We start from the raw sequence: 144,179 nt of genomic DNA, 5'->3' as shown, positions 1-144,179 counted from the left end.
TCTACATTTTAACAAATTAAATTATACAAGTAGATGTAGAAATGACTGATACAATATAGCAAATGTATTGATTAGTGTTTCCTTTCCAGCAGGTTGATATGGTTGTGTGGCTGCAAGAATCATGGTGCCATCAGAAATATTTATGTATGGTATCAGATGTCACCTGCTCCATAATTATCCATGATAGGTTCTGAACTTAATACATCCACTTTTTTTTGGTTAGTTCATCCTCCTGTTTTCATTTCTACAAATTAAATCATGCAAGTTCTCATAGAAGTGACCTATCTGATATATCAAATGTAGTGAAATGTTTTTCCTTTCCAACAGGTTGATTTGACTGTGTGGCTGCAGTGATCGTGGAGCCATTGAAAATGTTCTAGCAGAATGTGAGATACCACCTGCACCATTGATAACCATTAGAGGAACTTAGCTTACTACATCTTCTTTCTTTTGGTAAGTCTCTCCTTTAGTTCTCTATTTTAACAAATTAAGTCATGCTCATACATATAAAACTGACCTATATGATATACCCAGTGTAGTAAACAGTTCCTTCTTCCCAGCAGGTCGATTGGACTGTGTATCTGCATCATTCATAGTGCCATTGAAAGTGTTCATGTAGGATGTGGGATATCACTTGCTGCATAGTTTGTTATAAGCAGAGCAGAACTTAACACAGCATCTTTCTTTTGGTATGGCCTTCCTTTTCTTCTACATTTTTACAAATTAGATCTTGCAAGTACACACAAAAATTACCTCTATGATATACTGAATGTATTAAATAGCTCATCATTTCCAATAGTTTGTTTTGACTGTGTGCCTGCAACATTCATGGTGCCATCAAAAGTGTTGGGGGAATATCCGAGACATCATCCTTCCCATAGTTAACTATTAGAGGTGCTGAAATTAATACATCTTCTTTCTTTTGGTAAATCCTTTCTTTTGTTCTAAATTTTTGGAAATTAAATCGAGCAAGTTCACATATAACTGTTATACGATATTCCAAATGTAGTAAATAGTTTGTGTGTCCCAATAGGTTGATTTGATTTTGGGTCTCAACAATTGTTAACATCTAAATTTTTCCTGCTGGATATGAGACATAACATGCACCATGTTGACTATGAAAGCTTAAAAACTTAGTATATCTTTCTCCTTTGGTATGACCTTCCATCTTTTCTACATTTTTACAAATTACATTATGCATGCTCATGTAAAAATGATCTGTTCGATAAAACAATTGTAAATATATCATCCATCACAAAATGTTGATTTGAAAGTGTGGCTGCAACTTTCATTGCCATTGGAAGTGCTCCTGCAAGAGGTGAGACATCACATGCGCCATAGCTAACTATGGGAGTTTCAGAACTTTGTACAACTTCTCCCTTTGGTAAGTCTTTTCTTCTGTTCTGCATTTTTAGAAATCAGACGAAGAACTCCACATAAAAATGTCATATTCAATGATCCACATGAAATAATTTGTTCATCCTTCCCAGGAGGAATACATAGAAAGAAAGATCCTTTATCATTTAGCTACAATATAGCAGGTCAGCAACTGGAAGCAGTTAATTCCATAAATTATCTGGGAGTAGGCATTATCAGTGATTTAAAATGGAGTGACAATATAAAATTAATTGTCGGTAAAGCAGATGCCAGACTGAGATACATTGGAAGAATCCTAAGGAAATGCAGTCTGAAAACAAAGGAAGTAGGTTACTGTACACTTGTTTGCTCACTGCTTGAATACTGCCCACCAGTGTGGGATGCGTACCAGATAGGGTTGATAGAAGAGATAGAGAAGATCCAACAGAGAGCAGCGCACTTCGTTACAGGATAATTTAGTAATTGCAAAAGCATTACAGAGATGGTAGATAAACTCCAGTGGAAGATTCTGCAAGAGAGACTCTTAAATACGAGACTGGAATAGAAGGGAAAACTGATAGAGGTACTCAAGGTACCCTCTGCCTCACACCATCACTTGGCTCGCAGAGTATGGATGTAGATGCAGATGTTGATTTGATTGTGTGGCTGCACCATTCATGGTGCCATCAAAAGTATTCATGCAAAACGTGACATCACCTGCATTATAGTTAACCATACAAATGATCTGTATGGTATCCCAAATTTAGTAAAAGACAATATCCCATTTGAGCCCATAGATATATCACAGCACTGCACTGAACAGGTGTTTGGATGTTGTGCAGTGCTAGTTGAATTTAATGAAACTAAACTACTTATTGTAGTTGTTCATAGATGCCCTAACTCTCACTCCAAAGTATTTCTGCTCAAGCTAGAGATGATCCTAGGTTAACTTTATCAGAAAAAAAAAGAAAAATAGAATGTTGCAAGATGTAATATTTTTATTACTAGATGGGATTCAGTTGGTAAAAGGGTGAATGGCCTTTCAGACCATGATGCACAAACTTTAACACTGAAAGGTTTTTGTACTCAAACACATGTTATATACAAGGGTAAACCCAAAAGTAAGGTCTCTTATTTTTTATAAGTACATAGACCTGTTTATTTCTACAATGGTTTACATCAGTTTACAGCTTGAACATTTAGCTATTTTTTGACATAATCACCATTTCTGTTGATGCATTTTTGTAGACACTGTGGCAGTTCTTGTATGCCCATGTCATACCAGTCCGCCGCTGTGCTGTTCAGAAAGTTATGAACCTCTTCTTTCACCTTGTCATTGAAGCTGAATCACTGGGACCACAATTAACGCTGACAGGTACTGTGACACTCTGAAAAAACTCAAACGGGCAATTCAGAATCGGAGTGGAGGAATGTTGAGCAAGGGCATACAATTCTCCATGATAACACTTGCCCACACATTGCTAGGCAAACCGTTGCTCTCTTGCAACAGTTTCAGTAGAACATAATCACCCACCTGCACTATAGTCCTGACTTGGCACCCAGTGACTATCACTTGTTACCTAGGTAAAAAGAACATTTGGCCACAAAGCGATTCAGCTTCGACGACGAGGTGAAAGAAGAGATTTATAACTTTCTGAACAGCATGGCGGCAAGCTGGTATGACATGGGCATACAAAAACTGCCACAGCATCTACAAAAATGCATCGATAGAAATGGTGATTATGTCAAAAAATAGCTAAATGTTCAAGCTGTAAACTGATGTAAGCCATTGTAGAAATAAACAGGTCTATGTACTTATAAAAAATAGGAGACCTTACTTTTGGGATTACCCCTGTATAATTACAAACCATGTAGAAAAGCTAATCCAACACCAGCAGAGTTTTTTATTCCTCATTAAAGAACAAGAGATGCAGGATGTTTATAATGCTGGTAACATAGATGGCAAATATAATGTTTTCCTTAGCACATTTCTCATGCTCTTTGAAAGTTGCTTTCCATAAGAGGATTCCAAACAGGGTACTAGCAACAAAAGGCAGACTGGATGGCTGACTAGTGGGATAAGGACATCCTGTAGAACAAAGTGGGAATTATATCAAAATGTTAGAAGTAGTCTTGATTGAGCTACAGTAGCTCATTACAAATTGTATTGTAAGGTGCTTAAAAATGTTGTTAGGAAAGCAAAGAGTAAGTTGTATGCAACTAGAATAGTTAATTCACATGAATAAATTAATACAATAGTTCAGTTGTGAAGGAAGTGTCTGATTAGCAGCACAAGTTCAACAATATAAAGTCAGTTTGTAGTAAAAATATTTGTTACTGATACATCAGACATATGTACAGTATTTATCAATGACTTTCTGAGCATTGCTGGTGAATTAAACATAAACTGAGTTTCTATAGAGAGTCATATAACTCGTTCGGAAAATGCCTTTCCAAGACTGATGTCTGAAACATTCATGTGATACTAACAAGGGGGGAGATTGAGTCAATAATTAAATCACTGAAGAGTAAGGACTCTCATGAATATGATGGAGTACCAAGCAGAATATTAAAGTACTGTGCTGCAAATGTTAGCCCAGTACTGAGCCATATTTGCAATATTTCCTTTAAGAATAGTCAAATTCCTAAATGATTAAAGTAGTCAGTAGTAAAGCCACTTCATAAACGTGGAGAAAGGGATATTGTAGATAATTTTAGACCTATTTCTATGGCTTCAGTGTTCGCTAAAGTTATTGAAAAGGCTGTGTATGTAAGGATAATTGATCATTGCTATCAAATGTACAGTTTGGTTTTAGAAGTAGTTTAACAAGTGAAAAGGCAATATTCCCATTTCTCTGTGAGGTACTGGATAGACTAAACAAAAGGGTTTGAACACTAGGCATCTTTTTTGATTTAACTAATGTGTTTGATGGTGTTGATCACAAAATATTGCTCCAGAAGTTGGACCATTATGGGATACGGGGAGTAATTCACAACTGGTTCACCTCTTACTTTAACAACATACAGCAAAATTTCATTATCCACAGTGTTGAGGATGCCTGTGATTTTGGATCTGAGTGTGGCATGGTCAACTGATGGGTGCTCCTGGAGTAAGTGCTGGGGCCACTCCTTATTTATATAAATTATATGTCCTTTAGTATTACAAGTGATTCTAAAATATTTCTGTTTGCTGATGATACTAGCTTGATAGTAAAGGATGTCGTGTGCAACATTGGCACTGTTTCAAATAATGCAGTTTGTGACATAAGTTTATGACTTGTAGAAAATAAACTCACATTAAATCACAGTGAGACTCAGATTTTACAGTTTATAACACACAGTTCAACAAAACCTGATGTTTTATTATAACAGAATGGACATATGATTAGTGAAAGTGAACAGTTCAAATTTCAAGGTGTTCAGACACATAGTAAACTGCTGATGAAGCAAGCTGGGATCTCTTTACTTCCTCTCTTGTTTTGCCATCTGCCTCCTTAAATTCATTTTATTTTCATTTTTGACTGATTACCATTAACATACATGAGTATAATCTGCATTTTCATAAAAGAGAAAGGTTGGCATATGTAACTAATTTCCTAATTCATTTTGACTATTCCTAATTAATATCTTTTGTTATAGTGTGAAATCAGTAATTATTTTGTGACTTAACTTCTATTGTTGACTTATAAATAAATATAAATTCTGTACTAATTATAAACACTTGGAAGAAGAACTACTAGGATTCTTAATGTATTTATTTGGCTCTATTGGAAAACATATTAGCATAGCCAAACTTATTTAATTCCACAGTAATTACTAGATTTGTCAAAAGTATTGTTTGCATAATTATATCTGTTAATTTCACCACTTAAACAAATAATTTGGCCTAACCTTTGTGGCAGAAGAAACTGTTGAAAAGAAATAATTTTTCACTAGATTCAGTTAATTGAATGAGTTATGTTTTAATTACAATTTACGTAACCAAAACATTGAACAAAGTATAGTTTCAGTACCTATTATTGTGTGGATACATAAAGGCCTGATTTTTGGTTCTGAGACAGTCAGTCCACAGCTGATTTTCAGATGGGAAGTCTGTATCCGTTAGAATAACAATAATACATTAACTTAACAATGGAATTAGTGTAACACAAATACGCCATGTGTTAAAACAATGACAGTGTCTGTTCAATTTATTTGAGAAAAAGCATCATGTGTACCTTATTATTTTGTGAGAACTGTGTGGTTAGGTATTTACAGCTCATAGATGTTCAACAGCAAACTATTGCAGCAGTATGCTGATGTTTGCCTGAAAGCTATTAATGAGGGTTATCATCTACCAATAGTGAACTGACCAAATCACTGTGTAATATTGGGGAGTTGTGAACTGCAACTGTGCAAGTTTTGCCTACATCATTTACAGTAGTCAATGTTGAACTTCCACCCACCATTTTTCAGCCAGTATAACTATGCAGTCTGTCGATGCCGAGGATTATCAGTGTAGAAGTAAAGCAGGCAGACATCACGTATGGTGTCATTTCCAGTGAGGACTATTGTAATTGGACACAATAAACAAGGATTCATGAACTCTGAACAATGAATTCAAGAACGGTTTACATACAGTGATTTTAACAAAGTGAGTGTTTGGTGATACATGTGGCATCGGAATTTTGTCAAGGATAGTGAACAGACAATATTACGGGAGTGTGGAATTCAATTATTTTGAAATATCAGAATTGACGTAGCTGCATTTAAAGAGGGAGGTGCAACAGCCAGACAGCACACGGGTTTCGTGGCCACATTATGACAGCAGCCAATCAGTGAGTGGGTTCTATGGAAGCAGCCATTGAGTAGAGAAGCAGCCAATCAACACCCAGGTGGCTGCAGCTCACTGGTATAAACAACATGCATCACTGATAAAATTAGAACTTACAGCAGCCATGCAGACGAAGAATTGAGATGACAACTGCAGCAGCAGCAGCAGACAAATGAATAAAAATAAGGTAATTCATAGGAAAAGTCTTTTTATATTAAGTGATATATAATGAGTGGTGTTAACAAACAAGACAGTGTGATGGGGGAGAATGGACAACAGAGAAGTGAAGTAATTGATAACAAAGCTGTAGAGGTTAAGTTTTTAAATGAACGGGAAGACTTAATGGGGACTTGTTCTGTAGATGATACTGGTTAAAAATCAGACATGTCTACATCTACATCTATATCTAAATACATTCTCTGCAATCCACCATACGGTGCGTGGTGGAGGGTACCTTGTACCACAACTAGCATCTTCTCTCCCTGTTCCACTCCCAAACAGAACTAGGGAAAAATGACTGCCTATATGCCTCTGTACGAGCCCTAATCTCTCTTATCTTATCTTTGTGGTCTTTCTGCAAAATGTAAGTTGGCGGCAGTAAAATTGTACAGCAGTCAGCCTCAAATGCTGGTTCTCTAAATTTCCTCAGTAGCAATTCACAAAAAGAATGCCTCCTTTCCTCTAGAGCCTCCCACCCGAGTTCCTGAAGCATTTCCGTAACACTCGCATGATGATCAAACCTACCAGTAACAAATCTAGCAGCCCGCCTCTGAATTTTTTCTATGTCCTCCCTCAATCTGACCAGATAGGGATCCCAAATGCATGAGCAGTACTCAAGAATAGGTCGTATTAGTGTTTTATAAGCGGTCTCCTTTACAGATGAACCACATCTTCCCAAAATTCTACCAATGAACCGAAGATGACTATCTGCCTTCCCCACAACTGCCATTACATGCTTGTCCCACTTTATATCGCTCTGCAATGTTATGCCCAAATATTTAATTGACATGACTGTGTCAAGCACTACACTACTAATGGAGTATTCAAACATTACAGGATTCTTTTTCCTATTCATCTGCATTAATTTACATTTATCTATATTTAAAGTTAGCTGCGATTCTTTACACAATCACAAATCCTGTCCAAGTCATCTTGTATCCTCTTACAGTCACTCAACGACGACACCTTCCTGTACACTACAGCATCATCAGCAGACAGCCACACGTTGCTATCCACCCTATCCAAAAGATGTAGATAGAAAACAACAGTGGAGCCACCACACCTCCCTGGGGCACTCCAGATCATACCCTCACCTCCGATGAACACTCACCATCAAGGACAACATACTGGGTTCTATTACTTAAGAAGTCTTCGAGCCACTCACATACTTGGGAACGAATCCCATATGCTCGTACCTTAGTTAGGAGTCTGCAGTGGGGCATCGAGTCAAACGCTTTCTGGAAGTCAAGGAATATGGCATCTGTCTGATACTCTTCATCCATGGTTTGCAAGATATCATGTGAAAAAAGGGCGAGTTGCGTTTCACAGGAGCAATGCTTTCTAAAGCCGTGCTGATGAATGGATAGCAACTTCTCTGTCTCAAGGAAATTCATTATATTCGAACTGAGAATATGTTCGAGAATCCTGCAACAAACCTATGTTAAGGATATTGGTCTGTAATTTTGAGGATCTGTCCTTCTACCCTTCTTATATACAGGCGTCACCTGTGCTTTTTTCCAGTCGCTCGGGACTTTACGTTGGGCAAGAGATTCGCGATAAATGCAAGCTAAGTAAGGAGCCCATGCAGTAGAGTACTCTCTGTAAAACTGAATTGGAATCCCAACAGGACCTGGTGATTTATTTATTTTCAACCCATTCAGCTGCTTCACAACCCCAGGGATGTCTATCACTACGTTCTCCACATGGGAATCTGTACGAGACTCAAATGATGGTATGTTTGTACGATCCTCCTGTGTGAAAGATTTCTCAAATGCTAAATTTAAAATTTCAGCTTTCGTTTTGCTGTCTTCCATTGCCAGGCCAGACTGATCAGTGAGTGACTGGATGGAAGCCTTTGACCCGCTTACCGATTTTATGTAAGACCAGAATTTCCATGGGTTTTCAGCAAGATCTTTTGCTAAGGTATGACGGTGGTAGTGGTTGTAGTGGTTGAATGCTTCACGCATCACTCTTTTTGCAGCAGCATGAATCTCTACTAACTTTTGCCTGTCCTCATTCTCCCGAACTTTCTTGTACTGCGAGTGCAACTGACTTTGCTTCCTGAGCATTCTCTGAATTGTGCTGTTAAACCACAGTGGGTCTTTTCCATCCGTAACCCACTTTTTCGGCACATACTTGTCCAATGCATGATTTACAATGTGCTTAAAATTTGCCCATAATGCTTCCACGTCCATCGTACCAGAAATAAATGAAGTCTATTCATTTACTAAGTGGGATGCTAACAACTGATTATCTGCTCTTTCTAGTAAGAATACTCTCCTACCCTTCTTGACCGACTTTTTAACTTTCATAACCATAGTCGTAATGACAACATCATGATCACTAATCCCTGTCTCAACACTGACACTGCCGATGAGGTCTGGTCTGTTTGTGGCTACCAGATCTAAAATATTTCCATTACATGTTGGCTGTCGATTTAGCTGCTCAAGACAGTTTTCGGATAATGTGTTCAAAAATAATTTACACAATGGCTTGTCTGTACCACCTGTAATGAATCCATAGACATCCCAGTCTATACTAGGCAGGTTGAAGTTGCCTCCAACTAATATAGCATGAGCCGGATACTTCTGCAATACAGAATGTAGACTCCCTTTGAATGATTCTAGAACTGTCATGGTGGAACATGGTGGCTGGTAATAACACCCCACAATTAACTTTAATTTCCCAACCCTGTTAAACGTGCCCAGATAACTTCACAATCACACTCTACTACGACTTCAGTAGACACAATATTTTTGTCAACTGCAATGAAGACACCACCTCCTATGGTGTCTAATTTGTCTTTCTGATACATGTTCCAACTCTCACTAAATATTTCAGAACTTTCTATCTCGGGGTTCAGCCAGGTCTCAGTCCAGAGAATAATTTGCGCACCACACGCTTCCTGGAGGGCAGTAAATTCAGGAACTTTATTCCGAACACTGAAAATTTACTGCTAACATCTTGATAGCTGAAGAGTCTTTACACTGAACCCATCCTGATTTCCCTGCCTGCACTTCGACTGGTGAGTGGTTCATCAGGACACCTCGCACTACTGCCTAGCCTAAAAAACCCCCATGTGCACATCACAAGTACTCTGCTACCCGAGTAGCTGCTTCCTTTGTGTAGGGCACCCCTGACCTATCTAGGGGCGTCCTACAATTCCCCACCCAATAGCGCAAGTCTAGAAATCTGCAGCCAAGACCGTCACAGAGTTGACGAAGCCTTTGGTTCAGACCCTCCACTCGGCTCCGAACCAAAGGACACTGATCCACTCTGGGAACGATGCTGCAAATAGAGAGCTCTGCTTGCACCCCACATGTGAGGCCAGCAGTCTTCACCAAATCCGCCAGCCGCCAGTATGAACTGAGGATCACCTCAGAACTCAAGCAACAGGCATCATTGGTGCCGACGTGAGCAACTACTTGCAGACGACTGCACCCCGTATGCTCAATAGCTGCAGGCAAGGCTGCCTCCACATCTTGGATGAGGCCCCCCGGCAGACAAACCAAATGCACGTTGGATTTCTTTCTAGACCTGTACACTATTTCCCTAAGGGGCTCCATCCCCCACCTAACATTGGAGCTCCCAATAACCAGCAAGCCTTTGCCCTCGTGTGCCTGCTCGGGCCCTGCTGAAGGAGCGGCCACCTGCCCACTGACAGGACGAATGGGCGAGGCCAGCCGGACAGCCTCCACATTGACCCTCTGCCTTGAGCGACGCGAACGCGTTGCAGTCCGCCACTCACCCTGAGGTGAGGGTGGCCCCAGCGCACCGGGTACACTAGAGGATGCCTCGGCAGTTGAGTCAGCGGACACAGCAAGCGACACCTGGGGTGTCTCAAGCAACGCGCCAGACCCTCCGCCGTCGCTGCACCTCGAGGCAGCAGCCTGAAGGCGGCTGACTGTGGTGAACAGCACACTCAGCTGCTCGTGAACTGTGGCCAGTTCCTCCTGCGCCCGCACACAGCAAGCACACACCCTATCCATCCTACTGCTAATATCTAATGACTCCGCGAATTTATACTCTACGGCTATCAATAAGCTATATTACTCCTCTCAAATACAAGAACATGCAAGGATTTTATGTAATTAAATATGCAAGCACACAAACACTTGCAAAGAGATTAAGAATCAAACTACAAAACAAATATGGAAGCTAAATATGCGACTCACTACTGCACTGATACTTCACCAGCGGCTGCTCAAGGCTCACTGAGCTGTGTCAAAAGCGGACAGGCTGTCCAAAACAAACAACTGACTAATAACTCCGCAAATTTATATCCCTTTCCAGGGAAAGGATTAATGAGGATTTGTTGTATGAAGAAGATCACATGGTAAGTAAAAAGGAAGTGTGGCACCCGGTAGTAGCAGCAAGTGTACAATATATACATGTTAAATGTTTACTGGACAGTGGTAGTGATTTGAAAGGCATTTCACAGGCATTTATTGAATCTATTAAGAACTCAGAGAGTATAGTGGTGATTCATGTTTCTGGAATAAAAATTATTCGTGCTACTGGTAAGCTATCACTGAGTGTGACACGAGAGGTACTATTAACTGTGGAACTGGCAGGATAGCTGTTGGAGTGCAATTTCTTGGTGATTCAAAATCTCAGCATTGGTGTTATATTTGAGACTAATTTCCTGTGGAAATAGCAAGTAGAGGGTTCATCATTCTGTGTTGGATTCATTATGTGGCGATAATGCTTACCCCAGCTGTCTGTCTCATTTTTCGTGTTTCCTGAGGCAGTCAAACTCTTCATCTATCCTATCTGTAGTTTATAAGGGAACCAAAAACATTCTATCTCCAATTTTTGTGCGATTTTGTATCATGTTGTGTTAGTGAGAAGTAATGGAATCATAAGACGATGGAAGAAAAGGCAAAACAGGAAAAAGAAAAAGGCAGTAGTATTTGGCAAAAATCTGAGATATTGTGTATATTTTGGTGTTATGATATATGCCAAAAGTAAATTGGTTTCATGGTTTTTTGGAATTTCTGTCAAACAAAGAGGTATGGTAAACAGAAAATGAAAGGTGTCAGCATATGTGGAGGAGAAGGTGCAGAACATCTGAAAACTATAATTAACATCTGAAGTAATCAGTTCATGGGTGCAGCAGCAGAGTCAATATGCAGTAAAAACCATCTTGAATATTACATCTTAATATTAATTGTGGTATAATAGAAATATTTGTGTTCAGTGCAATCGGTATATGGAGATAAGTATCTACCTATTGAAGTGTGTCATGATATAGCCTCTTCTAACATTAAGGAAATACAACTTTAAACATAATTACCTGGAGTAATGTGTGTGGAAAGAATAATCAAGATTTGTATGTATATTGCCCTTCAGGCTAGAATCTTAATCAATTTGATGGAATATAGTGAAATAATAGTTTTTCTAAATAGTAATTTTGTCTGATCAGTAATGAGAGTTAAGTTTGCCTTAGCATAAGGATATGTTACTGTGGAGTATTTTTCAGTAGAATCAATTTTGCATTGGATAAGCAGAGCTGGTGTTTATTTATTAGATAATGAAGCAATAATGAAATAATAAAATAATGGATAATGTTGGGGTGTAAATGGTTAGGGAGCCTGTCTCTGCAGTAGGGATATTTTTTGAAAATGCCCTCCTCTAGCTAACAATATAAAAAATGTAAGTAAATTAATGGGGCTGACTGACATGATTGAGTAATAAAAGAGATAACTGTATACAAACAAATGTGGTGTAACTACACTGATGATGTATTTGTTAACTAGGCAACATTGGGTACTGTGTATATTGTGCAATTCATGACACTGCAGTTGGGAATGAGAACTTAACAGAAAGAGAATATTTTAGTGAGGTACAAGACATATAATGCTGCATTATTACATCTATAGGTTATCTGAAAGCTTCTGTTTGTGTTCTGAGGAATTATAAGCTTAAAGTGGTAATACTGGAATGAAGAAAAATAATTTTGTTGATTAACTGACAACTGTGGTGCTAGAGTGATGTGAATATTCTGACAAGTCAACTATTTGGTAACATTTTGTGATTTTGTGAGGATTTAATTTTCTACTTGAATGAGAGTAGTACTAAGAATTGAGTGGAGAAGTAGGGCAATGTTTAGGCAATACTTCCATCCCCTTAATTTTGCTTTGAGTATCGGTAGTAACTAAGTTATGTGATGGTCACACTATTCTGTTTCCATAATGTACCTAATGATTAGTAAATCTATGCTACTACACATCTTGAGTTTTTTGCTACAGGTAAGGTACATATTTTGAACATTAAGATGATGAGTCCATAAACTGTGTAAATTTCAAACTAGGACTTGACATTTTAGTGATTTTTGCAAATGGGAAAAAACACATATCTTGCAAGTTTAACTAGTTTGAGACCGCATTATTCTGTAGTGTATTGTGTACTTGATTTTAAATTTTTACTAATCCTCACCTTTTGTATTATAGTCAATTTTAGTGCTAATTAGTGTGATGTTATGAGAATTGTGTAATGTATCTATTTACGAAGTTATGACTATTATTTGCCATTAGATGATGAGTCCATAAACTGTGTAAATTTCAAACTAGGACTTGACATTTTAGTGATTTTTGCAAATGGGAAAAAACACATATCTTGCAAGTTTAACTAGTTTGAGACCGCATTATTCTGTAGTGTATTGTGTACTTGATTTTAAATTTTTACTAATCCTCACCTTTCGTATTATAGTCAATTTTAGTGCTAATTAGTGTGATGTTATGAGAATTGTGTAATGTATCTATTTACGAAGTTATGACTATTATTTGCCATTAGTGTGAAACATTTTTTCCTTATACTTAGAAGTAAAAGTGAGCATACTAAGGTGGGATATTTTGTCTAATTTTTTCATGTACTGTGGTGGAGGAGAACCCCCTCCAAGTGAACTGATAGCAGTGCATTTACTTACTAACTGCCACTTGGACCTGTTGAAGGCATGGACGACTTGGTGAGAAAATGAGTTAAAGCTCATTAAAGGAGTGAAAGTGATTGTGCAAAATACTAAGCATTGAAAAAGTGAAAATTTTTCTGTCTGAAAATGAACTGCAATATGCAGAGTAATTTAACTTTTTGCAACCCATGATTATTTATTCTTTGAAGCAGGACAGGAATTGCATAAAATAATGTGTATCTTAGAATGCAATCTTCGGTATCCAAGAAGGATGTCACTTATGATGAAGATGTCAATTTTTATCAAGGGGAGTTTGCAGGGCCTATGTGGGCAATGTTAAATTAGTCTACTTCATGTACCTTTATCCCTGGAACCAATGAAGATAACACTGTACACTTTTCACAGCTGTCTTATCCATGTTATTTATGTCTACTGAACTAGAATTAAGAGATGAGGTACAAAAGGAGGAGAGATATATATGTATTTTCGATTATGCTATTTTTTATTAGAAATAATTGTACACATAATGCCCTAGATGGCCTTCTTTTCAAGTTATTGCTATGGCTGTGCTTCAGTCAGTACAATATATTGTAATGAAATAGGTGGCAAAGTTTCATATAGCTATCACAAGTAGGTTTTGAGATAAAGGAACATAAAGCATAAAAAATGTCATTTTGAGAAAATCACATTTAAAGTGTAAAATGCTAAAAATTGACTTGTAATTTTAAATTAAGTCTCAAAAACACCCATCAGCTTAGTCAGCATCACCATCTTTGCCAGCTTCCTTCTCCAAAAGCTTCTTTCTTCTGATTGATCTTACTTCTTTGGTGGTGAACTGAGCTGCACACTGTGCCTTGACGAGTCTCATCTTCTCCAATAATTTCAAGCCTTTTTCAGTATGGTAGCCTGGAGTGACGTTAAGATGTTTTAGAACTCTTATTCTTCCCATATTTCCATCAGTAAATGTTAATACAACATCACTAACTCCTCATTTTTATGTATTGAGTCCTACAAAAACATTTTTGGGCACTTGTGTCCAGATAATGTTATTGAATGATTCATTAGGATTCTGTGTTCACCCATGTAGACACTTTTGGAGGAGGTCTGGGTGAGTTGGGTCCCTATAAATTGGTTTTATTGCTTCCATGACAGCTTCAAGAATAGAGTTCTTGTGTTCAAAATACACTCCTGAAACTTCAGCCTTATGGAATTTACACCACAATTCAGGTCCAGGGGGGCAGAGTGCATATGTCAGTTTTCTGTCTGTTGAAAGTTTGTGGAAGTATGTGGCCCACACTGCTTTTCTCATACTTTCTAAATCATTTCCGTTATTTCTGATGGCCATTAAATAATACTTTTGGAGCTGATCTATTGTTTCATTAGTCAGCCGACCTCTAAGTGGCTTGCCATCAGACAGTGTGGTGGTGAAAGAGATTGTTTTAATTTTGAGACATGTGCCCATCCTCTTTTGCACATGACCAACACATTCCTATTTCTTTATCACAAAATTTTCATATGGATTTGCTTCAACAACACACTTATATGCCTTAGAATCTCCATCCCCAAGGAACTGGGTGTATTGTGCACCCATTTCCAGCAGTGATCTGCTAAACATTTTCATTGTGGCATCAGCTTCCATTCCTCCGCTAGTTCCTTCATAATTTTTCTGGCAGTTTGTCATGTTCATTTTTTCCATTTTTGTCACAGGAGCTATAGCAATGTTTCGTAAGTGCTTCAAAATCAATTACTTTGCCTGTGTCTACACTTGTGATTGTGGCAACTGAGTTTTTCAATGTGTGACCATGCTTTTGCCATGTCCCATCAAATGCAACTGGTATATGAATGTTGCCTAATTCACTTCAACAGCTTCATTTGTTGAAGCCTTCATTGAAAGGGAAGTGACAGATTCAACAGTTTCTCCTATACTTCAGTATACCTCTGAATTTTTGTAGGTGGTGGTGGTAGATTCATAACCAAACAGAAACTCTGAACTGCACTAAGACCTTTTCTGATAACTCTCATTTACCTCATAAAGATTATTCTTGCATTCATTTGATGTTGCAACTGACTTTTGTTGTCACAGCCAGTGCAAATAATCACTATTGTTGTAGTGAGTCCTATTCTTGCAGAAAAATCTTCCTCAATAATAACTTTTCCACCACAAATATTACAGCATAGTGTATCACACAACACCTGAATTAAAATGTTCATATTACAAAAAACAAAGCCAAGACCAGAAATACTAGTTTCTAAATTATCCTGCAGTAATCCTATTTCCTTGAATTGTTTATGTAATTTACTTGCATTGGGTGAGGTTGCATCTCCCTTGTTCTCTAGTGACACATAAAGGTTATTTGATTTTACACTGCACACTCATGAGCAACACACAGTTTTACACTTATAGGGTGCTGGTTTCCACTAAACTTACCTTTCTTGAATAGACTAGCACTTCTAGGCATGTTTATGTTACATCAAACTGCACCAGATTACGTCAAAAGTCACTGTTTCACTCAAAACAAACAAACAATTGCCAAGTGACTGCGAAATAGCAGTGGGACTAACATCGAGCACCACATGTTTTCTGTCAGAGAGGAAAATCAGAGCCTTCCATAAAATGTAGTTTTCGAGGTATTCATATATAAATAGATGCACATATGAAATTTGGTGATCTCGCAGATACACGTGTAAGACTTCAAAATTAAAAATAAAATACTTCTAAATGTCACACACAGATAATTAATGCACTGTTTTGTGCAGGAAAGAATACATAATATTCTAGGGCATGTTTTGTAAAATGTGAAATTTTCAAATTTTTGCCTGCAAACTCCCCTTAAAGATATAACTTATGGATATTTTGTGCCATTTTACAATACACTATATGTAAATATTTTGTATGGGGATTTTCACAAGGTCAGTTCATATAAGTAGGAATTTGAAAAACATTTGTACTGCAGGTTTTGATAAGATTGCTTACATAATATTTATTTATGTGTAGATTATTAAATCCACTTTCTGGGGTCACTTGTGGTCATTGAATTGCCTAGTTTGTTATTTGCAATGTCTGTCTGGTCAATCCAATGAGGGGGTAATGTGGTGAAGCAAGCTGGGATCTCTTTACTTCCTCTATTGTTTTGCCATCTGCCTCCTTAAATTCAATTTATATTCATTTTTGACTAATTACCATTAACATACATGAATATAATGTGCATTTTCAGAAAAGAGAAAGGTTGGCACTCAGCCTTAAGTAATATACCACCATATCTAATTTTGTGCTTAGTTTTGCATAGGTCATCAATTTCCCAATTCGTTTTGACCACACCTAGTTAATATCTTTTGTTACAGTGTGAAATCAGTAATTGTTTTGGGATTTAAATTATATTGTTTACTTATAAACAGATATAAATTCTGTACTAATTCTAAACACTTGGAAGAAGAACTACTAGGATTCTCAAAGTATTTATTTGGCTCTATTCAAAAACATATTAGCATAGCCAGCCCTTATTTAATTCCAAAATAATTACCAGATTTGTCAAAAGTATTGTTTGTGTAACTATATCTGTTATTTCCATCATTTAAACAAATAATTTGGCCTAACCTTTGTGGCAGAAGAAACTGTTAAAAAGAAGGAATTTTTACCTAGATCCAGTTAATTGAATGAGTTATGTTTTCACTGTAATTTCTGTAACTTAAACATCAAACAATGTATAGTTTTTGTACCTATTATTGTGAGGATACATAAAGGCCTGATTTTTGGTCCCAAGACAGTCAGTCCGGGACCGATTTTCAGACGGGAAGTCTGTATCAATTAGGATAACAATAATTCATTAACAGTATAATTAGTGTAACACAAATAGGCCTTGTGTTAAAACAATGACAGCCTCTGTTCAGTTTATCTGAGAAATAGTGTGACATGGACCTTATTATTCTGTCAGAACTGTGTGGTTAGGTATTTAATGCTCATAGATGTTCAATAGCAAACTATTGTAGCAGTATGCTGATGTTTGCCTACAAGCTATTAATGAGGCTGGTCATCTACCAATAGTGTAATATTGGGGAGTTGTGAACAATGAAAGTAAAGAACTGTGAAATGCAACTGTGCAAGTGTTGGCTACATCATTTACAGTAGTCATTGTTGAACTATCACCCCTCATTTTGCAGCGAGTATAACTATGCAGTACATCAACACCGAGGACTATCAACGAAGAAACAAAGCAGGCAGACATCACAAACTGCTGTGGAATGCCCATGTTCAAGATCTCTTTCAAAGACTTACTGCTGCCATTTTTAGCATTCTAATGGTCTCTGGAGTTAGTGGTAGTTCGACATGAAAAGTAGTCTAATTTGCTTATTTTCATCCCGTTATGATGTAAGGTATTATATTTTGGACTAACTCTTCCCATTCTCAAAGAATATTTTTGGCTGAGAAATGAGTGGTTTGGGCAATAAGTTGTGTAAGTTCACGAACCTCTTGTTGACCCCTGTTCATTTGTCTGGGTATTTTGACATTGGCCTCTCAATTCCACTCAGTTAATACTATGCAGAAATCAAGTCTGCATTTGGATCACATTTCCTTCACTCTTGTGCTGAAAGGTGCGCATGATACTGCTGCATCCATTTTCAACAAGCTACCACAAGAATTAAAAAACTTAGCCATAATCCAGGTGATTTCAAATTGAAACTCAAGAGGTTCTCATGGGTCACTCCTACCCTGTCAAGGAGCCCTTTTTAAAAATTAAGTTGATTCCTGTGCCATATTGTTGACTGGGTTCATATAAAGTTATGACTTGTCTTTTTTGGGGTCTTTTCTGACGTAAAGTCAAGTGCGAACACAGCGGTCACAAATTTTAGAGCATAGAGGGCTGTGAAGAAGACATCAGCCAATTGCACACAGACTGACCCCCCTCTTGGATAACAACCCGATGGCAGTTCTCTCGACATGGAGAGGACATAAGAGCCACACTGCTTGGCCGTGGCCCAGTTGAAGAGTAGCCACACTATAAGCTCTACAGCAGCTACTTAGGAACTGTATAATTTCATTTGTAGTAGGCATTATCTATACTGATGAGATTTCTTATTTTGTCTGTCGCCCATTGCTTGCAACATATCATTGTAAGTTCTCAAAGTTAGGTATTGTCATTTATCTTACTGTAATAAATATTAATTAATACGATTTGTTTGAATTGTTGTCTTGCGATCTGAGAAAGGAGGTTTCCTAGGCACCCTGCATCTGACAAGTAGGCAGGTCACAACATTGGCGATAAGGTCAACGGATTCCATAGCGACAGCCACCACAGATTCTCTGTTTGCCTTTTTCGTGGGCTTTTGTGTTTTTCTGGTGCTAAATCTACAGAGCAAGAACCATCTCGTTTTGCCAACTTATTTATTAAGAAATTACAATAAACCACCGACAGTAACACACACTTCAAAACCAACAAAACAATAAGCATCCCTTCTGCGGATCAAGCAAATAACAGCTAATTCCTACAATCAGAGTTCCCTATGACTCTATACCCGTACAACTGTTCCACGTCGAAATCATCTGTTAGCAGCTGGCAGATAGCGTAACCCATGAAAGCAAAGTATCCCAATCGTTTTGGAAGAGAGGATGGTCGAGCTGGCACACTATTCGACTGGCCGATCCTCTCCACACTCGCCCTGTATCGAGAACTGCTCGCTGAACGACCAAGCACTGGGCGGAAGGATATTTCCAGGACTATTTGCACACACGTCATTACCAAGAAATAATTAGTTGATCGTCTTGCCCCCTTTCTCTGCTGCTGGGTCATGCTCTCTGATGAACATTGGACACACCTACGTGTTTGTTGTCAACTGCGTTACTTGCTTGTAAATACTCTTGCGTCGGCCAGACTTCGCGGCGAAGTTGGCAACCCGCATCGCTGGTATGTTTGAGGTATTGTCACTGCAGTAGGCGTCTGTGGTGACTGCAGCAGCTGGCGCCTTAATTCTACTTTGTCTTTTTCATGCAGGAGTGTATTTACTTGCTTTAACAGTTTCTTATAGTGTTTTTTGCTAATATTCATGAAATAATAAGCTACAATAGTACAAATCTGCCGCCTCGTGATCAACTCCTGAACACACAAGGTTTTGAACGTGGCTCTTTATGGTAATCGGTTAGTAGTAATCATTAGATTCATCAAATGCTAATCCACAGAAAGAAGCCGGAAGTGTTTCTTGTCCAAACTCATTACTTTTAATTTGGTATCTACTCTCTACAAAGCTATATAGTACAGGTGGCGTTAGTCAGCCAGTCATTTCAAATTGATTCCGTATGTCCATACTTCCAGAAAGCTTTTGACACTGTATGAGACAAGTGGCTTGTAGTGAAATTGCGTGCTTATGGAATATCGTCTCAGTTGTGCTACTGGATTTGTGATTTCCTGCCATAGATGTCACAGTTCGTAGTAATCGATTTTTGGCGTTCCTCAAGGTAGTGTTATAGGCCCTTTGCTGTTCCTTATCAATATAAACGATTTAGGAGACAATCTAAGCAGCCGTCTTAGGTTGTTTGCAGATGATGCTGTCGTTTATCGACTAGTAAACTCATCAGAAGATTGAAACCAACTGCAAAACGATTTAGAACAGATATCTGTATGATGCAGAAATTGGCAGTTGACCATAAATAATGAAAGTGAGAGGTCATGAGTGCTAAAAGGAATCCGTTAAACGTCGGTTACACGATAAATCAGTCAGATATAAAGACCGTACATTCAACTAAATAACTAGAAAGTACAGTTACTAATAACTTCAACTGGAAGGAATACATACAAAACGTTATGAGGACGGCTAACCAAAGACGGCGTTTTATTGGCAGGTCACTTAGAAAATGTAACAGATCTACTATAGAGACTGCCTACACTATGCTTGTCCGTCCTTTTTTAGAATACTGCTGCGCAGTGCGGAGTCGTTACCAGATTGAGGGAGTACATCGAGAAAGTTCAAAGAATGGCAGCGCGTTTTGTATTATCGAGAAATAGGAGAGAGAGTATCACTGAAATGATACAGAATTTGGAGTGGACATCATTAAAACAAAGACGTTTTTCGTTGCGACTGAATATTCTCACGAAACTTCAATCACCAACTTCCTCCTCCGGATGCGAAAATATTTTGTTGGCGCCGACCTACATCGGGAGAAATGATCACCATAATGAAATAAGGGAAATCGGAGCTTGCGCGGAGAGATATAGGTAGGTGTTCGTTCTTTTCCCCGCGCTGTACGATATTGGAATAATAGAGTATTATTGTTAAGGTGCTTCGATGAATCCTCTGCCAGGCACTTAAATGTGATTTGCGAAATATTCATGTATATGTAGACAGAATGGAATGCGCCATGCTTATGGTCAGTGTTGAAAGCCGGCTGCTTCTTCAAATGAAAATGCAAGTCTTCAAAATGAAGCTTGAAGTGGTCGAAACATTACAAAATGACCTTAGTTTCCCTACATATCATCTTGCGACTGAGGCGCGATCTCACCGTAGTGCTGTAGGTGGACGCTGTAGCGGCTGCAGAGCCAGTCATTGACAGCACCAACGACCCTCGCCAACGGAAAAGGGCAAATCAGCACGAATTCTCTCTCATCTCTGGAGACGGCATTCTGGCGGTGTCTGCTGGAAGATTCACAGCTAAAGCTGTGGACGAAGTAGATGACGATGAAGTGATTTCTGATCGAATGTTTTTCACAAAAAAACCTTGCACTGCTGTGTTTCACATCTCTTACTGCATTCAGTATTGCCAGGCATCGGGTATTCTGAAAACTGAACGATCAAACTGCTCTTTAGAACATGCTAGTCTTCTTCTCTGAGCTACGTTCTCTTTGCTTAACTAGTAACGTGCTTTCTAACATTTTACACAGAAAAAAATCTTCTTTCTCTCCTTCCCTCTCTTTGGCCAATGAGGCAGTCGTCATCGGCCCAGTTAAACTTGTCTGTCTAACCTCTTGTTTATTTATGTCAACCAATCCTTGAAACTCTTATGTCAAGTAAACGCTTTTTTTTGTGCCTCTGGTGCTTTTACATAAAACAAAACTAGATTTTTACGAACTTCCAGCATGCTGGAGTAGCTTGGGTCAGCTACTTCTGTTAATCAACAGAAGGAAAAACTAGTCCAAGTTGCAAATTTTTATTTTTACTCATTCCATGACTAGTTTCGGGCCGAGAACCATCTTCAAATCAGCGTAACAAAGTCGAAAATAGCGTTTCCGAAGATGTCAAAAATGTGCAATGAACATTTACAGTGCAGTTATCTGAATGCACTTATCTGTATGCACCGTAAATGTTCATTGCACATTTTTGAAATCTTCGGAAATGCTATTTCGGACATTGTTATGGTGATTTGAAACTGGGGCGCAGCCCGAAACTAGTCATCTAATGAATAAAAGGTAAAAGTTTGCAATTTGGATTGGTTTTTCGTTCTATTGAATTTCATTTGTGTTCATCCACGATGCTTGGACGTCCCAGTGCAGCAAATACAAAGAGCTGTCCGGCCCCTGGGCTACTGATCTACGCCTCCCTCGGCTGCCCTTCTGCGAAATGGCTTGGAGTGAAGTGACCTACTTTTTCTGCCCCAGCAGCCTGTGTACTTCTGCACCATCCAGATTGCTTTCAACGTCTATTCACTTATATAAGGCATGCAGATCTGATTCAAGGTTACATTAGTCAGTAACCGACAGTCACCGGAACTGTGGTTATCATATTCCTTGATGTTGATTGAATATTCTGATGAAATAGGTCTTTAATTATTAATTTACATATTTTACATGACTACTTCCAAAAGACCAGTCGTGTAAAACAAGAAACACCAAAATTTATTCATCTGTAACAATGTCTTAAGATTACGTAAGATTTACCCTTATTTCAATACATTTATACGTATTATAATGCATGCTTTAAGAGCTTTTTTCGATTAATGAAACATTTACTCAGTTTTCAAATTATATTTTCTGTATTTAATAAATTCTGATGAAAAGGCAAAATCTGATAGGTCTCACGCCCAGGAAATTATGTAACCCATCTGGTCAAGTGCAAACCATTAACTTCTACAGCACAGTTGACTAATTTATCTTATTTTCTTTTAATCCATCTTTCTTTCTCTAGCCGAGTTAACGGCGCTGTCACTACTAGAGCCGTCGTTTCTCTTCTGCCATACCCCAGGGATTGGCTGGCACATGGTGGTTCAGAATAGATAATGTTTGGGAGGGTATTACCAGGTCCGGCTTTTGTCCAACAACCAAGTGGAACCTCACGAAAAAACTTTGTCGAAAGCGTGGGATTGTAGCTATTTTTGATTCTGCAAAAATTTTTCATGGCGAAAAATCGTATGATTTATAAGCAGCACTCCTTTCCGAACTACACACTAGTGTCCATACACGATGATGAACTCAGTTTTTGCCCCAAAATACACCCTCAGGCAGTGAGTACGACAAATTGATAGCACGATCTGACCTTTAACTAGCAGTTGAAGAAGGACACGTTACACAACGAGAAGGTGAGTTGTTACTTGGAAGCAAGACATATTGACAACGTACAATAAATTCAGAAGTTTTACAACACGGCCTCAAAGTATGATAAATCGTACTTTGTAGGTCCCATTTGTGGAAGAACAAACGTTTTTGTTTCTTGTTAAATACAGTGCCTAATATACTGCAGCGCCAAACAAACTCCTATAGCATGCGTATTCAAATACAGAGATATGCAAACAGGGAGAATACTACGCTGCGGTCGGCAACGCCTATGTAAGATAACAAATGTCTGACGCACTTATTACATCGGTTACTGCTGTTACAATGACAGGTTTGTAAGATTTAAGTGAGTTTGGACGTAATGTAATAGTCGGCGCAATAGCGATGGGACACAGCATCTCCAAGGTAGCGATAAAGTGGGGATCTTCCAGTACGACAAACTTTCGAGTATACCGTGAATATCAGGAATCCGATAAAACATCAAATCTACATCACTATGGCCGGATAAAGATCCTGCAAGAACGGGACCAACGACGACTGAAGACAATCATTCAACGTGACAGAAGTGCAACCCTTCCGCAAATTGCTGCAGTTTTCAATGCTGGGCCATCAATAAGTGTCAGTGTGCGAACCATTCAACGAAACATAATTGATATGGGCTTTCGGAGTCGAAGGCTGATTCGTGTAGCCTTGATGACTGCACGACACAAAGCTTTACGCCTCGCCTGGGCCATTCAACATCGACATTGGACTGTTGATGACTGGAAACATGTTGCCTGGTCGGACGAGTCTCGTTTCAAATTGTATCGACGTGTACGACTATGGAGACAACCTCATGAATCCATGGAACCTGCATGTCAGCAGGGTATAGTTCTAGCTGGTGGAGGTTCTGTAATGGTGTGGAGCGTATGCAGTTGGAGTGATACGGGACTCCTGATACGTCTATATATGACTCATAGGTGATACGCACGTAGGCATACTGTCTTGACCACCTGCATCCATTCATATCCATTGTGCATTCCGACGGACTTTCGCAGTTCAAGCAGGACAATGCGACACCTCACACGTCGAGAACTGCTACAGAGTAGCTACAGGAACACTCTTATGAGTTTAAACACTTCCGCTGGCCACCAAACTCGCCAGACATGAACATTATTGATCATACAGGGTGTTTCAAAAATGACCGGTATATTTGAAACGGCAATAAAAACTAAACGAGCAGCGATAGAAATACACCGTTTGTTGCAATATGCTTGGGACAACAGTACATTTTCAGGCGGACAAACTTTCGAAATTACAGTAGTTACAATTTTCAACAACAGATGGCGCTGCAAGTGATGTGAAAGATATAGAAGACAACGCAGTCTGTGGGTGCGCCATTCTGTACGTCGTCTTTCTGCTGTAAGCGTGTGCTGTTCACAACGTGCAAGTGTGCTGTAGACAACATGGTTTATTCCTTAGAACAGAGGATTTTTCTGGTGTTGGAATTCCACCGCCTAGAATACAGTGTTGTTGCAACAAGACGAAGTTTTCAACGGAGGTTTAATGTAACGAAAGGACCGAAAAGCGATAAAATAAAGGATCTGTTTGACAAATTTCAACGGACTGGGAACGTGACGGATGAACGTGCTGGAAAGGTAGGGCGACCGCGTATTGCAACCACAGAGGGCAACGCGCAGCTAGTGCAGCAGGTGATCCAACATCGGCCTCGGGTTTCCGTTCGCCGTGTTGCAGCTGCGGTCCAAATGACGCCAACGTCCACGTATCGTCTCATGCGTCAGAGTTTACACCTCTATCCATACAAAATTCAAACGCGGCAACCCCTCAGCGCCGCTACCATTGCTGCACGAGAAACATTCGCTAACGATATAGTGCACAGGATTGATGACGGCGATATGCATGTGGGCAGCATTTGGTTTACTGACGAAGCTTATTTTTACCTGGACGGCTTCGTCAATAAACAGAACTGGCGCATATGGGGAACCGAAAAGCCCCATGTTGCAGTCCCATCGTCCCTGCATCCTCAAAAAGTACTGGTCTGGGCCGCCATTTCTTCCAAAGGAATCATTGGCCCATTTTTCAGATCCGAAACGATTACTGCATCACGCTATCTGGACATTCTTCGTGAATTTGTGGCGGTACAAACTGCCTTAGACGACACTGCGAACACCTCGTGGTTTATGCAAGATGGTGCCCGGCCACATCGCACGGCCAACGTCTTTAATTTCCTGAATGAATATTTCGATGATAGTGTGATTGCTTTGGGCTATCCGAAACATACAGGAGGCGGCGTGGATTGGCCTCCCTATTCGCCAGACATGAACCCCTGTGACTTCTTTCTGTGGGGACACTTGAGAGACCAGGTGTACCGCCAGAATCCAGAAACAATTGAACAGCTGAAGCAGTACATCTCATCTGCATGTGAAGCCATTCCGCCAGACACGTTGTCAAAGGTTTCGGGTAATTTCATTCAGAGACTACGCCATATTATTGCTACGCATGGTGGATATGTGGAAAATATCGTACTATAGAGTTTCCCAGACCGCAGCGCTATCTGTTGTTGACAATTGTAACTACTGTAATTTCGAAAGTTTGTCTGCCTGAAAATGTACTGTTGTCCCAAGCATATTGCAACAAACGGTGTATTGCTATCGCTGCTCGTTTAGTTTGTATTGCCGTTTCAAATATACCGGTCATTTTTGAAACACCCTGTATCTGGAATGCATTTTAACGTGCTGTTCAGATGAGATCTCCACCCTCTCGTACTCTTACGGATTTATGGACAGCCCTGAGGGATTCATGGCTCAGTTCACTCCACCATTACTTCAGACATCAGTCGAGTCCATGCCACGTCGTGTTGCGGCACTTCTGCGTGCTCGCGGGGACCCTACACGTTGTTAGGCAGGTGCACCAGTTTTCTTGGTTCTTCAGTGTATCTTGAAAGCATTGAGCTTGTGTGGTGAATGCGGTGAATTGCAGTCACCTCGTCACAGCAGCAGACTGCTTCGAAGAACTGCATCAGCGTCAACTTACCTGGACTGCTGGATATCTCTTACAAAACATTACACGCTATTGGCCACGCATTTGCAATGTAATCCCAGATCCAGAGCAACGTAAGTGTTAAGAAACGGTTTCTTATGAAAATACGTTTAAAGGTTCAAACGTGGAGTAAATACACGAGGTGGAGCCCGTAATTCCGGTAAAAAAGTGTGTTGATGAATTCGTTAAGTCGAAATGTATCGGAGACCCAATATAGTTTACAAGGAGGTTATGTGCAGTATTTCACCAAGATGGCTACGAACACACGTCTTATACGAGTACCTGATTACCATTCTGAACAACATTACAGAATTACAAAAGATATAGCATTACAAATTACTTGCAAATATGGTCGCAAGTGGGAAAAGCTGATTTATGTCACTTGAATTTGCTGATGAATATCACTCAGAACTCCATTGTGCTACGCAGTAATTAAAAATGACCAGTATTCTGCACAACAAATCCGCATGTTGGAAGACAACAGAAAAAACACGATTTTACATAACTTGAATATCATATTAACTGATCACATGAAAACAACTGAAACACTACCACTCTTCATTACTCTAAAGGCCTCTGGTCAAATACGTCCACATAAAATAATACTGAAATGCTGCTCACTCACCATGTTATCCAGGGTGGAAGACAAGGCAAGACAGCCTTTTATTTCAAAGCACGGTTGAACAGAAACGGATTCTGCCCTTTACGAATCCAATTGACTGCCTCTGGTCAAAGCTTTTGATCTCGCAAGAGATAAACCCAAATTTCCTCACTGAGTGCCTCTTGTGATCAGAGGCAGCTCGTGATTGTTTCTGAGCAGAGTGCACCTAAAACTATTCATGAAAGGTGCTCATAACGAAATGGCAGCCTTTCACATTGTGTTAGGTAGTTTGCGTGGAGTAGTATGCTTACTGATGTCTTTTGAACAGCGCTGTACGAACTCCTTCCCAGTTTTGTTACGCAGATTCTTATTTATTTAACATTTATTTTTTGTTTTACATTCATTGCACCCAGAGTGGGCTGTGTGATATGTGGCTTATTCTAGAGTTCGCTTCTATTTAGCTAAATTGAAGGTGAGCCATTAAACTGAGAATATTTGAGAGGAAGACTGAAGTATGCCATTGTTAAACCACTGCATAAAAAAAGAGGATACATCTGATGTCAACAACTACTGCCCCGTCTCTCTTCTGAGCCTTATCCAAAATTCTTGAAAAAGTAATATATTGTAGAGTAGCTTCACACCTTTGTAAAAATAAAGTTTTAACAAAATGTCAGTTTGATTTCCAGAAGGGTTTTTCAACGGAAAATGCTATATTAACTTTCACTGATGAAATATTAAACGCTCTGAGTAACCAGAAGTCACCTGTTGGGATTTTTTGTGATATATCAAAGGCTTTTGATTGTGTAAATCATGGAATACTTCTAGGTAAGCTCAAGTACTGTGGTATGAATGGGACAGTGGTCAGATAGTTTAAATGATACCTAACTGGAAGAGTGCAGAAAGTTGAAATAAGCAGTTCACATAAAATCCAAGAAACTGGTGATTCCTCAAACTAGGGAACAATCAAGAATGGGGTTCCGCAAGGTTCGCTCTTGGGTCCACTGCTGATCTTAATATATATTAATGACTTCCCATTCTATATTCACGAAGATGCAAAGCTGGTACTTTTTGCCGATGATACAAGTATAGCTATCACACCCAACAGACAAGAATTAACTGGTGAAATTGTAAATGATGTTTTTCAGAAAATCATTAAGTGGTTCTCTGCAAATGGGCTCTCATTAAACTTTGACAAAACACAGTATATACAGTTCCATAGAGTAAATGGAATGACACAATTAATAAATATAGACTTCGATCAGAAATCGGTAGCTAAGGTAGAATATTCCAAATTTCTAGGTGTATGCACTGATGAGGGGCTGAACTGGAAAAAACACACTGAGGATCTGCTGATACGTTTGAGTTCAGCTACTTATGCTGTTAGGGTCATTGCAAATTTTGGCGATATACACCTCAGTAAATTAGCTTACCACGCCTATTTTCATTCTCTGCTTTCGTATGGTATCATATTCTGGGGTAACTCATCATTGAGTAAAAGGATGTTCATTGCACAAAAGCGTGTAATAAGAATAATTGCTGGAGCTCATCCAAGATCATCCTGCAGACACTTATTTAAAGAGCTAGGGATCTTCACTGTAGCCTCACAATATACAGGGTTATTACAAATGATAGAAGCGATTTCACAGCTCTACAATAACTTTATTATTTGAGATATTTTCACAATGCTTTGCACACACATACAAAAACTCAAAAAGTTTTTTTAGGCATTCACAAATGTTCGATATGTGCCCCTTTAGTGATTCGGCAGACATCAAGCCGATAATCAAGTTCCTCCCACACTCGGCGCAGCATGTCCCCATCGATGAGTTCGAAAGCATCGTCGATGCGAGCTCACAGTTCTGGCACATTTCTTGGTAGAGGAGGTTTAAACACTGAATCTTTTACATAACCCCACAGAAAGAAATCGCATGGGGTTAAGTCGGGAGAGCATGGAGGCCATGACATGAATTGCTGATCATGATCTCCACCACGACCGATCCATCGTTTTTCCAATCTCCTGTTTAAGAAATGCCGAACATCATGATGGAAGTGCGGTGGAGCACCATCCTGTTGAAAGATGAAGTCGGCGCTGTCCGTCTCCAGTTGTGGCATGAGACAATTTTCCAGCATGTCCAGATACACGTTTCCTGTAACGTTTTTTTCGCAGTAGAAAAAGGGGCCGTAAACTTTAAACCGTGAGATTGCACAAAACACGTTAACTTTTGGTGAATTACGAATTTGCTGCATGAATCCGTGAGGATTCTCTACCGCCTAGATTCACACATTGTGTCTGTTCATTTCACCATTAAGAAAAAATGTTGCTTCATCACTGAAAACAAGTTTCGCACTGAACGCGTCCTCTTCCACGAGCTGTTGCAACCGCGCCGAAAATTCAAAGCATTTGACTTTGTCATCGGGTGTCAGGGCTTGTAGCAATTGTAAATGGTAAGGCTTCTGCTTTAGCCTTTTCCGTAAGATTTTCGAAACCGTCGGCTGTGGTACGTTTAGCTCCCTGCTTGCTTTATTCGTCGACTTCCGCGGGCTATGCGTGAAACTTGCCCGCATGCGTTCAACCGTTTCTTCGCTCACTGCAGGCCAACCCGTTGATTTCCCCTTACAGAGGCATCCAGAAGCTTTAAACTGCGCATACCATCGCCGAATGGAGTTAGCAGTTGGTGGATCTTTGTTGAACTTCGTCCTGAAGTGTCGTTGCACTGTTATGACTGACTGATGTGAGTGCATTTCAAGCACGACATACGCTTTCTCGGCTCCTGTCGCCATTTTGTCTCACTGCGCTCTCGAGCGCTCTGGCGGCAGAAATCTGAAGTGCGGCTTCAGCCGAACAAAACTTTATGAGTTTTTCTACGTATCTGTAGTGTGTCGTGACCATATGTCAATGAATGGAGCTACAGTGAATTTATGAAATCGCTTCAATCATTTGTAATAGCCCTGTATATATATTCACTTATGAAATTTGTTATTAACAATCCGAACAAAGTCAAAAGTAATAGCAGTGTACATGGCTACAACACTAGGAGAAAGGATGATCTTCACTACTCAAGGTTAAAACTAACTTTGGCTCAGAAGGGGGTAAATTATGCTGCCAGAAAAGTCTTTGGTCACTTACGTAATAACATCAAAAGTCTGACTGATAGCCATATAGCATTTAAAAGTAAATTAAAGGAATTTCTTAATGGCTACTTCTTCTAGTCATTAGATGAATTTTAGTAAGTGGGTAATTTCCCCAACCCCCACAAAAAATAAAAAAATAAAAAATAAAAAAATAAAAATATTAAGTGTCATGTAATATTTTGTGTAATGTAATATCTTGTGTAGACACCTTTTATTAACCTGACACGTTCCACATCATTACGAAGTGTCGTATTCATGATCTATGGAACAAGTACTAATCTAATCTAATCGAATCCAGTGCCATTTTCCTTACAACTCCTTAACACCGTGATGTGAACCGAGGTATTAGAACAATTTTTATTTTGGGTCTGAGTCGATACATCCAAAATACGAAAATTAAGGCCAAGCACTTTCTGTTTGTGTGGGTGGGGGTAGGGGGGGGGGGAGGACACTCATGCGTGTAACAGAATAAATTTACAGACGCGAGTAGGAAGACTGCCCTTAAACATCTTTTTGTAGCCATAATGTAAACATAGTTGGCGACTTTTTCTGAGCCATTTTAGTATATTCAGGGTGGAGGTTACGTATTTCTTAAGTATTTGTGTTTTGACTAGGAATTTTGGAAGTGCAAATGCTGCAAACGTAATTGTTTGAGAAATGATGCGAGTCATTCGGATACTTTTGAGCACAGCCAAGATGGGCGCCTTGGCGCTACACTGTGACTGGCTTTTTTCATTTTAATGGCCGCTACATCACTATGCTATGATGGGTGGAGAGGGGAGGGGCTACGAATCACAGTTGCGCCATTTTGGATCTATTTTAATTTTCCACTTGTGCAGCTGAACTAGTTCACGCACATTGGATTTCGATTGGCTGTTTCATTTAAATGGCTCCTAAAGTACTAGGCTCTCATTTTCTGGAAAGGGGATGGGAGCAGTGGGGTGGGTTTGAAAACCGCAACTGGGCTAGATCCGCTATCTTGGATTATGTTTAATTAATTTTATTTATTTATCTCATTTAGTTATTTGTAACACTACATTCTGACTGGCTGCTTCATTTCAATACTATGCTGTGATTGAGGGGAGAGGAGGAGGGTGGGGGAGGGGCAGGGTAGAGTTGGAGGAAGGGAGGGGTAAATGGGGTGGAGCTTGTCACGTGATGATGTCACTGACAAAGAGGGCATGGTTCTGTCACAAAACGTAAGTAAAATGCGCTACAACGCCCAATGTAAACAAAGTACACCAGAGCTACCATAGGTTGTACTACTACAAATAAGTCGATGTCTTGCCCAAAACGTGAGAATACTATAGGCTATTCTTAGTGAGCTGATGTGAAAATGTAGCAGTCAATCAGTCCGTGTAAAAAATGTTTTTTCAGGTAAGACGTAAATGGGCTGTAAAGAAACTCTATACGCCTCATTTTAAAAATGCATTAAACAGCGGAAATTCCCAATACGATCATTTTTTCTTACTACAAAGAAACGAATGAAAATTTTTGAAATATTTTATTTGTTACTACCCAATAACTAACATGAACTTCAGGACTTCGCTTATTCGAAGCTATTTTCTTTCAAGGCCCCCTCTGACAGAAATCAATATGATAGCAAGAGGAGAGATGTTTAATGCAAATGACTTTTCTACTGATCTGATGAAAACATACTATGTTATGGACGATGCAGTGTGTTTGACAACCACAAAAAAACCTGATGCTAACATATGGTGTAGTATCAGAAATAAGTGTATAGCTTTGGCCGAAAGATATGTAAATGTCAAAAGTATTACACTCATGTTGCATTCTGGTTAAGATTTGCGACAAAGAGAGACCACAGATATTGTCCCTAGGAGATATATACGACAGACAAATGGTTCTGAGCACTGTGGGACTTTACTGCTGTGGTCATCAGTCCTCTAGAACTTAGAACTACTTAAACCTAACTACCCTAAGGACATCACACACATTCATGCCCGAGGCAGGATTCGAACCTACGACCGTTGCGATGTCGCGGTTCCAGACTGTAGCACCTAGAACCGCTCGGCCACACCGGCCGGCTACGACAGACAGGGAAGGATCCTGAGTCAACGTAATCAACAACGAATCACTGCTCCTCGCTCTCTTATAGACCATCATGAGTCTGAAAGGACAGAATGATTTACTTTCCTGACCTAATGGCGACACAGAAATTATGTAAAACACAACGCAGTGTTGTCCCTAAAAAATGAGAAGTATGAACAGTTTATTAATGTGTCTCTGATCACATACTAGTTGAGACCGATGGTCTTGTGGTAAATCGCGTAGCTGGGAACCAAAATGTCGCAGGGTTGAATAACGTTCAGACCACAGATTGTTTAGTCTGCTTTTTAACGTAGCATTCACCCCTCATTGATGTGGAAATTCATCAGCAACGCTGGCCGCTATGGTCGAGCGGTTCTAGGCGCTTCAGCCCGGAACCGCGCTTCTGCTACGGGCGCTGGTTCGAATCCTGGCTAAGGCATGGATGTGTGTGATGTCCTTAGGTTAGTTAGGTTTAAGTAGTTCTAAGTTCTAGGGGACTGATGACGTCCCATAGCGCTTGGAGCCATTTGAACGATTCATCAGCAACGACACATGGCTTGGATTCCACTTAACCTGGATGTCTCATTTCTCTGATTTGATAACTGGGGTAGGTATAGGGACTTGCAACTCATCGAAGTCGCGTGCAACTGAAAGAATTACACCAAGCCATTGAGCCACAGAAAATTATTATTATTCCATACTCGTAAAAGTGGGAGTGAGGCAAAGATATTACCAGTTGTTAATATTAGAGAGGGGATTTCTAGTTCAGGAAACCTTCCGGAAATGGTTAATCCGGAGAACAACACAAAACTTAAAACTCTGCATGCAGTGTGTGTGTGTGTGTGTGTGTGTGTGTGTGTGTATTGCACATATTATTGTACCCTCTCAGGTATATGATGCAACTGCGACATATTTAGCCAATGTCTGGTGAAATATTTCTGCTTTAGCCTTTCTTGCACTATAAAGCTGAAAGCTTTGGGAAGCTGTTCATTACACTTATATGTAAAAATTCTTCAGCTGGGTATAGTGTCAAGAGACTGTAAAAACATTAGGTACTTACATAATTGCTATATATTTAAGAACTTTATCCCCTAAATACAAAACAGGAAAGAATGTCACCCATGACTAACAATGATACAAATGAGACTACTTGGTGACAGATACATGTTACAAAGGTTTTATCACATTAAGAATACGCATTATGCTTTTCTTACTTTCATCTGTTTAACATTCATTTAAGATCTGCGTTTTATATGAATGTTACATAATTATAGTTAATCTATAAACATGGACTTCTATATTAGAGCTGACTGCTGTCGCTGTATGTAATTACTGTGTGTCACATCTAAACTACAAATATTCTATCATTTGTACTGATGGTCACTGCTTTGGTGCAGTGTTGATATACTACACTTTAGCGCCTCACAGGTTCACATGAAGCAGTATACAACAGCGTAGATAATAGCACACGCCACAGCTAAGACGACCAGTAACGCCGCCATCTTGACACATTGGTGCAGCCATAGCAACCTGAAAACAAAGACCGAACGGTGCTGCGTGAAAATACAGATACAAGGGAACTGAAATACATTCTGTAGGAGAATCAGGTTTCCACAGACCTAAAGAAGGGAACGTTTCAGCTAGGCCATTTATTCAGACCAGAAAGCTAAGCTTGCGCCCTAGACCCCAGTGTGCCGAGTCTGTAAATGTTCATTTATCTGTAAAGACATAAATCAGTGAAGCCCAGAAAGCCCAAAGGACAAATAAAATTTTGATTTACAATGAACCTCATGATCGTGAGGTCGCAAATTCAATCTTTACTAAGACTCGTTTGAAAGTGTTGTGTTAACAAGTATGACAGGAAAACATTAGCTGCTAATGACTCACCATGTGCATCAAGAGGGCAACAGAAAATGAGTGTCCGAGAGGTGCAGAGATTAGCTTTCTATGGGATGTATGTATTACACTTACTAAAATATGCATCGTTGGCATTCAAGAAGTGTTCAAAATAAAACAATTAACTTGCACCTCGAACACCGAACGAAAAATGGCGCACCGGCCGCAGTGGTCTCGCGGTTCTAGGCGCGCAGTCCGGAACCGTGGGACTGCTACGGTCGCAGGTTCGAATCCTGCCTCGGGCATGGATGTGTGTGATGTCCTTAGGTTACTTAGGTTTAAGTAGTTCTAAGTTCTAGGGGACTGATAACCACAGCAGTTGAGTCCCATAGTGCTCAGAGCCATTTGAACCATTTGAATAATGGCGCACCACAGTGACCACAAAGCTTCGCACCATCATTATCGAAGGCAACCTCCTTGGTAGTTACAGACCGTGCAAGACGTTCAGCTAGGTATCCTCTCTTTGAGAATGCATATAGAATCATAATGGTGTAATGGGGTGATGAGAACTGATGTCATGCAACCGAATGGGAAAGTGTGTCATGGAGCTTATGTGAAACTGGCTATCCCTTACGGCTTTACTGTAGATAGTGCGGAAATATGTTTTATAGGCACAGGAAAAACAAACATCAAGAGGCTTAATTTGCCCAGTGGTTCCAGGTGGTATGAATTGCAATGTCTCACACTTTTCAGGAGGGATAGTTTCCTCTAAAGGAGTGTGATTTCTATATGCAGGCCAGGAACGAGGCAATGGCAAGTTATTTTGACCAACTATTGGCCAGAAGCAGTGCTAATACCGTAATTGTAGTTGTTTTACGCCCATTTTCCCACCCTTGCTTGCCGTCACATAGATAATCCCCATTGTTCTTATAAGGTCACGAACATGGAAAAGAATCGTAGGGGGCACAGAGCACCTCCAACTTCTCATAGCACAATAAATAACTTTCCAGCCACTTTACCATCCAGGTTACCATTCAGCATAGATGTATACGAATGCGTTAAGACGTCGGTGTTCATTGATCTTGATGCTACACTCTTGCTACTTCTAATTTTCGGAATTCCTTTCATATGCATTTTCTCTTCAAATTCTGATTGGTCAGAGTTAAAACAATTTCTTACTGAAGATAATATAAGTTTGTTTATCTCATCTACAAATTTTCTGGCCGATTCCGCAGTTTTCTGTGCATCGTCAATTAGACGCTTTGTTTGAAATTTCGTTGTCTTACATCTTCCAATTCTGTAGCGCTATTTGAAGTTATTCAACCATCCACTACTTCCCTTGAAATCACTTTAATCTATGTCGCGCGCAACGTGATATTCGTAATGTTGTAGGTGACTGTCATGCACGTGCTGTCAACTGCACCGAGCATCCTTGAAACGCGCAAACTCTTGTTTCTGTAACAAGTGCGCCTTGCCCTCCCTTGAATATTCGTAGTTTTTCTTACGCTTTACGCTGTCATATTGCTGTGGACTTATGCGAAATTCGTTCTTAATTGTTATTTTTACCACGCCGCAGACGATCTTCCATGTGCGTAATTATTTCTAGCACCACCTCCTTGGGTAACGGCTGTCCTTTACTACGTTTAACTGGAGATGGGATTTGGTGCTCCCTGTCTGACATGGCTCGTGAACTATATGACTAGACTCCTCTTTCACTTTCACTGTCACTTGTTACGCACGTATCTTCACCATTGTACTCCTCGTGTACATTATCCGCACAATAGAGCGTATACGACACCACACATTCCACTGACACATCTTGCACAAACGCTAAGATTTCATCTACCACTTCTTTCTCACTCTATCAAGTTTCTTCCTGACGAAATGTCAGTAGCTTCCACAGTTGTGATAGTTATGCTTTGTTAAGCACTGCCGTTGCTCTGCTTTGTAACAACACCACTAGCAGTGTAGCACTGTTGTGAGTTAACTCGTTGACCAAGCATTTCAACTATGCTCCGTAGCCTTGTGCTGTGCTCACCAATGAATACCTCCATTCTCGCCCGCTGTTGCCATTAGCAGCCAATATTGTTGCATGGGAGACAATATGTGGAGCGTCGAATATTGTAAACTTCATTGATCTTTTGCAACCTCAAGGGGTTCCTTATTGGTAACGTTTTCCCAAAATTCAACTAAGCCACACATAAATGTTCAAACATTCATGCACCATGAAATGTGTAGTTCTGTTTAGAATATTGTTCTTAATTTAGGATGACTAGAGGAAGAAGATGAGTGTCTACTTCCGACAGAAAAAGGAGAACTTAAGCCAAATGCGAAGGCCACAACAGCAAAAAACATTGCTTCAAATATTTACGTAAAATGAGTTGGAAAATGCTTGAAGAACGACTTGGAAAATTTTGGAACATTATTTTTTACATCTCTTTAGAGAGAAAAATGATTACAGATTCTTTACTCTTTGATAAAATTATTTCAAAAGGATGAAATAGCAGAAACATCAGCTTCATTGTCTTCCAAACAATACACTATGAACAACAGTTGGGGACACTTTTATATCAGATGTGTCACACGGAGTCACTAGTGTCTCACACCGAGTTTTTCATGCAGATACTTCTCAGAAAAACCTTATAGCAAAACTATTTACTTAGAGCCCAGATCTTTTTGGAGGATGACTAGAAAAATTAATCATTTTATGATATACCAATTGAATTATGTTTTTTCTTGTCGGACAGGCCAACTAAAATCATGTGCGAAAATTCCTTTTAAGTTATTCTCTTCTTTTCTTCCAGTACTCTTCCATGTAGTCATTACGTTTTTCTTCCTGTCTTCTTATCACTTCAGACCAGTGTTTTCACTCTCCTACTGTGCAATCCCTCCAAGTTCAATAATTTTTTCCTATATATGTCTCTGTCAGTTGTTTCTACAGGCTTTATATTTTTTCCCCTAAATCCTTTTTCACTTCGTGAATCCAACTTGCTCTTGAGTTTTTATCCCACAAATATTTGAGGATTATTTTGATTAATCTACTGTATTGCATTCGATATGAATGTCCAAAAGAATACCAGTCTTCTTTTCCTCATTACTTCTAGTATGTTTTCTACGTTTCAACAAATTTGAACATTCATAATTTTTCGTGGGCTTAATATCTTCCGAATCTATAGCCTTTATATTATTTTTAATTTATCTAAATTATGATTTAATTTTAGACATTTGCTTGCATTAAGCTTGAATTCACTCGCGTTCTGGTTTCGCTACTGTAGTGCAATATCTTATTTTTACATTTTTATACAGGAATTTTTTGTTGTAAATACCTTTAGTTAAACCACATACCCCTCCCAATTCATGAATCCTTCTCCTGTAGGAGGCTTTTCTTAGCCATTTTCTTGAAATGTTTCCCCAAGATTTTAACATGTTTTCACCTTCTTTATGCAGCCGAAGTCTGTTTACAGAAATTTCGGAAAATGTGAGATGTCTTACACCAGTATTTTTGTTTCCCCTTCCCAGCCTTATTGGCGAAATTTTGTATTCATTCAGTTTTTCATTCCAAATTATTCTTTTTTTCTAGACGGTGAACCTGTGGTTATTTCGGAGGGCTGAGATATTTCTACCATAAATGTCATTTCAGATATTGTGACTGTATGTGTTTAACAAATTAGATTTGTTGATTTAGATTGTACACCAAGTTTTCGGATTCTTATAAGTATAGTTTCTCTGTCAACAGAATCAAAGACGATTTTGAGATCAACAAACATTAGTGCAATATCTTCAAAATCTTTTGAATTCTGTAATCTATGGCGAATGATCGTTTACGAATAAAATATTTGTTCGGAACATGATCTCCCCTTACTAAAATCACCTTCATATTCACCTAAATGACTGTCCAGTGTTGCTTCTAGTTTGTTTTTAGTAGAATCTACAATGTTTTATATTCAACAGGCAGCAAAGAAATTTCACTGGATTTTTTTACGTATTGTTTATTGCATTTCTTATCCAGCGGATGTATCAAGGCTACCTTCCACTTTCTGGAGATTATTTGTTCCCATATTTATTCAAAGATTAATTTTAGGTCATTGCTTGTTTTTGTAGAGGTTATTTCAAAAGTTCCGTTGTAAAAGGGACGTTTCCACTAGCTCACTTCTTCAATTTCTTTGATAGTTGAAGGTAAATGTTCGGCAATTTCATGATTTTTTGAGTACGACAACTTACGGATTGGTTCTGGACAGTTAAGAGGTTGATCGTAATATTTTGCAAGTATTTCACAATTTTCAGTGTTGCTTAACCCAGGTCTGCCATTTTCACTTACATATACAGACACTACGGTTTTGGTTTCTCTTCGCAGTTTGATAAAAGCCACAAGTGTTTTTTTAAAAAAGTTTTTTCCTCTATTTCCCCAAGTGTCTTCTTTACAAAAATCTCTGTTGGTTCTTATAATTATTTCTTCTGTTTCTGTTATTTGCTCTTTAAATTGATCATAATGTTCAATTTTCCTTGAGCATTTTTCCTTTTTTCCTTTTTTTGGCCCTCTGTGTTAAGGCTTATTCACATATTTTATTCCTCCATGATATTAAACCTTAAATATACGTTCAGCATTCCGTCTTGAGCAAAATAAAATTTCTTTTTTCTCTCTGTTTAGCATTACATCCCTGGCAACATGTTAGACCATCAACAGTGGCAATAAGGGAGATCGGGATTTAAGATTCCGTTAACGATTAGGTTTTAGAGACGCAGATTGAATTCGAGAACATATAAGGAAATCAGTCGTAGCCGTTTTTGGGAACCATGTCAGCATCCGCATCAAGTTATATGGGGAAACCATGGAAGACTTAAATCTGGAGGATGGGTGCAGAGGGGGTTTCTCCTGAATATGAGTCCATTGTCTTACCGCTCCAGCACGCTAGGCAACCACCAAAATCGTTCTCTGACAGTATGGTTTTAACAAGATCCTATCATTACTGTGCTAGGATGTACAAAGTCGCTGTAGAAACTCAAAAACACAAGAACAACATTTTGCACTGAATTATGGAACACTTTACTCAATAATAAGGTACGCGCGTCGTTAACTGGGCGCCACAAGCCAGTTACCTTCGACCAACCACAGCAGAATAATTCATAAAGCGCTCAGAAAGCGGCAAAGCTTTAAATCGGACGATTCCTTGCTGGATGAGGTTTGTTCACATCCATGACCTTATCATACTGCAGTATTCCACAGTCACTGAGACAACTCGTTTGCTTGGACTGATTAGTATTAATGATTCCAGAATGTACATTTCACTCTTTAGCAGAGTGTGCGCTGACGTGAAACTTCATGGATGATTAAATGATTAAAACTGTTTACCCGTCCGAGATTCGAACTCGGGCCCTTTGCCCTTCGCGGGCAGGTGCTCTGCTGACTTTTTTTTGTTTTGTTTTGTTTTCTTTTTTTTAATAATGGCGTACGAAAGTCTTAATTAACAAGGCGTGTGGGCAACAAAACTACTTGCTACGTGCATCTGTAAGCAAGAAAAACTGAAAGTAATAGGTATAACGCCGTTGACAAAGAGGGAAGACGTGCAGGCATCCTCCTGCTGTGCCGTGACTGAGATAGACGAGGGCGACTCAGGACCCATCCGCATGGGTAAGCCATGTCCTCAACAATATTCTTCCTTCCGGGACTGCTAATCCTGCAGAAGAACTTCTGTGAAGTTTTTCAGATAGGAGATGGACTGGTGGAATTAAGGGTGTGAGAATAGGACGTAAGTCGCGCTTGCATAGCTTAGTCGGTAGAGCACTTGCGAGCGAAAAATCAAGGTACCGACTTCGAGTCTAGGTCCGGCACACGACGTTAATCCACCAGAGAGTTTCAGTATTAATGATTATTCTACTACAGCGAGGATACTATTCAGTCAATTATGGCAACAATAAAATTTTATAAAAATGTTGTAGTTATACTATGTATTAGATACGACAGATTTTTTTTCAGTATTAATGATTGTTCTACTACAGCGAGGATACTATTCAGTCAATTATGGCAACAATAAAATTTTATAAAGATGTTGTAGTTATTCCAGTATTAGATACGACAGATTTTTTTTCAGTATTAATGATTGTTCTACTACAGCGAGGATACTATTCAGTCAATTATGGCAACAATAAAATTTTATAAAAATGTTGTAGTTATTCCAGTATTAGATACGACAGATTTTTTTTCAGTATTAATGATTGTTCTACTACAGCGAGGATACTATTCAGTCAATTATGGCAACAATAAAATTTTATAAAAATGTTGTAGTTATTCCAGTATTAGATACGACAGATTTTTTTTCAGTATTAATGATTGTTCTACTACAGCGAGGATACTATTCAGTCAATTATGGCAACAATAAAATTTTATAAAGATGTTGTAGTTATTCCAGTATTAGATGCGACAGATTTTTTTTCAGTATTAATGATTGTTCTACTACAGCGAGGATACTATTCAGTCAATTATGGCAACAATAAAATTTTATAAAAATGTTGTAGTTATTCCAGTATTAGATACGACAGATTTTTTTCAGTATTAATGATTGTTCTACTACAGCGAGGATACTATTCAGTCAATTATGGCAACAATAAAATTTTATAAAGATGTTGTAGTTATTCCAGTATTAGATACGACAGATTTTTTTTCAGTATTAATGATTGTTCTACTACAGCGAGGATACTATTCAGTCAATTATGGCAACAATAAAATTTTATAAAAATGTTGTAGTTATTCCAGTATTAGATACGACAGATTTTTTTTCAGTATTAATGATTGTTCTACTACAGCGAGGATACTATTCAGTCAATTATGGCAACAATAAAATTTTATAAAGATGTTGTAGTTATTCCAGTATTAGATACGACAGATTTTTTTTCAGTATTAATGATTGTTCTACTACAGCGAGGATACTATTCAGTCAATTATGGCAACAATAAAATTTTATAAAAATGTTGTAGTTATTCCAGTATTAGATACGACAGATTTTTTTTTCAGTATTAATGATTGTTCTACTACAGCGAGGATACTATTCAGTCAATTATGGCAACAATAAAATTTTATAAAAATGTTGTAGTTATTCCAGTATTAGATACGACAGATTTTTTTTTCAGTATTAATGATTGTTCTACTACAGCGAGGATCCTATTCAGTCAATTATGGCAACAATAAAATTTTATAAAGATGTTGTAGTTATTCCAGTATTAGATACGACAGATTTTTTTTCAGTATTAATGATTGTTCTACTACAGCGAGGATACTATTCAGTCAATTATGGCAACAATAAAATTTTATAAAAATGTTGTAGTTATTCCAGTATTAGATACGACAGATTTTTTTCAGTATTAATGATTGTTCTACTACAGCGAGGATACTATTCAGTCAATTATGGCAACAATAAAATTTTATAAAGATGTTGTAGTTATTCCAGTATTAGATACGACAGATTTTTTTTCAGTATTAATGATTGTTCTACTACAGCGAGGATACTATTCAGTCAATTATGGCAACAATAAAATTTTATAAAAATGTTGTAGTTATTCCAGTATTAGATACGACAGATTTTTTTTCAGTATTAATGATTGTTCTACTACAGCGAGGATACTATTCAGTCAATTATGGCAACAATAAAATTTTATAAAGATGTTGTAGTTATTCCAGTATTAGATACGACAGATTTTTTTTCAGTATTAATGATTGTTCTACTACAGCGAGGATACTATTCAGTAAATTATGGCAACAATCAAGTTTTATAAAAATGTTGTAGTTATTCCAGTATTAGATACGACAGATTTTTTTTCAGTATTAATGATTGTTCTACTACAGCGAGGATACTATTCAGTAAATTATGGCAACAATCAAGTTTTATAAAAATGTTGTAGTTATTCCAGTATTAGATACGACAGATTTTTTTTCAGTATTAATGATTATTCTACAACAGCGAGGATACTATTCAGTAAATTATGGCAACAATCAAATTTTATAAAAATGTTGTAGTTATTCCACTATTAAATACGACAGATTTTTTTTTATTCGTTTCATTTGTGAGCAATCAGGTTTCCTCACCTCGTGTTTAATATTATTCCCCAGATTTAACAGATCATTTAGTTTGTCGGAGTTTTGCATGAACACCGTCATTACTGGTAGGAAGATTAACTAACGGGTGGATTCCGTGTCGCTATAGGAGGTCTGTACAAAAAATTCCGGAACTCTGTCTATAAAATTTTTCTAACGCTTGCCTTTTACTTATTGTGCATGGTCCCCTTGGAAATACTTCCTCACAATTGATACACCCCTTCCAACACCGTTTCCACTTCCGGAAACAGTCTTGATAAGCATCCTGCTGGATCGCGCGAAGCGCCGTCTGCGAATTTTCTTTTATTTCCTCTATCTACATCTACATCTACATGGATACTCTGCAAATCACATTTAAGCGCCTGGTAGAGGGTTCATCGAACCACATTCACAATTCTATATTATTCCAATCTCGTATAGCGCGCGGAAAGAATGAACACCTATATCTTTCCGTACGAGCTCTGATTTCCCATATTTTATCGTGGTGATGGTTCCTCTGTAGGTCGGTGTCAACAAAATATTTTCGCATTCGGAGGAGAAAGTTGGTGATTGGAATTTCGTGAGAAGATTCCGTCGGAACGAAAAACGCCTTTCTTTTAATGATGTCCAGGCCAAATCCTGTATCATTTCTGTGACACTCTCTCTCATATTTCGCGATAATACAAAGCGTGCTGCCCTTCTTTGAACTTTTTAAATGTACTCCGTCAGTCCTATCTGGTAAGGATCCAATACCGCGCAGCAGTACTCTAAAAGAGGACGGACAAGCGTAGTGTAAGCAGTCTCCTTAGTAGATCTAAGTGTCCTACCAATAAAACGCAGTCTTTGATTAGCCTTCCCCACAACGTTTTGTATGTGATCCTTCCAATTGAAGTTGTTCGTAATTGTAATACCTAGGTATTTAGTTGAATTTACGGCTTTTAGATTATCGTTGCGAATCTTCGTTCTTGTAACAGGGTTTTCAACTTTGGAAAACTCTGCAGGAGCCAAGTCAGTGGAGTACGGACGATGAGGGAACACAGTGATTTCGTTTTTGTGCAATAATCACGAACCAAAAGGGATGAATCTGCGGGCGCGCGATCGTCATGCAAGAGCCATGAATTGTCTCGCCACGTTTCAGGCCGTTTCCTCCTCACATTTTCTCACAGACGTTGTAACACGTCCCGATAGTACCATCGAGTGACAATTTGCTCTGTGGCACGAATTCACGATGAACTAATCCCTCAAAGTCAACGAAAATTATCAGCATGGCTCTGACATTTGACGTGACCTGATGAGCTTTTTTGGTGCTGGAAAACTTTTCTCGACCCACTGTGAAGATTAAACCTTGGTCTCAACATCGTATCCGTAGACCCACGCCTCATCACCGCATATGATTCTCTTAAAAATATATCTTTCTCATTTGCGCTATCAAGAACCTCTTCACAGATTGCGAGTCGAAGGTCTTACTGGCCAGGACTCATGAGCCGCGGGACGAATTTGGCGGCAACACGGATTCCAGGATGCTGTGTCAGGTTTCATAACATGATCCAACTGAAATGTGACACTCTTCTGCAATCTCTAGAACAGTCAGCCTTTGATTGGCAGGCACTGTTTCGTTGATGTTTCTGACATGAGCGTCGCCGGCAGACGTCGAAGGGCGTCCTGAACCAAATGAGGCGTAGCGCCGTATAACGATCCTGCGGGTGTCCGGACAGTTGCCACGGGGTCGCTTGTCTCCCCCTCCTCCTCCTCCTTCTCCTCCTCACCCGCCCCCCCCCCCCCCCCTCCAGTTTGCTTTCGAAGTTCCTAACGTGACCATCAGTATGGAAGTTATTGCAACGAACAAGGGCAGGCCTCCTGCTCATTACAAAAGGTTACGCGTATCTTAAACAGAGGGAATCTAAAGACGGTGTAGTTACATGGATATGCTTACGCCGAAAAGCGGATCATTGCAAGGGAAAGCTGCTTTCGAGGAACGGAGAAGTGTTGAACGTATTACAACATCTCTGTGGACCACCTGATGATGCGGCTCTGAAAGTGAAAAATCAAGTGGAAAGGGCGAAGAGAAGGTCTCGAAAAGAAACTACACAGTTATCGGAGATATACGCGGATCAAATAGGAAATCTACATAATAAAATGTATGACTTTGTTACACTGATGCCTAATTCAGAATCTATGAAGAGAACCATGCGTCGTCGATGCAGTCAAGAGCGGGGGAACCAACAAGAGCCTAAGAACTCTTATGAAATTGATCTTCATAAAGATCTATTAAAATGGGAGATGGCAGTAGTTTTCTTCTGGAAGACGATAGATTAGAGGTGAGAATAATGATTTTTAGTGGAAGCAAAGGAAAATAAAGTTTAAAAACATGTTCCCATTTTTTTATGGATGGAACATTTAAGAGCTGCAGCAAACAGTTTGCACACATCTACACCATACAAGTAGACTTACGAGGCCCGATTAAAGAAACAAACATTCTTCCTACTGCACTGCTCCCTAATAAGAAGAATGACGCTTATGTTCGTCTGTTTCATCTGATAAAACAGGCAGTCTCTGAGTGGTGTCCTAAACAAGTAAAGGTTGACTTTGAGGCAGCTGCGATATCGGCAATTCGTCAAGTTTTTACCACAATTGAAATAAATGGATTCTATTTCCATATGAAGAAGAGTTTATGGGGAAGAATTCGTTTTCTCGGTCTAACTGAGGAATACCGCTAGAATGAGGATTTAAGACTTCACGTCAGCATGTGTGCAACGCTGGCAGTTGTAAAACTGGAGGACGTAAGCAATGGATTGATTGAGATTCATGCAGAAGCTCCTGACAACGGGAGGTTCTCTCAATTTTTTGACTACTTATTGGATAAATATCTAGAGAATGAATATCGCAATAGAAATGTGGGACTGTTACGGAAAAAGGCACCGAACGAGGAATGCTGTTGAAGCGTGGCACAACAAAATGAATAGTATTATTGGAAACCCTCACCCTAGAATCAACTATTTGGTGGAGTGCTTGACAAAGGAAGCAGATCTCACAAACTGCATGTACATGAAATCGGAAATGAATCTTGAAGGTAAGAAGAGGAAGAAGAAGTACTTGAAGCTGGACGACAGGGTAGAGAGAATCATAAAGAATTACAAAGAGCCTGGCAACGTTAGGCCTTGCTTGAAAGCCATTACCAATATACAGAAACTGGACTAAAATACGTTAAAAATAATGTATTAAAAAACTATGAAGACCACTGAGTCCTCGCAGATTAGTGAGATAAAATTATTAAAACACTGAAGCAGCATTATCGGAACTAATATTAAGTTGTAATTGTAAATAGAGTGTACATTAGTTCAACGTGTTTAGGCTGATTTTACACATGCCAGAATGGTAAATGTTCATTTGTCATTTTGACGGTCCAAAGCCAGTGCGAAGTGTGATGCTAATCAGCCTTTAATGTAAAAATTAAAAAGTGTTTCAAGCCTCACAAAAGTATCCCTATTGTTGTCACGTTAAGATGACTTTTTTCTACCTTCCAATATTATAGCCATACTATTAAATAATTGTGAGTTCTAAAATTATTTTCTGAAGCTTCAGAATCGCAACTATCACCTAAAATATCATGTTTTGTTAAACTGATAGTATACGCTTTTGTAAAAGAAATTGGGAACTGAACCTCTGAATTGCACCTTAAGTTGACATTCCAAAACTGATCTTATCCTATGGTTGAGAATTTTGGCACCTCAAATATTTTTTATTTAAGTTTAGCTGCAAACATTTATAGTAGATATAAATCTACTTAAGTACATTTAGATATAGTCCTTTAAAAATTAAAATTTCTTACTAAATTGTTGATTATCTTTAAACAGGTAAGTTAAAGGAAGGAGGTTACTACTGAAAATTAATTGTTACTAAAGAACATCAGAAACAAATGTATTAGACCTACTTTTCTTATACATTAGAGACTTTTTGAAAAGATATTTGATCATTTCCCCTGTCACTGACGGTGTAATTTCAGTTGCTTTGCAATGCCAGGGATATCAACTTCTAAATTATGTTTGCAGCTGTTCTCATTTCGAATTCTTGAATATTTACTTCGTCTTCTTTGGTGAAGGAATTTCGGAAAATGCATTTACTAACTCCACTTTAGTGGCACTGTCATCAGTAACATTACCGTCGCTGTCGCGCAGTAAAGGTACTTACTGAGCCTTGCCGCTGGTTTACTCAACATGGGACCAGTATCTCGTTGGATTTTCCGCCACATTTCTAGAGCGAGTTTCGTTGTGGAAACTATTAAATGCATCTCACATTGAAATTCCCACCAAATTTCGAGCCTCAGTAAAACTCCACCAATCTTGGAGATTTTGCGCTCCTGCAACAGGCTTCTGTCGTGTTTTGTCTACCATGGGGGATCTGTTCCGTCTCTTATTAATTTATTTGGTATGAATATCTCGAGTGCTGTTGATACTATTTCTTTGAAGTTGAGCCACATATGGTCTTCACTTACATAGTTTGGAAGGATTGGAGATTGTCACTTAGAAAGACGTCTACCGAATTTTTAGCTGCTTTTCTAAATAGATATTTCTTTGTTACGACATTGATCCTCGCTACGACTGCGCGTTCACTAATCCCCGTATCCTTCGTGATGCTCAGGATTATTTGTGGCTAAGAGGTCAAGTGTGTTTTCGTAACCATTTATAATTTGAATGGCCTCGTCAACTAATTGTCAAAAATAATTTAAAGAAAAAAGCATTTGGAACAATTACGGAAGTTGTTTTCTACTTACAATAGGGTATGAAAATGTATTTTTGTCAACATGCGGAAGGTAGATTGAAGTCACTGCCAACTATAATTGTATGAGTAGGGTACCTATTTGTGATGAGACTCAAGTTTTCTTTGAACTGTTCAGTAACTGTTTCATCTGAGACCAGGGGTCGGCAAAAGGAGCCAGTTATTAACTTATTCCGGTTGTCGAATATAACCTCCGCCCATACTAAGTCACAGGAACTATCTGCTTCAAAGTCGATTGTGAGCTTACATTATTTTTCCTTAAGTTGTCCTTTTTGTTTCTATTGTAGTGCAGATAGTTACAATTACAGCTTTTTCCTCCAGAACCTAGGATGGTTTCTCTGTGACCCTGTAAATACCGGAGCTAAACAATGTAGAACAACAACGTACGTTACAACCATAGCATTCTGTATTACTTCATTTCCTTATTTCTAATATTTAAAAATTGTAAGTCGACTTTAGATGACATGTCAATCATAGATGTTCTTATCTCTATTTAGTGAGCGTGTTTTCAGTTATGTTTTGAACATTGTCCGGCTACACTTTATTAACTAATGTTTTTAGAGAGTAAATTAATATGGAGTATGTCGGTCTTCTTTTCAAACATTCACATACCCATTTATTCTTTCCTTATTGTCTTTGGGTATGCAGTTATAGTAATTAAAGTAGGCACAAATGCAGTGATCAAACAGAAATGATTACCGTACATTCGCATTCTCGTTACATCGTTCCTTTCTTGTTGCTCCCATGCCGATGGACTGTTTCTATCGCAATCAGTAAGCGTGAAAGGAAGCTACCGTACAGACAGAGGAATCTATATTTATACTTGGCAGAACTAATTACATACTGATATAATCGTCGGTATTACTTTCGTTTCCAAAAAGTTATAAATATTTAGATTTCGGAAAAGAAGCTCTGTATTTGGTCAACATGTTGAAGAAGAAGGTCCCTTACGAACTGGTTATATCGAGTAAGATGTGGAGACGGCAGTTTGGAAGCGGACAGAGGTAGTACGAGGAAGAGCGTCCCTTGCCTGAGAGATCGCTACTCAAGCTACCTGGCGAAGGGGCAAGTGTGGCAAATGTCCGGCATTCATCCTGCCTTTGAGGCGGTTAAGTGGGAGATGTGTCTGAGAGCTGGATAGTGACAGATGGTGACGCGAGACTGGACGCGCACGTAGTTTATGTATCAGCCGATAGAGGACAATATTGGATAGGGGGACTGTGATTTTAATTTCTATTGTGCCCACTAGAGGGCACTAAAGTAATAGAATGTTCTTCATAAACTGTTCTAGTATTTTCATGAAGTGTTATTATGTCTTTTTGTGTATGTAAAATGTTATAAATGTGTTTTAGCAGTATGGATGATGCGTGAGGGTGGTTTAAGGTTAATATGAAGATAATTGTTTAACGAATTATGTAGTGGGATTTAGTGTGGGAACATTTCGAAGAAGTATGGATATGGACAAAGAGGATTTTTGTAGAATAGATCTGTAAAGTAAGTTTATGGTAAAGGGAAAGTTAATTCAGGTATAAATAACAATAGTAAATAACTTTGTGCATAAACAAAACTTCAGCATATTAGATAATTACGTCGGTAAAAAGTGCAGTCGTTAGGTTTACTATTTTGCGATTGGTTATTGATGAAAAGCGTGGACTGACGCGGGAAAACGTTGTTTTGCTAATGTCTGTTGAGTAAACTGACCAATGGTAAAGCAATATTCTTCGCGCGCCTTTCTCTACTGGTAGAGAAGACTTAGAATATTCTAGAGAAGGGTGGGAGCCCAGTCATGAAACAGTTCGGACGTGTGTAGTAGTAGTTCCGATGGAAACGATAAGTTGCCGGATCTAGCAGTGTTTCATACAGAAAAAGTGTGGTAAAGTGATGGCATAATTATCCCGATGGGTGTGTAGAAAGTTCGGAATTTTCAAGAGAATTTTGTGACGAGAAAAGACATATATTCCGCGTGGCGTATTGAGCAGGTCGGTGGCTAAAAACTGTGACTGCATTTGGTACCAACAGACTTAATATTTGGCGAGCATTATCAATCAAAGACAATCAGTATTTTTGTAGCTATTACGTTTTCGGGAAATGCAACACCATAAACTTGATAACGAGAGTGAAAGGGATTGTGAGTGACTGTGTTATGACTAGCACGGGCTTGGCAGTGATACTTGTTCACCTAAGTTTCAGAATATACTAATTGAGGACAAAATTTTCAACCTTTCATTTGTGTGAAAAGTTTCTCCCGAAACGTAGATTAGTGACTTCAATTGCAGCCTGGTTCACGTCGGAGTACAGTAAGTTTCACTCGGCTTTCCTACTGACGATCTACTGAGACAATGTTCACAGGTAGGTGGAGGTTCGTCGTAAAGGGACGGAAAGAACCGCGCCGCCGCAGAGGGTCACCTTTAACTTCAGTCCGGCCATTTTTAAACCATGTGAGCCATTCGTAACTCCGAGTACTCTTAAGCACTCATCACCGCAGGCTTCCTGCATCATTTGCTGTGTCTCTGTAACAGTTATCTTGAAATTCGCAGTGCTTGCGACACAACGTGCTACTCAAAACAGCCATGGACAATAACTAATTAACAGACATACAACGCCGGCCGCTGGTGGCCGAGCGGTTCTGGCGCTACAGTCTGGAACCGCGCGACCGCTACGGTCGCAGGTTCGAATCCTGCCTCGGGCATGGATGTGTGTGTTGTTCTTAGGTTAGTTAGTTACAGAATTTTTTGAACATACCTCGTACAATGAACGACAGATAAAATTATCCCTCCGTCCTACATGCTCGCCTGCACACCTGTCTGGGAGAAGGAAAGGAAAACTCCTTGCCTGCGAATTAAGAGTCACGTATCCGTGGGATAGCCTCATTTCGAGAACGAGTATTTGGCCGAGCTTCGTTGTGAGGGAGACGCCTCTTGTTACTGACCTCCTGTAGCGCAGCCTGGCAGCGGGCACGGAGTCCAGGTCGTCTTTGAGGAGGAAGCGCCGCACGCCGCACACGAAGTGGCCAAAGTAGCGCTCCCAGTCTATCAGCCGGGGGTCGAACGGCAGCAGTGCGCCGCCTTCGGCGGCGAGGCGCGACCGCAGCGCCTCGGTCTGCGCCGTCTCGAAGTCCCACTCGCGCATCACGAAGAACTCCAACGCCTTGTTGATTTTGTGTGCCTTTCTGTAATATTCCCTCAGCCTGTTTTGCAAAGAAAGTATTATCATTTACTTTTTTTTATTACTTCTATTCAGCTATTTGTTCTAGTCCAATTTCTTGATAACAATTTACCGTTAATTAACTAATTACACTTGTGTTGAAAGGGCACAGTACCGCTCGACATTGAAAATAGGTACAACATTCTTCGTTATTCTTGTCAGAACAACATATTTTTTGTAATAATAACGTAATTTCACTTAATACAACGAAGCCGGATACCAGTGTAGGAAAGAAGGACAATTTATTTATTTAATTAATCACATGTGCACTTCCACAAAATAAATCCCTACATCCAGTTTGGTGAGATCTGTGAAATGAATGATGTATGGTCGTCTGCTAACCGCAGATAGTGAATGTGCAATATATGATCATCTTTGAGACAGTTCTTCGGTCACCTTTGGTGGAACCAAAGAGATCTGCCTAAGCTTTGAGCGCCTGAAATGTAACTGACCAATACGGTAGCACGGTGCTCCCCCACCTCGGCGGAGGTGCGAGATGACCTGAAGAACAGTCATGTTTCAGCACTCTGGCGCTGGATCTTGTGTTGGTAAGACCTGTCTTAGGTGTGCTCCATAAAGACAAAAGAGTGGAGAGAATGGTATGCATGTGAAATACTTAGAAGTAGTTTGGAATAATTATTTCTCTATTTCAGGAACTTTTGGGGGTAGAATTAAATGACAGGCAGGTAATATTAAGGGGATCGTAGTAATCTTCGGAAGTGACCAACGGTCACAATGAAACAACGTGTAGCAATAAGTTGAAATACTTGCGAGTGCTAAAGTTAAGCTGAATTACTGGTGTGTGTACTATAAGTTGGAAATATTTAAGAAATGGCGTGTGCAGGACTTGAAATTACAGACGAGCACTTCCACGTGGTGAGTACCGTGTGAGTCTCAGTCTGTGTATGAGACAAAGGACAAAGAGAAGTACTCGTCCAAGGTATCAGTTGAGGACTCGCGTGTGTGACGAATATGATCTTAATATTACTTTGCGTGTTATGTTTCCGTGTGACGCTTGATTCAAACTCTGATACTCTGTGAGAGAAGCAAGGTGAGTCAGCCGTCCATCCAGCAACGCCAGTTGGCTTGCATTGCACAGGAAGACGTGCATATATCCTCCAGAGTTCGTAGTAGGAAAGAAAAGTTACGAAGTGGGGCAGTGTCGTGTAAAACTGGGATGAATACTAATTGAGGTGGGGAAGCTGAAAGTGAAGTGATTCTAACGTTGTGACTATACTTTGTGATTGTATTCTATGTTGCCAGTGTGATGTATTTCACGTAATTTAATTATGTGTGGTTTGCATGGAAGAGTAGCAAGATAGGTTCAGAGGCAGTGGATTATGCATGTTCCTTTTTGTAGCGCTCGGCCTGGAGGAAATTTTCGTGATGATGGGTGTGAGAGTCGAAGTGTGAGATATAGCGAAAGATCCACCATCCTATCCAGAAAGTGCACTGTAGCGTTAGATCATTACGAGACCATAAGATAGAGAATCACCAACGTAAAGCCATGCCCACTGGGCGGAGTTTCTCATGTGTAATTGTTGTATAAAATGTAATGGTGTGTTTAGGTTATCTTTGAATCATAATAGAATTTATCGGAATAAAAAAGATAGTGAAAAGAAAAAGATTGGTGGCCTTGTTCTTAGAATAGTGTGTAGTCATGATATCCAGAATTTATAATGTGTGCGCCATTCATATTCAGTGCGATGGCCACGTGTTGAACAAAGCCGTTGGGTAAGAAAGAAAATGTGGTATTGCCAGAGCGTAGTGAGCAATCAGAGTTGTGTAAATTCCTAATAGTCAGATGTGCGTTATCCGTTTCCGTTGCGTAATATACAAACAGGAGAGTAATTTTCAGCTTAATTGTGGGTACTAGAGCTCATAATCAGTCATTGATGTTTTGCGAGAAATAAGAATAAATGCCCTCCCTTGGCAGACCACTCATCTTGCAGGCCTGACTGCTTGATACCACAGTATGAGCAAGGCATGTGGGTGTCTCTCAGTGTAAATCATAGTGCCAATAATTTCTGGTCACATGTTCAAGCGGAGTGAAATCAACGCTCTCTAGATGACACACAACGGATTTCTCTCAAAATATTCGTAACCAAACAAACAGCGAAGTAGCAAATTGGACACCGTGACGTCTCGTTTTGCACAGAAAGATTTAATTAAGGAAAACTTAGTGGTTTTGGGTAATATCAAACAATGGATTTTTGTCCAAATTTTACATCCATACGAAGAGCCGGAAATGGACGAATACGGTATCAAATTGCCCAGTGTGAGGTCTAGGTTTGCAAAAAAGGACTTAATAGTTTGAAAGTAATCAAGATAGTTACCAAAAGCGTGTCCCTGGGGAAATAGACAGTGTTAAGGATATGTGAAGAATGATCATAGGCAAAAAAAAAAAAGCAATAAACATGAGCTCTAAAATGAGGTATGAGCACTTCTTCACCTTCGACACTGTGAAAAAAACCTCTTCTATACCACAATCTCTTCGCCTTCCATACTTCGAGAGGTGCTAGTACGGACCGAAACAAGAACATTATATGTAGTAAACATGGGATCTAAAGTGCACTGCAAGAGCTACGAGAAAAGAGCACTTGTTCACTAGAAGAGATGTGTTAGCTACGAGCACATTAAGAGATGTTTTCCAGAGTAGCGAATACCAACAGGTGTTCATAGCTCTTAACGTACGCATTTTAGAGCTCATATTTACTGGACGTTTTTTCTTCTTTTGATCCTTACTACGACCTTCCAAATTACAGAAAGCAAAGAGGTTGCAGTAGATTTCTTTCACAATATCGAAGATGAAGGTGTACTCGTAGGTCTTACGGGGATTAACATTTTTGAGGCGTTCCAATGGTTGTAATGTAAACATTACGAGTGGGCCGCACATCTTTTAATCATTATAAACTCTTAAAAATTTATTTAAAAACACTGTCATCGGCACTATGCCCAAAACATGAATAGATGACCACAGTGAACTGATTGCAAAACGTGAACAGCCACAGAGATGCTACGTAACCTACGAATAACATAAAGTGTGTGATGTAACAAAATGAAAGTGTTGTTGTTATTAAATGGAAAAGTTGGAATTTGAGATTTCACTTACTGTTTTATCAATCACAATTGGCGTAAGAATCATGGATTGACCGTTGTCATAAAATATTGTATTATGAAATGTGAATAGCCCTTACTTGAAGTTTCGCGTGGCTTGAAGCAGTCACAGCTAGCGTGCTATTGATTAAGAAATTGCATTATCGTCTTTCTGATTACTTCATGATCGTAGATACGATCATACCCGGTCGTGAAGTTATTGTTATGACAAGACAATTTCCTAACGGACCAGAAAGTTCTTAAGGGCGCAAAAACAACTGTAACATCACACAAAAGGGAAATTCAATATTAAACCTGATGCAAAAAGACTATAAAACAGTTTTCTTTTTATCAATGTAACACGCACATTGGAATGCTGATCTTGGTGTCTGTAATCTTAGCAAAATGCATAATTAAAATTAAAATAATACTGAGGAGATGATAGGAATGAGCACTGCTAAATGATTCAGTATTCCCAGAACAAATATTTATTATAACTAACACATATATCGTACCTTAAGCTTAGTACCACAATGACGGTAGATTTTTATGTCCGTTTCATGTCCACTGAGCGCTCTTTTATATAGACATTGTCCTCTTGAGTCGCTCGTGCGTCGCCACGATAAGTTATAACAGTTCTTCTTTTCACACTTCACTCAAACTTAGACATAACACGTTTTTATATATTTAGTAAAAAAATTAGATCAGACTGCCACAAATCTGCGTCCGTCTTATTTAAGAAAAACAGTACAAGCGTTTAGCGCCCAAGGCTTCATTTGTTCTCCAGCAAACAAAATAGTGAAGGATCGCATATCGATCCGTATTCTTCTGTTTATGTTGCCGCCCAAAGACGACGAATTATATTATTTACGAACTTCCACCGTCGCTATGCGACGCATTATTATACATTAATCATTCTTCATAAACAAGCATTTGCCTTCTGGCTGAAAGTATTAACTATTTGCTATTTTAATGAAGCCAAAAACAGCGAATATCACAAGTGCCGTATCAACAGAGTTTATTGTGCACGGAAACTATATCCCATGACCTAGAAAACTCCCTCAAAAGGGAGCGGAGAAAGTCAGACCAGCTAACATTAAGGAGAAACAGCTGTCACCAGAAAGTGGAACAAGGCACGCAGAACGCTGCCAGTATTGTGTAGAACACATTGGAATACCTCCTAATATCGCGTCGGACATCCTCTTGCTGAAGGTGAAAGACGAAAGTAAAAAGGCCGGTCTTAGACTGAATGTGAAGAAAACGAAAATTATGGCAACTACACCTACCGATTCGTGGGATATAGCAGGAGAAATCATGGAGGTAGTGACCACATTCAGTTATCTCGGTTCCCAGATATCTACTGATGGCGGCTGCAGCCATGAAATCCGGAGACGCCTGTTGCTCGGTAGACAGGCGATGTCAAACCTTGACAAGGTTATAAGGTCCAGAGATATAACACTAGCAACAAAGATCCGTATTGTGAGGGCTACGGTCTTTCCAGTTGTGATGTATGGATGTGAGACCTGGACCATTAGAAAGGCTGAACGGCGAAGAATTGACTCCTTCGAATTGTAGTGTTGGAGGAAACTTCTTAGAGTTCCATGGACTGCAAAGAGAACCAACAGATCAATATTGGAGCAAATAAATCCAGATTTCTCCCTGGAAGGTCTAATGTTAAAACCAAAGCTGACCTACTTTGGACACACAATGCGAAGGCATGCCTCGCTGGAAAAAACATTAATGCTGGGGAAGATTGAAGGAACTAGAAGGAGAGGACGTCAGAGGATGAGATGGATCGATGGCATCACAGAAGCAATGTGTTCCAACCTGGAAGGTGTACGGGAGAAAGTCCAAGACAGGAAAAAGTGGCGTGATTTGGTTCATGGAGTCACGAAGAGTCGGAACCGACTAAACGAACAGAGAGAGAGAGAGAGAGAGAGAGCAGCTAGACGTGGCGTGGACTCAGCAAGTCCATTGCAAAAATGTTGAGCCACGCTGCCCCTATAGCCGTCCATAACTGCGAAAGTGTTGCCGATAGAAGATTTTATCCACGAACTGACCTCTCTATATTATGTCCTATAAATGTTCGATAGAATAAATGTCGGGCGATCTGAGAGACCAAACACTTCGCCTGAATTGTCTAGAACGTTCTTCAAACCAATTGCGAACAATTGTGACACCGTTACGTGTCATCATTGTTCCGGAAAGTGAAGTCCGTGAATGGTTGAAAATAGTCTCCAAGCAGCCGAACGTAACAACTGCAGTCAACAATCGGCTCAGTCGGACCAGAGGGTCCAGTCCATTCCATGTAAACACAGCTTGCACCAATCCACCAGCCTGCACACTGGCTTGTTGACGACTTGGGCCCACTACTTCGTGGGGCATGAGCTACACTCGAACCTCACCATCAACTCTTACCTCCTGAAATCGGGACTCAACAGGCCACGGGTTTCGAGTCGTCAAGGGTTCAAATGGTTGAAATGGCTCTGAGCACTTCTGGACTTAACATCTGTGGTCATCAGTCCCCTAGAACTTAGAACTACTTAAACCTAACTAACCTAAGGACATCACACACATCCAAGCCCGAGGCAGGATTCGAACCTGCGACCGTAGCAGTCGCGCGGCTCCGGACTGAAGCGCCTAGAAGCACTCGGCCACAGCGGCCGGCAGTCGTCAAGGGTCCAAACGATATGGTCACGAGCCTAGGCTAGGCATAGCAGGCGATGTCGCGCGTAAGCAAAAGCACTCAAGTCGGTCGTCTGCTGCCGTAGCCCATGAGCGTCAAATTCCGCCGGACAGTCCTAAAGGGTACGTTCGTCGTACGCTCCACATTGATTTCTGCGGTTACTTCACGCAGTGTTGTTTGCTGTCAACACTGACAACTCTACGCAAACATCGGTGCCCTCAGTCGTTAAGTGAAGGCCGTCTGTCACTGCGTTGTCCACGGTGAGAGGTGATGCCTGAAATTGGGTATTCTCGGAACACTCTCGACACTGTGTATCTCGGACTGTTGAACTCCCATTCTGAAATGGAATGTGCCATAAGTCTATCTCCAGCTACCATTCCGTGTTCAGAGTCCGCTAATTCCCGTCACGCGACCATAATCACTTCAGAAAGCTGTTCGCTTGACTCATATGACTAAAAATGACAGCTTCGCCAATGCGCTGCCCTTTTATATCTTGCGTACGCGATTTTCCGTGTGTATATGAGCATGACTTCTGCCACTTCAGTGTACGCCATCCTTAAGCAAAACTGCCAATCACACTACAAATTCTGGAAAAATGGCAAAAATCATCTACTCGTAATGAAACTTCCTGGCAGATTAAAACTGTGTGCCGGGCCGAGACTCGAACTCGGGACATTTGCCTTTCGCGGGCAACTGCTTTACCAACTGAGCTACCCAAGCACGACTCACGCCCCGTCCTCATAGCTTTACTTCTGTCAGTACCTCGTCTCCTACCTTCCAAACTTTACAGAAGCTCTTCTGCGAACCTTGCAAAACAAGTTCTCCTGAAAGAAAGGATATTGCGGAGACATGGCTTAGCCACAGTTTGGGGAATGTTTCCAGAAGAGATTTTCACTCTGCAGTGGAGTGTGCGCCGATATGAAACCTCCTGGCAGATTGAAACTGTGTGCCGGACCGAGATTCGAACTCGGGACCTTTGCCTCTCGCGGGCAAGCTTCCGTAAAGTTTGGAAAGTAGGAGACGAGATACTGGCAGAAGTAAAGCTGTGACGCCGGGGCGTGAGTCGTGCTTGGATAGCTCGGTTGGTAGAGCACTTGCCCACGAAAGGCAATGGTCCCGAGTTCGAGTCTCGGCCCGGCACACAGTTTTAATCTGCCAGGAAGTTTCATATCAGCGCACACTCCGCTGCACAGTGAAAATCTCATTCTGAAACTACTCGTAATACTAGCAGTATTACCACATCTGATGCGTAATCAATGACACAATAACAGGGAAAGCGTCTATGCTGAAGAGCTTTTCAAGTTGCAGTAAGCTTATGACAGAGAGAATCGGGCTGTGTGTAGTGCTAATTTTCTATGCAACACTTCACAGTCGGCACAGAACGTTATTAATTTAGTCGCTGGTGCGACGCTTCTAGGCTACTGCAGTATTCATATAGAATTGAGGTGTACTGCGACGGCTGTCATACGAGGTGGTTACCTGTCACGAACCGGTGGGCGCAGTGTAATCTCAGGGAGTGGCGACCCTGTCCTACAAGAGCACACGTGTCTCCTCTCCTGCACCTCCTGAGGGGAAAATTCCCTAAAACGCTTATCCATCTAAGTTTCTACTATCCTCTATATAGCTCTCCACCTCGTCTCGATCCACATTGGACCAGCATGAGAAGATATGGTCCAAACCTTCCCTGAATGAAAATCTCTAACGTTAAAACAAGTACACCGCAGGCAAATAGTGATGGAGGTTCGGAATATCGGTGTGAAATGTGGAGTCTGGAGGCGGAAAGGGGCAAAATATCGACTTATCATATTAAACAACAACAGGAGCATAAAGTAATTAGGATCAATTGCAGAGCATCAAACGAGGCAGTGAACGAATCTCCAAAGCGAAGCGCTTACTGTCCTCAAGCCTGGGTACGTCTTACTTCAGAATACTTCAGAATAACTCAGACGTAAATTCACATATTGGTGGCGCAGCTCTGCCAGTTCACAACAGGGGGAAAGGCCTTGTCACCAAGGCTATATTTATTATGCCAGAGCCAAGGTGGCCCCTGAGGGCCGGCAACCCATATTACACCACAGAGGACGGCGTTGTCTATGTCCAAGGCGAACCAAAAGCACCATGGTGAACACCGGTTATTTACATACAAGATAATGGAAACAGACATTCCGAGCACTACTTCCTGCAGGGGGAGCTCGTGCCACGGCATGCAGGAAGTGTCACTATGCCAAAACCTGATTGGCTGGAGACAGCTATTTAGGGGCTAGAACCAGCCCCGAAGTTCAGTTCACTCTGGATGCCGACCTCGTGTACTTCGACCACTGAAGATTACGTCTTCGTATCTGAATTGGACTCTTACTTGTGTGTGTGTGTGTGTGTGTGTGTGTGTGTGTGTGTGTGTGTGTGTGTGTGTGTGTGTGTGTGCGTGCGTGTCCGTTACCACGAACCTTTGTGGAAAATTAGAATTTGTTGTTCAGTCACCAACCTTGTGAACTTACCTCAATAAAAGTTGTGTTTGTGAAAAGTTGCGAAGTGTGATTCACAACAATATCTATTTCCCACCGAGTGATCTTTCTGATACTTGGGCTGAGAACCAAGCTTAGCTTTCGAGTCAGATGTGGCTGCACACCTACTTACACCTCAACTGACGAAGAACTTGAACAGTTATATGAAGACCTGCAACAGAAAAAAATTCAGAACCACCACATTTAGCTTAATACTTAGTGATTTTAACACTAAGATAAGACTGAGGCCTCCAGAAGACCATCGCTTCGTTGGAAATTTGGGACTTTCAACGTGAAACCACAAAGGACAAATGATGAATATTCCTAACAACCAACAGAAAAGCTAAGAGGAACTGAACTGAACGAACACACGACAGAAATTACGAACATTATTGGAACAGCAGTAAAAGATGTTTATACCGTATGAATACATTTTGCAAGGGAAATGCGAAAAGAAAGTGGACCTTGAGAAGACCTCACAACACGGTTAAAAATGAAGTAGATTACATCTTCACATCGAACAATCAAATTACTCAGATGTGTTAGTCATGACTTGCTTCTAAGTAGGTAGTGCTTTCGACGATTTAGAGCCAGGAACCGTATTAACACTCAACTGGTGAGAAAACATATCATGGGACCAACAATAAATGAGTTCAGCCAAGGCATAGACAAGAAACTGCCATAGGAAACGTAAGACGGATGAAACTGAAAGAACTCTCGACAGAAACCACCAGCAGTATTCCAGCAGCAGTAAAGAAAGTCAGTGCACTCCAGAAACAGAAAAATCTGAGAGTCAGCCTCGAAAGAGAATAGCTTATAGAAGAAAAGCGAAAACCTGACAGAGATGCCGCCAAACAAAGAGACCTCAACAAAAAAGGAAAGAAGGCGATCGGAAGAGATCAAATGGTTCAAATGGCTCTGAGCACTATGGGACTTAACATCTGTGGTCATAAGTCCCCTAGAACTTAGAACTACTTAAACCTAACTAACCTAAGGACATCACACACATCCATGCCCGAGGCAGGATTCGAACCTGCGACCGTAGCGGTCACGCGGTTCCAGACTGAAGTGCCTTTAACCGCACGGCCACACCGGCCGGCAATCAGAAGAGATCAGTGGACGCAGATCACAAGACTGATTGAGAAGACCTTCAAGGTCGACCTCAACATGAGTCTTTCGTTCAGTTCAATCAAAAGACAAGCTTATCACTCACAATGCTGGGAGGAGTTGGTGAGAAGTTGATAATGCAAGAGACGAAATTACAGAAACTGTCGAGGACTTACATCGCAGGCTCTATAATCCATCACTGTCAAGCCAAAGCCTGCATGCCGAATCACGAAGATCGGAAGAACTGGACGTCGTTTACGGTAGTCTGGTGGAGAGCACAGTGCGGTACTCACCGCGGCTTCCGGTGCATGAGGAGCGCGACGTAGTCGATGACGTAGGCAGGCAGCAGCTGCAGCAGCAGCCGGCACAGCAAGTAGACGGGCCGGTGGCGGGTGCCCCATAGCGAGCAGCACCACGCCGCCGCCTTGGGAGGCCAGTCCGCCGTGCAGCGGCCAATGCTGCTTACGAAGTCACCGTACGTCAGCGGCGCGTCGCTTGACGTCACGCAGTTGTACACCTTGGGCCGTTCAGTGCACTCCCGACTGCAACCAACACAGCGCAGAGTGAGTAATTATACAGCACTGCGTATCTACAGAAAGCCTTACTGCCCGTGTGCCCGTTGGTCGTACGATAGACGACTAGCACATACAAAACACGACAGAACAGAATAACTTAGAGAGGAGACCTTGTGGACTGAAACACCGGGTTAGCCGAGAGTTCTCCCAGATACTCGCCCACCCAGGACTAAGGATTTTTACACCCTGCTGATGCGCTGTGTTCCCCGGAATGTGATGGAGACCAAACATCCCTCCATCCAGTGGCCCATAGTGTGGACTACCGTCCACCAGCCGTTCCTCCCTACGAACGTCCGGGCACTGTGGTATCACATAGTCAACAGGAAATTTGCCACGAAGCAGCGACTCCACAACATTGGCTTGTCAGAATCACCTCTTTGTCTCCTTTGCCAGCAACTGGACTACGATGAACACCGTCTGACATGCGCTTCATCGCAAGATGTATGGCGCTTCGTGCAGCAAATCACTGCCTGCTATCTCCGGGTGCCACCAGACACAATCGAACCTCGAATGTTCCTATACCTGGAGGACAGACGTTTTCCCACCGCCAAATGTCACGCGATTACGTGAGTCAAAGGGTGGGCGGTCGCTTGTCTCTTTCATGAGGGACCTAAATCCCGCGTCGACTTCTGGACCTATTTACGAACAGCCCATGCAGCTCTCGAAAACACGCCACGTTACCGAACATTATTTGCTATCTATCTTCGAGCGGTCTTTGATAGACCTCCACTGAGTTGGGGGCGGGGGGGGGGGGGGTGCCTGGCTCAGAGGGCACCTACCCCTCCTTCCCCGGCGGTGTCTGAGTTTCAACCGCCTACGATCGATTCTACTTCTGACCTCCACGGATGGGAGAGCGCGTCGCAGATTGCGCGGATTTTTTTTTTCTTTTCCTTTTTCTTTTCTTTTTCTTTACCCAGAATTTATATTTCTTTTTCTCTTTCGTCGATGTATTCACATAATTTCATGATAATAGTGAATATTACAAAAACACATGCAAATAAATGAATAACTACAACGCCTTCCACTACTGTTGATTCCTGTGTCTCCTATTTCCCTAAGCACCACAAGCTCGGAGGTGGTGAACGGGACACTGTGGCCAGGCCTCGGGTTTCGACCCCTGCCCACTTTGCTCCCCGAGCCCCCACTGGTCCACTACCACCCCAAAAAATAGAAAACAAAACAAAAAATATAAAAAAACAAAAATGACAAAAATAAGGAAAAACAAAAAAAACAAAATAAAAAAACAAAAAAGTTGGTAGAGAGAAAAAAAGCAGTCTTAGTTAAAAAAAAAGAGCACTGATGCGCTGCTTCCTGGACTCGGGTAAGCGCGCTGGCCCTGGATCGAATCCGCCCAGCGGATTACCGACGGCGGCCAGTGTGCCGGCCAGCCCAGATGTGGTTTTTAGGCGGTTTTCCACATCCCACTAGGTGAATACCGGGCTGGTCCCCACGTTCCGCCTCAGTTACACGACTCGCAAACATCTGAACACGTTCGCACTGTTACATGTATTACACTAGACGCTGACAGCAGGGGTACACTAATTCTGTCCTGGGGGGTATGGGGAGGCGGAAGGAAGGGCATCTGGCCACCCCTTAAAAACTAACCTTGCCAAATCCGTTCTTAACCGTGCCGACCCTGCGACACCGCGGGACAAGGTACCAGCAAAAGAAAGAAGAAAGAAAGAAAGACTTCGTGGACAGATAGACATAAATCTAGAACGAAGCCTGACATGGTCAGAGGGAGAGACGGAGATCTTAATGTGATTTATTAAATAAAAATATTTTTAAAAGTACAAATTTCTAATGACTGTAGAGCCATTTTCCTTTTAAAATTAAAGTTTGATAACTTGTTTCTTCAGATCTGTAACACATGTAGCAAACATAGCCTAAGAAAATTAAATTCAATCTAGTAGAATACAAAAACATTGTACAACACCTGAGCAAAAGTAATGGGGAGCCAATTCTAGATGTAAAAGTGAATATTAGACAGAGCCATTCAACAGTGTACTGTAAACTATGTTAATGCTTATCACGTAACATACCGTTCAAAATACGAAAAGGCTGTGAATAAACGCTGGAAAGCGTCGTTAGCTGTAGTCATACTACAACACGCAATCGTAATTGCCTAAACAATAACAGTACGTAATTGAAAACGTCATCGTTAGCAAGCCAGGTTGTAGACATGTCGAAAGGATTGTATATCAGAAATCTCAAAACGCTTACTCTACATCCAAGCGAATTTTAAAATATAAAGACAATACTGGCATAAAGTTAAGATTAGAAGGCAGAGATCTGTATTACGTCCTGCCTGACAACATGCCGTTTGTACGAAGCAGATCCTATGTATTTGGATTTAATTCACGAATAAAATCCAAGAAGCTTGTGCGTGAGTCCAAATAATTTTAAAATCATAAAAGTAACAGGGTAATGAAGTTATGAACTACGAGACAGGGAAGCTGTCTTATATAGCCAACTGGCGACGTGCCCTATGTAAAAGAAATAGGCACAAGCTTCTTGGATTTTATACAGTCACCTAGGATATGCTTCCAGCGTGGCACAGCTAGGTTCAAATGGTTCAAATGGCTCTGAGCACTATGGGACTTAACTTCTGAGGTCATCAGTCCCCTAGAACCTAGAACTACTTAAACCTAATTAACCTAAGGACATCACACACATCCATGCCCGAGGCAGGATTCGAACCTGCGACCGTAGCGGTCGCGCGGTTCCAGACTGTAGCGCCTAGAACCGCTCGGCCACCCCTGCCGGCGGCACAGCTAGGAAAGCAGCTGATTCGATTTCTGTCGACGATGTGGTCACAGTATTGCAGGAGGGGTCGAGAGGTGGTGCGCAAACGTGCAGCGCTCGGAGAATTGCCCGAATGTTGGACATGCCTGCGACCATGGTGCATAAAATTCTACGGAACGTCCTGCACTGCTGTCCATACAAAAAAAGAGCCATGTTCCTGAGCTGCCAGCAGGACAAACCTTCGCTCTGGAATTTCTCGCTCACATGGAAGTGGACAATAAATGGCCACAGAACATCCTGTGGAAAGACGAAGCCTATGTCCAAGGACATGTCAATACTCAGAATTGCAGAATACAGGCAACGGAAAATTCGCACGAAAGTCAACCGGTACTTCTTCATTCTGCAAGCGTGACTGTGTCTTGCGGGTTGACAGCATCGCTTATTGTACGGTCGCATTTTTTCGAAGAGATGAGGTGCGCGGATCCTGTTACCTGTATCGTAGCTGGTAAACAATATGAGAATTTTTTGCTCACCAAAGCCATTTCCACCCTTTAACAGGGTGAATGTGTGGGTAGGATGATTTTTATGCGAGATGAGGCCCTTCCGCACATTGCACAGCCTTTGAATCGACTGCTGCACACTTCTTTCAGAAATGCTACAATTTTGGGCCTCATCTACCTACAGCCTGGCCGTCCAGATCATCTGATGTTAATCCGTGTAAGTTACGGCTGTGGGGTTATCTGAAAGATGTGTTTAGTGTTGCAACTACGAACGTAGCTGAATCGAAGGCACGCATTACGCAACGCGTTCTGAACGTGATCCCGGACTCACTCCGATGTTGTAGAAAATGCTGTTTTTAGATTTCAGCTTATGGCAAAAAACGATATCTTGCGCCAATCTCACGACAGTTAGAAACCGATGTCGTTTTGCCTTTTGTGCGGTTCTTGGCCTCAGGGCTATTAAAATCCTATGTCAGTTTGATTTTTATGCGATTTTTGACCTCGGAACAGTTGAAAACCGATTTTTCCCACCCCATGTGGTACGTCCTTGCTGTGGTTGGATGGGCTTACTTAAGTAACAGTGCCACAACTGTTGACTGCCGAACTTGTGTGGTCATTCACATTGATCGGTACGGATGGTGTAAAGTGCAACTCAAATCATAAATGTCGTATTGCGATTCATCTGCCATTTGTAGCCGGTCCCATTTATGTTAAGACCCTTACAGGTTTATCTACTGGTAAAATCTTAAGTACTGTCAAATATTTCTGTTCTGTGACATTTCCTCCTTCGTCAACAACATGATGTTCAAATCTGACGTCGTTCTGAGCAGTGGTTCTCTTTCGACACTGTTTTGAAACTGAAATTTTAATTATGGGCAGCCCTTACACACCTACACTCACAAACACACACGAACACAGACACACATACACGATAAAAGCTTAACTAATGTAGACTAGCAAAATTATAAATGTTGTTATAATAAAATTTCCTAAAAGGTGGAAGAAACACCAGTGATTAGTGCTTTGACGATGGAGAAGGCAATGGAGACCATCATTGGAAAAACATTCCGGATTACTCACCCATTCGGATATCCGATAGACAACCGCCAAGTAGGGGATAGCTATGGAAAAGAGATTGGATGACCAACAAAAAGGTAACATTCTACGATACGGACTACAGAACATCAAAAGTCTGAATGCGGTAGGAAAACTAGGAAATCTGAAAAGGATTGGATCACCAACAAAAAGGTAACATTCTACGATACGGACCACAGAACATCAAAAGTCTGAATGCGGTAGGAAAACTAGGAAATCTGGAAAGGGAAATGCAAAGACTCAGTATACACTGCCTGAAAAAAATAATAAGTATTCAGAAAGGGATGAGGAAACGAAATGAAACCTCACGGGTTAAGAGGGCATGTACTGTTATTTCAATAATTACGAAATCGAGTCAAATTTACGAAGAACTTGGCAGAGCCCACTTAGCAGTATAACTTGCGTCCGTTCTGGTCTGTATGATGCACTGATTCGGTTAGTAAGGCTATCAGGTAGCCATGGTATATACTCTCCTGAGACAACCTGGCCCAAAATTGTTGTAACTGCTTCTTGGTATCCTGGTTATTGGCGATGGGATGGAGTTAACGTTCGAGCTGGTTCTGCACACGTTCTATCCGAGACAGATCTGCGGATATTGCTCGCCATGGAAGTCGCACAGTGAATGCATACAAACACGTCGTACATGCGGACGTGCATTCTCCTTTAGAAAAATGGCACCAAGATACCGCCACATGAGATGTTACACATAGGAGCATACTGGCGTCCGTGAGGTACCATTGTGTCGTCACAGTTCCCTCACTCACTATCAGCCGTTCCCTGCAGTCATACCCAACGACTCCTCACACTGTAGCACCGGTAGTAGTCTCTCTGTCCCTCTCTGAAACATTAAAAGAACGGGATCTTTTCCCCGCCGCCGTCATACTTGCCGGTTATGGCCGTCTGGGGTAGTATAGAACGTCATCGATGAACACAATGCGACGTCATGCATCAGCAGAACATGCTTACGGCCACACTCCAAATACAGCCATTTTTCTTGTATGTTACTGGCAGCCCATGTGTGTGACAGTAATTCTCTAGTCTGCCTGCTGCTTGTCTTCAGCCAGTGGTGTGGGAAGGCACAGATGGTTTCAGGACGTCACTTACTTGTTATCGGACGGCAAGAGTACAGGTAGAGGGATTTCAATGTGCCTGGTGCACAAAACAGCGTTCCTCCCTTTTGATGGTCAGGCACGGTCGACCAGAACCTTGAAGGCAAGTACGCCTGCCCTTAAGTTCCCATGCAGGCCAACATCGGGCCATTGTCACATCCGAATGTCCCACAAATCTGAATAATGCGTGGTGGCCAAATGGACACCCGCAACGAGACGGTTTTTCAAACTCTGTCTAGTGTTGTCTCACTTGACTGGTGTCCCACACGTGTTCTTCACAGTGGTAACTCAACATCTGACGCGGTTCAAATCAAGTGATGTCGGACTTCAAGTGAAACATAAGGTGATACACCATCTTGCTGGAAGCAGAGTCCTGATGCACATGCAGCGGCACATCTTCCAAGAGCCCTTGCGGTTTGCTATTAACGAACTTCAAGTATGCAGCACTTATGAGAAGTGGTGGAAGAAGGCATGGCCCAGTCCCAGTAACATGTCGGTCCAGGAACCCTGCCACAATGTTCATACCGTATCGTTCCTGAAACCCATTTGAGGGGGTGGGGGGGGGGGGGGGGGGCAACATCTAGGTTTTCATCAGATTGTACATGACAGCTCGTGACGCAAAATCTTATGGATGCATTGCCTGTACCTTCTTATGAGTGGTACAGGTGTAGCTGCTACTCATGCAGAACAGGCTTCTCTTCCACTGCACGGACTGTATAGCCTTTCCAATGTCGTGTGTGCTGCGCAGCGATGGAGTATCACAGTCGGCGCTGCTGGTGGTGAATGCACCCACCTCCGAGACCCACTTGTAGTACACTGTAGCAAAGTGGAGTGCAAATGTGTCTGGCAGACTGGAAAACGCTCCGTACACAACTGACGAACAGCTCTCTCATTGTAGTTCACCATGGTCAACAGCAACACACCAAAAATTAAATATACGTACAATTTGCATTCTGTACTGTAGTGAATGATTGCTTCTGTACAATAGTACAGTGTGGGCAAAGATACAATCGCAACAGCCTCTCTGGGTACGTTATGCCACGCGGGATTAGCCGAGCGGTCTGAGGCGCTGCAGTCATGGACTGTGCGGCTGGTCCCGGCGTAGGTTCGAGTCCTCCCTCGGGCATGCGTGTGTGCGTTTGTCCTTAGGATAATTTAGGTTAAGTAGTGTGTAAGCTTAGGGACTGATGACCTTAGCAGTTAAGTCCCATAAGATTTCACACACATTTGAATATTTTTGGGTAGATTATGAAGTCGACTGCATGGCTTATAAACAAACCTGTAATTGGCGGGGGACATCAGGTGACAAGTGAATGACATACGTAATACCCTAGTCAGTGGCGCCGAAAATGCAGATTCGAACGTCTGTTGTGGTATTTAGCATGTAGCGCGAAAACGGTACATTTCCGGATATTAGTTCCTATACCAAACTTAACCTTGCTGGTCCCCACTACAAATCCCCAGGGTCGGAAATTTAGTTACACCATGTATACTTTCTAAGGCCTGGTAACAATATTAAAACATGATCAGCACCACTGCACCATGGTGGCCATTCTACCTCTCATAGAGAACTGGAACTCAAATCATTTACATATCCTCTGATGGCGTCTACGTGCAGCAACGAATAACCAAAATGGATCCACCACAATGAATACCTTATTAAACTACGATGCGAGCAATCTGGATTTTATAACATAAAATCTATGAGAGATTTTCTACACTGCAAGCCTATTGGATCGTAAATGTACGAAGTTACATTGACATCCGTCCTTATCTTCTGTCTTTATTTTCTCTGTCAGGCAATATGGATATAGTGGAGGCGGTCTTACGGTCAGGAGAATATGGGGTATTACAGTACAAGAAAACGATGCAGCTACAGTGGAGCGGAGAGTGAGTTACTATGAACAGTTTAGTGATAGAATTATTTTCATCAGAACCAACAACAACCCAACGCCGACAACACTAGTTCATGTATACATGCTGATTTCAGAAGCAAAAAATGAAAATATAAAGTGCACTGAACGTGTAATTCAGAATGTATGGAGAGATGAAAATCTAATTATTGTGAGTGGCTCGAACGTCGAAGTAACTGAGGAAACAGAAGAAACAGTTACGGGAGAATACGGGTTTGGTGATAGGAGTGAGAGAGGGGAAACACTAATTGAGTTGTGCAGTAAGTTACAGACAGTAATAGCGAGAAAACTCTTTAAAAATCACGAGAGGGGGCGGTGTATTTGGTAAAGGCCTGGCAATATGTTAAGATACCAGCTGGAATGCATCATGGCTAGACAGATTCCTAATTGAGGTATCGAATTGTTAAACAGATATAGATTCAAATCACAATTTAGTTATGGGCAACAGTAGACTGAAGTTAAAGAGAATCATTTGGATAAAACAATGTGGGAAGAAGTAGAACAGTGAAATAGTGATGAAATTTCCTTCTATATGATTGCAGTTTACTTTATAACAAACACAATCTTCCCGTTTGTACTGCTACTGCCTCTCATCAACGAGAAAAGAACTTAGTCCGATACCTTACCCGTTACACACATTCAGGATGATTTTCAATTCCTTCGCACGAGTAACATTATCAGCGAAAAGATGATGTAGTGTTAGCTGTTAGTGTTATAATCTCTTGCATTTACCTTGCAGGTATAAGATGTATGAGGTGATTCTGTTGATAGTTTTTGAATTAACTGCAAACTCTGTTCTCGAAGAACCCTCCCATTGACTAGCTTTCCGTGCTCCAGTAGGATGGCGAAAGCCCTATATGTACTGAAAAGTTTATGCTCCATGATGAAGTCGAATTCGACCACAAGAAGAGACTGCAGTCCGTTCTGTTCGTATTTTCCTTACCAGTATGTAAGGCGAGTCCCGCTTCAGTAGCCAAGGCACCATATTTGGATTTCAGAACTCCTTAAAAACTTTATATATGTGTATCAAATGGTCGATAGTGATACTCCACATGTGGCTTTACAAAAACTGAAAAATAGTTTATGGTTCCTGTCTCCTGTTCAGCCATCTTAATGTCCTGAATCAAAATTGAAAACAGTCACGACTCTGACCTGTTAAGTAGAACCAACAGACCAAAACGTATAAAGATTCAAGCAGGAATCAATCAACTCCAAAAAGTTCTACAGCTATATCTACGTGATTGCTCTGCTATTCACAATAAAGTGCCTGGCAGACGGTTCAATGAACCACCTTAATGCTGTCTCTCTACCGTTCCACTCTCGAACGGCACCCGCGAAAAACGAGCACTAAAATTTTTCCATGCGAGCCCTGATTTCTCTTATTTTATCGTGATGATCATTTCTTCCTATGCAGGTGGGTGCCAACAGAATGTTTTGGCAATCGGAGGAGAAAACTGATGACTGAAATTTCATGAAAAGATCCCGTCGCAACGAAAAACGCCTTTGTTTTAATGATTGCCACTCCAATTCACGTATCATGTCTGTGACACTATCTCCCCTATTTCGCGATAATACAAAACGAACTGCCCTTCTTTGTACTTTTTCGATGTCGTCCGTCATTCCTTCCTTGATGCGGATTCCACACCGCACAGCAGTACTCCAGAATAGGACGGACAAGCGTAGTGTAAGCAGTCTCTTTGGTAGACCTGTTGCACCTTCTAAGCGTTCTGCCAATGAATCGCAGTCTCTGGTTTGCTCTACCCACAGTATTATGTATGTGATAGTTCCAATTTAGGTTATTTGTAATTGTAATCCCTAAGTATTTAGTTGAATTTACAGCCCTCAGATTTGTGTGACTTATCGCGTAATCGAAGTATGACTCATGTGACTGAACAGTTCCTTTATAATAAAATGAGAGTATCTTTAAAAGATATAATTTGAGTGATAATATACTTAGGACAAATTTCTCACAGCGCCATGAAAGTGAATATATCATCAGCGCTCTGTCCTTAGTTACTAAACTGTTGTTATTGTGTTCTTCACTCTGAAGACTGGTTTGATGCAGCTCTCCAAGCTACTATGCCCTGTGCAAGCCTCTTCATCTCCGAGTAACTACTGCAACCTACATCCTTCAAAATCTGCTTACTGTATTCATCTCTTGGTCTCTCTGTACGATTTTTACCTCCTCCCCCCCCCCCCCCCCCTCCACGTTTCCCTCCAGTACTAAACTGCTGATCCCTTGACGTCTCAGAATATGTCCTACCAACCGATCCCTTCTAGTCGGGCTGTGCTACAAGTTTCTCCTTTTCTCCCCAATTCTATTCAGTACCCTGGATGAGCAACCGTCTGGTTCTGCTGAGTGATGTCGGCAAGCGGAATGGATTCAGCTCTTGTGAGGCCAATTGAGGATCTATTTGACAGAAGTAGCGGCACTGGTCACGGAAACTGGCATATGGCCGGGAGAGCGGTATCTGACCACATGCCCCTCCATACCCGCATCCAGTGATGGCTAAGGGCTGAGGATGACACGGCTGCCGGATGGCGTTTCTTTCTTATTTTATTTTATTTTTTGTTCTGTTCAGTTCCTCCTCATTCGTTACGTGGTCTACTACCCATCTAATCGTCAGCATTCTTCTGTAACATAATATTTCAAAAGCTTCTATTCTCTTCTTGTCTAAACTGTTTATCGTTGATATTTCACTTCTGTACATGGCTACAGTCCATACAAATGCTTTCAGAGAAGGCTTCCTGACACCTGAATCTATACTCTATGTTAACACATTTCTCCTCTTCAGAAACGTTTTTCTTGTCATTGCCAGTCTACATTTTATATCCTCTCTACTTCGTCCATCTTTACACTTGTTTTGCTTTTGTTTATGATCACCTTACATCCTCCTTTCAAGACCCTGCTCATTCCGTTCAACTGCTCTTCCAAGTCCTTTGCTGTCTATGAGAAAATTACGATGTCATCGGCGAACCTCAAAGTTTTTATTTAGTTTCCCTGAATTTTAATTCCTACTCCAAATTTTTGTTTTGTTTCCTTTATTGCTTGCTCAGTGTATAGATTGGATAACATAAGGAGCAGGCTACAATCCTGTCTCACTCGCTTCTCAACCACTGCTTCCCTTTCGTGCCCCTCGACTCTTACAACTGCCGCCTGGTTTTTGTATAAGTTGTAAACAGCCTTTCGCTCCCTGTATTTTACCCCTGCTATCCTCACTATTCCAGTCAACGTTGTCAAAAAACTTTTCTCTAAGTCTGCAAATGCTGTAAATGTCGGTTTACCTTTCCTTAACCCATCTCGTATGATAAAAATGTCGTGTGGCTAGGGCCTCCCGTCCGCCAGACATTTCGCCGGCTGCAAGTGTTTCGATTTGACGCCACTTCGGGGAGTTGCGCGTCTATGGGGATGAAATGATGATGATTAGGACAACACTACACCCAGTCCCTGAGCGGAGAAAATCTCCGACCCAGCCGGTAATCGAACCCGGGCCCTTAGGATTGACGTTCTGTCGCGCTGACCGCTGTTCTCATTTTGTTAGATGTGCGTTGCATTTGTTCGGTACGGATGTCCCAGGACACCAGTTCAAGTTCAGTGTTGAGCCGTTGACTCAGTTTTTTATTACAGAAGGCAGCTAACCCCCTGACGAACGCGCTGAGCAACCGTGCCGGCTTCCACTTAGCTACCAGGGGCGGACTTCTTCTATGATAAGTCGTAGAGTCAATGTTACACCATGTGTTCCTTCCTTTCCCCGGAATCCAAACTGATATTTACCGACGTCGGCTACTACCAGCTTTTCCAGTCTTCTGTAAAGAATTATTGATAGTATTTTGCAACCATGACTGATTACGCTAATAGTTCGATAATACACCAAACAGCATCTACTTTCTTTGTAATTAGAATTAGCACATGAAGGGCTTATTTCAGTAGTGGTACAAGACCATTGTTGTTCATATTGAGATACAGAGTCCAAAGTTAAATGAGCGCTGAAAAATCTGCAGTTGAGATACTAGAAATATTCAAGCATATGGCTTCTTGCTAGAGATGAACCTTTCTTTCTGTTTGGCTCATTAATTTCAGAAGCATTATAGACAGAAAAGTGGAGGTAATGGACTTGTACCACTATTGACATAATCCCTTCATATTCTTTTTGAAGTCCGAGGGTGTTTTGCCTGTTTCGTGCATCTTACTCACCAGATCGAAGAGTTTTATCATGGCTTGCTCTTCCAAGGCTATCAGTGGTTCTAACGGAATATCATTTACTCCTGGGGCCTTATTTCAACTTACGTCTTTCAGTTCTCTGTCAAATTATTCTCGCAGTATCATATCTCCCATCTCATCTTCATCTACATCCCCTTCCATTTCTATAATACTGCCCTCAAGTACACTTCCTTCCATAGACTCCACCTTTGAGCTTTCCCTTCTTTGCTTAGGTGAAGCTTTCCATCTGTGCTCTTGATATTCATACATTTTGTTTTCCCTTTCCTCCAAAGGCGTCCCTAATTTTCCCGTGCACTGTATCTATCTTTCCCCTAGTGATATATGTTTCTAAATCCTTACGTTAATCCTCTAGCTCTTCCTGCTTAGCCAATTTGCTCTTCCTGTCAATCTCATTTTTTAGATGTTTGTATTCCCTTTCGCCTCCTTTAATTACTGCATTTTTGTATTTTATCCTTTCATCAGTTAAATTCAATATTTTTTGTGTTACCCGAGGATTTCTACTAGGTCTTGTCTTTTTACGTACACTCCTGGAAATTGAAATAAGAACACCGTGAATTCATTGTCCCAGGAAGGGGAAACTTTATTGACACATTCCTGGGGTCAGATACATCACATGATCACGCTGACAGAACCACAGGCACATAGACACAGGCAACAGAGCATGCACAATGTCGGCACTAGTACAGTGTATATCCACCTTTCGCAGCAATGCAGGCTGCTATTCTCCCATGGAGACGATCGTAGAGATGCTGGATGTAGTTCTGTGGAACGGCTTGCCATGCCATTTCCACCTGGCGCCTCAGTTGGACCAGCGTTCGTGCTGGACGTGCAGACCGCGTGAGACGACGCTTCATCCAGTCCCAAACATGCTCAATGGGGGACAGATCCGGAGATCTTGCTGGCCAGGGTAGTTGACTTACACCTTCTAGAGCACGTTGGGTGGCACGGGATACATGCGGACGTGCATTGTCCTGTTGGAACAGCAAGTTCCCTTGCCGGTCTAGGAATGGTAGAACGATGGGTTCGATGACGGTTTGGATGTACCGTGCACTATTCAGTGTCCCCTCGACGATCACCAGTGGTGTACGGCCAGTGTAGGAGATCGCTCCCCACACCATGATGCCGGGTGTTGGCCCTGTGTGCCTCGGTCGTATGCAGTCCTAATTGTGGCGCTCACCTGCACGGCGCCAAACACGCATACGACCATCATTGGCACCAAGGCAGAAGCGACTCTCATCGCTGAAGACGACACGTCTCCATTCGTCCCTCCATTCACGCCTGTCGCGACACCACTGGAGGCGGGCTGCACGATGTTGGGGCGTGAGCGGAAGACGGCCTAACGGTGTGCGGGACCGTAGCCCAGCTTCATGGAGACGGTTGCGAATGGTCCTCGCCGATACCTCAGGAGCAACAGTGTCCCTAATTTGCTGGGAAGTGGCGGTGCGGTCCCCTACGGCACTGCGTAGGATCCTACGGTCTTGGCGTGCATCCGTGCGTCGCTGCGGTCCGGTCCCAGGTCGACGGGCACGTGCACCTTCCGCCGACCACTGGCGACAACATCGATGTACTGTGGAGACCTCACGCCCCACGTGTTGAGCAATTCGGCGGTACGTCCACCCGGCCTCCCGCATGCCCACTATACGCCCTCGCTCAAAGTCCGTCAACTGCACATACGGTTCACGTCCACGCTGTCGCGGCATGCTACCAGTGTTAAAGACTGCGATGGAGCTCCGTATGCCACGGCAAACTGGCTGACACTGACGGCGGCGGTGCACAAATGCTGCGCAGCTAGCGCCATTCGACGGCCAACACCGCGGTTCCTGGTGTGTCCGCTGTGCCGTGCCTGTGATCATTGCTTGTACAGCCCTCTCGCAGTGTCCGGAGCAAGTATGGTGGGTCTGACACACCGGTGTCAATGTGTTCTTTTTTCCATTTCCAGGAGTGTATTTGATCTTCTGCTGCCTTCACTATTTCATCTCTCAAAGATCCCCACCCCCCTCTACCCCCCCCCCCTCCCCCATGAACCATGGACCTTCTGTTGATGGGGAGGCTTTCTTGTCTCAGCGATACAATTAGACGTACCTTAGGTGCAACCACAACGGAGGGGTACCTGTTGAGAGGCCAGACAAACGTGTTGTTCCTGAAGAGGAGCAGCAGCCTTTTCAATAATTGTAGGGGAACTGTCGGGATGATTGACTGATCTGGCCTTATAACATCAACCAAAACGGCCTTGCTGTGCTGCTACTGTGAACGGCTGAATGCAAGGGGGGAACTACATCCGTAATTTTTCCTGAGGACATGCAGCTCTACTGTATGGTTAAACGATGCTGGTATCCTCTAGGATAAAATGTTCCGGAGGTAAAATGGTCCCCCAATCCGAATTCAGTGCAGGGACTACTCAGGAGTATGTCAAATGGCTCTGAGCACTATGGGACTTAACATCTGAGGTCATCAGTCCCCTAGAACGTAGAACTACTTAAACCTAACTAACCTAAAGACATCACACACATCCATGCCCGAGGCAGGATTCGAACCTGCTACCGTAGCGGTCGCGCGGTTCCAGACTGAAGCGCCTAGAACCGCTCGGCCACACCGGCCGGCTGGAGTATGTCATTATCAGGAGAAACAAAACTTGCGTTCTATGGATCGGAGTATGGAATGTGCCATCCCTTTATCGGACAGATAGGTTAGAAAATTTAAAAAGGAAATGTATAATTTGAAGTTATATATAGTGGTAATTAGTGAAGTTCGATGGCAGGAGGAACAAGTCTTCTAGTCAGGTGAATACAGGGTTATAAATACAAAATCAAATAGGGGCAATGAAGGAGTAGGTTTAATAATGAATAAAAAAATAGGAGTGCAGGTAAACTACTATGTACAGCTTGAATGCATTATTATAACCAAGAGTGACACAAAGCCCACAACCACCACAGTAGTACGAGCTAAGTGCCAACTAGCTCTGAAGATGAAGAAATCGAAGAAATGTATGATGAGATAAAAGAATTTATGCAGATAGTTAAGGGAGACGAAAATTTAGAAGTGTTGGAGGAAATCCAACAGGATAATGCACCGAACCTCTATTATCTCAACTAAGCAAAGAAAATAGCAGGAAGGTATCTCAATTGGGCTACCTCCACTAGGCTTAGTCAACCGACCGCCAATTCCTCCTACAAACTGACACCAAGCTTGATTTTTTGTGGTAAACAAAGGTCACTTGGGGTTTCGCTACCAAACTAAGCAAATTGCGGTAAGATAAGTCACTTGTACTGACCTAAGTCATCCGACTGCCATCTCCTCCTACTAGCTGGCGCCAAGTTTGAATTCCAACAGAATAATGCGCACACCACTGTTATTTATACTTAGCAAAGAAAATCGCTGGAAAATAGCTCACTTGGCCTATATACACTAACCTAAGTCACTCGACCCCCACCTCTTCCTACAAACTGGTACCAAGTTAGAATATTGGTGGTAAACAAAAGTCAATTCGCATATGTCTACTAAGCTAAGAAAATGGCGCGAAAAAAAGACACTCTTAATAACCTCAGTCGCCAGACCGCCACCTCCCCCTAGGATTCGTGGGAAAAGGCCTTGGACATAAGTCTTTATTTAAACAATTCCATGCAGGTGTTTTCACCACAAGGCCTGGACTCCAACTAACGTATTACACGTCGCCACCACCAGAGGGCGCTCTCATCTGTGATGTAACCCAAGCTGACGGCACCCAGTGTATTCACCAAGAGCTCCAGACTCCAACTGACTTAGTACACATAGCCACTGACAGAGGGTGCTGTCGTGACTTCAGGTGATGACGCAAGTACAATTATTCAAGATGGCGGCATACAATGGGTTCACCATGAGGCCTAGTACACATTGACACCACCACAGTGGGCTACTGTGGACTTGGAATGAATTTTCGCAATGCGACGCCCACCTGGGCTTGGAAGCAAATAGTTAAAGTCTCCACCATGATCCTCAACCCAGCACCACGTCCTTTTACCGACCTATGATGGCGGGATAAAGTGTACTAACGTGCACAGTGCATGATGTCATCAAAGATGGTGGGGTGAAATGGCGGGGAAACAGATCTGAACACAAGTCTTTATTTTGCAGGCAGTGTCTCCCACCACCAGATTTAGTGTCCAACTGACCTAGTACACATTACTGTCATCAGATGGTACTGTCATCCCTTCTGTGGCCTAATCCCAGATGGTGGTCTGTAGCGGCGAAAATGGTGCAAAAATGACTCAGGCTGCACTGGGCTGCTAGGGAGAGTAAAGAAGGAATGGACTATATTTTCGAACATTTTATTTACATATGGAATATATTTATCACACTGATACAAAACACATGCTTGGGGTCACGACACACAGCCCACAGATCTGTAAACTACTACTAAATAACTTTCTCCAGACATGCAAATAACTCCTAATTTACCCAAACAATTTAAATACGGACATTCAGACTCCTCCTAAATAATGCATCACAGTGATGTGTAGACATGCTCAGTATACATAAACTGTCCAAATAATGCATAGCACAGCCTACAGACCTGCTCGCAAAATAATCCAACAGACACACAACCAACGTACGCAGACACCACCCCCTGTCCACTTGAGCGCGTAGGAGTCTACCGACAGCCCCGCTAAGTGACGCGGCCATCAGATGTCCAACCACACACAGTTTCCCACAGGCATGACGCGCATATTTCCCTTTTCATGCTAGACACTAGAGAAATTCTTATCCAAATGTGTGTTCATCTAGACGCCGATGATGACACGATCGGACGGGAGCGAAGACTTACATACAGAGTACAGATGCTCCAAGTTTTGCTGCGCACGTGTGAGGTTGACATGGCTGACACAGATTTCAACATATACAAACGTTCCCTCCGCTATGTAGAGACTCCTATATCCCTTTTATAGAATTTACATGCCGAATTACTTATGCCACCGGTATCGAAGCACCATCCATCTATTCTTTCTGGGGCTTTCAGCGGTTATTTTACACAAAAATGGTTCAAATGGCTCTGAGCACTATGGGACTTAACATCTGTGGTCATCAGTCCCCTAGAACTTAGAACTAGTTAAACCTAACTAACGTAAGGACATCACACACATCCATGCCCGAGGCAGGATTCGAACCTGCGACCGTAGCAGTCGCACGGCTCCGGACTCAGCGCCTAGAACCGCGAGACCACCGCGGCCGGCTATTTTACACAGATCGCTAATTTGCATTGGTAGTTAAAACCACAAAATCGTCTCCACATTATCAAATACATACCGGACTCTCAAGAATATTGCAAGCCAGGTAGGTATTTACCACTGCAACTACAATTAAATATTACGATTGCTGCTACAGTCTGACACCAATCAATGTACAGGTAATGTCTCCCCTTGACGACTATGCTTCAGTATTTATAGCACATATAATTTTCCACTTACAAACTCTCTCTCATACCCTCGTCATTATCGATGTGTCGAATCTATACGTCCCTCACGATAGGACACAGAGTCATCCTCTCTAATAATGCCATAACATAAACCATGGTAACTTTACAATGGAACATATACACATTTTACACAATGTAAGCTACAGTAACTTTACAATACAATGTATACACATTTTACACAAACAGTGCAGTTATCTTTTATATCTGTACAGCACCCGAAAAAATTATCGTACTCCTACACTCACACCGGCTATATGTTACGATGCTCCCCAGTCCTAGAGAAGCACCATCAGCCTTTTCTTTCTTTCTACAGATGCGACATTCAGCAGTAGTAAACTACTTTACACTGATCACCACTTTGCAACGACAACTAAACCTTGTAAAGTTGTCTACAGATCATCAAATACATACCAGACTCGCATGAATATTGGAGAGTCAGACCGGTCACCATCCCAGTAACATACCACTAAGTACCGTGTCGATCTAGTAAACATAAGGTTCATATCCCCTACCATACAAAATCACCACTTTTACATCAGCGGGCTGAAGTAGCTCTCAGAACTGTTCTACAAATTCGCGATCGTTTCCCCTCGGCACAAACGCCTTACTGTCTCTGCTTCCTTGCCTGCTCGCTTTTCTATGCACATCTCCAGACTTAAGGATTACAGGAACACACTTATCTTCGCCATAATATTATTCCAGTTTGGCTATACTTCTCCATATCAAACACTAGGCGGCTTCCTGCCGATCGCTGACGCAACATAATTCCCAGATGTAGACTCTAAATTAGTTCTCTAAGAACACGAAACTTCAGCTACGTGGAGCATGCTCTAGACCACTGACTGACTAGAAAAAACACATGAAAAATCATATTTCCGCATGCTAATACCGATCTCGCTCATCTAACAAACTGAAAATCATACATATAATTTACACTACTGGCCATTAAAATTGCTACACCAAGAAGAAATGAAAACGATAAACGGGTATTCATTGGACAAATATATTATACTAGAACTGACATGTGACTATATTTTCACGCATTTTGAGTGCATAGATCCTGAGAAATCAGTACCCAGAACAACCACGTCTGGCCGTAATAACGGCCTTGATACGCCTGGGCATTGAGTCAAACAGAGCTTGGATGTAGTGTACAGGTACAGCTGCCCATGCAGCTTCAACACGATACCACAGTTCATCAAGAGTAGTGACCGGCGTATTGTGACGAGCCAGTTGCTCGGCCACCATTGACCAGAAGTTTTCAATTGGTGAGAGATCTGGAGAATGTGTTGGCCAGGGCAGCAGTCGAACATTTTCTGTATCCTGAAAGACCCGTACTGGGCCTGCAACATGCGGTCGTGCATTATCCTGCTGAAATGTATGGTTTCGCAGGGATCGAATGAAGGGTAGAGCCACGGGTCGTAACACATCTGAAATGTAACGTCCACTGTTCAAAGTGCCGTCAATGCGAACAAGAGGCGACCGAGACGTGTAACCAATGGCACCCCATACCATCATGCCGGGTGATACGCCAGTATGGCGATGACGAATACACGCTTCCAATGTGCGTTCACTGCGATGTCGCCAAAGAAACACGGATGTGAGCATCGTGATGTTGTCAACAGAACCTGGATTCATCCGAAAAAATGACGTTTTGCCATTCGTGCACCCAGGTTCGTCATTGAGTACACCATTGCAGGTGCTCTTGTCTGTGATGCAGCGTCAAGGGTAAACGCAGCCATGGTCTCCGAGCTGATAGTCCATGCTGCTCCAAACGTCGTCGACCTGTTCGTGCAGATGGTTGTTGTCTTGCAAACGTCCCCATCTGTTGACTCAGGGATCGAGACGTGGCTGCACGATCCGTTACAGCCATGCGGATAAGATGCCTGTCATCTTGGCTGCTAGTGATACGAGGCCGTTGGGATCCAGCACGGCATTCCTTATTACCCTCCTGAATCCGCCGATTACATATTCTACTAACAGTCATTGGATCTCGACCAACGAGAGCAGCAATGTCGCGATACGATAAACCGCAATCGCGATGGGCTACAATCCGACCTTTATCAAAGTCGGAAACGTGATGGTAAGCATTTCTCCTCGTTACACGAGGCATCACAACAACGTTTCACCAGGCAACGCCGACCAACTGGTGTTTTTGTATGAGAAATTGGTTGGAAACTTTCCTGATGTCAGCACGTTGTAGGTGTCGCCAACGGTGCCAACCTTGTGTGAATGCACTGAAAAGCTAATCATTTGCATATCACAGCATCTTCTTCCTGTCGGTTAAATTTAGTTTCTGTAGCATGTCATCTTCGTGGTGTAGCAAGTTTAATGGCCAGTAGTGTACAAGCCACCTAAGGTCTTTCCCATGTCTAGAGAACAGGCAACCGTATCTTCTACATGCCAGATGCACACACCACAATCGATCTTCTCTCAACTAAATAAAGACGCGAAATGTGCAGAAGCACTCAACCGAACAATATACATGGGAGCGAATAACGGTCCAATGCAAATGCACCTCCATACACAATCTTGTCAAATTTCCACTTGATCATGAAAGCCGTCCGTCTTACGATTGCGATCTCAATCGAACGTCATTCGACAATGAGCGAAGTATCGGAAATACCCCCTACCGAAGGCTGTGGCTCTGGAAATGTAAATATCTGTACCTTCCTTACGACTGTACGTACTCTTCCCTTTGCTATCACAGCACTCCAAGTCAAATCGATACCTTACCTACAACAGGGCACAGTCATCTCCTTTCCACAAACACATACTTTATAAACCTGATGCTCAAATACGTACATATCATGCACCCATTGCTATTACTCCGTCAATAAATCATTGCCTACGATACGAAATAATCCTGACCAAAAATCAACGATGGGTGTGCATGCCCCTTACGTTCTTCTTGCGAGTCATACCACCGTGTCATAGAAAGAGAGATGTAATCGACCAGATGATGAAAAAACCCCATCCCAACAACTACTGCATATTACTCTCACAAGCACTTTTGGTTCTACAGGTGCACACAAGTATCCATGTTAAAAGCTATACCCGCTTTACAAATGGTGGTACGACATTACCTCGGAATGAGGTAGTTTTCTTTTTTCCGGACAAATACCGTGACCGTGATCGCAGGTATGCGTAAGGCCACGATGCAACCTCGAGATAAAAACAATGAATTTTGAAAGTGATTCGGCTAAGGAACGTGGCATGTAAGCGGTATTTGCGACTCCCTCAGACCGATCCCAACTACATAATTCTTTATTATTTGCAGCGCATTCTGTCTCGAAACCATATCAGAAATTCCGCAATATATCCGCCGAGTTATAGGAATTGACTCATTGAGAAGCAACACAAACGGTTGTAGCAGAGGATGTGCTGATTGAGGTCATAAGAAGAAAAATGTACACTAGCTTCTCAGATCTCTAGTGTTGCACTACATGTTAGAAATTATGTCCATCATTTGGAATCAGATCTTTCCACTCAAGCACATACATGCATATGCTCACAGCCACAAGTGAATCATATTTCAGGCACTCTCATATCTCTAAACGAGTCACCTTCCTTGAACCTATGTGCTACAGTAAAATTACAACATGGTTTTAGTCACACCCTACACATCTCGCAGCCGCACCCATTGCTACGGCTTCGAGCATGTGATTGCACCAATTTCAGTCGGAACTGACCAGAAGTTGGAGAAAGACATGTACAACACATTCAGCACTCCATGTAGAAATATAACGACCACATTTACTGCAACGGGAGCGTGTTTTGACCATTCGACGGAAATGCGCGCAATGTCCTACGTCTAGATACACACTCGATACAAGTACTACAGATCCACGTTCATTCGAATCAATCAGCCCAACATAATATCATCATAATGAGATTTTCACTCTGCAGCGGAGTGTGCGCTGATACGAAACTTCCTGGCAGATTAAAACTATGTCCCAGGCCGAGACTCGAACTCGGGACCTTTGCCTTTCGCGGGCAAGTGCTCTACCAACTGAGCTACCCAAACACACAGTTTTAATCTGCCAGGAAGTTTCATATCAGTGCACACTCCGCTGCAGAGTGAAAATCTCATTCCGGAAACATCCCCCAGGCTGTGGCTAAGCCATGTCTCCGCAATATCCTTTCATTCAGAAGTGCTAGTTCTGCATGGTTCGCAGGAAAGCTTCTGTAAAGTTTGGAAGGTAGAAGACGAGGTAGTGGCAGAAGTAAAGCTGTGAGGAAGGTGCGTGAGTCGTGCTTGGGTAGCTCAGTTGGTAGAGCACTTGCCCGCGAAAGGCAAAGGTCCCGAGTTCGAGTCTCGGCCTGGCACACAGTTTTAATCTGCCAGGAAGTATCATATCATCATTATTCTCTACCCCCCAACATAGAAAAATTACGAACTATAAAAGCTCATCCTATTTACAAATCACCTAGGGACCGACGAGCGTGCAATGAAGTATAGCTGCAGTCGCCTCCAGCTCGGAGAAAGAGATTTCACAATACTTCCCCAGAATAGCGTAACGTGCAGCCATCCAAACATTCCTAACGGTGTACCCAGTCCCTCACATCAAACTGTTACTGTTACCGCTGCTGTCTCTATGACATGATCCTATTAAATATACAGGCACCGCAGAGACCACTTTAAAGTTTATTCTCCTATACTCTAGACGAATGATCATATGAGACGCCCCCTTGGTTCTGTTAGTTGTTTCAAACACTCTTTTCTAACACGGTTTTGTACAACACCAAACATTTCCTTTTTTCTGCCACGACTTCGATGCCTGTGTCAGGTTCTAAATTGACATTAAGACGCTCTGATCGACGGCCTCTCACAGAAAACTAGACATCGCAAGGTGTAAATAATTTTGTTACTGTACCTACGATAACACGCGACACACGGTGAATTATTTTAAATAGAACACACTTACAATATGAGGAAAGTAGAAGACTTTGGCTGCGTCGTGGAGAGTTTCCAAACTGATATTCTAAAGCTATTGACGACCTCTACATTTAAACTCACCTGTCACAATGACGGAATAGATGATGGCTCTGCGTTCCATTTCGAGTGATTGCTCATTTTGCACTCATGTACGCGATCACTGTTTCGCTGCTAGCAACCCCCAGAAGCCGTCACCCATCCACAAATCTGATTCCCCAGCTCTAACAAGACTTGTCAGTCAATCATTATGTGGTAACCAACAGCACACCAATACATGGATGGGATGGAAAAGACACCGCCCATGTATTGTAATATTAAGCAACACAGTTGATACAGCTAACGACTTCACCAATTTTACAGTAACTCCAACACCTGCCAATCATGTGAAAGCATGTTTCCCCAATTTCAGTATCATAGCTAACCCATCCCTTCTCTACTTTGCCAGTATCATTACGAACATGGATAGATCACTTCCCAGTACGCCCATTCACTGTTAATTCTTGAACACATAAATCATCAAAATTATGCCAGACAGCGCTCTGCATCTTTCTAAGACCTCGAGCATAGCACTTAATTTGCGATCCATCTCTCTGTGTATGGGTGTCACATAGCATTTCCCTGTCTTAGGGTAAAATTAGAGAGTGAAAGACCATCCTCACACTGTCACTGACCAACCTGCCACGCAGCACCGTTACCGAAATAATCTGCAACCGATCAGAAGAAGAAGACCGTTACACTCCCCGTCTCGTGGATGAATCGAGCTTTCCGAGTCCTAACCCGTCCAAGTGCACTAGTTTTCTCGAGATGGGACCATGTCGAGGAGCTCGCCATTCCTTATCGATGTATAGTAACAGATTTCAAAGTGCCATAATGTAATAACAGGCAGTTAAGAAGATCAAGAAAGAATTCATTTTTAGACGCTATGTAGTTCCAGACATATGGAGTTCGACACATTTTTACTTAAATCATCCAATCAATCAACTCTAAAGTATTGTTCTAGAGCAGGGGCGGGCAGGAATCCTGCACGTGTGCGGTGCACTTGCACGCGTGCAGTTAACAGGTGTTCTGTGTGCACACAGGGGCAAGCTGGCCACCCGCTTATCTCCCCTCCCCACCATACTTTCTGTCCGCTCCTTCCTCTGCAATGCGTTTTGTTTCCTAGCTCGCTTTATTGAATGAAGGAATAAGATTAGTGGAGTGCTTGAAAGATATCGTGATTTGAAAGAGTACCTATTACCTACGATACGTTTTATTTAATTATCACAGGTGGAGTGGAACAAAATAAGGTTAGTAGGAATGCTTGAAAGATGTCGTGTTTTGAAAGAGTACCTGTTACCTACGATACGTTTTATTTAATTATCACAGGTGGAGTGGAACAAAATTTCTACATACAGACAAACGCAAACAGTTCCTTAAATTTTCGTCACTGATGTTTGCTCTTAACCGACACTTACTAATTCAGCAAATGGTTTTCCAGCTCTCGCTATATTAAGCGCAATCTTATAACTTGCAGGTACCGTTGGACTATTATTGTTGTCGTCTTGAAAAATTGAAAACAGTGCTCCATAAAATGTTAAATCAGTTACATGAGAGACATGACGAAAGGAAGTCTCAGATCTCTCGTGACCACAGCCACTACGACAGATTCATCTAGTATTGTCAGATCGCTCTTCTTAAGCTCAGTCAGTTTCCCCATCTGCTCAGAATCCGACAGTAAATTGTACTCGTCCTTGTGAAATTTGTTATAATGGGCTTCAATACTAAACTTCCGCTTACCAGCGAGAATACTGCCACATCTTAAACATTTCGAATTTTCACGTTTTTGCACAAAGAAAAAATGATTCTCCCATTACTTTTTAAAAGATAACAAATCTCCACTTCTTCGTTTCCTTGTTTCACTCTGCATTTTCCGATTCTTGAAATACAACGTTCACTACATAGTGGTCGCTACGCATCAACGTCCGCAGCTTAAAGCCTGGCACTACACTGCCGCAACCTGCCGGCTGTAGCCGCTGCCCCAGTCGACGATTGCACGCGAGCAGCACACGTGCAGCGCTGTGCGCTCATGAGCCGCGTGCAACGTTTGCCCGCCCCTGTTCTAGAGTCTAGGATCGGTACCTGGAAGGTATGGGTAAGAGAGAGAACATAAACACACACACTCATAAGGCTACAATGTTCTGCATTTAAAACAGGCCTGTAATGTTAGATCGCCTACGTTTCCGACCTATCAGTCGTACGGAATGTAGCGTTGTTAATACTGCACTCTGAGAAATATATTTCAAGCGCATTACATACATCCTTCTTCCAGATTTCTCTACCATGAACTGTCCTATCGAACGTAAACGAAAAACAAACTACTTCTGTAAAACGCTCGCTCTGCGTGATACGAGCTCAATATAGCCTTGAGGAGATGTATAGCGTCCACTGTTCACATCCGATCACGGTTCAGAAATTATACAATGCCTGCATGAGGCCTATATCAAATGATCGTAGAGTGGGGGATACATCCTACATGGATACAGATAAACGCATAGCAGCAGCGTCCCACCTGTGAAAATTACAAGTCATTCCGTCACTAACTCTCTAAGCACGGCATCTGTCGGGCAGTTGTGTACACAGTGATTGCACCGCCTCACAGGCTCCTAGCACTAACTTAGTTATGACGCTGTAGTCTCGATTTTATACCCAAGATGCGACAGGGGGGATTGCATAAATCAAAGTTCGTTTAGAGGACTGTGTAAAGTTTCATCACACATGACATGGAAGTCCTCTGACGACCGACAGGTTTAAAGTTAACGATCGCAAGTAGACAATGCTTTAAACCACATACGGAACACATAGATGTATATTAGTAGAATGCAGGCTATGTCACGTGACTGATGCATCCGGACAGAAGACTGGAAAAAAATTGACCTCCAGCAACTTCTCCTTCTCTAGAATGAATCGGTCAACCATTAAATCGTACCTCATTACAGCTCTATCGATCAACCCATCCACACTCTGTTATCCTTTAACGCAGATGCAAGTAAGTATAGAGGTGAATGGTTCTCTGTCATCCTGAAAAGTACCAAATACAATAGTCAACTCGCGTGTATCACTGGTACCTCATTAGACATAGAGTATAATACTACCACATCGGAAAAAAATTGACTGCCTCCCTGATTCCCCTCGTTTCGATGTCAACGTTTTCCTGGATTCCTCTCGTTGCCGCGTACTTGCCCCCATGTACAAATTGTTCGGCGCGAACCAGAAGATACGCAAGTACTTTCTCAGTTTCCCCGCATTTCTACATCTACATCTGCATCCATACTCCGCAAGCCACCTGACGGTGTGTGGCGGAGGGTACCTTGAGTACCTCTATCGTTTCTCCCTTCTATTGCAGTATTGTTCGAGGAAAGAATGATTGTCGGTATGCCTCTATGTGGGCTCTAATCTCTTTGATTTTATCCTCGTGGTCACTTCGCGAGTTATACGTACTAGGGAGGAATATACTGCTTGACTCCTCCGTGAAGGTATGTTCTCGAAACTTCAACAAAAGCCTGTACCGAGCTACTGAGAGTCTCTCTTGCAGAGTCTTCCACTGGAGTTTATCTATCATCTCCGTAACGCTTTCGCGATTACCAAATCATCCGGTAACGAAGCGCGCTGCTCTCCGTTGGATCTTCTCTATCCGTTCTATCAAACCTATCTGGTACAGATCCCACACCGGTGAGCAGTATTCAGGCAATGGGCGAAAAAATGTACTGTAACCTACTTCCTTTGTTTTCGGACTGCATTTCCTTAGGATTCTTCCAATGAATCTCGGTCTGGCATCTGCTTTACCGACGATTAATTTTGTAGGGTCATTCCATTTTAAATCACTCCTAATGCCTACTCCTAGATAACTTATGGAATTAATTGCTTCCATTGCTGACCTGCTATATTGTAGCTAAACGATAAAGGATCTTTCTTTCTGTGTATTCGCAGCACATTACACTTGTCTACATTGAGATGCTATTGCCATTCCCTGCACCATGCGTCAATTCGTTGCAGAGCCTCCTGCATTTCAGTACAATTTTCCATTGTTACAACCTCTCCAATTCGTTGCAGATCCTCCTGCATTTCAGTACAATTTTCCATTGTTACAACCTCTCGATATACTACATCATCACCCGCAAAAAGTCTCTGTGAACTTCTGTGTCATCCACAAGATCATTTATATATATTGTGAACAGCAATGATCCTACGACACTCCCCTGCGGCACACCTGAAATCACTCTTACTTCGAAAGACTTCTCTCCATTGAGAATGACATGCTGCGTTATTTTATCTAGGTGCTCTTCAATCCAATCACACATATGGTCTGATAGTCCATATGCTCTTACTTTGTTCATTATACGACTGTGGGGAACTGTATCGAATGCCTTGCGGAAGTCAAGAAACACGGCATCTACCTGGGAACCCGTATCTATGGCCCTCTGAGTCTCGTGGACGAATAGCGCGAGCTGGGTTTCACACGATTGTCTTTTTCGAAACCCATGCTGATTGCTACAGAGTACATTTCTAGTCTCCAGAAAAGTCATTATACTCGAACATAATACGTGTTCCAAAATTCTACAACTGATCGACGTTAGAGATATAGGTCTATAGTTCTGCACATCTGTTCGACGTCCATTCTTGAAAACGTGGACGACCTGTGCCCTTTTACAATCCTTTGGAACGCTACGCTCTTCTAGAGACCTACAGTACACCGCTGCAAGAAGGGGAGCAAGTTCCTTCGCGTACTCTGTGTAAAATCGAACTGGTATCCTATCAGGTCCAGCGGCCTTTCCTCTTTTGAGCGATTTTAATTGTTTTTTTTTTCTATTCCTCTGTCATCTGTTTCGATATCTACCATTTTGTCATCTGTGCGACAATCTAGAGAAGGGACTACAATGCAGTCTTCCTCTGTGAAACAGCTTTGGAAAAAGACATTTAGTATTTCGGCTTTTAGTCTGTCATCCTCTGATTCAATACCATTTTGGTCACAGAGTGTCTGGACATTTTGTTTTGATCCACCTACCGCTTTGACACAATACCAAAATTTCTTAGGATTTTCTGCCAAGTCAGTACACAGAACTTTACTTTCGAATTTGTTGAACGCCTTTCGCATAGCCCTCCTCACAGTACATTTCGCTTCGTGTAATTTTTGTTTGTCTGCAAGGCTTTGGCTATGTTTATGTTCCCTTTGCTTCCGTAGCAGTTTTCAAACTGGGTTGTTGTACGACTGTGGCACTTTTCCGTCTCTTACGATCTTGCTTGGCACATACTCATCTAATGCATATTGTACGATGGTTTTGAACTTTGTCCACTGATCCTCAACACTATCTGTACTTGAGATAAAACTTTTGTGTTGAGCCGCATATCGCAATATGCTTCGTAGTGTTGTTATCTTAAATACTTTAAATGGTAGCCTACATGATTCTTTCCGTTTGCAGTTGGCTATCATAGTTATTGTTCTTTCTTGAAATTTGAATGGTCTTTTGTATATGTTCTGGAGGAACCTCACTACAAGATCACGCCATAATTTAATGTAGAATTAACTGGTGCATAGTATGTCATTTTCATGACATTTATGTCTTTTAGGTAACTGAGTTCGTGTAGGACAAATAGATCATTTATATATTCGATATTGTAGTGAGTGTGTTATTCGGAAGTACAACTCAAAGTTCCTTCGGATATGCATGCACGCCTCCTGGAGCGATGAATGTAGGGGACCACGGTATAAAGGCGTGGGGAGCGTGACGTATGAAAGTTTGGGTTGCTCCTGGATGCGTGCAAAGATAGCCGAAAAGGCTACGGTGACGGCTCGCGATAAGCAGGGAATCAGGGTTCGAGTCCGGATCCGGCACAATTATTCATGCCTCTCTAATATGTAGTATATTAATGCCTAAATATTCGATTAGCCAATTTATTTAGAATTAATTTCGTGCAGCTGCCGTTCGTCGTTAATGTTTGATAATTTCAGACACAAAACCAAACTTATATATTGTATATACTTATCCCAGTTTGTATTTTCATCGTTTATTATACCAATGAAACTATATGCCCTATGCGAACTTTCCTGCAATTCACTTGTAAACAGACAAACGTTAATATCATCCCTGTGCTGGATTTTACTGTCTGAATTTTAAACAAAATGTTTTAGCAATGTTATTATGTAAATTTATTTCAGCAAAATCTTGGATAGCAGTATTTATTTCCAATTTGGCTTCCGTTTTCGGATTTTTTTTTTTTTTGACAATCTAGTAGAGTAGTAGGCTTCGGTCATCTGCGTAAGCAAACATATTACCACAATGAGAAAGGTTTGGGATTTAATTTGTGTATAAAATCAAGAGAAACGGGCCACGTACAGATTCCTGTGGGATGTAGAAGTGTAGATTTCTCTCTCCTTCCCTTCTTGTAACCTTTACATGTAAAAGGTAATGTCGCAACTGACTGATTCACTTCCTCATCATCGTCCAGCCCAAACCACAAAGAATGGAAACTTGAAATTTTCAGAGGGTGTGGATCTTATATTGCAATCATCATTTAAGAAGTGACTGTGCGCAATTCCACTCCTAACGGGGTGAAATACTGGATGAAAGACGTCTTGAAAGTATGTCACTATGAAGGTAATTCTGAAGCTAGAACTACGAAAAATTGATATTTTGTTTATCTGTTAGAAATAAGAAAATAAGCGTTCAGAAATTTTGGAAATTCAACCACTAAGGGCGAAATTTGTGGGTGAAAGTTTTTTCGAAAATAAACCGTTGTTAAAGAACTGCTAAAGCATTTTTAAAGCTACATCTACGAAAATTGGTATGTGACTTCTCGGTTAGAAATGAAAAAAATACATGTGTGTTTTTGAAAATTTAGCCCCCAAGGCGGTGAAACGGGGGATGAAAGCCTTTAAGAAAATATTACGTTATTTAAAAAGTTTTAAACTTAAATCAGCGAAAACGGGTATTTGAGTTCTCTTTTAGATGTAAAGAAATATGTGTTAGGGGATGAAAGTTTCTATGGAAACATCAACACAAGAACGCAAAATGGCCGGCCGGTGTGGCCGAGCAGTTCTAGGCGCTACAGTTTGGAACCGCGCGACCGCTACGGTCGTAGGTTCGAATCCTGCCTGGGGCATGGATGTGTGTGATGTCCTTAGGTTAGTTAGGTTTAAGTAGTTCGAAGTCCTAGTGGACTGATGACCTCAGAAGTTAAGTCCCATAGTGCTCAGAGCCATTTGAACGCAAAATGTATACTAATGAAAACCTTGGACTCCAGCTACCACAATCTCGTTTTGGTCAGAAGTATACTTGGAAAAGACAATGCTTCTATGGTCTTAACTAGCGCGAAAAGCTTAAGAGGTGCTGCAATTCGTGAACAACATAAAAATTCTATCAAAGAGTAAGAAAAAAAAAAAGAAACATCCAGGCCAAATAGTCTACCCGAGCACTAATCTAACTTCTGTATATCGACACTACTGTAACAGAATTCTATATCCTGCCTTCGCCCTGGTACCATACACAGCTAACATTCCTATTAATAGTTTGTGCTCTATACAGCCAAAAGCCTTTATTTGTTCCACGAATACTCTTGCGCATTTATTTCTAGAAGGTTGGAACAATGCCAGGCAGCCTTCTTCCGTGACAGCCATGGGTATGAAACAACAATGGAGAGAAATGAAGCTGTCTTGATGCCTAGAGCGCATCGTGAGAACTTTGCACCAGCGACCGACCACAAGCACCATACCTGTCGGTGGCGACGTCCCAGGCTGCAGCGACCATGCAGTTGGCTACCATGTCGCAAGGCACCAGGTCCACCAGCCTCCTGACGTCACAGTAGAAGATCCTCAGCAGGCCGCTGCACGCTGGCGCCACCACAGCCATGGGGCCGTTCAGACTGTCCATCCAACCCGGGAAAGGCTCTGCCATGGTCGCCACCACTGGAGGCACACAAGTAGATTAGATTAGTTAATTATTCATTCCATAGACCCATAAAAGAGGGTATTCTCCGGGGTGTGGAACATGTCAGCTAAACACATTACAAAAATGTAACTAGAAAAACTTGAGTTTCATTAATTTTCATGATCCTCAGTCAATCAACATTAAAATTATGTGCACGAATTAAATTTAAACTTCAAATATTTACAGGTTTTTGGGAGAGCCAGTCCCGACAAAACTCTACCATCTGGTGAGCACGATGTATGAGACAGGGGAAATACCTTCAGACTTCAAGAAGAATATAATAATTCCAATCCCAAAGAAGGAAGGTGTTGACAGATGTGAAAATTACCGAACTATCAGTTTAATAAGTCACAGCTGCAAAATACTAACGCGAATTCTTTACAGACGAATGGAAAAACTGGTAGAAGTCGACCTCGGCGAAGATCAGTTTGGATTCCGCAGAAATGTTGGAACACGTGAGGCAATACTGACCCTACGACTTATCTTAGAAGAAAGACTAAGGAAAGGCAAACCTACGTTTCTAGCATTTGTAGACCTAGAGAAAGCTTTTGAAATTGTTGACTGGAATACTCTCTGTCAAATTCTAAAGGTGGCAGGGGTAAAATACAGGGAGCGAAAGGCTATTTAGAATTTGTACAGAAACCAGATAGCAGTTATAAGAGTCGAGGGGCATGAAAGGGAAGCAGCGGTTGGGAAGGGAGTGATACAGGGTTGTAGCCTCTCCCCGATGTTATTCAATCTGTATATTGAGCACGCAGTAAAGGAAACAAAAGAAAAATTCGGAGTATGTATTAAAATCCATGGAGAAGAAATAAAAACTTTGAGGTTCGCCGATGACATTGTAATTCTGTCAGAGACAGCAAAGGACCTGGAAGAGCAGTTGAACGAAATGGACAGTGTCTTGAAAGGAGGATATAAGATGAACATCAACAAAAGCAAAACGAGGGTAATGGAATGTAGTCGAGTTAATTCGGGTGATGCTGAGGGAATTAGATTAGGAAATGAGACACTTAAGGTAGTAAGGGAGTTTTGTTATTTGGGGAGCAAAATAACTGATGATGGTCGAAGTAGAGCGGATATAAAATGTAGACTGGCAATGGCAAGCAAAGCGTTTCTGAAGCAGAGGTATTTGTTAACATCGAGTATAGATGTAAGTGTCAGGAAGTCGTTTCTGAAAGTATTTTTGTGGAGTGTAGCCATGTATGGAAGTGAAACATGGACGACAAATAGTTTGGACAAGAAGAGAATAGAAGCTTTCGAAATGTGGTGCTACAGAAGAATGCTGAAGAGGAGATTGTGGCACAACTTGACAAGAAGAAGGGACCGATTGGTAGGACATATTCTGAGGCATCAAGGGATCACAAATTTAGCATTGGAAGGCAGCGTGGAGGGTAAAAATCGTAGATGGAGACCAAGAGATGAATACACTAAGCAGATTCAGAAGGATGTAGGTTGCAGTAAGTACTGGGAGATGAAGAAGCTTGCACAGGATAGAGTAGCATGGAGAGCTGCATCAAACCATTCTCAGGACTGAAGACAACAACAACAACAACAATACTTACATCTGCTTTCATTAAATCCATCATTCCGACATTTGCTAGTTTCTTGGCTATTACAACCAAGTATCGTCAAAAATTAAAGTAAATTATTCATTTCAGTGATCCTCAGTTAAGAACAGTCAGATTATGTACAAGATTTAAAATTAAGCTTCCACTATTTACAGACTTAAGACGTACATCTGCTTTCCATACATCCATCATTCACACAGCTGGTAGTTACTTGGATGTTATAACCAAGAATTCTCAAAAATTAAAGTATAATAAATTTCCATTAAAATGTACAGCATTTGTTGAGAAACTCATGGATGGAATAGGAGAAGTTGGCCACCAAAAATTCTATTAAATAATGTTTAAATTGTGCCTTGTCTGAAACTAAACTCTTAATGGTTGCTGGTAACTTATTGAAAATATTCGTTGCTGAATACTGGACTTCTTTCTGGGCAAGAGTAGGTGATTTTAAATCTTTATGAATATTGTTCTTTTTCCTAGTATTGATACTGTGTACTAAGCAGTTAGTTGGAAAAAGAGATGTATTATTTACAACAAACTTCATTAAGGAATAAATATACTGAGAAACTGCGGTTAATATGCCCAATTCTTTGAATAGGTTCCGACATGATGTTATTGGGTTTACACTACTCATTACTCTTATTATACGCTTCTGTACTATAAAAAGTTTTCCTCTGTTTGTAGAGTTACCCCAAAATATGATACCATACGACACAATGGAGTGAAAATAAGCAAAATATGCCGGTTTTTATATTTATATCTCCTATGTCTGACATCATTCGCATTTCAAACACAGACTTGTTTAGGCGTTTTAGCAGTTCGTTAGTATGTTCCTCGCAACTGAATTTATTATCAAGTCGTAATCCCAAGAATTTTACACTCTCAACTTCTCCTATTTCTGTGTCATCATATTTTATACACAAACCAGAAGGAAGTCTCTTGGAAGTTCTGAACTGCATATAGTGGGTCTTTTCAAAGTTTAATGACAGTGAATTGGCCAAAACCACTTAATAATGTCAGTAAAAGTTTGATTAGATGCCCTTTCTAAATTTGTATTTGATTTACTATTTATTGCAATGTTTGTATCATCCGAAAACAAGACAAACTTGGCATCTGGTAATGTAATAGATGACAGGTCATTAATATACACAAGAAACAGTAGTGGACCTAGTATGGAACCTTGGGGAACACCACATGTAATTTCTTGTGCACGTTGTGTGAGGGGTAAAGATGGCAAGGAGAACTGTCTTTAATAACTGCACTTGTGAATTCGTTGCAATACTTCATCCCATAGGGCACCTGCCAGGGAAGAAAAATAGATGACAAAAAAAAGCAACAAATATGCACCACAAAGGAAATATCCGAATGGGATGGAACTCGCTAGATGTGATTTTCATGAACAAACAAACGATTAAAGTTTCCTGAAATATTGCATGATTTATTGAAGAGAAAGAACTTCACGAATTAAGTAACTCAGTAGCGTGTTGGGACCAGCCGGTGTGGCCAAGTGGTTCTAGGCGATTCAGTCTGGAACCACGCGACTGCTATGGTCGCAGGTTCGAATTCTGCCTCGGGAATGGATGGGTGTGATGTCCTTAGGTTAGTTAGGTTTAAGTAGTTCTAAGTTCTAGGGGACTGATGACCTCAGATGTTAAGTCCCATAGTGCTCAGAGCCATTTGAACCAATAGCACGTTGGTCATTACGCATCCAGTTATTCGGCTTGGATCCGACTGATAAAATTGCTGGACATCCTCCTGAGTGACATCGTGCCACATTCTGTCCAAATGCGGCGTTACATCGTCAAAATCCCGAGATGGTTGAAGGGCCTTGCCATGTCACGAGATGGTTGAAGAGCCCTGCCCATGTTGCTCCAAACGTTCTAAATTGGGTAGAGATCCGGCGACATCGCTGGCCAAGGTAGGGTTCAGTAAGCACATAGACAAAGCAGCAGAATCTCTCGCCGTGTGCTGGCGGGCGTTAACATGCTGAAATGTAAGCCCAGGATGGCTTGCTACGAAGGGCAACAAAACGGGGCGTAGAATTTCGTGGACCTTTCGCTGTGCTGTGAAGGTGCCAAGGACGACTACCAAAAGGATCCTGCAATGCAATGAAGTGGCACCCCAGACAAGGCAAAGGTCCAGAGTTCGAGTCTCGGTCGGGCACACAGTTTTAAGCTGACAGGGAGTTTCACCCCAGACATGCTTGTCGGGCCATGTGGTGGGCGACAATGAGGTTGGTTTCTCACTGCTGTCCGAGGCGAGTCCAGACACGTCTTTGCTGTTCATCGGGGCTCAGTTCGAAACGGGAGCCACTACTGAAGACAACTGTACTCCAGCCAAGAGAGACCAGATGAGATTTTCTACTGGTTGTCTTCGTGCGTGCCAAACTCTACTGTGACAGGCAAGGTCGCCGGAATCTAGCCATAATTGAGAAGGTCTGAAGCAACATGAGCAAAGCCCTCGAATCATCTCTAATGCTCCAATTAGACTTACCATATGTGATCAGAAGTATCCGGGCACCTGGCTGAAAATGATTCACAAGTTCGTGGCGCACTCCATCGGTAATGCTGGAATTCAATACGATCTTGCCCGACCCTTAGCCTTGATGACAGCATCCACTCTCGCAGGCATACGTTTAATCAGGTGCTGTAAGGCTTCTTGGGGAATGGCACACCATTCTTCCCGGAGTGCTGCACTGAGGACTATCAGAGCGATTCTAGGCGCTTCAGTACGGAACCGCACTGCTGCTACGGTCGCAGGTTCGAATCCTGCCTCGAGCATGGATGTGTGTGATGTCCTTAGGTTAGTTAGGTTTACGTAGTTCTAAGTCTAGGGGACTGATGACCTCAGATGTTAAGTCCCATAGTGCTTAGAGCCATTTGAACCATTCTTTTTTTTTTTTTTTTTTTTTTTTGCACTGGGGACAGGTAACGATGTCGGTTGGTGTGGCCTGGCACGAAGTCGGAGTTCCAAAACATCCCAAAGGTGTTCTATAGGATTCAGGTCAGGACTCTGTGCAGGCCAGTCCCTTACAGGGATGTTATTGTTATTGTCGTGTAACGACTCCACCACAGGCCATGCGTTATGAACAGGTGCTCTATCGTGTTGAAGGATGCAGCCGCTATCCCGGAATTGCTATTCAACAGTGGCAAGCAAGAAGGTGCTTAAAACATCAATGTAGGCCTGTGCTGTGATAGTGCCACGCAGAACAACAAGGGGTGCAGGCCCCCTCCACGAAAAACACGACCACACCATAACACCACCCCCTACGAATTTTACTGTTGGCACTACACACGCCGGCATTTGAGGTTCACCGGGAATTCGCCATACCCACACGCTGCCATCGGATCGCCACGTTGTGTACCGTGATTCGTCGTTTTTTCCACTGTTCAACCGTCCAAAGTTTACGCTCCTTACAGCAAGTGAGGCGTCGTTAGGCATTTACCGGCGTGGTCTGCGGCAAATGAGCAACCGCTCGACCATGAAATGCAAGTTTTCTCACCTCCCGCCCAACTGTCGTAGTACTTGCAGTGGATCTTGATGCAGTTTGAAATTCCTGTGTGATGGTCTGGATAGATGTCTGCCTATTACAAATTACGAGCCTTCCCAACTGTCAGCGGTCTCTGTCAGTAAACAGACGAGGTCGGCCTGTACGCTTTTGTGCTGTACGTGTCCCTTCACGTGGCTGCGAGAAACAATCTCTCTACAGTGAGACGTAGCAAAATGAAGCGCCAAACGAACATAATCGCGCACAGGCGAACGACTGTCGCACGAGTCTCCTTGCCTAACAAGGGGAGACCGCCAATTGTGAAATTCAGATTCGATTCATATTGCGCATAATAAAAGCTCATAGCCAGAGGTGTAATGTGGCAAAGCACCAAGATGCACTTCTCAGCCGTTGTCGAGAAAATCGACAGTAAAAAGAAACCGTTGAGGTGAAATACTATCTACGTTTTGTAACTTCCTACAACGTCGTGGCGCAGCGGTAAGCGCTCGGGTTCGTAATCCGATGGTCGCCGGATTGAATCTCGCGCCATGGAACTTTTTTTTTAGTATTTGTTATTTGTAATATATATATATATATATATATATATATATATATATATATATATATATATATAAAATTCCCGGCAATCAGTTGCAACAATTATGCATACAATAAGTTGTTGAAAGTCGTTTGTCGTGGAAAAACTGGCCACTTCGAACATGATTATGTTTTCTGCAAACAAAGTTCTATTTCACAAATGTTATTAATTGTCTTCATAATGTTTACACGTGTAGTTAACGGAAGACGTAGAAACGATATTCCGAAACGAATACGTATAGTGTAAGTCAAACGTTCGAATTAGAGACCCCATGATATATATATATATATATATATATATATATATATATATATATATATATATATATATATATTGAATTACAAAAAACAAATACCAAAAAAAATGCATGGCACGAGATTCGATCCGGCGACCTTTGACTTACGAACCCAAGCACTTACCGCTGCGCCACGACGCTATAGGAAGTTATACATCGTAGAGAGTGTTTCACCACAACGGTTTCTATTAACTGTCGATTTTCTCGACAACGGCTGAGAAGAGCATCTTGGTGCTTTGCCACATTACACCTCTGGCCATGAGCTTTTATTATGCGCAGTATGAATCGAATCTGAATTTCACAATTGGCGGCCTCCCCTTGTAAGATGAGAATTTTCCTGTGCCTGCGCAGAGGGGTGCGTGTTCTTGCGGCGTTACATGCGTCCCCTTACGCGCAACTGCCGCACGCACAATAGTGCACACGCTAATTGTTACACGTGTGAACGCGTCTTAAATGCGCGATTGTACATAAATAACCTTGTGAAGAAAAAAATAGAAAGCAGTTTAATGTTCGACATGTGGTCATGTTTTTCTGTGAGAAAGTGTGTTACATTTTTTAAACTAGTTTTGATAGAAGGAACATGCAAATAGCAAAATAACTAAATGCAGCCTTCTTTACGTACTGTCTGCTACGCGACCGGTGACCAAGCCTGCAGTGACCTTATTTTACCCAACGCTGGTAGGATCTACGAGGGGCGTTCAGAAAGTAAGCTCCGATCGGTCGCGAAATGGAAACGACTATGAAAATCCGATAAAGCTTTGCACAGATGTGTTGGGTAGTGTCTCTAGTATAACCCCAGTTAGCATCACGTCGCTCTTCTCATTTCTGAGCTCGCAGTGAGTGCGTAAAGATGTCTAGAAAATAGTGTCTGCCGCCAAGTACGAGGGCCTGGTGAGAAATTTCGCCTGAAGCTATGCAGCTAACATTACATAACTGTCGTGCTGTTTCTTCTTCAAGACAATTCTCAGCCGCATTCTGCAGGGGCAATGAAGATGCTCCTGCATCGTTTTCAAATGGAAATGTGAGATTACCCACAATACAGTCCGCAATTGTCTCCCCCTGAGTTTCATCTCTGGTCACATGAACCGCTGTCTTTGAAGACAACATTTTGACACAGACAACGAGGTGTAGGCCAGCGTGGAGAATTGGCGGAAAGCACTGGCGGCTGCCTTCTATGATGAGGCTATTGAAAAGTTGGTAGAACGCTATGACAAAAGTCTAAGTCAGAACGGCGACTACGTAGAGAAGTAGCTGAAAGGTGTAGCTAATTGTTACAAGTAAAACATTTCCGATGTTCACTGTGGTTTCAATTTGGCAATCAATCGGAGCTTACTTTCTGAACAGGCCTCGTATTTTACTCGCTTATCGCGTAGAAAGGGGGAGTGTAGACAACTAAAATCTAGTTTAATGTCCAAAGTCTGTGGCGTAGGATTGTATACTGAGCTGTTGTGTGAATCTATCAGTCCAAACAAACGACACGGGAAGCAAGACTACACATGATGCCGCAAGCAGGGAATGTAACTTACGCAAACAAAAGAATAGTTTTCGTCAGTATTTTAGCCGTTCTTCCGATCAAATATGGACAAGAAATTATGACAGAAGTTACTTTAGTTATAGTCTAGAACAGGTCATTGTACGGAAGTGAAAAATTTGTTCACCGCTACTAGTAATTCCCAATAGCGCGTCTCCATTTCTTGCCGAGCATCTCTCGTCTTTTAAGTGCTAGTCTTTTTGGCGTAAGTCAAAACTAGTGACATAAACTGATTGTCACCTTTGTATTTCAGGTACAATGGAATTTTAGGCTACAAAATAATATTTAATTTAACAACTGATATCCACCTCACTTTAACTCTTCCTTTTATTTCTTTTTCTTTCCATCCTCTATTGTCTTTAAATGCAGTAAATAATAATTAAATTAATGTGTTTCTTATACGAATAAGATTAAATGAACGCATATTCAGATTGTAAGGTTTTCAGACATTTTCTGCCATGGTAAACGATTCATCCTTACTATACTGGGACAAAAATGCACGAGTAGTGGATAAGATCGTTTAATGTAATCTGTGGTGCGGTTGCTTGCCAGTCGGTTGTGCAACGCTGGGCCATTCGTGTTACGAGGCATAGCAGCAAACAGTTGAGTTTTAGGGAAGGAGCTCTGACGTTTGCGAATCTGGAAAAAATTATCTGGAATACTTTATTGTGGACATGACAACATGTTTATTAAGCTATTTCATTGTTTGTATTGAGGGAGGATACTTTTGGAGGAATATTTCATGGTAACCCATGTATGTAAAAGGATGAAAAGTTTGTCGGAAATATTAATTGAAGGAAATCTTTGTTCCTTAGATAACATAATATTCATGATTTGTGTTCATTTGATCTCTTTGTTTCCGTGATGTCGCAAATTAGCCGTTGTTTGTAATGCTGTAATTTTTGTAAAGAGAATTTCGTAATTGTCTGTCTTCTTACTTTGTACAGTCATTCTTTTTTTTTTTTTTTTGACAAAACCCATAGTTTAATTTTTCAGGAACGATTTTCTTTAACGTAAAATCCTCCTCCTTCAATCTTAATTAAGTTTTGAATATTTTGTCGTGTATGCATTTCATCTTATGCCACACGCAGACACAAATTCTTCCTGACAAGCAAAGAAAAATTTAGAATACATTATTCTTCTTTAACTTCGAGAACATCGATACACCAACACAAAATAGTGTACTGAGAAAAAAGCAAGTTACTTTTCTTTTAAGGGATATCTCACTTTGCACTCTTGTGAGCAAAAATACGCCGTCAGAATTGTCAGATGTTGTCCTAAGTAAACAGATTGATTTACAGTAAACAGTGAAGGTAATATTAAACAGCTATTTTCTTCCGTGATGAGCAGTATTTTATTTCGTGGATATTTTGAGTCAGACATTGCGCTTCATGTTACGTAGCGTTCATAATGCACTTCGGTATCGAGTGTCAGTTAAATAGTTTTCATTGAGGACATAATGCGTTTCTTTTGGCACTTAAGTAGACTCATTTTCATTACTTCAAATTCAGCATTTCATTAAAATTTAAGTTTTGTTTCACGACACTGTTCACATGCGCAACACAGGCATGTCTTGCAATAGTAATTTGAGGAAATACCTCCACTTCTGAGCGTATCTAAATGAAGCTGGTTATTCGAGTAAAAGAATCTGAAAAATTTGAAACTTTAACATGACAACTTGATATACATAAGACGAACAACGTTATGGAAAATAGGAGTAGCGGGGGAAATTTAGCATAGCAAGCATACTGACCAATTGACGGTCTAACGATGGCTACTGGAAGGTCAGAGAACTCCTGCTGGATAAGATGCTCTGCAACAGCTTTTGTGAAGGTGTAAGTGTTCGGATACGAGCCTAGAAACCTGAAAAGAAAGAAAGAAATTTAGTATGCTAGTTGTCCATCACCGAATCATCCACATTACATTACTCGATAGGTATTTGTTAACGGTTCATATTTGGTGACTCTGAGCTCATTTACGTCTGCAGTTTATAACAGGGCCATCAACAGGGGAAACGCTTGTGGGCAAATGAAAGCTTGTGCAAAAAGCGAGTTGCGAAGCTGAGGAGGTGGCGTAGAGAAACGAGCGGGAGGAAAACATGGGTTATTGCAATTAAACAGGAGGGGGCACGTGTCGGGTGGTTATAATTAAAACTCAATTACTCACAGAGGTGCAGAGTGGTCTATAACTATCGTATGGCAGCGAAACTTGGTAGATATTCTAATGCGGTAACGGCGAACTGATTTACGCCGGAAAAAAATTAGTTCCGATTTTGGCCAACAGGCGCAAATCTGGCGCTGTGAATGCAGGAAACATAAATAGAAATCTTTGCGTATGTAATGGATTAGCAATGGGACGTGGGAACAGAATGTTAAACATGTGAGAAAGGCGTAATGTTGATTTTATTATTAACCGCCAGTTAACACAATTTGTTTATTTGAACACTGGAGGAGTCGATGAGATGCTGTACAGATTTGCACCTGGTGGCTAAAACTTGAACAATTTCTTCTCATCATTTAAAACTTCCTGGCTGATAGGCCGTGGTCGAAGTATAAAACTCTCCCCTGACGTTTCGTCTCCGACTGCGGGAGACATCCTCGGAGGTAGAGCGCCGAACTGCGAAGAGGACTCGAGGAAGCGCTGATTATACAGGCAGTACAGAGGGCGCCACTGTTGATCACGTGGCGTCGGCTTTGAGATTGTCTCTGGTAATGCCAACATTCTCCACTGAAAGTAATCGATCGTTACGCTTGCGGTGTAACGCTGACATCCAAATTTTATCCAGTTTAACACCTTCGTCTTTTCTGTTAAAATTATTACGGTGTCTATCAATCTCGATAGCCTCTATATACATTCCTGCATAATAATGCGAGGTTTTTGATATGACGCTCGTCTCGCTGAATTTTATTTCATAATCACCTACTTGGTAAACATGTTCCGCTTCGGCCAATTTATCCGTGTGACCAAGGCAGCAATTCCTCTTATGTTCAACAAGACGGGTGTTCACACTTTTCTTTGTGGTACCGATATAAACCCGTCCACAACTACAAGGAATTTTATATAGCCCCGGTGTAGCCAAAGGGTGTCGTGCATCTTTTGCCGATCTTAAATATTCTTTTATTGAATTTCCTGGATGTGTTTGTGATTAAACGAAAGGACGGAACGTTGGGCCATAAGGTGTATAGAAATGCAACACATACTGATCGTTATCTACATAAAGATTCAAACCACCACCCTAGACAAAAAAGAGCTGTAATGAAAACCTTGGTAGACAGGACGTACAAAATTTGTGAACCTGTTTATTTAAAAGATGAGACAGAACATCTACCGTTAACTTTCGTGAACAATTGCTATTCCAGCAAGGATATAGATCGAGCACTTCCCTCTAGGCAGAGAATCAGGAGCAACGACGAACAACAGTCGCCCAAGGGCAAAATTTTTCTTCCGTTCATTAGTAAGGTCACAGATCGCATTGGGTACGTTTTAAGCAAGTATGGGGTGGAAACTATTTTCAGACCCACCAGGAAAACAAAAGAATATTTAAGATCGGCAAAAGATGCACGATACCCTTTGGCTACACCGGGGTAGTTGTGGACAGGTTTATATCGGTACCACAAAGAGAAGTGTGAACACCCGCCTTGTTGAACATAAGAAGGATTGCCGCCTGGGTCACACGGATAAATCTGCCGTACCGGAACATTTTTACCAGGAAGGTGATCATGAAATAAAATTCAGCGAGACCAGCTCGCATTATTATGCACGTATGTGTAGAGGGGCTAACGAGATTGATAAACACCGTAATAATTTTAACAGAAAAGACGAGGTGTTAAACTGGATAAAATTTGGATGTCAGCACTGCACCGCAAGCGTGACGATCGATTACTTTCAGTCGAGAATGTTGGCATCACCAGAGGCAGTCTGATACCCGACGCCACGGGATCGACAGGGGCGCCCTCTATACTGACCATATAATCAGCCCTTCCTCGAGTTAGCCGATGGCGGTGGCCGTGCGGTTCTAGGCGCTCCAGTCCGGAGCCGCGCTGCTGCTACAGTCGCAGGTTAGTTAGGTTTAAGTAGTTCTAAGTTCTAGGGGACTAATGACCACAGCAGTTGAGTCCCATAGTGCTCAGAGCCATTTGGACCATTTTTTTTGCCTCGAGTTCTCTTCGCAGTTCGCCGCTGTACCTCCGAGGATGTCTCCCGCAGTCGGAGACGAAACGTCAGGGGAGAGTTTTATACTTCGACCACGGCCTATCAGCCCGGAAGTTTTAAATGAAGACAATACTGGCCGTGAAAGCTTACATTACATGATCAGTTTCTTTTCAGCGTGAATCAGTTTTGCATTAACCCATTTGCATATCTTCCAAGTTTCGCTGCCACACGATAATTACAGCCCACACTAGACTTCCGTCGGTACCTGCACTTTTGTTCTAACCTTCTGGTACAACATGGAAAAAAAGTTAGGCTGGCAATCGCAAATCATCAGCAGAAAATGAGCTGGCAAATCAGAGACGTAACCGTGGGTTGTTTCATTGCGTTGTAAATGACCGACGCCTATGTAGGTCATTCCTGTCAGCTGTGTCAACAAAGCATCAAATATTACCAGATGGAGAAGTAGTATACTGTGTCCACGCAGAGGACTCTGATTCGATTTCCAGTAGTGCCAGGAGCTTTCGCTTGCACTCAGCCAATGGCGGAGCTACTCAAAGTAATGGTAGCGGCCCCAGGTCACGAAAACTGCCAGTGGCTGGGAGAGTGCGGTGTGCTGACCCCACGCCCCTCCGTATCCAGTAATGACACCTGCTGCGCATGAAACAGATGACACATGTCCCAAAAACAGACATCGCTTGCATAATTAAGGCAGTGATGGTCAATGATCCCTTGAGTGCAGGTCGGCAGTAATTTAGAAATCTAAGGGTAATCGGTGAGACGTCACGAGTAACGAGGCTAATGATCAGGGGCACTACATTGTTGCCGGCCGGAGTGGCCGTGCGGTTCTGGGCGCTACAGTCTGGAACCGAGCGACCGCTACGGTCGCAGGTTCGAATCCTGCCTCGGGCATGGATGTGTGTGATGTCCTTAGGTTAGTTAGGTTAAATTAGTTCTAAGTTCTAGGCGACTGATGACCTCAGAAGTTAAGTCGTATAGTGCTCAGAGCCATTTGAACCACTACATTGCTAGTGTGTGGTGTAAGCTGAGAATCTGGGTCTGACGGGAAGTATGCTAGAGCAATCCATACGGTTGTGGTGACCACTCAACCTGAATGACATAACAGTTAGCGCAACTGCCCATTAAGCAGGAGACCCAGGTTTGAATCCCAGTCAGGCTCAAATTTTCAACTTGCCCCATTGACATAGATCAATGCCCACTGGCTGCTAATGTCTGTAACTTCAAAATGGTTCAAATGGCTCTGAGCACTATGGGACTTAACAGCTGTGGTCATCAGTCCCCTAGAACTTAGAACTACTTAAACCTAACTAACCTAGGGACATCACACACATCCATGCCCAAGGCAGGATTCGAACCTGCGACCGTAGGAGTCGCGCGGTTCCGGACTGAGCGCCTTAACCGCGAGACCACCGCGGCCGGCAATTTCTGTAACTCCTTTGTGTACTGATTCATAACGGCTGCAGGATGAAAATGGTGTCTGCTCTTTTGGACATGTCTGAAAGAAAAGGCACCACACATAAAGAGAAATATATCTTTGCTGGGACGTATGTAGAGTGAAAATCAATAACGCGCTAAGTACAAATAATGATTCCTAATTATTCAGGTTTTTTTATGAAAATCTTTTAATGAGAAACCCTCAGCAATATTTTTTATTTACTGTCTACAGTAAGAGTCATACAGCTACTGCAATTTTTTTTTTAGTTTTCATTCTTTTGTCAATGAAAATAAATATTTCATTCTGGAAAACACGGAAGGTGCTAAATGCCATATAAGTATCACCCAAAACGAGGTAGCTGCCACTGAAAGGAATCTCAAGCTTTATCAGTTTATTAAGGATTATTAATCAGTTTTTAAACTTAACTGCAATGGTAATTAACTTTACGAGCTGTTGTTGTTGTTGTCGTCTTCAGTCCTGAGACTGGTTTGATGCAGCTCTCCGTGTTACTCTATCCTGTGCAAGCTGCTTCATCTCCCAGTACATACTGCAGCTACATCCTTCTGAATCTGCTTAGTGTATTCATCTCTTGGTCTCCCTCTACGATATTTACCCTCCACGCTGCCCTACAATACTAAATTGGTGATCCCTTGATGGCTCAGAACATGTCCTAGCAACCGATCCCTCCTTCTAGTCAAGTTGTGCCACAGACTCCTCCCCAATTCTATTCAATACCTCCTCATTAGTTATGTGATCTACCCATCTAATCTTCAGCATTCTTCTGTAGCACAACATTTCGAAAGCTTCTATTTTCTTCTTGTCCAAACTATTTATCGTCCATGTTTCACTTCCATACATGGCTACACTCCATTCAAGTACTTTCAGAAACGACTTACGGACACTTAAATCAATACTCGATGTTAACAAATTTCTCTTCTTCAGAAACCCTTTCCTTGCCATTGGCAGTCTACATTTTATATCCTCTCTACTTCGACCACCATCAGTTATTTTGCTCCCCAAGCAGCCAAACTCCTTTACTACTTTAAGTGTCTCATTTCTTAATCTAATACCCTCAGCATCACCCAACTTAATTCGACTACATTCCATTATCCTCGTTTTGCTTTTGTTGATGTTCACCTTATATCCTCCTTTCAAGACACTGTCCATTCCGCTCATCTGCTCTTCCAAGTCCTTTGCTGTCTCTGACAGAATTACAATGTGATCTGTGAACCTTACAGTTTTTATTTCTTCTCCGTGGATTTTAATACCTACTCCGAATTTTCCTTTTGTTTCCTTTACTGCTTGCTCTATATACAGATTGAATAACATCGGGGAGAGGTTACAAACCTGTCTCACTCCCTTCCCAACCACTGCTTCCCTTTCGTGCCCCTCGACTCTTATAACTGCCATCTGGTTTCTGTACAAATTGTAAATAGCCTTTCGCTCCCTATATTTTACCCCTGCCACCTTCAGAATTTGAAAGAGAGTATTCCAGTCAACATTGTCAAAAGCTTTCTCTCACTCTACAAATGCTAGAAATGTAGGTTTGCCTTTTCTTAATCTAGCTTCTAAGATAAGTCGTAGGGTCAGTATTACCTCACGTGTTCCAATATTTGTAGGGACTCCAAACTGATCTTACCCGAGGTCGGCTTCTACCAGTTTTTCCATTCGCCTGTAAAGGATTCGCGTTAGTATTTTGCAGCCGTGACTTATTAAACTGATAGTTCGGTAATTTTCACATGTGTCAACACCTGCTTTCTTTGGGATTGGAATTATTATATTCTTCTTGAAGTCTGAGGGTATTTCGCTCACCAGATGGTAGAGTTTTGTCAGAACTGGCTCTCCCAAGGTACGACTAGAAATCCAAAAAGAAAAGGTCAAGTACTCCAAGAGCTGTACTAAAGTTAAAATTTTACCAACAAGAGCAGTTACAGAATAACAGCGGTTTCATAAATACATCAACATCCGAATGACTGCGGACTGCTTTAGCTGTCCAGGCGGGAGTACATTATCACGTCCGTTGCTGACTGCCCAACCGACGCGCCGCACTAACCTTTAGGATAAGCACGGGAGCAGAAAATGTCTATAACACACAAAATACTCTTTTAGAAATACACATAACAATTAAATACCAATTGAAGCCTCCGAGCGCAATGTAGGGTGTGAGTTCAGCTTAGGACAGATCGATAAAAAAAAGTCTTCCGGCGAGTGAGCTAAGAACGCGATGAATAATTAACTTTAACATACTATCTGGCTCTCCTTCCCCCAGAATAGTAAACGACTCGGGAGGAGTTCCAGAAAGGGTGTGATTAGAGTAATGGCTAAATTTAACACGGAAGAAGAGAGCACACAAAAGCAGCAGAAAGTGCTGGGAACATTTAAGCAGGCTCGCTCACACTACTTTTAAAATTGAACAGCCACACCGCAGGACGAGTGCGTTGCCATTCTACTGGCTATTTTGCACTATCATTTTCGCGCGGAAAGGAAGAAAGTTACACTACAGACCGGACGCAAGTAAGTAGATCCACTCGGTTTCTCCGTTTAAGGTGCACAGTTGCAACGGTCAAGATCAATAGTCACAGAAAGTAATCAGCAACGTTAATACGACAGGGACCCTCAGCCTAGCGGCCAGCTAGGCTCGGGCATTACGATCTATCATACATACACTACTGGCCATTAAAATTGCTACACCAAGAAGAAATGCTGATAATAAACGGGTATTCATTGGACAAATATATTATAGTAGAACTGACATGTGATTATATTTTCACGCTATTTGGGTGCATAGATCCTGAGAAATCAGTACCCAGAACAACCACCTCTGGCCGTAATAATGGCCTTGACACGCCTGGGCATTGAGTCGAACAGAGCTTGGATGGCCTGTACAGGTGCAGCTGCCCATGCAGCTTCAACACGATACCACAGTTCATCAAGAGTAGTGACTGGCGTATTGTGACGAGCCAGTTGCTCGGCTACCATTGACCAGACGTTTTCAAGTGATTAGAGATCTGGTGAATGTGCTGGCCAGGGCGGCAGTCGAACATTTTCTGTATCCAGAAAGGCCTGTACAGGACCTGCAACATGCGGTCGTGCATTATCCTGCTGAAATGTATGGTTTCGCAGGGATCGAATGAAGGGTAGAGCCACGGGTCGTAACACATCTGAAATGTAACGTCCACTGTTCAAAGTGCCGTCAATGCGAACAAGAGGTGACCGAGACGTGTAACCAGTGGCACCCCATACCATCACGCTGGGTGATACGCCAGTATGGCGATGATGAATACACAGTTCCAATGTGCGTTCACCGCTATGTCGTCAAACACGGATACGACCGTCATGATGCTGTAAACAGAACTTGGAGCCATCCGAAAAAATGACCATTTGACATTTGTGCACCCAGGTTTTTCGTTGAGTACACCATCGCAGGCGCTCCTGTCTGTGATGCAGCGTCAAGGGTAACCGCAGCCACGGCCTCCGAGCTGATAGTCCATGCTGCTGCAAACGTCGTCGAACTGTTCGTGCAGATGGTTGTTGTCTTGCAAACGTCCCAACGTCCCCATCTGTCGAATCAGGGATCGAGACGTGGCTGCACGATCCGTTACAGCCATGCGGATAAGATGCATGTCATCTCGACTGCTAGTGATACGATGCCGTTGGGATCCAGCACGGCGTTCCGTGTTACCCTGCTGAACCCACCGATTCCATATTCTGATAACAGTCATTGGATCTCGACCAACGCGAGCAGCAGTGTCGTGATAAGATAAAACGCAATCACGATAGGCTACAATCCGATGTTTATCAAAGTCGGAAACGTGATGGTACGCATTTCTCCTCCTTACACGAGGCATCACAACAACGTTTCACCAGGCAACGCCGGTCAACAGCTGTTTGTGTGTGAGAAATCGGTTGGAAACTTTCCTGATGTCAGCACGTTGTAGGTGTCGCCACCGGCGTCAACCTTGTGTGAATGCTCTGAAAAGCTAATCATTTGCATCTCACAGCATCTTCTTCCTGTCGGTTAAATTTCGCGTCTGTAGCACGTCATCTTCGTGGTGTAGCAATATTAATGGCCAGTAGTGTAACTAACTCGACTTGAACAGTTTTGTTTAAAAAGGGAGACGTTGAAGGCTTAGCGTATTTGTACGGCGATTAGGGCTTGGCTGACAAAACCGGGCAGCTTATCTTACTGCAGCGGTGCAATGATGCGCGGTGTAGACCTACCTACGAAGGTCGGCCGTGTCCTCCTTGATGCTGCCACAGAGCTGGAGGAGTTCAGCGGCCGTCATCGGCGGCTCCATCACGCTCTCACGCACCTGGCGTCGCACGCACTGCGCGTACGCCGTAGACGTGTGCACCACCGCCTGCGATCAGGAAAAATACTTGTTTACGTGGCTGCGCTCAGGTTCTGAGAGCGTTCGCAGGACAGCTTAAATGGTTATTAATTGCAATAACGAGGAAAAAGGTAAAGGAAATGAGGGTTAAATTGTCGAGGCGTTTTTTCCGTGAAAGGGTCTTTCAGTTCGATGCTACTGATAAAAACGTGTCAGGTTCGAAGGCATTAAGTTGTCAGGCCGGCTACGGTCTAAATACACGTATCAAAAAAAGTTTTACATCATCCCTGTTCCCAGAACTCGTGAAAATAGTCGTTGACTGTGGATACTGTATCACAGACACAGTCCCTTTGACTGTTCAAATACACTCCTGGAAATTGAAATAAGAACACCGTGAATTCATTGTCCCAGGAAGGGGAAACTTTATTGACACATTCCTGGGGTCAGATACATCACATGATCACACTGACAGAACCACAGGCACATAGACACAGGCAACAGAGCATGCACAATGTCGGCACTAGTACAGTGTATATCCACCTTTCGCAGCAATGCAGGCTGCTATTCTCCCATGGAGACGATCGTAGAGATGCTGGATGTAGTCCTGTGGAACGGCTTGCCATGCCATTTCCACCTGGCGCCTCAGTTGGACCAGCGTTCGTGCTGGACGTGCAGACCGCGTGAGACGACGCTTCATCCAGTCCCAAACATGCTCAATGGGGGACAGATCTGGAGATCTTGCTGGCCAGGGTAGTTGACTTACACCTTCTAGAGCACGTTGGGTGGCACGGGATACATGCGGACGTGCATTGTCCTGTTGGAACAGCAAGTTCCCTTGCCGGTCTAGGAATGGTAGAACGATGGGTTCGATGACGGTTTGGATGTACCGTGCACTATTCAGTGTCCCCTCGACGATCACCAGTGGTGTACGGCCGGTGTAGGAGATCGCTCCCCACACCATGATGCCGGGTGTTGGCCCTGTGTGCCTCGGTCGTATGCAGTCCTGATTGTGGCGCTCACCTGCACGGCGCCAAACACGCATACGACCATCATTGGCACCAAGGCAGAAGCGACTCTCATCGCTGAAGACGACACGTCTCCATTCGTCCCTCCATTCACGCCTGTCGCGACACCACTGGAGGCGGGCTGCACGATGTTGGGGCGTGAGCGGAAGACGGCCTAACGGTGTGCGGGACCGTAGCCCAGCTTCATGGAGACGGTTGCGAATGGTCCTCGCCGATACCCCAGGAGCAACAGTGTCCCTAATTTGCTGGGAAGTGGCGGTGCGGTCCCCTACGGCACTGCGTAGGATCCTACGGTCTTGGCGTGCATCCGTGCGTCTCTGCGGTCCGGTCCCAGGTCGACGGGCACGTGCACCTTCCGCCGACCACTGGCGACAACATCGATGTACTGTGGAGACCTCACGCCCCACGTGTTGAGCAATTCGGCGGTACGTCCACCCGGCCTCCCGCATGCCCACTACACGCCCTCGCTCAAAGTCCGTCAACTGCACATACGGTTCACGTCCACGCTGTCGCGGCATGCTACCAGTGTTAAAGACTGCGATGGAGCTCCGTATGCCACGGCAAACTGGCTGACACTGACGGCGGCGGTGCACAAATGCTGCGCAGCTAGCGCCATTCGACGGCCAACACCGCGGCTCCTGGTGTGTCCGCTGTGCCGTGCGTGTGATCATTGCTTGTACAGCCCTCTCGCAGTGTCCGGAGCAAGTATGGTGGGTCTGACACACCGGTGTCAATGTGTTCTTTTTTCCATTTCCAGGAGTGTATGTTACTAAGCCCGCCCAAAGATGCAAACAACCATGCGTCAGCAGCGCCTATTAGACGGAGGGGTCCGACAGTCGATCAGTTCCAGTCATTCCACCAGGAAGGAGGTAAACGGATCTTGTTGTCTGTAGTTCAACCGTGCCTAGACAGTCAATACCGCGGTTCGATCGCGCCCGCATTGTTACTTTGTGCCAGGAAGGGCTCTCAACAGGGGAAGTGTCCAGGCGTCTCGAGGTGAACCAGAGCGATGTTGTTCTGAGATGGAGAAGATACAGAAAGACAGGAACTGTCGATGACATGCCTCGCTCAGGCCGACCAAGGGCTACTACTGCAGAGGACGACCTCTACCTACGGATTATGGCTCGGAGGAACCGTGACAGCAACGCCACCATGTTGAATAATGCTTTTCGTGCAGCCACAGGACGTCGAGTTACGACTCAAAAAACTATGCGCAATAGGCTGCATAATGCGCAACATCACTCCCGACGTCCATAGGGAGGTCCATCTTTGCAACCACGGCGTCGTGCAGCACAGTACAGATAGTCCCAACAGCATGCCTAATGGACCGCTCAGGATTGCCATCACGTTCTCTTCACTGATGAGTGTCGCATATGCCTTCAACCAGGCAACTCGGTCAGGCTAAACGTCTTAGACACACTGTCCAGAGAGTGCAGCAAGGTGGAGGTTCCCTGTGTTTTGGGTGGAATTATGTGGGGCCAACGTACGCCGCTGGTGGGACAACGGCTGTACGATACGTGAACGCCATCCTCCGACCGATAGTGCAACCATATCGGCAGCATATTGGCGAGGCATTCGTCTTCATGGACGACAATTCGCGGCCCCATCGTGTACATCTTGTGAATGACTTCCTTCAGGATAACGACATAGCTCGACGAGAGTGGCCAGTATGTTCTCCAGGCATGAACCCTATCGAACATGCCTGGGACATATTGAAAATGCTGTTTATGGACGACGTGACCCACCAACAACTCTGACGGATCTACGCCAAATCGCCGTTGAGGATGCAACTTCACTCGGGCTTGTACACAACCTTTTACCATGACTCGTCTGCAAAAGGGGTTCGGTTGTGCACAGTTGCATTCGCGCCCTGTATCGAGTAGATAGCCAGCCTAAGCACAGCAGTGAATGAATTCCAGTATTTGTCTAAACCACGATCGTTCACAAATGATTTACACTGACAACAGTTTAGAATGAAAACGCTTTTTTATTTTTCTAAATCACATCCATAAAAAAACTGAATGCCACGTGATACTTTGTCGGTGGCTCTTAGCCGCACTGACCTTACCGCACCGACGGACTACGATCAAAAGACCACGACCTTCGTCCCCTATCCTCTCTCCTGTGTCCGGTCACGTGACATTACATTAGTCAAATATATTATTTCTAAACATGGCTATCATGCATTTACAATGTTACAATATTAAAATACGTAAAACTAAATAGCTTATATTATTTTGTAGACAATCATCAGATTATTTACATATTGAAGGGCCCACCACTTTTTGGCAGTTTCACACGTCTTCTTTTGTTTAATCACGTCTTTGCCTAAAAGGTGTGGCATACGAAATACTCATTTTGCTCTACATAGATCGAAAACCGAACAGTACCTTCACAACAAAAGACAATAACTTATTATGCAGAGGTTCTCAAACATCCTTACAACTTAATTTTTATATAAAACGTGTTCTTTAATGTCCAAAATATTATCCCTGCTACTGTGTTTTAAATTTGAGTTTTGAACTATTTTGAAGAGCTCTTATGTTTATGGAGTACTCCTATTTCAGTGATCAGATACCTAGCAAATTAACATATGTACCAAGTTATGCACTGAGACATAGGCAATTATGGAACTAAGTAATTCAATGTGAAACTGTTATATGCTGCCTCCTCTCTTTATCAAGAAGGTGATTCCATAAATACGAGGTGCATTCAAGTTCTAAGGCCTCCGATTTTTTTTCTCCAGACTGGAAAGAGATACAAACATGCGCATTGTTTTAAAATGAGGCCGCGTTCATTGTCAATACGTCCCAGAGATGGCAGCACCGTACGGCAGATGGAATTTTACCGCCAACGGCGAGAATGAGAACTGTTTTAAATACTTAAAATGGCGACGTTTTCCTTACTTGAACAGAGTGCAATCATTCGTTTTCTGAATTTGCGTGGTGTGAAACCAATTGAAATTCATCGACAGTTGAAGGAGACATGTGGTGATGGAGTTATGGATGTGTCGAAAGTGCGTTCGTGGGTGCGACAGTTTAATGAAGGCAGAACATCGTGTGACAACGAAACAACCTCGGGCTCGCACAAGCCGGTCTGACGACATGATCGAGAAAGTGGAGAGAATTGTTTTGGGGGATCGCCGAATGACTGTTGAACAGATTGCCTCCAGAGCTGGCATTTCTGTGGGTTCTGTGCACACAATCCTGCATGACGACCTGAAAATGCGAAAAGTGTCATCCAGGTGGGTGCCACGAATGCTGACGGACGACCACACGGCTGCCCGTGTGGCACGTTGCCAAGCAATGTTGACGCGCAACGACAGCATGAATGGGACTTTCTTTTCGTCGGTTGTGACAATGGATGAGACGTGGATGTCATCTTTCAATCCAGAAACAAAGCGCCAGTCAGCTCAATGGAAGCACACAGATTCACCGCCACCAAAAAAATTTCGGGTAACCGCCAGTGCTGAAAAAATGATGGTGTCCATGTTCTGGGACAGCGAGGGCGTAATACTTACCCATTGCGTTCCAAAGGGCACTACGGTAAGAGGTGCATCCTACGAAAATGTTTTGAAGAACAAATTCCTTCCTCCACTGCAACAAAAACGTCCGGGAAGGGCTGCGCGTGTGCTGTTTCACCAAGACAACGCACCCGCACATCGAGATAACGTTACGCAACAGTTTCTTCGTGATAACAACTTTGAAGTGATTCCTCATGCTCTCTACTCACCTGACCTGGCTCCTAGTGACTTTTGGCTTTTTCCAACAATGAAAGACACTCTCCGTGGCCGCACATTCACCAGCCGTGCTGCTATTGCCTCAGCGATTTTCCAGTGGTCAAAACAGACTCCTAAAGAAGCCTTCGCCGCTGCCATGGAATCATGGCGTCAGCGTTGTGAAAAATGTGTACGTCTGCAGGGCGATTACGTCGAGAAGTAACGGCACTTTCATCGATTTCGGGTGAGTAGTTAATTAGAAAAAAAATCGGAGGCCTTAGAACTTGAATGCACCTCGTATATTGACTTGTGCTTGCTACACCCCAACTGTTCTTCCACAGTAAACATTAGCACATCCAGCAAATTAGTTATACTATTACAGTATCCCTTGTAACCTCACAAGGAGTGGAACAGTCTGGACCAACAGTGCCTTGATGAACTTGTGGATAGTATGCCACGACGAATACAGGCAAGCATCAATGCAAGATGGCTTGCTACTGGGTATTAGAGGTACCGGTGTGTACAGCAGTCTGGACCACCACCTCTGAAGATCTCGCTGTATGGTGGTACAAAATACAATGTGTGGTTTTCATGAGCAATAAAAAGGGCGGAAATGATGTTTATGTTGATCCGGAACTCTCGGTACAGAGGTGTTGCAAAACTTCTTTTGATGAGTGTACTTTGAGAGCACAGATGTGTGGGAGCGTGCCTCCAGAAGGAAGGGAGAAAATAGTGTTTAATGTCCCGTCGATAACAAGGACATTAGAGACGGAGCACATGTTCGGATTTGTGAATGTTGGGGGAGGCAACCGGAGGAAACATCTTAGCATTCATTTGGAGCGATTTAGGGAAATCGCGGATATGCCACACTGTTCACATTAAAACACCACCTTTTGCAGCGCATCCCTCTGCGACACGTACCCGAAGAGATACAATGAGGTTCTGGAACGTAGCCGGCCGGAGTGGCCGAGCGGTTCTAGGCGCTACAGTCTGGAACCGCGCGACCGCTGCGGTCGCAGGTTCGAATCCTGCCTAGGGCATGGATGTGTGTGATGTCCTTAGGTTAGTTAGGTTTAAGTAGTTCTAAGTTCTAGGGGACTGATGACCTCAGCAGTTAAGTCCCATAGTGCTCAGAGCCATTTGAACCATATTTTTTCTGGAACGTACTGACAGGGATGTGGAGCCACGCCGACTCCCGTGCCGTGGCCAGCTTCTCGATTCAGGATCCATGGCGTGAACAGCCCTATCGAGGTGTTCCCATACATTATCGATTGGGTTAAAATCTGAGGAGTATGGTGGCTAAGTGAGTACGCAAGTACACTGCGAGTTGTGTGACACATTCCATTGTTCGGCTGTTAGATGCTATCGTGCCGAAGAAAAACAAAGTGCATGTAGGGGTAGACATGGTCCTCCATAATGGAAGCATACTTGTGTTGATCCATTGAGCCTGTCATAATGACAGAGTAGAGTGTGATTGTGAAGTTATCTGCACACGTTTAACAGGGCTAGGGGAAATAAAGTTAACTGTGGGGTGTTATTACCGGCCACCAGGTTCCACCTTGGCAGTTCTAGAATCATTCAAAGGGAGTCTACATCCTGTATCGCAGAAGTACCCGGATCATGCTATATTAGACGGAGGCGACTTCAACCTACCTAGTATAGACTGGGATGTCTATGGATTCATTACAGGTGGTACAGACAAGCCGTCGTGTGAATTACTTTTGAACACATTATCCGAAAACTGTCTTGAGCAGCTAAATGGACAGCCAACGCGTAATGGAAATATTTTAGATCTGGTAGCCACGAACAGACCAGACCTCATCGACCGTGACAGTGTTGAGACAGGGATTAGTGATCATGATGTTGTCATTACGACTATGGTTACGAAAGTTAAAAAGTCGGTCAAGAAGGCTAGGAGAGTATTCTTACTAGAAAGAGCAGATAAGCAATTGTTAGCATCCCACTTAGTAAATGAATCGACTTCAATTACTTCCGTTATGATGGACTTGGAAGAATTATGGGCAAATTTTAAACACATTGTAAATCACGCATTGGACAAGTATGTGCCGAAAAAGTGGGTTACGGGCGGAAAAGACCCATGCTAAGGAAGCAAAGGAAGTTGCACTCGCGGTACAAGAAAGATCCAGAGAATGAGGACAGGCAAAAGCTAGTAGAGATTCGTGCTGCTGTAAAAAGAGCGATGCGCGAAGCATTCAACCACTACATCCGTTATACCTTAGCAAAAGATCTTGCTGAAAACCCAAGGAAATTCTGGTCTTACGTAAAATCGGTAAGCGGGTCGAAGGCTTCCATCCAGTCACTCACTGATCAGTCTGGCCTGGCAACAGAAGACAGCAAAGCGAAAGCTGAAATTTTAAATTTAGTATTTGAGAAATCTTTCACGCAGGAGGATCGTACAAACATACCGCCGTTTGAGTCTCGTACAGATTCCCGTATGGAGGACATAGTGATAGACATCCCTGGGGTTGTGAAGGAGCTGAATGGGTTGAAAATAAATAAATCGCCAGGTCCTGATGGGATTACAATTCGGTTTTAAAGAGGGTACTCTACTGCATTGGCTCCTTACTTAGCTTGCATTTATCGCGAATTTCTTGCCCAACGTAAAGTCCCGAGCGACTGGAAAAAAACGCAGGTGACGCCTGCATATAAGAAGGGTAGAAGGACGGATCCCCAAAATTACAGACCAATATCCTTAACATCGGTTTGTTGCAGGATTCTCGAACATATTCTCAGTTCGAATATAATGAATTTCCTTGAGACAGAGAAGTTGCTGTCCACGCATCAGCACGGCTTTAGAAAGCATCGCTCCTGTGAAACGCAACTCGCCCTTTATTCACATGATATCTTGCGAACCATGGATGAAGGGTATCAGACGGATGCCATAATCCTTGACTTCCAGAAAGCGTTTGACTCGGTGCCCCACTGCAGACTCCTAGTTGTGGTACGAGGTACCCTCCGCCACGCACCGTATGGTGGATTGCTGAGTATGTATGTAGATGTAGATGTAGAAAGAAAAATTCCCCGGACCATAATGCTCCCTCCCACGACTTGGACCCTTCCGACGACTGCTGCAGTGTGTGTGCTTTCAGATGTTTGCCGGCCGCTGGTGGCCGAGCGGTTCTAGGCGTTTCAGTCCGGAACTGTGGAGACCTATATGCAGCAAAGTTAGCTGAAGGGTCGTTCAGGAGAGCGTGCTGGCAGCCCCTTGGTCCATCCGGGCGGTTAGTTGTCAAAATTTGAGTCTGTTCGCGCGTACACTTCTCTGCAGCCGTCATTAACCCGTGTTATCTATGACCCATGATTAGGTCCTGATCTCGGAGGAGGGGTGGGGTGGAGGGGGCACACCGGAGTATCTGCCCGGGCGGCAATTTCAAGAGGCGCCAAATTCATACTATTCAAGAAAAAAACCTTATTTCACAAAGCACTTCGCATTCCGTGCACGTTGGTCTATCAGTTGCTCATATTATTTTGAAACGCATCCCTGTTGGTTTTTGAACTTCTTTGAACACATTCTATGTTGACATCTGAATGAATCATAAGTTGATTTCTGAACGCGTACGTACATCATGTCTCTGCCAGGAGAATCCCTGTGGCATGTAGAGGTAAAAGAAACTTCCCCGCAGACAAAAGGAGAGGGGGCTATACGAACTGAGCTGAATAAACCCAAACGGGTGAATGCCAGTCGGTGTTTGTTTATATGGTTGACTGGGTATGCGAAGGACCAGCATTTTATAATTATTAGCAAAATCCATACATTCAGACTACCAGAGCGGAAATAAACATCTAACTGGAATAACAGGTGAGAAAGGTATCTTCTTTGTGTATCCAAGAAAATGAAATTTGACAGAAAATTTTTGTCGAATTGCTGCATTACTAAGGTCCAGTTGAACAGTCCCCAGTTAGCAGCCGCCTGATTCTGCTCTCGGAATAGCGCGGAAAACGCCTGGCACGAAAACGTAATAACGTCTAACCGGAGGATAATTATGGGATAACTAAACTAGTGAGTCTGGCATGGTTAATAACTAAACCAGTGATCCTGGTAGGGTTCGTGATGTTAACCAGAGAATAAGTTTTGACAATGGCGGGAACAGTTACAGAATTAGTGATGACAAAATTGTTTTTAGAACGAGGAAGCAGAAGAAATGGGGTCATCACAAATTATGTGGGAGAATATGACGATTCCAAATTTATATAAAAATTTCGTACTACTACTACTACTTTTCAGTCTCATGCTTGAGAAACTGGAGCGTGAAATGTGAAACTATTTTCTAACGTAAAACTTCTTGCTTGTAGTAGGCCTAATAGGTATCTGATATTGGGACTTCGTGAATTATATTCTGTCGTGGTATTTACGTAAATAAGATACATAAAAATGACAATTTGTACCAAAACAGTCTCTTTTATTTGGCGTGTGTTACAAATGCTGCAATATTAGAAAGGCCTATTTCGCTTAATCTAGCAGACAGTGACAAAATAGATGAATTCAAAATCGAGAAATGACACCGCCTTGGGTACTATTTGTATTGACAGCTTTTTCAGTATTAGACAACGACATTTTGATTTTTCATGTAGCAAAACGTTTGACAAACTTCGATCAGGTAATAGATTCATTCTCAGAAAGAAAAGCACGCCGTGTATATCTGTAGCAAGATTAGAGAGAAAAGAATTCTGGGGCCTAAGGATTGAAGAAATGTGCCCTGTCTTGCTTTCGCTTGTGTTTACTGCTTTTATGTTTCCTATACTTAATTTTATGTCACACAAAAGAGAATTTTATTAGTTAATAGGCAAGAAAGAGTGCCAATTTTCTGAAGAGTTTTTATTCTCCTGGTCACAAATAATCCCCATCCAGTATTAATTGAGAGTTTTTTTAGGAGAGGGGTGGGTAGGATGTCAAACCAGCCGACAGGGAGCAGGAGAGGTACCACAGGACATTTTAATTTCCACTGCCCTGAATATAGGCTTGATGGATTCCATTGCAAAATACGCATGTTTGAATTCCAATGAGCGAAATACAGTGACGTGCGATACGCGAACGCTGTGTGAAGAGGCGTGGCACTACACTTTGGCACATTTAAGACCAAGAAACATGTCTTACATTTTCTGTAACATACATCTTTTGCATATCAAACCTTCAGAAACATGCGTGCTATAAAAGGAGCGCATTTTTGAAACATCAATTTTTTTAACATTTTTGACGTTCTATCTGAAGCGCTTGAGAGGGTGGTAGGGGGAAGGGGGAGAGGCATCACTATCAAGTTTTTGCCCCGGCCCGGAAATATCGTAGATCCGAGACTGCCCATAATGTACCACAGTCACCTGAGGATCAGTTTTGGATAGTGCCATTTTGCATGGACGGTATACCGTAACCATTTTGGCACGTGAGCAGTTTACATAGCCATTCTGGAAATTCTTCAATCCTTGGCCCAAATGCCAATGATTATGCCCTTTTAGACATCATAAAAGCCGCTCCGTTTCGACATTACGAGAACGACCACTTTTGAAATTCCTGGCAGATTAAAACTGTGTGCCGGACCGAGACTCGAACTCGGGACCCTTGCCTTTCGCGGGCAAGTGCTCTACCAACTGAGCTACCCAAGCACGACTCACGCCCCGTCCTCACAGCTTTACTTCTGCCAGTACCTCGTCTTCTACCTTCCAAACTTTACAGAAGCTCTCCTGCGAACCTTGCAGAACTAGCACTCCTGAAAGAAAGGATACTGCCGAGACATGGCTTAGCCACAGCCTGGGGGATGTTTCCAGAATGAGATTTTCACTCTGCAGCGGAGTGTGCGCTGATATGAAACTTCCTGGCAGATTAAAACTGTGTGCCCGACCGAGACTCGAACTCGGGACCTTTGCCTATCGCGGGCAAGTGCTTCAACAACTGAGCCACCCAAGCACGACTCACGCCCCATCCTCACAGCTTTGTTCTGCCAGAACCTCGTCTCCTACCTTCCAAACTTCACAGAAGCTCTTCTGCGAACTTCTTTCAGGAGTGCTAGTTCTGCAAGGTTCGCAGAAGAGCTTCTGTGAAGTTTGGAAGGTAGGAGACGAGGTACTGGCAGAAGTAAAGCTGTGAGGACGGGACGTGAGTGTCGTGCTTGGGTAGCTCAGTTGGTAGAGCACTTGCCCGCGAATCTTCCCTATCTCATCTGTCAACCCGACCTGGTACGGATCCCACACTGATGAGCAATACTCAAGTACAGGACATCTGTATGCGACCGGCCGTCTCGCGGGAGATCGGAGGGATTTGCGCGACCTTGTTGCGATGATGACAGACGCCCAGTCCGAAGACTCACCGTGCCTTTGTTCACTGACAAGTCTCCGGAGATATCTTGCATCCGCCTATGAATATCTGCGACGATCTGCTCTCCTGCCAAAAGAACCTGAGATCTCTGCTTGGAACACACCTTTGTTGCTGACGCCATTTTGAAGGATACATACAGCGCCGCCACCAACCGGCATTTCATTAAACTATAGCGGCCGAAGTGGGAATACTTCACACATTCCCACCACAAACTCTGCATTTTTTTCCAACCGAAATTAGCCGAGAAGAAATGTGTAGCATTGCTTATTGAAAGTCCCTCACGTATGGGTGCAGAGATTTTTACTATGCTAATCGTGGGAATGGAATGGTGATAAAAATCTTTAAAACTGGTATAAAGTTCCATCCACCGCGCACTGTACCGTGACTTGCCGAGACATTGTGTATGTATATGTGAGACAGCTGCTTGAGAGTTGGAGCACTCACCTTGAGGTTGGGCATGTCTCGGGCGAGGCGCAGCACCTCCCACGTGCCTCGCACGTTGATGGCCGCAGCCACATGCAGCTCCTCGTCGAAGCGGACGGTGGCGGCCACGTGGAAGATGACCGAGACTCTGTGGCGCAGCATCTCTGCGTCGTCGGGACTCAAAGCCAGGCCCGACTGCGCGACGTCTCCAGCCACCGCCACCAGGCGTCCCCGCTGCTCCTTCCCAAGGTTGCTGAACACCTGAACACAGAACTACATAGGAGGTACAGTCTTTCAGATGCTAGTCGTACAATCTTTCTTTTCTTCTTTTGCTTATTCCATTTCCCCGCAAAGACGCAGGGTCGGCATGGTTAACCGTAATTGGCAAGGTTAATTGTAAGGGGTGGCCGGATGCCCTTCCTGCCGCCACCCGTACCCCCTGAGACGGAATTACTATACCCTAACTGTCTGTGTGTAGTGAAATCCATGGAATAGTGCGAATGTGTTCAGATTTATGCAAGCCGTGTAACTGAGGCGGGACATGGGGACCAGCCCAGTATTCACCTTGTGGGATGTGGAAAACCGCCTAAAAACCACAACCGGGCTGGCCGGCACACCGGCCTCCGTCTTTAAGCCGCCGGGCGGATTCGAGCCTGCCGAAGTGGCCGTGCGGTTCTAGGCGCTATAGTCTGGAACCGCGCGACCGCTACGGTCGCAGATTCGAATCTTGCCTCTGGCGTCGATGTGTGTGATGTCCTTAGGTTAGTTAGGTTTAAGTAGTTCTAAGTTCTAGGCGACTGATGACCTCAGAAGTTAAGTACCATAGTGCTCAGAGCCATTTGCACAATTTTTTTGCCCTCTTGACTTTCATTTATGGGGGCATTTGAAAGCTCTTGTCTACGCAAGCCCGGTACCAAATGTAGAGACTATTCGTGCTCGTATTGTAGACGGCTGTGATACAATACGACATTCTCCAGGGCTGCATCAGCGCATCAGGCATTCCATGCGACGGAGGGTGGATGCATGTATCCTCGCTAACGGAGGACATTTTCAACATATTCTGTAACAAAGTGTTTGAAGTCACGCTGGTACGTTCTGTTGCTGTGTGTTTCCATTCCATGATTAATGTGATTTGAAGAGAAGTAATAAAATGAGCTCTAACATGGAAAGTAAGCGTTTCGGGACACATGTCCATATAACATATTTTCTTTCTTCGTGTGTGAGGAATGTTTCCTGAAAGTTTGGCCGTACCTTTTTGTAACACCCTGTACAAGGGGAGTGAGCAGCATCAAATGCAGAGTGATCGCTGTGAAGGACATGGAGATGACGCCAACTCTTGTGAGACAGCGTTGTCAGCGCCTCACAGAGTTTGAAAGGGACCTCATTGGGTGTCTCCGTTTGGCCGGTTGGTCGAATCGTGCAGTATCCAGATTTGTGGGATATTCGGATGCGACACTCACTTGACGTCAGACTGCATTGGGTCGTAAGGGCAATGGAGGATCGCCGAATTGTACACTAAGCACGTCGTAGTTCCTCCACATCAGCGCCTACAATCCGAGAACAATTATGGACTCCCTGCAACATTCTATGTTATACATTACCGCTGTATCAGGAAATGACGACAATGAAAATTTGTACCGACTGCGAATTGAACCCGAACTTCCTGCCCTACGCAAGGGTCGCCTTAGCCATTTGGCTATCTGTGCACACCTTACGACCAGGCCCAAACTCCCGTGCGTCGTCGTTATTGCGTCACAACCTGCACTCGTCTACACATTTATGCGATTTCCGTACAGGAGAGGACATTTTAATGGATAGTCGCTGCCCGGTATCGGCGGATAAATACGATATTGCAGTGCCTGTATGGTTCAGAATGACAATAGAACGATGCAGTATTCCTTCGGACAAGCATGCGGAAATGGAAAGTGCTATTGTTGTGCGGTTTTTACAGAACTGACAGGTAGCCAGTGGCTCGTATTATCAGCAAATAACACAGATTGTAATACTGTTTAGGAAACGTATTTTTTGTGCAAATGTACACTTTCTTAAATGGAATAATGCATGTTGACATTAACAGACTGCAAAGTAGGGTAAATTAGAATGTCAGCGGTGTTTGTTGTGAGATTCTAGTGCAAATTGTTTACAAGATATTGTATTTGAAAAGTTCCCAGACCGACACTTGTACAATTCCTGTAGAAGCACAAACTACAGAACGAGTACATACACTAGTTAATCGGATTATGACCAGTAACGAGGTAACTGACCATCACAGGTTGACCACTGGTAGCGGCAACACGCGCGTCCGGACTGGTATGGAACTGTGCTAGCATTTCAGCGAAGATGTCAGAGCAGGCTGCAGTAGCACGTCGTTGCATATCTTCGGGTGTGGCTGTAGACAGCTTCTTTCAGCATTCGCCACAGAAATAAGTCTACAAGCGTCAAATACGACGAACGGGCCGGCCAGGGTACAAGTACCCTGCGTCCAATTGGAAACAATTCGTGAAGATATGCTGTAGCAGTTCGTCCACCATGGACTGGACAGCCATCATGTTGGTATCGCAGGTTCCTCCTCGTTTGCAGAGGAACGTCTTGTAGCATCCGTGGAAGATAGTTCACTACTGACCATTAAAATTGCAACACCACGAAGATGACGTGCTACAGACGCGAAATTTAACCGACAGGAAGAAGATGCTGTGATATGCAAATGATTAACTTTTCAGAGCATTCACACAAGGTTGGCGCCGGTGGCGACACCTACAACATGCTGACATGAGGAACATTTCCAACCGATTTCTCGTACACAAACAGCAGTTGACCGGCGTTGCCTGGTGAAAGGTTGTTGTGATGCTTCGTGTAAGGAGGAGAAATGCGTACCATCACGTTTCCGACTTTGATGAAGATCGCATTGTAGCCTATCGTGATTGCGGTTTATCGTAATGCGACATTGCTGCTCGCGTTGGTCGACATCCAATGACTGTTAGCAGAATATGGAACCGGTGGGTTCAGGAGAGTAATACGGAACGCCGTGCTGGATCTCAACGACCTCGTATCACTAGCAGTCGAGATGACAGGCATCTAATCCCATGGCTGTAACGGATCGTGCAGCCACGTCTCAATCCCTGAGTCAACAGATGGGGACGTTTGCAGGACAACAACCATCTGCACGAACAGTTCGACGACGTATGCAGCACCATGGTCTATTAGCTCGGAGACCATGGCTGCGGTTAGCCTTGACGCTGCATCACAGCCAGGAGCGCCTGCGATGGTGTACTCAACGACGAACCTGGGTGCACGAATGGCAAAACGTCGTTTTTTCGGATGAATCCAGGTTCTGTTCATAGCATCATGATGGTCGCATCCGTGTTTGGCGACATCGCGGTGAAAGCACATTGGAAGCGTGTATTCGTCATCACCATACTGGCGTATCACCCGGCGTGATGGTATGGGGTGCCACTGGTTACACACCTCGGTCACCTCTTGTTCGCAATGACGGCAGTTTGAGCAGTGGACGTTACATTTCAGATGTGTTACGACCCGTGGCTCTACCCTTCATTCGATCCCTGCGAAACCCTACATTTCAGCAGGATAATGCACGATCGCATGTTGCAGATCCTGTACGGGCCTTTCCGGATACAGAAAATGTTCGACTGATGCCCTGACTGGCCCTGACTAGTAAGTGCGACTTCATCACTGAAAGATACTTGTTACATCTGGAGTATCCTTAGTAATATCCAAGTACAGAAATTAATACAATTCTCAAAATAGTTTCCATGCAGCTTTTAATAGAGAGAGATATGATAGGGATGGAACCTATCTCGATGGAGAATGCGTAGGACTTCTGCCTGACTCTTGCCACTTCCTAGTGCAGTTGTGAGGGACCTAACGCGCAGATCAACTGAAGTGCAACAGCAACAAGGACATTAATTCCCCTCCCCCCCCCCCCCCCCATCACTTGTGTTATCATTTGATACCTTCTGATACGTTGTCTAGGTGCTACATTACCACTTTTGTGTATAGTGGTTGAAGAGGATGATTAATTATTGCTGAGATGGGTAATGCCTGTTCGTGTATCTTGACACGTGCACTGTTCAAGAACAAACTACATTCCTCCTGAACTCTTCAAACACCATGAGCATGTCAGTATTTTCTGCATTGGTATATTCCATCGTCCACGCACGACCTACTGCTTGGACTGTCATACACTAACTGACTACCATGTTGCAATGTCCTCAAGGAACACACAAGCGCACTCTAAGCAAATATATGAGGGTCACTCCAAAAGAAATGCACACTATTTTTTTCAAATCCATCTTTTAGTCTACATGTTTTAAAGTGTTACAGTGTGTAGATACATCGTTTAGGAACAATATCTTCATTTCTCCACCTAATTTCCATCCCTCTCAACTGCCTTACGCCATATTGGAACCAGCGCCTGTATACCCACATGGTAAAATTCTGGACCAACCTGTTGGAGCCACTGCTTGGCAGCGTGCACAAGGGAGTCATCATCTTCAAATCTTGTTCCACGAAGAGAGTCTTTCAGTTTCCCAAAGAGATGATAGTCACATGGACTGTAGTCAGGACTGTAAGGCGGGTGTTTCAGTGTTGTCCATCCGAGTTTTGTGATCGCTTACATGGTTCTTTGACTGACATGTGGCCGTGCATTGTCCTCCAACAGCAAAGCATCCTGCTTTTGCCGATGTGGTCGAACACGACTCAGTCGAGCTTGAAGTTTCTTCAGTGTCGTCACATGAGCATCAGAATTTATGGTGGTTCCACTTGGCATGATGTCCACAAGTAAGAGTCCTTCGGAATCGAAAACCACCGTAGCCATAACTTTTCCAGCAGAAGGTGTGTTTTTGAATTTTTATTTTTTATTTTTTGGGTGAATTTGCATGATGCCAGGTGAAAAATGATTGAGCCATGTTTCATCACCTGTCACAATTCTTCCAAGAAATTTATCTCCACCATTCTCGTACTGTTACAAAAGTTGGCTGCATACCGTTTTTCTTTTTTCTTTGTGAGCCACTGTCAACTTCCTGGGAACCCACCTGGCACAAACCTTTTTTAACGCCAACACTTCCAGTATTCTGCAAACACTTCCTTCCCCTGTCCAAACGTAGCGTGACAATTTGTTCACTGAGATGCGTCTGTCAGCAGTCACCAATTCGTTAGCTCTCTGCACATTGTCTGGAGTCTGTGCAGTACGAGGCCAGCCGCTGCGAGGACAATCCTCGATATTGCCGTGCCCGATTTCATCACGTAACCTGCTTGCCCAAGGACTAACTGTACTGCGATCGACAGCAGCATCCTCATACACAGTTTTCAACCTCTTGTGGATGTTTCCCACTGTCTCGTTTTCACAGCACAGGAATTCTATGACAGCACGTTGCGTCTGACGAACGTGAGGTGTAGCAGCCAGTTTGAAGACATGCTAGGACGGCGCCACTCACGGGAACAGGCTGAACTAAGTTTGAAAACAAGCGGGAAGGATGTATCTACACACTGTAAAACTTTCACACATGCAGAATGAAAACTGTATTTTTACAAAAATAGTGTGCATCTCTTTTGGAGTGACCCTCGTAGCAACGTTGTACATAGCAACTATGCAGGCTGAATGGCACAAACAAATGTCCATTAGACTCCTGCACCAAACATTCTGATTTACCATGTTCTTTGTTCGTTAATGTTTAAAGGCATTGTTCCATTTAAAAAGTACGTTTGCGCAAAAAGTAAACTTCATAAGTATTATGCCAATGTGTGCATTGGCTAACAATACGAACCACTGACTACCAATCCATTCTGTCAAAAACGCATATCAATAGCCTTTCCATTCCCGCAATTTAAGCGGTGCAAGTTTTGGGTGATTCACCCTGCATATTTAAGTGGTGTCTGTGTTCTGTCGGATAATTTGTGAATAGGGGGGGGGGGGGGGTAAATGGAAGACGGATGATATATTGCAGTTGGAAATTTGAGTCGAGCAGGCCCCTTGAACGGATAGCCGAAGCGATTAAACAGACGTCCGAAGTAAACAGACTTCATTAGTCCCCGAAGGTTTGCTGCTGGGTGCTAAACTCAACATGACTCGCTATGTCGACGATCCACCTGTCTGACCTCTTCATGAGAGACGTTGCTGCTGCTGAGTCCCTTTGAAACTGACGCCAAGGCCACGACAGGACTAAGCAGCAGCAACAGCGAATCTTCTCAAGATGGCGGACAAGAAGATCGCCGAAATGTGACTCATGTTGATTTTATGATCCAGTAGAAAACCAGGCAAGACTACACAGTCACACAAAGAAACGTAGTTACACGTATCTGACTTTTTGCATGATAAAGAAAGCACACTTTCTCGAGAACATATAAAAGATCATTGGGAAGGATAACACAGTCGTGGACATTACGTTCAAAAATAATGTATACTGCCACAGCACTTGAAAATGAATTTAAAAAAAATTCTAGACGCGCCCTGAGATACGACGGAATGTAACGAATTATGTTACTTTCATTATTTAAATTGTTCCAGACTTTTTGAAATCATCAGTTACAATGGATTATACAAAGCGCCTGTTTTTGGTCAAATATTTGGGTACAGCGAAAAGAGGACTCCTTACAAATTACACAATTTATATTTGTCAGAATTTTCGTAGCCAAATGAAGACTGGAAAGTGAACAAGTGGGATACCACACTGACCAGCATAAGATCTAGGTTTGCAAGGAAAGATGCAACTGCTTGAAAGCAATCAGACAAATTCAGAAAAAGTTAATTTTTATCCAATTTTTGTTCCTAGCAAAGCGAAGAGCAGGAATGGACAAATGGGGTCTCGAAGTGATCATCGTCAGGTCTAATGTTCCTAAAAAGTTTTAATTGTTTCAAAGTAAACAGGGTAATTCATTAGAACGTAATTAGTGATTTGAGAGAAAATTACACAATGGATTTTTCTCCGAACTTTCATAGCCAAACAAAGAGTGAGAAATAGGCAAGAAGGGCATAAAACTGACCAGCTTGAGGTCCACTTTTGCGAAAAAGATTTAAGTACTTGAAAATAATCATGATTATTACGAAAATGGTTACTAGTAATTTGAGATAAAATTGAAATATTTCAGGAGCAGGTGCTACTAGCTACGTAAATGAAGAGTCCAAAAAGATCATCTCACCAAAGCTTATGTACTTTTCGCACAAAAAGTTACAATGGTGTGGTATTTCACTGTCAATTAAGTTTATTTGTTTCAAAGTAAAAAATAAAGCAGATTAGATAAACATTCAACGTGTCTTTGAATGATGCTGGAAATCATGTACAGCAGATAAAGTGTCGATCGATAGTCTGAAGGTGAACTTTTAATTTAGAATCTTAGAATTTTGTAGATTATTTGAAGGTTTTTATCTTGTTTATTGTGTGGACCATGCAGTTTCATTTCCTGTAGCAAATGTCTACATGACTACTCAGCAATTCACACCAAAGTGCCTGACAGATTATATCTCTACCGTTACGCTCTCTGAAAGCCCGAGCGAAAAGTGAACACACAAGTCTTTCCGTACCAGCTCTGATTTCTTCTTGTTACTACGATCGTTCCTCCTTACGTAGCAATGCGACAGTGAAATAATTTCGCATTCAGAGAAGAAAGTTTGTAATTGAGATTTCGAAAATATCTGATGAATGCACTCCCTTGTTTTTAATTTTTTTTTTTTTTTTTATTTCTTAGTCATCAGTCTTCGATCGGTTTAATGCTCCCGCCACGAAAGATTTTCCTGTGCCGAACTCCTCATCTCTCAGTAGCAGTTGCAACCTGCGTCCCCAACTGGATGTATTCCTATCTCTGTCTTCCGATACACGATTTACCCTCTACAGCTTCCTCTAGTACCATGGAAGTCATTCCCCGATGTCTTAACAGATATCCCATCATCCTTTCACTTCTTCTTGTCAGTGTTTTCTACATAGTCCTTTCCTCTCCGACTCCGCGCAGGACCTCCTAATTCCTTACCTTATCAGTCCATCTAATTTTCAAATGGCTGGCTCTGAGCACTATGAGACTTATCATCTGGGGTCATCAGTCCCCTAGAACTTATAACTACTTAAACCTAACTAACCTAAGGACATCACACGTATCCATGCCGGTCGCGCTGTTCCAAACTGAAGCGCCTAGAACGGCCCGGCCACATCGGCCGGCCCTAATTTTCAATAACAGTCTGTAGCACCACATCTCACATGCTTAAGTTGTCTTCTGCTCCGGTTTTACCACAGTCCATGTTTCACTATCATACAATGCTATGCTCAAAACGTACATTCTCAGACTTTTCTTCCTCAAATTAAGGCTTATGGTTGGTACTAGTAGACTTCTCATGGCCGGGAATGCCGTTTTTGACAGTGCTAGTCTGCTTTCGATGTCCTCATTGCTCCGTCCATCATTGGTTAGTTTGCTGCCTAGTAGAATTCCTCAACTCCATCTACTTCGTGACCATCAGTCATGATGTTAAGTTTCTCGCTGTTCTCATTTCTGCTGCATCTCATTACTTTCGTCTTTCTTCGATTTACTCTCAGTCTATGTTCTGTCCTCGTTAGGGTGTTCATTCCGTTCAACAGATCATGTAATTCTTCTTCACTTTCACTGAGAATGGCTATGTTATCAGCGAATCGTATCATTTATATCATTTCACCTTAAATTTTAATTCCACTCTCGAACCGTTCTTTTATTACCACCATTGCTTCTTCGATGTAATTACCATTATTGTTTCTTCGATGTATAGATTGAACAGTGGGGGCGAAAGACTACAACTGTGCCCTATACACCCTTTTTAATCCGAGCACTTTATTCTTGGTTTTCCACTCTTATTGTTTCCTCTTGGCTCTTGTACTTATTGTATATTACCCGCCTTTCCCTACTGATTCCCCCTATCTTTCTCAGAATTTTGAACATCTTGAACCATTTTACGTTGCAGAACGCTTTTTCCAGTTCCTTACTCCCATTATCGACCGCAACTTCAGAACTGCCTGAGCGGTGCCCTTATTTTTCCTAAAGCCAAACTGATCGACATCTAACAGATCCCCAAGTTTCTTTTCCATTCTTCTGTATATGATTTTGTGAGCGACTTTGGTGCATGAGCTGTTACGCTGATAATTCTCGCACATGCTGGCTCTTACTATCTTTGGAATTTTGTGGGTGATATTTTTCTGAAAGTTAGATGGTGTATTACCAGCCTCATAAATTCTAAACACAAACTTGAATAGTCGTTTACTTGTCACTTACACCAATGATGTCAGAATTTCTGATGGTTTGCTGTCTATCCCTTCTACCTTATTTGATTTTTAGGTATTTCAAAGCTCTTTTAAATTCTGATTCTAATTGTGAATCCCCTATCTCTTGTAATCTACCCCTATCTCTTCTTCAGACAGATCTTCCACCTCACAGAGCCATTCAGTGTACTCTTTCCACATATCTGATCTTTGCTCTGCATTTAACAGTGGAAATCACTCACTAGCGTCTTTTAACCAAACTGCGTGTCTATGGAATATCGCCTCAGTTGAGCGACTGGACTCGTGATTTCCTGTCCGAAATGTCACAGTTTGTAGTAAAAAATCTTCGAGTAAAACAGCAGTAATATCCGGCGTTCCTAAAGGAAGTGTTCTAGGCCCTCTATTGTTCCTGGTCTATATTAACGACATAGGAGACAATCTGAGTAGCCCTCTTACATTATTTGCAGATGATGCTGTCATTTATCGTCTTGTAAAGTAATAAATGATTAAAACAAATTGCAAAATGATTTAGATAAGATATCTGTATGGTGCGAAAAGTGGCAGCTGGCCCTGAATAAAGAAAAGTGTGAGGTTATTTACATGAGTACTAAAAGAAATCAGCTAAATTTCGATTACGCGATAAGTCAACAAATCTGGAGGCTGTAAATTCAGCTAAATACTTAGGGATTACAATTACAAATACCATAAATTTGAACGATCACATAGATAATGTTGTGGGTAGAGTCAACCAAAGACTGCGATTCATTGGCAGAACATTAGAAGGTGCAGCAGATGTACTAAAAAGACTGCTTACACCACACTTGTTCGCCCTCTTCTGGAGTACTGCTGTGCGTTGTGGGATCCGCAATAGGTGGGACTGACGTCGGACATCGAAAAGTTCGAAGAAGGGCGGCTCGTTTTGTATTATCGCGAAATAGCGGAGAGAGTGTCACAGACATGATACGTGAATTGCATTGGCAATCATTAAAACAAAGGCGCTTTTCGTTGCGACGGGATCTTCTCATGAAATTTCAATCACCAGTTTTCGCCTCCGATTGCGAAAACATTCTGTTGGCACCCACCTACGTAGGTAGAAATGATCAGTATCCATGGAGATGGAGATGTAGATAGATGCTATACCCAAGAATAAGCCTACTTGATCGTTCTACTACATGCGTCTACTATGTGTTACACCCAAGCATTTGTATGAGTTTACAGATTACACTTGTAACTTATCAATATTATACGCACTGGATAATGAGGTTTTTCGTTTTGTAAACTACACTGAGTTATATTTCTGAACATTTAAAGCAAGTTGCCAATCGTTGACCACTCTGAAATGAATGTTTGTGGAGCTTCGTTCAGACTGTACTTCATTACAGATAACTGTAACATCTAAGAAAGTGTAAGGTTATTACACTACTGGCCATTAAAATTGCTACACCAAGAAGAAATGCAGATGATAAACGGGTATTCATTGGACAAATATATTATACTAGGACTGACATCTGATTACATTTTCAAGCAATTTGGGTGCATAGGTCCTGAGAAATTAGTACCCAGAACAACCACCTCTGGCCATAATAACGGCCTTGATACGCCTGGGCATTGAGTCAAACAGAGCTTGGATGGCGTGTACAGGTACAGCTGCCCATGCAGCTTCAACACGATACCACAGTTCACCAAGAGTAGTGACTGGCGTATTGTGACGAGCCAGTTACTGGGCCACCATTGACCACACGTTTTCAGTTGGTGAGAAATCTGGAGAATGTGCTGGCCAGGGCAGCAGTTGAACATTTTCTGTATCCAGAAAGGCCCGTACAGGACCTGCAACATGCGGTCATGCATTATCCTGCTGAAATGTAGGGTTTCGCAGGTATCGAATGAAGGGTAGAGCCACGACTCGTAATACATCTGAAATGTGACGTCCACTGTTCAAAGTGCTGTCAATGCGAACAAGAGGTGAGAGACGTGTAACCAATGGCACCCCATACCATAACGCCGGATGATACTCCACTATGGCGATGACGAATACACGCTTCCAATGTGCGTTCACCGCGATGTCGCCAAACACGGATGCGACCATCATGATGCTGTAAAAAGAACCTGGATTCATCCGAAAAAATAACGTTTTGCCATTCGTGCACCCATGTTCGTCGTTGAGTACACCATCAAAATTAAAATGGCTCTGAGCACTATGGGACTAAGCATCTATGGTCATCAGTCCCCTAGAACTTAGAACTACTTAAACCTAACTAACCTAAGGACATCACACAACACCCAGCCATCACGAGGCAGAGAAAATCCCTGACCCCGCCGGGAATCGAACCCGGGAACCCGAGCGTGGAAAGCGAGAACGCTACCGCACGACCACGAGATGCGGGCGAGTACACCATCGCCAGCACTCCTGTGTGTGATGCAGCGTCGAGGATAACCACAGCCATGGTCTCCCTGTTGATAGTCCATGCTGCTGCAAACGTCGTCGAACTGTTCGTGCAGATGCTTGTTGTCTTGCAAACGTCCCCATCTGTTGACTCAGGGATCGAGACGTGGCTGCAAAAAATGGCTCTGAGCACTGACTTAACATCTGAGGTCATCATTCCCCTAGAACTTAGAACTACTTAAACCTAACTAACCTAAGTACATGATACACATCCATGCCCGAGGCAGGATTCGAACCTGCGAACGTAGCGGTCGCGCGGTTACAGACTGAAACGCCTAGAACCGCTCTGTCACACCGACCGGCGACGTGGCTGCACGATCCGTTACAGCCATGCGGATAAGATGCCTGTCATCTCGACTGCTAGTGATACGAGGCCCTTGGGATCCAGCAAGGCGTTCCGTATTACCCTGCTGAACCCACCGATTCCATATTCTGATAACAGTCATTGGATCTCGACCAACGCGAGCAGCAATGTCGCGATACGATAAACCGCAATCGCGATAGGCTACAATCCGACCTTTATCAAAGTCAGAAACGTGACGGTACGCATTTCTCCTCCTTTCATGAAGCATCACAACAACGTTTCACCAGGCGACGCCGGTCAATTGCTGTTTGTGTATGAGTAATCGGTCGCCACCGGCGCCAACTTTGTGTGAATGCTCTGAAAAGCTAATCATTTGCATATCACAGCATCTTCTTCCTGTCAGTTAAATTTCGCGTCTGTAGCACGTCATCTTCGTGGTGTAGCAATTTTAATGGCCAGTAGTGTATTATCATTGTCCGAAAGACCATAAATATAATACACGAACAACAAGGGACACAAAACATTTCGTGGCGTGGACCCAAATTTACTTCTACATACGACGATGACTCTCTATCCAATAGAGAGTCACTTGCTGTGTCCTCCCTCCCAAGAAAATTTGAACCTAGACGTAAATGTGGTACTGAGTCAAAAGCTTTTCGGCTGCAGATGACCTGAGCGGGCTGCTCAGATTATTTCCTGAATGCTTCATATAGATTATGGATAGCAGAAAGCCTATAACACTTCCTTGGGGAACACGAGGTATCACTTTCCGTCGAATACTACGAACTGTTACCTTTCTAAGACGAAATCACAGTTCATTATTTTGAGGTTTCCCTTTTTTCTTTTAGACAAATCATTTCACAAAAAAAAAAAAAAAAAAAAAAAATTGGAGATTTGTGGTAAGGTCTTACGATACCAAACTGCTGAGGCCATCGGTCCCTAAGCCTACACACTACTTAATCTGAGTTATGCTATGGAGAATACACACACCCATGCCCGAGGGAGGACTCGAATATCCGACGGGGGCAGCCGCCCGTACAGTGGCAAGGCGCCTGAAGACCGCTCGGCTACCCCGCGTGGCCATTTCGCAATACATTTGAGCCTTAATGGAAGTGTGTTTCATTCTCCACGGAAAAATACTCTCTACGAGAAAAAAAGTCACCCCACGAAGGAATTATTTGATGGGACAGAAATCGGTAGGTGTGATGTACAAGAGAAATTGGATGATTTGTTCAAGAAAAACAGCTTCACAAATTGAGGAACTCACCAATGCGTTCGATCACCTCTGACCCTCGTGCAAGCAGTTAATCGGCTTGGCATTGACTGGTAGAATTGGATGGCCTCCTGAGGGATGTCGCGTCAAATTCCGTCCAATGGGTCACTAATGCACGAAACATCCTCAACTGGGGAGAGATCTGGCGACCTTGCTTGTCAGTGTAGGGTTCAGCAAACTGAGAGACAAGCGGTAAAAACTCTCGCCCCATGCGGGCGGGCATTATCTTGCTGAAACATAAGCCAAGGATGGCTTGACATGAAGGGCAAGAAAACAGTGTGGAGAATATCGTCGACGTACCGCTGTGCTGTAGTGGTGCCGCGAATGACAAAGAAAGGGCTCATCCTATGAGTACAAATGGCAAGCCGAACCATCATTCCTGGCTGCTGGGCCACTTGGCGGGCGACATTCAGATTGGTATGTCTACATCTACATCTACATTCATACTCCGCAAGTCACCCAACGGTGTGTGGCGGAGGGCACTTTACGTGCTACTGTCATTACCTCCCTTTCCTGTTCCAGTCGCGTACGGTTCGCGGGAAGAACGACTGTCGGAAAGCCTCCGTGCGCGCTCTAATCTCTCTAATTTTACATTCGTGATCTCCTCGGGAGGTATAAGTGGGGGGAAGCAATATACTCGATACCTCATCCAGAAACGCACCCTCTCGAAACCTGGCGAGCAAGCTACACCGCGATGCAGAGCGCCTCTCTTGCAGAGTCTGCCACTTGAGTTTATTAAACATCTCCGTAACGCTATCACGGTTACCAAATAACCCTGTGACGAAACGCGCCGCTCTTCTTTGGATCTTCTCTATCTCCTCCGTCAACCCGATCTGGTACGGATCCCACACTGATGAGCAATACTCAAGTATAGGTCGAACGAGTGTTTTGTAAGCCACCTCCTTTGTTGATGGACTACATTTTCTAAGCACTCTCCCAATGAATCTCAACCTGGTACCCGCCTTACCAACAATTAATTTTATATGATCATTCCACTTCAAATCGTTCCGCACGCATACTCCCAGATATTTTACAGAAGTAACTGCTACCAGTGTTTGTTCCGCTATCATATAATCATACAATAAAGGATCCTTCTTTCTATGAATTCGCAATACATTACATTTGTCTATGTTAAGGGACAGTTGCCACTCCCTGCACCAAGTGCCTATCCGCTGCAGATCTTCCTGCATTTCGCTACAATTTTCTAATGCTGCAACTTCTCTGTATACTACAGCATCATCCGCGAAAAGCCGCATGGAAATTCCGACACTATCTACTAGGTCATTTATATATATATTGTGAAAAGCAATGGTCCCATAACACTTCCCTGTGGCACGCCAGAGGTTACCTTAACGTCTGTAGACGTCTCTCCATTGATAACAACATGCTGTGTTCTGTTTGCTAAAAAAGCTTCAATCCAGCCACACAGCTGGTCTGATATTCCGTAGGCTCTTACTTTGTTTATCAGGCGACAGTGCGGAACTGTATCGAACGCCTTCCGGAAGTTAAGAAAAATAGCATCTACCTGGGAGCCTGTATCTAATATTTTCTGGGTCTCATGAACAAATAACGCGAGTTGGGTCTCACACGATCGCTGTTTCCGGAATCCATGTTGATTCCTACATAGTAGATTCTGGGTTTCCAAACACGACATGATACTCGAGCAAAAAACATGTTCTAAAATTCTACAACAGATCGACGTCAGAGATATAGGTCTATAGTTTCTGCTCGACGACCCTTCTTGAAGACTGGGACTACCTGTGCTCTTTTCCAATCATTTGGAACCCTCCGTTCCTCTAGAGACTTGCGGTACACGGCTGTTAGAAGGGGGGCAAGTTCTTTCGCGTACTCTGTGTAGAATCGAATTGGTATCCCGTCAGGTCCAGTGGACTTTCCTCTGTTGAGTGATTCCAGTTGCTTTTCTATTCCTTGGACACTTATTTCGATGTCAGCCATTTTTTCGTTTGTGCGAGGATTTAGAGAAGGAACTGCAGTGCGGTCTTCCTCTGTGAAACAGCTTTGGAAAAAGGTGTTTAGTATTTCAGCTTTACGCGTGTCATCCTCTGTTTCAATGCCATCATCATCCCGGAGTGTCTGGATATGCTGTTTCGAGCCACTTACTGATTTAACGTAAGACCAGAACTTCCTAGGATTTTCTGTCAAGTCTGTACATAGAATTTTACTTTCGAATTCACTGAACGCTTCTCGCATAGCCCTCCTTACGCTAACTTTGACATCGCTTAGCTTCTGTTTGTCTGAGAGGTTTTGGCTGCGTTTAAACTTGGAGTGAAGCTCTCTTTGCTTTCGCAGTAGTTTCCTAACTTTGTTGTTGTACCACGGTGGGTTTTTCCCGTCCCTCACAGTTTTACTCGGCACGTACCTGTCTAAAACGCATTTTACGATTGCCTTGAACTTTTTCCATAAACACTCAACATTATCAGTGTCGGAACAGAAATTTTCGTTTTGATCTGTTAGGTGGTCTGAAATCTGCCTTCTATTACTCTTGCTAAACAGATAAACCTTCCTCCCTTTTTTTATATTCCTATTAACTTCCATATTCAGGGATGCTACAACGGCCTTATGATCACTGATTCCCTGTTCTGCACTTACAGAGTCGAGAAGTTCGGGTCTGTTTGTTATCAGTAGGTCCAAGATGTTATCTCCACGAGTCGGTTCTCTGTTTAATTGCTCGAGGTAATTTTCGGATAGTGCACTCAGTATAATGTCACTCGATGCTCTGTCCCTACCACCCGTCCTAAACATCTGAGTGTCCCAGTCTATATCTGGTAAATTGAAATCTCCACCTAAGACTATAACATGCTGAGGAAATTTATGCGAAATGTATTCCAAATTTTCTCTCAGTTGTTCTGCCACTATCGCTGCTGAGTCGGGAGGTCGGTAAAAGGAGCCAATTATTAACCCAGCTCGGTTGTTGAGTGTAACCTCCACCCATAATAATTCACAGGAACTATCCACTTTTACTTCACTACAGGATAAACTACTACTAACAGCGACAAACACTCCACCACCGGTTGCATGCAATCTATCCTTCCTAAACACCGTCTGTACCTCTGTAAAAATTTCGGCAGAATTTATCTCTGGCTTAAGCCAGCTCTCTGTACCTATAACGATTTCAGCTTCGGTGCTTTCTATCAGCGCTTGAAGTTCCGGTACTTTACCAATGCAGCTTCGACAGTTTACAATTACAATACCGATTGCTGCTTGGTCCCCGCATGTCCTGACTTTGCTCCGCACCCTTTGAGGCTGTTGCCCTTTCTGTACTTGCCCGAGGCCATCTAACCTAAAAAACCGCCCAGTCCACGCTACACAACCCCTGCTACCCGTGTAGCCGCTTGCTGCGTGTAGTGGACTCCTGACCTATCCAGCGGAACCCGAAACCCCACCACCCTATGGCGCAAGTCGAGGAATCTGCAGCCCACACTGTCGCAGAACCGTCTCAGCCTCTGATTCAGACCCTCCACTCGGCTCTGTACCAAAGGTCCGCAGTCAGTCCTGTCGACGATGCTGCAGATGGTGAGCTCTGCTTTCATCCCGCTAGCGAGACTGGCAGTCTTCACCAAATCAGATAGCCGTCGGAAGCCAGAGAGGATTTCCTCCGATCCATAGCGACACACATCATTGGTGCCGACATGAGCGACCACCTGCAGATGGGTGCACCCTGTACCCTTCATGGCATCCGGAAGGACCCTTTCCACATCTGGAATGACTCCCCCCGGTATGCACACGGAGTGCACATTGGTTTTCTTCCCCTCTCTTGCTGCCATTTCTCTAAGGGGCCCCATTACGCGCCTGACGTTGGAGCTCCCAACTACCAGTAAGCCCACCCTCTGCGACCGCCCGGATCTTGCAGACTGAGGGGCAACCTCTGGAACAGGACAAGCAGCCATGTCAGGCCGAAGATCAGTATCAGCCTGAGACAGAACCTGAAACCGGTTTGTCAGACAAACTGGAGAGGCCTTCCGTTCAGCCCTCCGGAATGTCTTTCGCCCCCTGCCACACCTTGAGACTACCTCCCACTCTACCACATGTGAGGGATCAGCCTCAATGCGGGCAGTATCCCGGGCAACCACAGTCTTAGTCCGATCGGGGGATGCGTGGGACGAGCTGGCCGTCCCCGTCAAACCCCCATCCGGACCCCCACAGTGATGCCCATTGGCAACAGCCTCAAGCTGTGTGACCGAAGCCAACACTGCCTGAAGCTGGGACTGTCCAGGACTGGAACGTCATCGACTGGAGTAGAATTGTCTTGAGGGACGAGTCCCGCCTCGAAGTGAGCCCTGATGACCAGCGGAGATATATCCAGAGACGCCTCAGACAGCGGAAGAACATCAGTCTATCGCCAGAACCAGGAGTCATAGTCAGCGGCACCATTTATTTTCGTAGCAGGACCCCTTTGCTTGTCATCCGCCTCTCCATTACATCACAGCGGCACATCGACCATGTTCTGCGCCCCATTTTGTTGCCCTTCATGTCAAGCTATTCTGGGCTTATACACTACTGGCCATTAAAACTGCAGCACCACGAGGAAGACGTGCTACAGACGCGAAATTTAACCGACAGGAGGAGGATGCTGTGATATGCAAATGATTAGCTTTTCAGAGCATTCACACAAGGTTGGCGCCGGTGGCGACACCTACAACGTGCTGACATGAGGAAAGTTTCCAACCGATTTCTCATAAACAAACAGCAGTTGACCGGCGTAGCCTGGTGAAACGTTTTTATGATGCCTCGTGTAAAGAGGAGAAATACGTACCATCACGTTTCCGACTTTGATAAATGTCGGATTGTAGCCTATCGCGATTGCGGTTTATCGTATCGCCACGTTGCTGCTCGCGATGGTCGAGATCCAATGACTGTTAGCAGAATATGGAATCGGTGGGGTCAGGAGGTTATTCAAAACGCCGTGCTGGATCCCAACGGCCTCGTTTCACTAGTAGTCGAGATGACAGGCATCTTATCCTCATGGCTGTAACGGATCGTGCAGCCACGTCTCGATCCCTGACTCAACAGATGGGGACGTTTGCAAGACAACAACCATCAGCACCAAGTTCGACGACGATTGCAGCAGCGTGGACTGTCAGCTAGGATATCATGGGTGCAGTTTCCCTTCACGCTGCATCACAGACAGCAGCGCTTGCGATGGTGTAGTCAACGACGAACCTGGGTGCACGAATGGCAAAATGTTATTTTTTCGGGTGAATCCAGGTTCTGTTTACAGCATCACGGTGATCGCATCCATGTTTGGCGACATCGCGGTGAACGCACATTGAAAGCGTGTATTCGTCATCGCCATACTGGCGTATCACCCGGCGTGATGGTATGGGGTGCCATTGGTTACACGTCTCGGTCACCTCTTGTTCGCAATAACGGGACTTTGAACAGTGGACGTTACATTTCAGATGTGTTACGACCCGTGGCTCTACCCTTCATTCGATCCCTGCGAAACCCTACATTTCAGCAGGATAATACACTACCGCATGTTCTAGGTCCTGTACGGGCCTTTCTGGATACAGAAAATGTTCGACTGCTGCCCTGGCCAATTGAAAACGTCTGGTCAATGGCGGCCGAGCAACTGGCTCGTCACAATACGCCAGTCACTACTCTTGATGAACTGTGGTATCGTGTTGAAGCTGCATGGGCAGCTGTACCTGTACACGCTATCCAAGCTCTGTTTGACTCAATGCCCAGACGTATCAAGGTCGTTATTACGGCCAGAGGTCGTTGTTCTGGGTACTGATTTCTCAGGTTCTATGTACCCAAATTGCGTGAAAATGTAATCACACGTCAGTTCTAGTATAATATATTTGTCCAATGAATACCCGTTTATCATCTGCATTTCCTCTTGGTGTAGCAATTTTAATGGCCAGTAGTGTATTTCGGCAAGTTAATGCCGCCTACGCATGCCGAGAGCTTCTGCTCCTTCTCTTCGTTCTTGCCAAACCACACCTCGACCAGTAAGATCTTCGTGTCTCTCTCCAGTTGAGAACTTTCGGGGCATTATGGGAATAGTCCTCCAACCATATAGGAATTTTGACGATCTAATGAGCCAATTGGACAGGATTTGGCACGATATCCCTCAGAAGAACATAACGCTGCCCTTCAGTACCAAGCCGAATAACAGCTTGCACAAGGGTCAGGCGTTAACCAATGCATTATTGACTTGACCATCCCACTTGAATAATTCCTCCGTGGTGTGTTCTTTTCCCCCAGTTTACTCGGACGGCTTGCTACCTGTCAGTACAGCTCACCGGCTTCGAGAGGATGTCTTGGAAGCGCTGCTGGACGCCGAGTCCCTTCTTGGGTCTGACCAGGGCGTAAACCGTGTCGACGTCGGGACAGGTGCGCAGCAGTTTCTCCAGCAGCACCTTGCCCACGAAGCCGGTGGCGCCCGTCACCAGTACACAGCGGCCGCTGAAGAAACGCTGCACGGGCGTCCCCTTCTGGAGGCGGGGCTCGTCGCAGCCGATCACAGCGAGCCGGTGGACGTGTTGCTCGCTGCTGTAGTCCCGGACGGCATCCATCTGCGGGACCTGCGCCTCTGTGTCCCCGTCGTTGATGATCGTAATCTTTGCAGCGACTGGACTCGAATCTGAGGACACAACATTCCTGGTTGCGATCCTGATAATTGTCCGTCAGTTAAGTGCAGAATGCAACGAATCAAACACTCATCGTATACATAGATACAGTTTCCTCCCATTCCACGTGCAAATCCCCAAGTCCAGGATCCTGTTCGAAGACTTAACGCTGCCATTTTACTATTCGAACGATGTCTGAAGTAAGTGATCGTTCCACACGAACATTAGTCTACACTCCTGGAAATTGAAATAAGAACACCGTGAATTCATTGTCCCAGGAAGGGGAAACTTTATTGACACATTCCTGGGGTCAGATACATCACATGATCACACTGACAGAACCACAGGCACATAGACACAGGCAACAGAGCATGCACAATGTCGGCACTAGTACAGTGTATATCCACCTTTCGCAGCAATGCAGGCTGCTATTCTCCCATGGAGACGATCGTAGAGATGCTGGATGTAGTCCTGTGGAACGGCTTGCCATGCCATTTCCACCTGGCGCTTCAGTTGGACCAGCGTTCGTGCTGGACGTGCAGACCGCGTGAGACGACGCTTCATCCAGTCCCAAACATGCTCAATGGGGGACAGATCCGGAGATCTTGCTGGCCAGGGTAGTTGACTTACACCTTCTAGAGCACGTTGGATGGCACGGGATACATGCGGACGTGCATTGTCCTGTTGGAACAGCAAGTTCCCTTGCCGGTCTAGGAATGGTAGAACGATGGGTTCGATGACGGTTTGGATGTACCGTGCACTATTCAGTGTCCCCTCGACGATCACCAGTGGTGTACGGCCAGTGTAGGAGATCGCTCCCCACACCATGATGCCGGGTGTTGGCCCTGTGTGCCTCGGTCGTATGCAGTCCTGATTGTGGCGCTCACCTGCACGGCGCCAAACACGCATACGACCATCATTGGCACCAAGGCAGAAGCGACTCTCATCGCTGAAGACGACACGTCTCCATTCGTCCCTCCATTCACGCCTGTCGCGACACCACTGGAGGCGGGCTGCACGATGTTGGGGCGTGAGCGGAAGACGGCCTAACGGTGTGCGGGACCGTAGCCCAGATTCATGGAGACGGTTGCGAATGGTCCTCGCCGATACCCCAGGAGCAACAGTGTCCCTAATTTGCTGGGAAGTGGCGGTGCGGTCCCCTACGGCACTGCGTAGGATCCTACGGTCTTGGCGTGCATCCGTGCGTCGCTGCGGTCCGGTCCCAGGTCGACGGGCACGTGCACCTTCCGCCGACCACTGGCGACAACATCGATGTACTGTGGAGACCTCACGCCCCACGTGTTGAGCAATTCGGCGGTACGTCCACCCGGCCTCCCGCATGCCCACTATACGCCCTCGCTCAAAGTCCGTCAACTGCACATACGGTTCACGTCCACGCTGTCGCGGCATGCTACCAGTGTTAAAGACTGCGATGGAGCTCCGTATGCCACGGCAAACTGGCTGACACTGACGGCGGCGGTGCACAAATGCTGTGCAGCTAGCGCCATTCGACGGCCAACACCGCGGTTCCTGGTGTGTCCGCTGTGCCGTGCGTGTGATCATTGCTTGTACAGCCCTCTCACAGTGTCCGGAGCAAGTATGGTGGGTCTGACACACCGGTGTCAATGTGTTCTTTTTTCCATTTCCAGGAGTGTATTTTGCTTACTTTCATTCGCTTATGTCGTATGGTGTTATATTCTGGGGTAATTATTGGGAGAGCATAAGGGAACAATTGACAGGAATGGGGGAAAGAAAGACAGTAGAAGAAGAATGGGTAGCTTTGAGGGATGAAATAGTGAAGGCAGCAGGGGATCAAATAGGTAAAAAGACGAGGGCTGGTAGAAACCCTTGGGTAACAGAAGAAATATTAAATTTAATTGATGAAAGGAGAAAATATAAAAACGCAGTAAATGAAGCAGGCAAAAAGGAATACAAACGTCTCAAAAATGAGATCGACAGTAAGTGCAAAATGGCTAAGCAGGGATGGCTAGAGGAAAAATGTAAGGATGTAGAGGTTGGTTGGTTGGTTGGTTTGGGGAAGGAGACCAGACAGCTCAAAATGGCTCAAATGGCTCTGAGCACTATGGGACTCAACATCTTAGGTCATAAGTCCCCTAGAACTTAGAACTACTTAAACCTAACTAACCTAAGGACATCACACACACCCATGCCCGAGGCAGGATTCGAACCTGCGACCGTAGCAGTCGCGCGGTTCCGGACTGCGCGCCTAGAACCGCGAGACCACCGCGGCCGGCCAGACAGCGAAGTCATCGGTCTCATCGGATTAGGGAAGGACGGGGAAGGAAGTCGGCCGTGCCCTTTGAAAGGAACCATCCCGGCATTTGCCTGGAGCGATTTAGGGAAATCACGGAAAACCTAAATCAGGATGGCCGGACGCGGGATTGAACCGTCGTCCTCCCGAATGCGAGTCCAGTGCTAACCACTGCGCCACCTCGCTCGGTAAGGATGTAGAGACTTATCTCACTAAGGGTAAGCACGGAAAGATAGATCATGCCTACAGGAAAATTAAAGAGAACTTGCGGGAAAAGAAAACCACTTGTATGAATATCAAGAGCTCAGATGGAAACCCAGTTCTAAGCAAAGAAGGGAAAGCAGAAAGGTGGAAGGAGTATATAGAGGGTCAATACAAGGGCAATGTACTTGAGGACAATATTGTGAAAATGGAAGAGGATGTAGATGAAGATGAAATGGGAGATATGGTACTGCGCTATGTTATAGCCGGCCGGAGTAGTCGAGCGGTTCTAGGCGCTACAGTCTGGAACCGCGTGACCCCTACAGTCGCAGGTTCGAATCCTGCCTCGGGCATGGATGTGTGTGATGCCCTTAGGTTAGTTAGGTTTAAGTAGTTCTAAGTTCTAGGGGACTGATGACCTCAGATGTTAAGTCCCATAGTGCTCAGAGCTATTTGAACCTATGTTATATTGTCGATTACGTGTACTTAAACTTATGGGTTGTCTTTTTTTGGGTTCATAAATATTTTATTTTATCTGTCATTACTTTTATGTTGTTATTTCAAGTACTGATGCGTTCCATGACCTTGGAGATTTGCTTCTCAATTTCATCCTACGGAACTAAACGTGTAAACTAAAATAAATAAATAAATAACATTAAAATCGCTACACCAAGAAGAAATGCGGATGATAAACGGGTATTCATTGGACAAATATATTATACTAGAACTGACATGTGATTACATTTTCACACAATTTGGGTGCATAGATCCTGAGAAATCAGTACCCAGAACAACGACCTCTGGCCGTAATAACGGCCTTGATACGCCTGGGCATTGAGTCAAACAGAGCTTGAATGGCGCGTACAGGTACTGCTGCTCATGAAGCTTCAACACGATACCACAGTTCATCAAGAGTAGTGACTGGAGTATTGTGACGAGCCAGTTGCTCGGCCACCATTGACCAGAAGTTTTCAATTGGTGCGAGATCTGGAGAATGTGCTGGCCAGGGCAGCAGTCGAACATTTTCTCTATCCAGAAAGGCACGTACAGGACCTGCAACATGCGGTCGTGCATTATCCTGCTAAAATGTAGGGTTCCGCAGGGATCGAATGAAGGGTAGAGCCACGGGTCGTAACACATCTGAAATGTTTCGTCCACTGTTCAAAGTGCCGTCAATACGAACAAGAGGTGACCGAGACGTGTAACCAATGGCACCCCATACCATCACGCCGGGTGATACGCCAGTATGGCAATGACGAATACACGCTTCCGATGTGCGTTCACTGCGATGTCGCCAAACACGGATGCGACCATCATGATTCTATAAACAGAACCTGGATTCATCAGAAAAAATTACGTTTTACCATTCGTGCGCCCAGGTTCGTCGTCGAGTACACCATCGCAGGCGCTCCTGTCTGTGATGCAGCGTCAAGGGAAACCGCAGCCATGGTCTCCGAGCTGATAGTCCATGTTGCTGCAAACGTCATGGAATTGTTCGTGCAGATGGTTGTTGTCTTGCAAACGTACCCATCTGTTGAGTCAGGAATCGAAACGTGGCTGCACGATCCGTTACAGTCATGCGGATAAGATGCCTGTCATCTCTACTGCTAGTGATACGAGGCCGTTGGGATCCAGCACGTCGTTCCGTATTACCCTCCTGAACCCACCGATTCCATATTCTGCTAACAGTCATTGTATGTCGACCAACGCGAGCAGGAACGTCGCGATACGATAAACCGCAATCGCGATAGGCTACAATCCGACCTTTATCAAAGTCGGTGGGGGTACGCATTTCTCCTCGTTACACGAGGTATCACAACATCGTTTCACCAGACAACGCCGGTCAACTGCTGTCTGTGTATGAGAAATCGGTTGGAAACTTTCCTAATGTCAGCACGTTGTAGGTGTCGCCACCGGCGCCAACCTTGTGTGAATGCTCTGAAAAGCTAATCATTTGCATATCACAGCTTCTTCTCCCTGTCGCTTAAATTTGCGTCTGTAGCACGTCATCTTCGTGGTGCAGCAATTTTAATGGCCAGTAGTGTAGGTCTGCGTACTCTAACACAAATGTAAAATCGAAAAGCTTTCTTTCTGAAGGGCCCACAGAGTCTATTAAGTCAAAGAACGGCACTTTATACACTGACGGAAAAAAATCGCAGCACTGTGAAAGAGTTGTGCAAGAGTTACGAAAGTTGGTAGACGTGTTTCTAAATCTGAAAGGTAACGTCCATTCATATATTTCGCGACAATTGTTAGTAACGCCACTATGAGGATGCAAATCAGGTTTGCTTTAAGTACATACTATAACGGTGAAGAGCGTTAGTAACCTTTGTGATTGGACGTAGTGAGTTGATGTTAGTCAAGAATGCCTGTAAGGCGACGAAGCGCGTTATCACCAGCTCAGATTGAACGAGATGCTGGATGTTACTTCCGTGATATAGATACACTTGGAAGGGATATAGTCAAATGATTGCTGACAGTGGTGGTGATGGGAAGGTACGGTCGAAACAAGAAGAGACTCCGGAGGGCCACATGGAGCTACCGAGAGGAAAGACCTCCGTGTTCGGCACGCATCGTGCGGCGCCTGGAGGAGCGATCTGAACAGTAGATGCCACTGCTGTAACTCAACGAACTGTTAGCAGTCGGTTATTTCAACGTCAGCTCCAGCGACAGACATCCTGTAGCGTGCGTTCCACTGACCCCAAATCACCGCCATTTGCCATTTCCTTGGTGTCAAGTGAGAACTCACTGCATGGTGAAGTGGAGGTATGTTGTGTTTTCTGATGAAAGTTGGTTCTGCCTCGGTGCCAGTGATCGCGATGTGTTGGTTAGGAGGAGGACTGTTGAGAGCCAGCCTCAACCAGTCTGCGTACGAGACATGCTGGACCTACAACTGGAGTTATGGTGAGGGCTGTGATTTTTTATAACACCAGGAGAATTCCCTTGGTTATCCCGCTCACCCTGACTACAAATTTGTATCTCAATTGGTGATTCGACCTGTTGTGCTGCTATTCATGAACGCCATTCCAAATGGTTCAAATGTCTCTGAGTACTATGGGACTTAACATCTGAGGTCATCAGTCCGCTTGAACTTAGAACTACTTAAGGGGCTCCGGAAAGGCTCAAAATCATGAAAAGTTCAATTTTTACTTTTTTGCGTTTTCTGAATCTGCAGACTATTACCTTTTAATAGATATATAATTTATTCAAATCCGAAGACTACAACTATTTTTAAATTTTTTTTGAAATGTGTTCTACATGGGCGTGACCCACTGTGGCGCTGTTAAACTGCTGTCAAATGGTGTTATTATTAACGTCCGTGTTCATCAGGTACATTTTAGTGATGTGAGATAAAGTATGTGTTGTGGCTAACCTGTGATGGTTCAATATATATCGCTGGTGTGATTGTCGATTGTTTCATTTTTATTTACTCTGTCGTTATCTCGAAAATATTCGTAATTAATTCTGTTTCTTGAGTCTCTGTTTTGTTGAAGTATAATAATGAGTAAAAGTAAAGTTATTAGAAATCCTCTGAAGGCTTTTAAGAAAAGGAGAAATGTTGGAAAGCCAAAGGTAT

General features: G+C 42.9%; 1 protein-coding gene, 1 long non-coding RNA gene and 1 other non-coding gene across 4 annotated transcripts in view; 1 reads left to right on the top strand and 2 right to left on the bottom strand.

Moving 5' to 3' along the window:
* Positions 1-209, top strand: part of LOC126203950 (uncharacterized) — a 2,708-nt gene extending 2,499 nt beyond the window's left edge. For both annotated transcript variants that reach the window (XR_007540425.1, XR_007540424.1), the window contains exon 7: positions 90-209. This is a non-coding gene — a long non-coding RNA (uncharacterized LOC126203950). The remainder of the gene's footprint in view (positions 1-89) is intronic.
* A 32,681-nt stretch (positions 210-32,890) lies between these two features.
* On the bottom strand, positions 32,891-138,075 carry LOC126203996 (putative fatty acyl-CoA reductase CG5065). The gene is made up of 8 exons (XM_049938428.1): positions 137,803-138,075; positions 118,305-118,544; positions 106,680-106,819; positions 98,607-98,716; positions 89,160-89,352; positions 59,160-59,408; positions 49,202-49,459; positions 32,891-33,125 (listed from the first exon to the last, which is right to left on the bottom strand). Exons 1-8 carry the CDS (start codon positions 138,073-138,075, stop codon positions 33,026-33,028), a joined length of 1,563 nt encoding a protein of 520 aa, XP_049794385.1. The 3' UTR covers positions 32,891-33,025.
* Positions 80,427-80,501, bottom strand: Trnas-cga (transfer RNA serine (anticodon CGA)). The gene has a single exon. It is a non-coding gene; the product is annotated as a tRNA-Ser (tRNA).
* Positions 138,076-144,179: the final 6,104 nt, after the last annotated feature.

Source organism: Schistocerca nitens, chromosome 9 (assembly GCF_023898315.1).
Source record: "Schistocerca nitens isolate TAMUIC-IGC-003100 chromosome 9, iqSchNite1.1, whole genome shotgun sequence".
Classification (NCBI taxonomy): domain Eukaryota; kingdom Metazoa; phylum Arthropoda; class Insecta; order Orthoptera; family Acrididae; genus Schistocerca; species Schistocerca nitens.
Note: the sequence above shows the minus strand (reverse complement) of the source record. Positions and strands in the feature narration are given on the sequence as shown.

Excerpts from the sequence above, each read along its gene's own strand:
- LOC126203996 (XM_049938428.1), bottom strand. The coding sequence starts at position 138,075 with ATGGATGCCGTCCGGGACTACAGCAGCGAGCAACACGTCCACCGGCTC. Across the intron at positions 106,820-118,304 it reads GAGACATGCCCAACCTCAAG|GCGGTGGTGCACACGTCTAC; the intron begins GTGAGTGCTCCA and ends TCCTGATCGCAG. Across the intron at positions 33,126-49,201 it reads GCCAGGCTGCGCTACAGGAG|GTTGCTATGGCTGCACCAAT; the intron begins GTCAGTAACAAG and ends CTTTGTTTTCAG.